The sequence below is a fragment of the Ranitomeya imitator genome, chromosome 8, assembly GCF_032444005.1.
Source record: "Ranitomeya imitator isolate aRanImi1 chromosome 8, aRanImi1.pri, whole genome shotgun sequence".
Classification (NCBI taxonomy): Eukaryota; Metazoa; Chordata; class Amphibia; order Anura; family Dendrobatidae; genus Ranitomeya; species Ranitomeya imitator.
The window spans coordinates 38,009,936-38,154,114 of record NC_091289.1 but is presented as its reverse complement, the minus strand read 5'-3'; the positions used below and the strand labels follow the sequence as shown (position 1 = coordinate 38,154,114).

At 44.8% G+C, this 144,179-nt stretch overlaps 2 protein-coding genes and 1 long non-coding RNA gene across 6 annotated transcripts; all 3 read right to left on the bottom strand.

The window, feature by feature from the left end:
- Positions 1 to 3,986: 3,986 nt before the first annotated feature.
- Positions 3,987 to 20,460, bottom strand: LOC138647625 (uncharacterized). 2 transcript variants are annotated; one of them, XR_011315016.1, is made up of 3 exons: positions 20,377 to 20,447; positions 16,064 to 16,137; positions 3,987 to 6,874 (listed from the first exon to the last, which is right to left on the bottom strand). It is a non-coding gene; the product is annotated as an uncharacterized lncRNA (long non-coding RNA). The 2 variants fall into 2 exon arrangements; XR_011315017.1 differs by having other exon boundaries at positions 4,687 to 6,874; positions 16,064 to 16,140; positions 20,377 to 20,460.
- A 19,176-nt stretch (positions 20,461 to 39,636) lies between these two features.
- PTPDC1 (protein tyrosine phosphatase domain containing 1) lies at positions 39,637 to 124,728 on the bottom strand. Its single transcript, XM_069736756.1, has 11 exons — positions 124,631 to 124,728; positions 119,257 to 119,374; positions 69,989 to 70,078; positions 60,141 to 60,312; positions 58,496 to 58,576; positions 56,317 to 56,435; positions 53,757 to 53,894; positions 48,591 to 49,822; positions 46,019 to 46,204; positions 42,718 to 42,828; positions 39,637 to 40,332 (listed from the first exon to the last, which is right to left on the bottom strand). The coding sequence occupies exons 3-11, from the start codon at positions 70,011 to 70,013 to the stop codon at positions 40,246 to 40,248; spliced, it is 2,151 nt and encodes a 716-aa protein (XP_069592857.1). The 5' UTR covers positions 70,014 to 70,078; positions 119,257 to 119,374; positions 124,631 to 124,728; the 3' UTR covers positions 39,637 to 40,245.
- Positions 81,488 to 124,726, bottom strand: BOD1 (biorientation of chromosomes in cell division 1). Of its 3 annotated transcripts, none has more exons than XM_069736759.1 (3): positions 124,631 to 124,726; positions 88,421 to 88,514; positions 81,488 to 82,180 (listed from the first exon to the last, which is right to left on the bottom strand). In XM_069736759.1, the coding sequence occupies exon 3, from the start codon at positions 82,143 to 82,145 to the stop codon at positions 81,633 to 81,635; it is 513 nt and encodes a 170-aa protein (XP_069592860.1). In that variant the 5' UTR covers positions 82,146 to 82,180; positions 88,421 to 88,514; positions 124,631 to 124,726; the 3' UTR covers positions 81,488 to 81,632. The 3 variants fall into 3 exon arrangements, with proteins under 3 accessions (XP_069592860.1, XP_069592858.1, XP_069592859.1); XM_069736757.1 differs by lacking the exon at positions 124,631 to 124,726 and adding an exon at positions 119,257 to 119,374; XM_069736758.1 differs by lacking the exons at positions 88,421 to 88,514; positions 124,631 to 124,726 and adding an exon at positions 119,257 to 119,377.
- Positions 124,729 to 144,179: the final 19,451 nt, after the last annotated feature.

Below are 144,179 nucleotides of genomic sequence, written 5' to 3'. Positions count from 1 at the left end.
GAAGAGCCACGAATGCAAGGCGCATCTCATAGATAAGGCTGTTAGTTCAGCCGTAGGGTATGTGCGCAGAGAAATCCAGGAACAAGGGCTCCACACGTCCTCCTTTTGGTAACTATTTGTACAGAAAAATCACAACGTTTCGTCCATGCAGGGCCTTTATCAAGCCAAAAAAAAAAAAAAAACGGCTTGATGGAGGCCCTGCGGGGCTAAGCGTTGTGACTAGGGTTGAGCGAAACGGATCGTTCATTTTGAAAAGTCGCCGACTTTTGGCAAAGTCGGGTTTCATGAAACCCGACCCGATGCCTGTGTGGGGTCGGCCATGCGGTACGCGACTTTCGCGCCAAAGTCGCGTTTCGTATGACGCGCTTGGCGCCATTTTTTTCAGCCAATGAAGGGGCGTGGGCAGAGTGATGACATAGGTCTTAGGAGCGATTTGCACTCTGTAACACGAGAGAGAGAGAGAGAGAGAGAGAGAGAGCGAGAGAGACACCGAGAAAGAGAGACCAGTCTGTTCTTCTGGAGTTTGTCACTCAGAAGACTGTCTGCATTTTACAAGTCAATAGGAAAGTTCCAAAGACAATTTCTGGAGCGTTTTACCATAGTTTTTACCAGGGCTGTAGCCAGTCGAGGATTCGGAGTCGGCAGTAAGAGAAATTGAGGAATCGGGAGGTTTGGCTTACCAGCGCCACAGCCCTGATTTTTGCTTTTTTTTTTTTTTTTTTTAAATCGGATATTTTTTATTCAACAAGTAAAGAAAATACAACTTACTGTATATACTCGAGTATAAGCCGACCCCCTTATTTTGCCACAAAAAACTTGGAAAACTTAATGACTCGAGTCTAAGCCTAGGGTGGGAAATGCAGCAGCTACCGGTAAATGTCAAAAGTAAAAATAGATACCAATAAAAGTAAAATTAATTGAGACATCAGTAGGTTAAGTGTTTTTGAATATCCATATTGAATCAGGAGCCCCATATAATGCTCCATACAGTTTATGATGGGCCCCATAAGATGCTCCATAGACACATTTGCCCCATATAGTGCTGCACAAACGTTGATCATGGCCCCATACAGACACTTGCCCCATATAGTGCTGCACAAACGTTATGGCCCCATAGATGCTCCATATAGACACTTGCCCCATTTGCTGTTGCTGCGTACTCACCTCTCCATCACTCAGACCCCCGGCACTTTCAATATTCACCTGCTCCATGATCTGGCGCTGCTCCATCTTCGGCGTCTCCTGCACTGACGTTCAGGCAGAGGCCGCGCACTAACCACATCACCACGCCCTCTGACCTGAGAGTCACTGCTGAAAACGGAACGGCGCCAGAACGAGGAGCAGGTGAATATCGCGCAGCGCTCCCCGTTATACTCACCTGCTCCTGGCGTGGTCCCTGCACATCCGTTCCCTGGCGCCGGCAGCTTCCTCCTGTACTGAGCAGTCACAGTTACCGCTCATTACAGTAATGAATATGCGGCTCCACCCCCTATGGAAGGTGGAGCCGCATATTCATTACTGGAATGAGCAGTACCATGTGACCGCTCAGTACAGGAAGAAGCTGTCAGGGCCGGGGAAAAGACGTGCAGGGACCACACCAGGAGCAGGTGATTATAATTAGACAACCCCCCCCCTCCCCTTGGGTATGACTCGATTATAAGCTGAGAGGGGGACTTTCAGCCCAAAAAAATGGGCTGAAAATCTCGGCTTATACTTGAGTATATACGGTATATTAAAGAACATACAACTAGGCATTTATAAAATTTTTGGGATTAGTTGCGATACATAACATATCCCTCTACTCTACCAAGCTTTCTGTTCTCCCAATTTATGGAATTCGGCCAAATTTTCGTTCCTCCAGACAGGAATATAGATCGTCAATCCAGAAATCTCTAATCTTTTTAATCCTGAACCACGTCTTCTTCACCAGACCCAGAGTGGGAAACCTCTTACCCAACCGCCCAAAACTCCCATCCTCCAGCCTCTGCACCAAAGGGACCTTTCAAGCCATATATCCAAGGATAACCTGCACTGAACTCCCTCCGACCCCTGATACCCACCCTCTAATATGCGGGCCTTGAGACGCCAGGAAGTATATCCAAGGATTTGGTAGAGCCAGTCCCCCTTCATCCTTAGGTCTCTGCAAAATCTCTAGTTTTATCCTAGGTTGACGTCCACCCCAAACCAAGTCTCAAAATATTGAATTAAGTCTTTGGAATAAACCCCATGGGAGCCAGATCGGCGAATAATGAAGCACATAGGAGTTTTGGCATCAGTATCATCTTAGACAGGTTTGTCCTACCCACCACAGAGAGACGCATCTTGTACCAGATCGGGGCCTCATCTTTCAATTTTGCCAGGAGCGGAATCACATTTAGAATACAGTATTCCTTAATCGGTAAAGCAATCTGTGTTCCTAGATATTTAAACTGGTCCACCACTCTAAGCCTAGCACATCCCAATTCTCCCAACTCTCCCTGTCTACCATCATAGAACGTCATCTGCATAGAGTGCAATCTTTTCCTACATCGGGCCATACTTAAAGCCTTTGACTCCAGCTGCTCTTCGAATATGAGCAGAATGTGGCTCTATCGCGAAGGCGAACAGTAATGGAGAGAGGGGACATTCCTGCAGAGTTCCTCTGGTAAGATCAAATTTATCAGATCTCTCTCCGTTCACCCTTATTCTAGCAATCGGGGAGGAATAGAGCAGCTTAACCCAAGAAATGAAAATCGGCTCAAAATCCATCTGCCCAAGCACCATCCACCAATACTCCCACTCTACACAAATGCCTTATGCGCGTCCAAAGAAGCCACCGCTCTGCATCCCGCATTATCCGCCTGCAGTTGAATATTCAAGAATAGCCTCCTCAGATTGATTGCTGTTGATTTATTAAGCAGGAACCTATTCTGGTCCGGGTGTGTCACCCCAGTAACCACCCTCGGGAGCCAAGAAAAAAAGCTCACTGGATAGTCATTATTCTATGGAGTGAAAAGAGAAAAAACAACCGGAAAATAAAAAAAACCTTCATAAAAACCATGGGAAAACCCGAAAACAAAAAACCACACTCAGAAAACACCCGAAAAATACGACACAAAAGACACTTCGGGACAAATAGTTTATTGAAGTGTCTTCTGCATGAAAAAAAAAACCCTCAAGTATAATAGCTGCTGTGCGCAAAGAGCCGAAAGATCTCCATTGTACATTCTCTGAACTTGAGTTATGAGGACTAATGGAAAAAAATAAAAAATAAATAAATGGTTGTAAAAACAAATTTACGACTACATTCTACTTTGAGATCTTGGATTTGGTTAACATTTGAAAAAATAAAATAATTAAAAGGAGTTGAATCCGGCTACAGACTTCTTTAAATTCACTAGTTTCATTATATCATAATAAACAACAAAAAGCAGCCAACATAGCTACTGCCTACATTACATGGTGTAAATCCATGAATGGATACTTACCCATCTATCCGCGCTGTGAACTTATAAACTTGCCACACGGAATACCCCCGGACATGCCTCTGTAATGGGGTCTGATCCTGGAACGAGAAAAGCGCACACACAAAAAAAAATAAAAAAAAAAAAAATGGGGAAATGGAACAAAATGACAACAAAGATTTCAAGAGCTGCAAAGTCACGTAATGGCGTACAGCAAGAGGTCTGGATAGAATACATTGGATACGTCTCCAAACAAAGCCCAGGGACGGCTCCATTCGGCACGGCCACAGAATGCTAATGCCTGGTAGCCATCCGCCATCACAAAGGGGTCGTGCATTAAAAATAAAGGCATAGTAGTGAATTCAGCCACTCCTGTAATACCTGCCTTTTACTTAGAGATGCTCCAAGACAGAAATGCGCCGCTGACAATACATTAATACAGAATGGGTCATTTAGGAGTCTGCCAGCGCTTGGCATATATCCCAGGCAGCCTTTCAATGGCTTGTATCGTCAAAACTGAATGCTTTTTTTTTTTTTTTTATTGCTGCACCCAGATGGGTACATGCAGGTGGTCCAAAATGCCCAAAACAGATTAAAAAAAACAAAAAAAAAACCCCCACAAAAAACAAAGATGGCACAGTGACAAGAACCGTAGAAAGGAGCTGGCACCCGGCCTTCATAGATCAGTCTCTGGTCATTGCGAGGAGGCAAAAAAATTGCATGGAATCCCGAGATGGCTTTTTCCTCCTCTCTCGCAGCCATCCAGAGCGGTGGCGGACACTGCCCGGCGAGGTCGGATCTCCGAGGCCATCTACGTCAGAGGAAGCACCATACGCAGGACAGCTTCTCCATAGTTCCTCTCTGGGATTTTGGGAGTTAATTCCACGCAGCCCAATTCGCGTCAGACCCTGGCAGGATGACACAGCAGAAGGGGTGCGTTGTATGACGATTCCCCCCAGCCAGCCGTTGCGCAGCTGCATCCAATCAGGCCCTTCAACATGTACACCCCATCAGGGAGCCCTGGGGGGGGTTGTTTTGTTTCTTTAGCCCATAAAAGGCAACGCTGGATTCAGAAGAAATCCTATACAAAATTTTCTATTCTAAAATATGACGACAGAATACCACTATGGGGAAAAGAACGTATGCAGGAAAAAGGGGACAGAGGATTTGTTATCAATGGCAGGCAGGGAAATGAGAAAAAGCCCTGTCAAATATATGGTGTGATTTATTTTTTTTTTTTTCTAAGTGCTGTTCCTTCACTATTTTTCCTGGAAATTTAGGACTAACCTGACAATGGGGGGGTTTACCATAAACGGGGGTCACTTTACATCCCACAAGTTGCAAAAATCCACGATTCCAACTCTTAGCGGTTCTGCTCACTCATGCAAAACTCAATACATATTCCCTGACAGACAGTGAATTGTGTGTCCTTCAGGAGAAGGCAGGCTGATCACACGGAGCAGAGGACACAGGCGCCTATAGCCGCCATGTTTCATGGAAAGTTCCCGCAGCCCTCGGCCACTTCTACACACATCAGCCGCTTGGCCCTTCATTTTCTCTTCATCGTCAGGAAGACATCAACAACCCCAAAACATAGCAAATGCCCCTCATATTTGTAACAATACAGGGAGAGTCTGCTGGCCGAGAGAGAGGACACCAGGAATAGGTGAGAATGTCACCCGAAGATTATTGGCAGACATTTATTTAGTTGTATAATCACTTCCTGACTTTGATCATTTATAGGTGACGGACCTCTACATGACCATATACCTAACTGCACGGACCTCCGCCGATAGTGAAAAAACAGGGTCCCCGGTGATGCACATGCTCAATCGCTTCTATGAGACTGGTGGAAGAGCTATCTCAGCGGTGCCATGGGGGCAGTGATTGAGCACTGACAGCACTGCTCCATTCGCACACAGGACCTGTTCTCGGGACTGGCGGAGGTCCTAGCAGTCGTCCATTTATCACCCAGCCTGTAAATAGATAATGTATTTAGAAGAGAACTACTTTACCTCTATAAAGACAACAACACACAGGGCTGTATGCTCGTAACATACTTACATTGACCTTCCGGACCCTACAATCTATTCATCCAATAAGTGTCGGGGCAAGAGGAGCTGAGGTTTACAGCAGATATTACTTCCCTCCTGCTGATGTTATACATAATAAAAAAAGACAAACAAAATAACCGAACTGTCCAACCCACAAGTGGTGTGCGTATCGACAGAGTGAACAATGCTCGTTAATCCATCCCTGTGATTACAGCAGCATAGGCGCTTAGTCACTTTATCATTTCTGCACTTTGCATTGTTACATTTTTGACAGATCCAAAGTAGGTAACAAGACATTGTGCCAATAGATGAACAAGAGCCAGGGCACCCCTCTACCCCAGTGTTCCCCAACTCCGGTCCTCAAGAGCCACCAACGGGTCACGTTTTCAGGATTCCCTTAGTATGGCCCAGGTGATAATTGCATCACCTTCACACTCCATAATTCCATCACCTGTAAAAATACTAAGGAAATCCTGAATACATGACGTGTTGGTGGCTCTTTGAGGACCGGAGTTGGGGACCACTGCTCTAGATGATGCAGATCTAAAACCGCAGAACGCCTTTACACTTATGTCTTAGCTGTCAGAGCACGTTGGGTGTTGTAGTTATGGGAGAAAAGCAGCAGATGATTGTTTGACCCCGTAGTGCCAATGTCTTCATCGGGTCAGTTTTGCATTTGCCATAGGCTTTTATGGGCCGGCTTCATCTAAAATTTAAAAAAAACCAGTCAGTCTAAAAAGTGTAGTTGATTAAAGCAAAACGGCCATTGCCTATACGTAACTCATTAATACCCTGTGCCGGCTATTTTGTGCTTTGTTTGAGCACTATGCAAAAAGAAGAGGAGACGCATGAAGCAATGGCGAGTGCCGCTCGTTCCTCCTTTCTGCTTTCTTGCTATGCGACAGCGTGCAGACTAGTGTATTAGATGATAAAGCCATGTGCTGCCATTGCATTCATTCTAGAAAACATCCACCAACACTTCTGCAGAGGTCACAAGAAGAATAAGACATCAGGAACATTAACGTTTTTCACTTTGAAATATCTTGGCGAAATACTAAGTGCAACACTTACGCAGCTGCGTCTAGAAGAGCAGAGCATTGCCTGTGAGCGGCCTCTCCCTGCAGCCATTAATAATTCAGGCGGCTGGATGGGAGATCAGAGCCGGAGTCAGCCGGCGGTTTGTGAGCTCATCAGGCGCCTTCCTGCAGCAGATCAGCGAGCCGCGGCCAGGCCCTGCGCCGTCTAATCAATCCCGGCATTTCAATCTTCCTCACATAACAGGAGCACGATACCGGCAAAGCTTCTCCGTCTTACAAGACGACGGCTTTTAATTTCCCAGGTCTTCTGAGGAAACGCTGGATCTCCACAATGTGCACCCTTCAACAAAACAAAGAAAAAACCTGTAAAATATTTATCAGGACACATTCTAGCCTCTGCTACATACAAAGGAAACGCAACATTTCTGTGACTGCAGTAGATGTGTTCTATTATATAACCACATACCGTAGCACAGTACCCGAGACGCCCTACATAGCCTGACTGCATATACCTGCACAGTACCCGAGACGCCCTACATAGCCTGACACCGGATACACGCACAGCACCCGAGACGCCCTATATAAAGGGAACCTGACGGCGGATACACGCACAGCACCCGAGACGCCCTATATAAAGGGAACCTGATGGGATACACACACAGTACCCGAGACGCCCTATATAAAGGGAACCTGACGGCGGATACACGCACAGCACCAGAGACGCCCTATATAAAGGGAACCTGACGGGGACACACGCACAGCACCCGAGACGCCCTATATAAAGGGAACCTGACGGCGGATACACGCACAGTACCCGAGACGCCCTATATAAAGGGAACCTGACGGCGGATACACGCACAGTACCCGAGACGCCCTATATAAAGGGAACCTGACGGGGTACACGCACAGTACCCGAGACGCCCTATATAAAGGGAACCTGACGGCAGATACACGCACAGCACCCGAGACGCCCTATATAAAGGGAACCTGACGGGGTACACGCACAGTACCCGAGACGCCCTATATAAAGGGAACCGGACGGCGGATACACGTACAGCACCCGAGACGCCATATATAAAGGGAACCTGACGGCAGATACACGCACAGCACCCGAGACGCCCTATATAAAGGGAACCTGACGGGGTACACGCACAGTACCCGAGACGCCCTATATAAAGGGAACCTGACGGGATACACGCACAGTACCCGAGACGCCCTATATAAAGGGAACCTGAAGACACAAAAGAGAATAGTAAAACCAAAAACACTCAGTTTGAAAAAAATTGCAGTAATCCGCAAGTGCTAGTAAAAGATGTAAAAAACAGGGTATTTGGTTGATACGATTTTTGCAAAAAATGTATACTAAGCTGCTCTACCAAACTTCACGGTATACCCATATCAGAGCAGTCCTAACTAATGTATGCAATCCCTATCTGATGTATTTAAAAACCTGATCATCTGTATATTACCTGTGTGAACAGGGTTCAGAGAGGAAAAATCTATGTGTGCCTACAGAGTAGAACAGCTTTTGTGCAGATAGCCCAAGAGGAGTGGTGGAACTCCCCAGTCTTGTAGACACAAGAGAACAATTATGGAAACAGGAACACATGGGCTACTTGCACAGTGAACAAGTCTGTAGGAACATGTTCACACACCACCAAGAAACCTGAAGACACAAAAGAGAATAGTAAAACCAAAAATACTCAGTATGAAAAAAATTGCAGAAATCCGCAAGTGCTAGTAAAAGATGTAAAAAACAGGGTACTTGGTTGATAAGACTGGGGAGTTCCACCACTCCTCTTGGGCTATCTGCACAAAAGCTGTTCCATCCAGCATGTCCACATGGATTTTTCCTCTCTGAACCCTGTTCACACAGGTAATATACAGATGATCAGGTTTTTAAATACATCAGATAGGGATTGCATACATTAGTTAGGACTGCTCTGATAAGGGTATACCGTGAAGTTTGGTAGAGCAGCTTAGTATACATTTCTTGCAAAAAACGTATCAACCAAATACCCTGTTTTTTACATCTTTTACTAGCACTTGCGGATTACTGCAATTTTTTTCAAACTGAGTGTTTTTGGTTTTACTATTCTCTTTTGTGTCTTCAGGTTTCTTGGTGGTGTGTGAACATGTTCCTACAGACTTGTTCACTGTGCAAGTAGCCCATGTGTTCCTGTTTCCATAAAGGGAACCTGACGGCGGATACACGCACAGCACCCGAGACGCCCTATATACAGGGAACCTGACGGTGGATACACGCACAGCACCCGAGACGCCCTATATACAGGGAACCTGACGGTGGATACACGCACAGCACCCGAGACGCCCTATATACAGGGAACCTGACGGTGGATACACGCACAGCACCCGAGACGCCCTATATACAGGGTACCTGACGGTGGATACACGCACAGCACCCGAGACGCCCTATATACAGGGAACCTGACGGCGGATATAAGCACAGTACCCGAGACGCCCTATATAAAGGGAACCTGACGGGATACACACACAGTACCCGAGACGCCCTATATAAAGGGAACCTGACGGCGGATACACGCACAGCACCCGAGACGCCCTATATACAGGGAACCTGACGGCGGATACACGCACAGCACCCGAGACGCCCTATATAAAGGGAACCTGACGGGGTACACGCACAGCACCCGAGACGCCCTATATACAGGGAACCTGACGGCGGATACACGCACAGCACCCGAGACGCCCTATATACAGGGAACCTGACGGCGGATATAAGCACAGTACCCGAGACGCCCTATATAAAGGGAACCTGACGGCGGATACACGCACAGCACCAGAGACGCCCTATATAAAGGGAACCCGACGGCGGATACACGCACAGCACCCAAGACGCCCTATATAAAGGGAACCTGACGGGGACACACGCACAGTACCCGAGACGCCCTATATAAAGGGAACCTGACGGGGTACACGCACAGCACCCGAGACGCCCTATATAAAGGGAACCTGACGGCGGATACACGCACAGCACCCGAGACGCCATATATAAAGGGAACCTGACGGCAGATACACGCACAGCACCCGAGACGCCCTATATAAAGGGAACCTGACGGGGTACACGCACAGCACCCGAGACGCCCTATATACAGGGAACCTGACGGTGGATACACGCACAGCACCCGAGACGCCCTATATACAGGGAACCTGACGGTGGATACACGCACAGCACCCGAGACGCCCTATATACAGGGAACCTGACGGCGGATATAAGCACAGTACCCGAGACGCCCTATATAAAAGGAACCTGACGGCGGATACACGCACAGTACCCGAGACGCCCTATATAAAGGGAACCTGACGGCGGATACACGCACAGTACCCGAGACGCCCTATATAAAGGGAACCTGACGGCGGATACACGCACAGTAGCCGAGACTCCCTATATAAAGGGAACCTGACGGCGGATACACGCACAGTACCCGAGACACCCTATATAAAAGGAACCTGACGACTGATACACGCACAGTACCCGAGACGCCCTATATAAAAGGAACCTGACGGGGATACACACACAGTACCCGAGACAACCTGTATAAAAGGAACCTGACGGCGGATACACGCACAGTACCCGAGACGCCCTATATAAAGGGAACCTGACGGCGGATACACGCACAGTACCCGAGACGCCCTATATAAAGGGAACCTGACGGCGGATACACGCACAGTACCCGAGACGCCCTATATAAAGGGAACCTGACGGGATACACGCACAGTACCTGAGACGCCCTATATAAAGGGAACCTGAAGACACAAAAGAGAATAGTAAAACCAAAAACACTCAGTTTGAAAAAAATTGCAGTAATCCGCAAGCGCTAGTAAAAGATGTAAAAAACAGGGTATTTGGTTGATACGATTTTTGCAAAAAATGTATACTAAGCTGCTCTACCAAACTTCACGGTATACCCATATCAGAGCAGTCCTAACTAATGTATGCAATCCCTATCTGATGTATTTAAAAACCTGATCATCTGTATATAACCTGTGTGAACAGGGTTCAGAGAGGAAAAATCTATGTGTGCCTACAGAGTAGAACAGCTTTTGTGCAGATAGCCCAAGAGGAGTGGTGGAGCTCCCTAGTCTTGTAGACACAAGAGAACAATTATGGAAACAGGAACACATGGGCTACTTGCACAGTGAACAAGTCTGTAGGAACATGTTCACACACCACCAAGAAACCTGAAGACACAAAAGAGAATAGTAAAACCAAAAACCACTCAGTATGAAAAAAATTCCAGTAATCCGCAAGTGCTAGTAAAAGATGTAAAAAACACGGTATTTGGTTGATAAGACTGGGGAGTTCCACCACTCCTCTTGGGCTATCTGCACAAAAGCTGTTCCATCCAGCATGTCCACATGGATTTTTCCTCTCTGAACCCTGTTCACACAGGTAATGTACAGATGATCAGGTTTTTAAATACATCAGATAGGGATTGCATACATTAGTTAGGACTGCTCTGATATGGGTATACCGTGAAGATTGGTAGAGCAGCTTAGTATACATTTCTTGCAAAAAACGTATCAACCAAATACCCTGTTTTTTACATCTTTTACTAGCACTTGCGGATTACTGCAATTTATTTAAAACTGAGTGTTTTTGGTTTTACTATTCTCTTTTGTGTCTTCAGGTTTCTTGGTGGTGTGTGAACATGTTCCTACAGACTTGTTCACTGTGCAAGTAGCCCATGTGTTCCTGTTTCCATAAAGGGAACCTGACGGCGGATACACGCACAGCACCCGAGACGCCCTATATACAGGGAACCTGACGGTGGATACACACACAGCACCCGAGACGCCCTATATACAGGGAACCTGACGGTGGATACACGCACAGCACCCGAGACGCCCTATATACAGGGAACCTGACGGTGGATACACGCACAGCACCCGAGACGCCCTATATACAGGGAACCTGACGGCGGATATAAGCACAGTACCCGAGACGCCCTATATACAGGGAACCTGACGGCGGATACACGCACAGTACCCGAGACGCCCTATATAAAGGGAACCTGACGGCGGATACACGCACAGCACCAGAGACGCCCTATATAAAGGGAACCTGACGGCGGATACACGCACAGCACCCAAGACGCCCTATATAAAGGGAACCTGACGGCGGATACACGCACAGCACCCGAGACGCCCTATATAAAGGGAACCTGACGGGGTACACGCACAGCACCCGAGACGCCCTATATAAAGGGAACCTGACGGGGACACACGCACAGCACCCGAGACGCCCTATATAAAGGGAACCTGACGGCGGATACACGCACAGCACCCGAGACGCCCTATATAAAGGGAACCTGACGGGGTACACGCACAGCACCCGAGACGCCCTATATAAAGGGAACCTGACGGCGGATACACACACAGCACCCGAGACGCCCTATATAAAGGGAACCTGACGGCGGATACACACACAGCACCCGAGACGCCCTATATAAAGGGAACCTGACGGGGTACACGCACAGCACCCGAGACGCCCTATATAAAGGGAACCTGACGGGATACACGCACAGTACCCGAGACGCCCTATATAAAGGGAACCTGACGGCGGATACACGCACAGTACCCGAGACGCCCTATATAAAGGGAACCTGACGGGATACACGCACAGTAGCCGAGACGCCCTATATAAAGGGAACCTGACGGGATACACGCACAGTACCCGAGACGCCCTATATAAAGGGAACCTGACGGCGGATACACGCACAGCACCCGAGACGCCCTATATAAAGGGAACCTGATGGCGGATACACGCACAGTAGCCGAGACTCCCTATATAAAGGGAACCTGACGGCGGATACATGCACAGTACCCGAGACAACCTGTATAAAAGGAACCTGACGGCGGATACACGCACAGCACCCGAGACGCCCTATATAAAGGGAACCTGATGGCGGATACACGCACAGTACCCGAGACACCGTATATAAAAGGAACCTGATGGCGGATACATGCACAGTACCCGAGACAACCTGTATAAAAGGAACCTGACGGCGGATACACGCACAGTACCCGAGACAACCTGTATAAAAGGAACCTGACGGCGGATACACGCACAGTACCCGAGACACCCTATATAAAAGGAACCTGACGGCGGATACACGCACAGTACCCGAGACACCCTATATAAAAGGAACCTGACGGCGGATACACGCACAGTACCCGAGACGCCCTATATAAAGGGAACCTGACGGCGGATACACGCACAGTACCCGAGACGCCCTATATAAAGGGAACCTGACGGCGGATACACGCACAGTACCCGAGACGCCCTATATAAAGGGAACCTGACGGTGGATACACGCACAGCACCCGAGACGCCCTATATACAGGGAACCTGACGGCGGATATAAGCACAGTACCCGAGACGCCCTATATAAAAGGAACCTGACGGCGGATACACGCACAGTACCCGAGACGCCATATATAAAGGGAACCTGACGGCGGATACACGCACAGTACCCGAGACGCCCTATATAAAGGGAACCTGACGGCGGATACACGCACAGTACCCGAGACACCCTATATAAAAGGAACCTGACGGCGGATACACGCACAGTACCCGAGACGCCATATATAAAGGGAACCTGACGGCGGATACACGCACAGTACCCGAGACGCCCTATATAAAGGGAACCTGACGGCGGATACACGCACAGCACCCGAGACGCCCTATATAAAGGGAACCTGACGGCGGATACACGCACAGTAGCCGAGACTCCCTATATAAAGGGAACCTGACGGCGGATACACGCACAGCACCCGAGACGCCCTGTATAATGGGAACCTGACGGCGGATACACGCACAGCACCCGAGACACCCTGTATAGCTTGACACCGGATACACGCACAGTACCAGAGACACCCTATATAAAAGGAACCTGACGGCGGATACACGCACAGTACCCGAGACGCCCTGTATAGCCTGACTGCGGATACACGTACAGTACCCGAGACGCCCTATATAAAGGGAACATGACGGCGGATACATGCTTCCCGACACATGCATCGGTTGTATGATTTCAGCCAGGTATGCCCGACCCTGAAGCACACTTTGCACCAGGGACAGAGCCGCATGGGCTTCTCCACGCCTACTGCCAGGTCTCTTCCTATACATACAAGGAGAGACATGTCCCCCAAAGGGAGCAAGCGGGGAGAAGCTGCAGGGAACTTGCCTGTCGGACTAGTGTCCAGTGCATCTCGGTCCCTGGCTGCTCTGTAGTACGTTTTTCTCAGCGTTTCAGAGTCAAATATACGAGGCTGAAATCATATCATCATCAGTGTCTGATACAATGCCCGATCCACAGGAATCATGTATCAGCTGTCGAATTCCCTTTAAACTGAAAAAAATTAATATGTTGCACTAGGAGTCTGCATACCTTTTCATTATGTGCAACTAGAAAAAGTGGAGAATAAACCGCGCTGCAGTAGTAAAAATGCAGTAGAAAAGCCTTGAAAGTACAAATGTTTTTTTAATTATCTATAAACGTGTTTCTAAGCACACCTGCTTCTTCATCAGGATAACCCACAGAAGGGACCCCTGATTGACAGTCTCTTCAGAGTTCACAGGGGTGGTGTCTATCGCAACCTTTGAAGGTGAGCATGTTCTTTGCCTTCATGTTTACCCCATATAAAACCCTATTGCACTCATTCCCTTTCCAGTTTTTCATCATAATCGTATATTTTCATTATATGGTAGAAAGAGGTATTGGGTCAATATCTATGCAGGCGATGGCTTGGAAGAAGCAAAGCTGAGCCGTCATGAGTTCAGCCCTGTCCTGAGCCACTTCTCAGGGACAATGATGGCATAACATAGCAAAATACAATTCACCTCTTCAACGCTTCTGCTTGCAATCAGTGAATGAAAACCTTCATTAAACCTTAAGAACAAAATACATGGAGTAAGTCATGTAAAAATAACATTAGAAAAAAAAATTCATTTCAGTAGCACATAAAAACTCTTTGGATGTGCGGTTACAATAGTTTAGGAAACAGATTTAAGTATCACAAATTTGGCCCTTAAAACCTGTCTTAAGGGACAATTTAAAGTGTGATTTAGATTTGACTTGGTTTTTCCAAATATAGGTCCATTCTACCAAAAAATGTGAACAGCCTCTTCTTACATCAGCACCCCTGGTATCTCCAGTATTAGATCAGATGGACAGGGTGGACAGCAGTGTGAGCAGCCTCTTCTTACCTCAACCATCTGGTATCTCCAGTATTAGATCAGAACAGATGGCATTCTGAGATGCCTCTTCTTACCTCAGCACCCCTGATATCTCCAGTATTAGATCATATAGACAGCAGTGTGAGCAGCCTCTTCTTACCTCAACCATCTGGTATCTTCAGTATTTGATCAGATGGACAGGGTGGACAGCAGTGTGAGCAGCATCTTCTTACCTCAACCATCTGGTATCTCCAGTATTAGATCAGAACAGATGGCATTCTGAGAAGCCTCTTCTTACCTCAGCACCCCTGATATCTCCAGTATTAGATCATATAGACCGTGTAGACAGCAGTGTGAGCAGCCTCTTCTTACCTCTTACCTCAACCATCTGGTATCTTCAGTATTTGATCAGATGGACAGGGTGGACAGCAGTGTGAGCAGCATCTTCTTACCTCAACCATCTGGTATCTCCAGTATTAGATCAGAACAGATGGCATTGTGAGAAGCCTCTCCTTACCTCAGCACCCCTGATATCTCCAGTATTAGATCATATAGACCGTGTAGACAGCAGTGTGAGCAGCCTCTTCTTACCTCAACCATCTGGTATCTTCAGTATTTGATCAGATGGACAGGGTGGACAGCAGTGTGAGCAGCCTCTTACCTCAGCACCCCTGGTATCTTCAGTACTAGATCAGATAGACAGGGTGGACAGCAGTGTGAGAAGCCTCTTCTTACCTCAGCACCCCTGATATCTCCAGTATTAGATCAGATAGACAGGGTGGACAGCAGTGTGAGCAGCCTCTTCTTACCTCAACCACCTCGTATCTCCAGTATTAGATAAGAACAGATGGCATTGTGAGCAGCCTCTTCTTACCTCAGCACCCCTGGTATATACAGTATTAGATTAAGTAAACCTGGTATACAGCAACGTGAGCAGTCTCTTCTCACCTCAACCCCCTGGTATATCCAGTATTAGATCAGATAGACAGCAGTGAGATTGGCCTCTTACCTCATTATTACTCCTGTTATCTCTAGTATTAGATCAGAATATCCACTTGGATCACATCTTTCTAGACATGGAGGGGGCTTATCTTCCCACTACACATGCTCAGTGTTTCTTGTCCTTTTAACATTCTAGTACACGTTAGTGTAATAAGGTGGTGGCCATTCTAATTCTATAGGGGGATTACCTCTTTAGACAAAATGAGAATAATTTGTAAGATATTTATTTATGCCAATTACTTTATATATTTCTATCCTCAAAGAGCCCCTTTAATGTTGATTACACGCACATATTTCTATCAATACCTGTTAAAATTTTGTCCACTCTTCATTGGGAAACAAGAGGTTGAGCTGTAAGATTTGCTTCATATGAAGAGAACCTGCTAACAAAAAAAAATAAAATAAAAAAAATCAGAATTAACTTTAGTGAAAGCTATTGAATGCTTAAAACACTAAACTCTCCAGTGTGCAACTGGGATCGGCAAATAAATTAATTAGATTATTTTGCCAGTACGGCGTCTCGCGATCAGAATGGTTGAATTAAATTTGGGGGAGAGATGTCGGGAGTGCGCAGAGCAAAAACCAAGCTCCACTGGCAGCATCGCTTCTTGCACAGCATGTACTAGGGCTAGTCCTTCCACAAATACAAGGAAGCCATAGGTGATTAATATACGTGGTCGTTTACAGCCTGATCTCTATGCAAAGTACAACAGTGAATAATCACTATTTTACTTTGCAAATACAGAGATCGGGCCACGATCATCGAGTCTATAAATTAACCAATTTTGTAACAGGATGGGGTTTAATAAAATAGTACAAATACTGAGCTCATCAACTTCTTGCCGCCCCATCCAGACACTCTCCTGGGCCTTCAACTTGTAATGGCCGCAGCGGTGACATTACACTACTTCGACCAGTAATAGGCAGCAGTGGCCATATGCTGAAAGAGCCAGGTACACAGACCAGTGGAGACATGGAAGCGTTGGCCAGGTAGGATCATTAGTACTCATACTCCAGTTAGGTCCAGAAATATTTGGACAGTGACACAACCAGTCATTTTAGTGGTTTACCAAAACATAGTCAAGATACAGTTATATAATTAGTATGGGCTCAAAGTGCCGACCCTCAGCTTTAATTTGAGGGCAATCACATCCTAAATTGGAGTAACCATTTAGGAATTACAGCCCTTAAATTTGTAGCTTTCTCTTTTTAAAGGGGTCAAAAGTAAATAAAGAGCTTTCGAAATAATTGTCTAAAGGGCTGCATGGGCTATTCCCTTGTTAATCCATCAATTAAGCAGGTAAATGGTATAGAGCTGATTCTAGGTGTGGCATTTGCATTTGGAAGTTGTTGCTGTGAACCCACAACATGAGGTCAAAAGAATCCTCAATGAATCCTCCCTCCATACCTGCTCCTCACATCCCGGCTCCCTCCATACAAGCTCCTCACATTCCAGCTCCCTCCATACGTGCTCCTCACATCCCGGCTCCCTCCGTACACGCTCCTCGCATTCCGGCTCCCTACGTACACGCTCCTCTCATCCCAGCTCTCTCCATATATGCTCCTCACATCCCAGCTCCCTCCATACAAGCTCCTCACATTCCAGCTCCCTCCATACGTGCTCCTCACATCCCGGCTCCCTCCATACACGCTCCTCACATCCCGGCTCCCTCCATACACGCTCCTCGCATTCCGGCTCCCTACGTACACGCTCCTCTCATCCCGGCTCCCTCCATACATGCTCCTCACATTCCAGCTCCCTCCATACACGCTCCTCACATCCCGGCTCCCTCCATACGTGCTCCTCGCATTCCGGCTCCCTACGTACACGCTCCTCTCATCCCAGCTCCCTCCATACGTGCTCCTCACATCCCGGCTCCCTCCATATATGCTCCTCACATCCCGGCTCCCTCCATACACGCTCCTCAAATCCCGGCTCCCTCCATACAAGCTCCTCACATTCCAGCTCCCTCCATACGTGCTCCTCACATCCCGGCTCCCTCCATACATGCTCCTCACATTCCAGCTCCCTCCATACGGGCTCCTCACATCCCGGCTCTCTCCATACGTGCTCCTCGCATCCCGGCTCCCTCCGTACGTGCTCCTCTCATCCCGGCTCCCTCCGTACGTGCTCCTCTCATCCCGGCTCCCTCCGTACGTGCTCCTCTCATCCCGGCTCCCTCCGTACGTGCTCCTCTCATCCCGGCTCCCTCCGTACGTGCTCCTCTCATCCCGGCTCCCTCCATACGTGCTCGCTCCTCTCATCCCAGCTCCCTCCATACGTGCTCCTCACATCCCGGCTCCCTCCATATATGCTCCTCACATCCCGGCTCCCTCCATACACGCTCCTCAAATCCCGGCTCCCTCCATACAAGCTCCTCACATTCCAGCTCCCTCCATACGTGCTCCTCACATCCCGGCTCCCTCCATACACGCTCCTCACATTCCAGCTCCCTCCATATGTGCTCCTCACATCCCGGCTCCCTCCATATATGCTCCTCACATCCCGGCTCCCTCCATACATGCTCCTCACATTCCAGCTCCCTCCATACGTGCTCCTCACATCCCGGCTCCCTCCATACGTGCTCCTCACATCCCGGCTCCCTCCATACACGCTCCTCAAATCCCGGCTCCCTCCATACGTGCTCCTCACATTCCAGCTCCCTCCATACGTGCTCCTCACATCCCGGCTCCCTCCATACATGCTCCTCACATTCCAGCTCCCTCCATACGGGCTCCTCACATCCCGGCTCTCTCCATACGTGCTCCTCGCATCCCGGCTCCCTCCGTACGTGCTCCTCTCATCCCGGCTCCCTCCGTACGTGCTCCTCTCATCCCGGCTCCCTCCGTACGTGCTCCTCTCATCCCGGCTCCCTCCGTACGTGCTCCTCTCATCCCGGCTCCCTCCGTACGTGCTCCTCTCATCCCGGCTCCCTCCATACGTGCTCGCTCCTCTCATCCCAGCTCCCTCCATACGTGCTCCTCACATCCCGGCTCCCTCCATATATGCTCCTCACATCCCGGCTCCCTCCATACACGCTCCTCAAATCCCGGCTCCCTCCATACAAGCTCCTCACATTCCAGCTCCCTCCATACGTGCTCCTCACATCCCGGCTCCCTCCATACACGCTCCTCACATTCCAGCTCCCTCCATATGTGCTCCTCACATCCCGGCTCCCTCCATATATGCTCCTCACATCCCGGCTCCCTCCATACATGCTCCTCACATTCCAGCTCCCTCCATACGTGCTCCTCACATCCCGGCTCCCTCCATACACGCTCCTCAAATCCCGGCTCCCTCCATACGTGCTCCTCACATCCCGGCTCCCTCCATACGTGCTCCTCACATTCCAGCTCCCTCCATACATGCTCCTCACATTCCAGCTCCCTCCATACGGGCTCCTCACATCCCGGCTCCCTCCATACGTGCTCCTCGCATCCCGGCTCCCTCCATACATGCTCCTCACATTCCAGCTCCCTCCATACGTGCTCCTCACATTCCAGCTCCCTCCATACATGCTCCTCACATCCCGGCTCTCTCCATACGTGCTCCTCACATCCCGGCTCCCTCCATACGTGCTCCTCACATTCCAGCTCCCTCCATACGTGCTCCTCGCATCCCGGCTCCCTCCATACGTGCTCCTCACATCCCGGCTCCCTCCATACGTGCTCCTCACATCCCGGCTCCCTCCATACGTGCTCCTCACATCCCGGCTCTCTCCATACATGCTCCTCACATCCCGGCTCCCTCCATACGTGCTCCTCACATCCCGGCTCTCTCCATACGTGCTCCTCGCATCCCGGCTCCCTCAAATTCCAGCTCCCTCCGTACGCGCTCCTCACATCCCGGCTCACTAGATACATGCTCCCTCCAAAGTGTTATTCTTCTTTCATACCCTCTTCCTACATTCGGACTCACACCCCGGTCTCTGGTTCTGCTTTCTCATTAATTTCCAGCCCAGTTCCTTCGTTCTCTCAGCCCTATGTACACTGTCCTCTCCTTCCGATCCTCTGTTCCGGGCCATAGTGCCTCCATGCCAGCAGTTACGCCCCCACATTCCTACTCGCTTCCCACTGGAGGAGGAGTTGGGACGGCTTCCCAGTCACATTTCTCTCTACTGAGACTTCAGATTCCAGGTCTAAAATCCACAGTCATCTCCCTGCAGGAACACAAGGCAGCTCTACACCGGAGGCCTCATCCAGTGACAATGCTGCGCTGCCAACGTCCTGCGGTGTCCGCTCCACCCTGGCATCTTCTGACAGTCACCCCGACAGTGCTGGCAGTGCCATGCAGTGACCCATCTACGCTGCAGACTCATACAGTGACCATTCTGCACTGCCACCCTGCTCAATGACGCCCCCCACACACTGACAGCCTCCTAGTGACCCCACTGCATCACCGCCTCCATGCAGTGTCCCACCATGCAGCCATCACCACTGCACCACAAGCCTAATGCAGCGCCCCCCACACTGGCAGCCCCTCCTGTGCCCCGCTGGCACCGCAGTCTCCTGCAGCGATGCCTCCGTCCTCCAGCACAGCAGCCGCTCATGCCTTCGGGAACAGTTCCGCTCTCGTCGCTGCAGTCATCTCCCTCACACTGCTCCGCCGTCCATGTTACCTGTCACACGTCCTTGTCGATTTCCTCAGCACCAATTTCCAGTTCCCTCCATTCTCCGGCTCCTGTCACACCTCCTCCTCCTCCAGCCCAGCTCCCACTCTGCTTCCCAGTCACACCTCCTCCGTCACAGCCCACAAGGTCTCCCGGTCTGACAAGCTTGCTAATGCCGGAAGTGACGTCCTACCTCACGTCAGTTGAAATTTTTTCTTTCACCAATCAGATTGCGGGGCGCCTGATCGTTAGCCAATCAAAGCGTCATAATGCAGTTTGGGTGCCGTGCAGGAAGTCAAATTTCGATGAGAGTCCCGCGCTGGGGTCACGTGGTTATTCATTACAGTTTAACCCAATCAGTGCTGGAGCATTAGAACCATAAGTGGAGTGGCCCTGTTCTCTCATTCACTGTGCCTGAGCTCATAGCACCTCCCCTTCCACCCACCTCACCCAACTCCTACCTCCCCTTCCACCCACCTCACCCAACTCCTACCTCCCCTTCCACCCACCTCACCCAACTCCTACCTCCCCTTCCACCCACCTCACCCAACTCCTACCTCCCCTTCCACCCACCTCACCCAACTCCTACCTCACCTACCACCCACCTCACCCAACTCCTACCTCCCCTTCCACCCACCTCACCCAACTCCTACCTCCCCTTCCACCCACCTCACCCAACTCCTACCTCACCTACCACCCACCTCACCCAACTCCCACCTCCCCTTCCACCCACCTCACCCAACTCCTACCTCCCCTTCCACCCACCTCACCCAACTCCTACCTCACCTACCACTCCACCTACCTCACCCTCCTCCTACCTCACCTACCACTCCACCTACCTCACCCTCCTCCTACCTCCCCTTCCACCTATCTCACCCAACTCCTACCTCCCCTTCCACCCACCTCACCCAACTCCTACCTCCCCTTCCACCCACCTCACCCAACCCCTACCTCCCCTTCCACCCACCTCACCCAACTCCTACCTCCCCTTCCACCCACCTCACCCAACTCCTACCTCCCCTTCCACCCACCTCACCCAACTCCTACCTCACCTACCACCCACCTCACCCAACTCCTACCTCACCTACCACTCCACCTACCTCACCCTCCTCCTACCTCCCCTTCCACCTACCACCTCACCCAACTCCTACCTCCCCTTCCACCCACCTCACCTACCACTCCACCTACCTCACCCTCCTCCTACCTCACCTACCACCCACCTCACCCTCCTCCTACCTCACCTACCACTCCACCTACCTCACCCTCCTCCTACCACCTCACCCTCCTCCTACCACCTCACCCTCCTCCTACCTCCCCTTCCACCTACCTCACCCAACTCCTACCTCACCTACCACCCACCTCACCCTCCTCCTACCTCACCTACCACTCCACCTACCTCACCCTCCTCCTACCTCACCTACCACCTATCTCACCCTCCACCTACCTCACCCTCCTCCTACCTCACCCTCCTCCTACCTCCCCTTCCACCTACCTCACCCTCCTCCTACCTCCCCTTCCACCTACCTCACCCTCCTACCTCCCCTTCCACCTATCTCACCCTCCACCTACCTCACCCTCCTCCTACCTCCCCTTCCACCTACCTCACCCTCCTCCTACCTCCCCTTCCACCTACCTCACCCTCCTCCTACCTCCCCTTCCACCTACCTCACCCTCCTCCTACCTCCCGTTCCACCTACCTCACCCTCCTCCTACCTCACCTACCACCCACCTCACCCTCCTCCTACCTCACCCTCCTCCTACCTCACCTACCACTCCACCTCACCCAACTCCTACCTCACCTACCACCCACCTCACCCTCCTCCTACCTCACCTACCACTCCACCTACCTCACCCTCCTCCTACCTCCCCTTCCACCTACCTCCCCCTCCTCCCACCTCACCCTCCTCCTACCTCCCCTTCCACCCACCTCACCCAACTCCTACCTCACCTACCACCCACCTCACCCTCCTCCTACCTCACCCTCCTCCTACCTCACCTACCACTCCACCTACCTCACCCTCCTCCTACCTCCCCTTCCACCTACCTCACCCTCCTACCTCCCCTTCCACCTATCTCACCCTCCACCTACCTCACCCTCCTCCTACCACCTCACCCTCCTCCTACCTCCCCTTCCACCTACCTCACCCTCCTCCTACCTCCCCTTCCACCTACCTCACCCTCCTCCTACCTCCCCTTCCTCCTACCTCACCCTCCTCCTACCTCCCCTTCCACCTACCTCACCCTCCTCCTACCTCCCCTTCCTCCTACCTCACCCTCCTCCTACCTCCCCTTCCACCTACCTCACCCTCCTCCTATCTCCCCTTCCACCTACCTCACCCTCCTCCTACCTCCCCTTCCACCTACCTCACCCTCCTCCTACCTCCCCTTCCACCTACCTCACCCTCCTCCTATCTCCCGTTCCACCTACCTCACCCTCCTCCTACCTCACCTACCACTCCACCTACCTCACCCTCCTCCTACCTCCCCTTTCACCTACCTCCCCCTCCTCCTACCTCACCCTCCTACCTCCCCTTCCACCTATCTCACCCTCCACCTACCTCACCTACCACCACCTACCTCACCCTCCTCCTACCACCTCACCCTCCTCCTACCTCCCCTTCCACCTACCTCACCCTCCTACCTCCCCTTCCACCTACCTCCCCTTCCACCTACCTCACCCTCCTCCTATCTCCCGTTCCACCTACCTCACCCTCCTCCTACCTCACCTACCTCACCCTTCACCTACCTCACCCTCCTCCTACCACCTCACCCTCCCCCTACCTCCCCTTCCACCTACCACCTCACCCCCCTCCTACCTCCCCTTCCACCTACCTCACCCTCCTACCTCCCCTTCCACCTACCTCACCCTCCTACCTCCCCTTCCACCTACCTCACCCTCCTACCTCCCCTTCCACCTACCTCACCCTCCTACCCCCCTTCCACCTACCTCACCCTCCTCCTACCTCCCCTTCCACCTACCTCCCCTTCCACCTACCACCTCACCCTCCTCCTACCTCCCCTTCCACCTACCTCACCCTCCTACCTCCCCTTCCACCTACCTCACCCTCCTACCCCCCTTCCACCTACATCCCCTTCCACCTACCTCACCCTCCACCTACCTCACCCTCCTACCTCCCCTTCCACCTACCTCACCTACAACTCCACCTACCTCACCCTCCACCTACCTCACCTTCCTCCTACCTCCCCTTCCTCCTACCTCACCCTCCTCCTACCTCCCCTTCCACCTACCTCACCCTCCTACCCCCCTTCCACCTACATCCCCTTCCACCTACCTCACCCTCCACCTACCTCACCCTCCTACCTCCCCTTCCACCTACCTCACCTACAACTCCACCTACCTCACCCTCCTACCTCACCCTCCACCTACCTCACCTTCCTCCTACCTCCCCTTCCTCCTACCTCACCTACCACCCACCTCACCCTCCTCCTACCTCCCCTTCCACCTACCTCACCCTCCTCCTATCTCCCGTTCCACCTACCTCACCCTCCTCCTACCTCACCTACCTCACCCTTCACCTACCTCACCCTCCTCCTACCACCTCACCCTCCCCCTACCTCCCCTTCCACCTACCACCTCACCCCCCTCCTACCTCCCCTTCCACCTACCTCACCCTCCTACCTCCCCTTCCACCTACCTCACCCTCCTACCTCCCCTTCCACCTACCTCACCCTCCTACCCCCCTTCCACCTACATCCCCTTCCACCTACCTCACTCTCCTCCTACCTCCCCTTCCACCTACCTCCCCTTCCACCTACCACCTCACCCTCCTCCTACCTCCCCTTCCACCTACCTCACCCTCCTACCTCCCCTTCCACCTACCTCACCTACAACTCCACCTACCTCACCCTCCTACCTCACCCTCCACCTACCTCACCTTCCTCCTACCTCCCCTTCCACCTACCTCACCCACCTCCTACCACCTCACCTCCTCCTACCTCCCCTTCCACCTCACCCTCCTCCTACCTCCCCTTCCTCACCCTCCTACCTCCCCTTCCACCTACCACTCCACCTACCTCACCCTCCTCCTACCTCCCCTCCCACCTACCTCACCCTCCCACCTACCTCACCTTCCTCCTACCTCCCCTTCCACCTACCTCACCTACCACTCCACCTACCTCACCCTCCACCTACCTCACCTTCCTCCTACCTCCCCTTCCACCTACCTCACCCTCCACCTACCTCACCCTCCTCCTACCTCCCCTTCCACCTACCTCACCTACCACTCCACCTACCTCACCCTCCTCCTACCTCACCTTCCTCCTGCCTCACCTTCCTCCTACCTCCCCTTCCTACCTCCCCTTCCACCTACCTCACCTACCACTCCACCTACCTCACCCTCCTCCTACCACCTCACCTCCTCCTACCTCCCCTTCCACCTCACCCTCCTCCTACCTCCCCTTCCTCCTACCTCACCCTCCTCCTACCTCCCCTTCCACCTACCTCACCCTCCTCCTACCTCCCCTTCCGCCTACCTCACCCTCCTACCTCCCCTTCCACCTACCTCACCCTCCTACCCCCCTTCCACCTACCTCACCCTCCTCCTACCTCCCCTTCCACCTACCTCCCCTTCCACCTACCACCTCACCCTCCTCCTACCTCCCCTTCCACCTACCTCACCCTCCTACCTCCCCTTCCACCTACCTCACCCTCCTACCTCCCCTTCCACCTACCTCACCCTCCTACCCCCCTTCCACCTACATCCCCTTCCACCTACCTCACCCTCCACCTACCTCACCCTCCTACCTCCCCTTCCACCTACCTCACCTACAACTCCACCTACCTCACCCTCCACCTACCTCACCTTCCTCCTACCTCCCCTTCCTCCTACCTCCCCTTCCTCCTACCTCACCCTCCTCCTACCTCCCCTTCCACCTACCTCACCCTCCTACCCCCCTTCCACCTACATCCCCTTCCACCTACCTCACCCTCCACCTACCTCACCCTCCTACCTCCCCTTCCACCTACCTCACCTACAACTCCACCTACCTCACCCTCCTACCTCACCCTCCACCTACCTCACCTTCCTCCTACCTCCCCTTCCTCCTACCTCACCTACCACCCACCTCACCCTCCTCCTACCTCCCCTTCCACCTACCTCACCCTCCTCCTATCTCCCGTTCCACCTACCTCACCCTCCTCCTACCTCACCTACCTCACCCTTCACCTACCTCACCCTCCTCCTACCACCTCACCCTCCCCCTACCTCCCCTTCCACCTACCACCTCACCCCCCTCCTACCTCCCCTTCCACCTACCTCACCCTCCTACCTCCCCTTCCACCTACCTCACCCTCCTACCTCCCCTTCCACCTACCTCACCCTCCTACCCCCCTTCCACCTACATCCCCTTCCACCTACCTCACTCTCCTCCTACCTCCCCTTCCACCTACCTCCCCTTCCACCTCACCCTCCTCCTACCTCCCCTTCCACCTACCTCACCCTCCTACCTCCCCTTCCACCTACCTCACCCTCCTACCCCCCTTCCACCTACATCCCCTTCCACCTACCTCACCCTCCTACCTCCCCTTCCACCTACCTCACCTACAACTCCACCTACCTCACCCTCCTACCTCACCCTCCACCTACCTCACCTTCCTCCTACCTCCCCTTCCACCTACCTCACCCACCTCCTACAACCTCACCTCCTCCTACCTCCCCTTCCACCTCACCCTCTTCCTACCTCCCCTTCCTCACCCTCCTACCTCCCCTTCCACCTACCACTCCACCTACCTCACCCTCCTCCTACCTCCCCTCCCACCTACCTCACCCTCCCACCTACCTCACCTTCCTCCTACCTCCCCTTCCACCTACCTCACCTACCACTCCACCTACCTCACCCTCCACCTACCTCACCTTCCTCCTACCTCCCCTTCCACCTACCTCACCCTCCACCTACCTCACCCTCCTCCTACCTCCCCTTCCACCTACCTCACCTACCACTCCACCTACCTCACCCTCCTCCTACCTCACCTTCCTCCTGCCTCACCTTCCTCCTACCTCCCCTTCCTACCTCCCCTTCCACCTACCTCACCTACCACTCCACCTACCTCACCCTCCTCCTACCACCTCACCTCCTCCTACCTCCCCTTCCACCTCACCCTCCTCCTACCTCCCCTTCCTCCTACCTCACCCTCCTCCTACCTCCCCTTCCACCTACCTCACCCTCCTCCTACCTCCCCTTCCGCCTACCTCACCCTCCTGCCTCCCCTTCCACCTACCTCACCCTCCTACCTCCCCTTCCTCCTACCTCAACTACCACTCCACCTACCTCACCCTCCTCCTACCACCTCACCCTCCTCCTACCTCCCCTTCCACCTACCACCTCACCCTCCTCCTACCTCCCCTTCCACCTACCACCTCACCCTCCTCCTACCTCCCCTTCCACCTACCTCACCCTCCTCCTACCTCCCCTTCCACCTACCTCACCCTCCTCCTACCTCCCCTTCCACCTACCTCACCCTCCTCCTACCTCCCCTTCCACCTACCTCACCCTCCACCTACCTCACCCTCCTACCTCCCCTTCCACCTACCTCACCCTCCTCCTACCTCACCCTCCACCTACCTCACCTTCCTCCTACCTCCCCTTCCACCTACCTCACCTACCACTCCACCTACCTCACCCTCCACCTACCTCACCCTCCTCCTACCTCCCCTTCCACCTACCTCACCCTCCTCCTACCTCACCTACCACTCCACCTACCTCACCCTCCTCCTACCTCCCCCTCCACCTACCTCCCCCTCCTCCTACCTAACCCTCCTACCTCCCCTTCCACCTACCTCCCCCTCCTCCTACCTCACCCTCCTACCTCCCCTTCCACCTATCTCACCCTCCACCTACCACCACCTACCTCACCCTCCTCCTACCACCTCACCCTCCTACCTCCCCTTCCACCTACCTCACCCTCCTCCTACCTCCCCTTCCACCTACCTCCCCTTCCACCTACCTCACCCTCCTATCTCCCGTTCCACCTACCTCACCCTCCACCTACCTCACCCTCCTACCTCACCTACCACTCCACCTACCTCACCTACCACTCCACCTACCTCACCCTCCACCTACCTCACCCTCCTCCTACCTCCCCTTCCACCTACCTCACCTACCACTCCACCTACCTCACCCTCCTCCTACCTCACCCTTCACCTACCTCACCTTCCTCCTACCTCCCCTTCCACCTACCTCCCCCTCCTCCTACCTCACCCTCCTCCTACCTCACCCTCCTACCTCCCCTTCCACCTACCTCACCCTCCTACCTCCCCTTCCACCTATCTCACCCTCCACCTACCTCACCTACCACCACCTACCTCACCCTCCTCCTACCACCTCACCCTCCTCCTACCTCCCCTTCCACCTACCTCACCCTCCTCCTACCTCCCCTTCCACCTACCTCACCCTCCTCCAACCTCCCCTTCCACCTACCTCACCCTCCTCCTATCTCCCGTTCCACCTGCCTCACCCTCCACCTACCTCACCCTCCTCCTACCTCACCTACCACTCCTCCTACCTCACCCTCCTCCTACCTCACCCTCCTCCTACCTCACCCTCCACCTACCTCACCCTCCTCCTACCTCCCCTTCCACCTACCTCACCTACCACTCCACCTACCTCACCCTCCTCCTACCTCACCCTTCACCTACCTCACCTTCCTCCTACCTCCCCTTCCACCTACCTCACCCACCTCCTACCTCCCCTTCCTCACCCTCCTACCTCCCCTTCCACCTACCTCACCCTCCTCCTACCTCCCCTTCCACCTACCTCACCCTCCCACCTACCTCACCTTCCTCCTACCTCCCCTTCCACCTACCTCACCTACCACTCCACCTACCTCACCCTCCTACCACCTCACCCTCCTACCTCCCCTTCCACCTACCTCACCCTCCTCCTACCTCCCCTTCCACCTACCTCACCCTCCTACCTCCCCTTCCACCTACCACTCCACGTACCTCACCCTCCTACCTCCCCTTCCACCTACCTCACCTACCACTCCACCTACCTCACCCTCCTACCACCTCACCATCATATCTCCCGTTCCACCTACCTCACCCTCCTCCTACCTCCCCTTCCACCCCTTCCACCTACCTCACCTACCACTTCACCTACCTCACCCTCCTCCTACCACCTCACCCTCCTCCTACCTCCCCTTCCACCTATCTCACCCTCCTACCTCACCCTCCACCTACCTCACCTTCCTCCTATCTCACCCTCCTCCTACCTCACCTTCCACCTACCTCACCCTACAGCTACCTCACCCATCTACCTCCCCTCACCCTCCACCTACCTCACCCTCCACCTACCTCACCTTCCTACCTCACCCTCCACCTACCTCACCCTCCTACCTCCCTCACTATCCACCTACATCACCCTATCTATCTCGCCCTCCTCCTACCTCTCCCTCCACCTGTCTCATCCTCCTACCTCACTCTCCTACCTTCCCTCACCCTCCTACCTCGCCCTCCACCTACCTCACCCTCCATCTATCTCACCTCACCCTCCACCTCTCCCACCTACCTCACCCTCCTATCTCACCCCAACCTCCACCTACCTCACACTCTACATATCTCACCATCCCTCACATTCCTCCTACCTCACCCTCCACCTGCCTCTTCCTCCTACCACACCCTCCACCTACCTCACCCACCTACCTCACCCTCCTACCTTACCCCCCACCTACCTCACCCTCCACCTCTCACCTCACCCTGCTACCTCACCCTCCAGCTACCTCACCCTCCTACCTCCCTTCACCCTCTACCTACCTCACAATCCACCTACATCACCCTCCACCTATCTTGCCCTCCTCCTACCTCTCCCTCCTCATACCTCACCTTCTACCTACCTCACCCTTTGCCTACCTCATCCTCCACCCACCTCACCATTTGCCTACCTCACCCTCCTTGTCCTCTCCACACATCTCACCCACCTGAGCCACCACCTTCCTCACCCTCCACCTTCCTAGCCCTCACCCTCTACCTACCTCACACTATTCATCCTCCTCACCCTCCACCTTCTTCACCCATCCTATGTTAGTCACACATTGTCATGTCTAAGTCATGGGCAGCTATTTCTGAATGATGTAATATTTGGTGCTTACTGGGATGGTTGGTCACTTCTGTCGTGCATTGCTGTGCCCATAACTTTGGAGGAATTTGTGATACACCCAGACATGTGTTGGTCCTTGGCCAATGGGCCCCTCTTGGCTTTCGTTTTTTCCTTCTTGTCCTCCATGGGCTGTAAGTGTATTATACTTTTTGATTTATGTTTTTTGTGGTATTAACTTTCTGATTTCTTTTCATTCCATTTGTTCTTTGGATGTGAAGTGACCAAAAACAGCTACCGTATTTCTTTTTTTCCATTTTTGGCATGCACTGTATGGGATAAATGTAATATTTTTATCACCAGATATGTAATTTTGATTTTTATTTTGTGGGAAAAGGAGGCCTATGTGATATCAACATGTGTCTGTTGTTTTTATTGGGCCCCCTAAAGGACTTGAATAGAGATGAGCGTTTCTTTTTAAAGTTCTTTTTAAACCCCACAAAATTTTTTAAGTTGAATTTGTCGGCTTTGCAAAAAATTTTTCAATTTGATTTGCAACAAAACACAATTGCTGCAAGCCCTACAATTGCCCCAGAAAGACGTGTGCAGCAGTCTGAGGCATCCTAAAACTGTATTGAACCTCTTAGGCTTCTTTCACACTAGCGTCGGAATCTCCCCGTCGCAATGCGTCGGGGAGAGATTCCGACGCTAGCGTTTGCTGCATTGCACAATGGAGGCAGCGGATGCATTTTTCCGGCGCATCCGCTGCCCCATTGTAAGGTGCGGGGAGGTGTGGGCGGAGTTCCGGCCGCGCATGCGCGGTCGGAAAAAGCGGTCCGTCGGGAGAAAAAAACGTTACATGTAGGTTTTTTTTCTCCCAACGGTCCGCCAAAGCACGACACATTCGTCGCAAGACGGATGCGAAGTGTGCAAATCCGTCGTCAATAGAAGTGTATGGGGAAAAAACGCATCCTGCAAGCACTTTTGCAGGATGCGTTTTTTCTGCAAAACGACGCATTGTGACGGATTTAAAAAAACGCTAGTGTGAAAGTAGCCTTAAGCTAAACACAACCTTAGTAATGTCCAAGTGACCTAAACGTGTATGGATGTAACTGGTAATAACTCAGTCTGTTTAAAAGCACACTTGTCTAATAGACTTTACATGGCTTGTAAAGTATAAAAATTATCCACAAAATATTCCTTTTGGGGGGCAGATAGCTGCTTTGATGGAGTTCATACCCAGGCAGTGTATACAAAAGAAGCTGTGGATTTTTGGCAAGTGGTGGTCCAAAAATGATCCGTTTGGGGAGTAGCAAGAGATTTGTTGTTTTGAAAATGAAGAAGAGGGCTTTCTTAACAAGCGTTCCAAAAATTATCCTTTTTTTGGGGAGAGGGGGCATAGGAACAAATTTGCTGTTTTGAAAGCGAATAAGCAATGGTTTTCAAAAAGCAAGTAAAAAACGGTCCCTTTTTTGGGAAGACCAACAAGTTTGCTGCCTTGAGATGGATAGAATATAATGGGACAGGCAAGGGGGTGTCCTGTTGTGTAAAGTCAACACTGGTGACCACCACAGCAGTACAGAATTGCAATAGAACACAATGTCAGAAGATGTGTGGCTGTCTAGTGGAAGCAACAATACAGTATACAACACCATTAACTGGCAGAATATATGTGGTTGTGTATGGACAGCTGTCAGATGCTATGTCCAATCTATTCATTGGTATCAGCCGTAGGTGAATGAAAATCAGCACAGATATAGGACTGATTTATTTTGACAAATGTAAGGATTTCCAAGCTAATGGAGGGCAATCTGGTCCTTTTGGGAGTGCCAAAGCTACTGGCCATGCTGTATACCATCTCTGAAAGTACATGATATTATGCCAATAGCAAACTGGGCCACTTCTTGCAACTGGTCAAAACTGCTGACCCAACAAGGTCAGGGTTTGGGGTATTTGCTGGAAAATAAAGACTTAGACTAGGTACGATTGTACCTGGCTGTTCATGTGGGGAGAATCTGTTTTCTGAAGTGCGTCAGATTGGCACAGCGGCATATAGAAAACATCTGGTCCATTATGTCATATATCGTAATTGCGGCTGCCTTGGCTGATTGTAACAGAACAGGCAGGAAGTTTTGCCTCGGTGGGGAGGATAGATGGTTCTCGTGGTCAAATGTGGTCAGCAGGTGTCTACTTTGTGAAAGCTTTCCGATGGCCGGAAGCATGATTTAAATGTCGCTGTCACAGGGTTTGAAAACGGCCTTTAACTAGTTAATAGCCGCGGGCGGATCGCGATTCCACCCGTGGATATTGCGGGCACATGTGAGCTGTTCAAAACATGTCCTAGCTTTGAGCTGACATGTCCTAGCTTTGAGGTGGGCTGACCGCCGGAGCCTGCATCACAGCGGGGGATACTTACATTGGCGTATTAGTACGTCCGATGTCAGTAAGGGGTTAACTTACAGATTATCCTTATCTGCAGGTAGATAGAGTTATCTGACCTGACAGGTTCTCTTTAAGTTTCACACAGTGTTATACTGGCTAGGTGTAATGTGCAGGTAGCCCAATAATTTATCCACATAGTGTATGAACAATGCCAATTGAATACCACCTTAACCTGGAGTCCTAAAATTTCCACAGTTTAGAATTTTTTTTTGTAGCTATTTTTCAGCATAAAAATAAACAGAACATGGAATTAGAAGGATTAAAAAGCTTTTATTTATGAAACGGTATAATGACAAAGATTGATAGAAAGTTTAGAAGAGACCTAGACAGCCGAAGACATCCTCCCTCCTCGATACCCCTCTATCGTTTTTCCACTACAAATACATTTCTAAGCCTTTACAAAAGCGACAAAAAATAAATAGTCCTTGAGAGTTGAACATTTTTTTTCTAGATGGCTGCTTTTTTAAAAAATATAATAGCAATATAAATATACTATCATTTCTAGTACCTAGCATACCAAAGAGGGCAACCTAGATCGACATATCAATGATACAATACGACATACTCGCACATGTATGTACATACGCCGGACAACGTCCATGCATGATTTGGCCCCAGAAATAAATAGAATGGTAAACATTCGACAGGTAACGTGGACGTGTTACCTAAATGATGTACAAGAAAATACCCTAAATGGCAAATACTCCAAGTCTGGCAACTAAACTGCAGATACCTATGAGTCCATTATAGGTGTCTCACAATCCTGGGTAGCATGGGCAAAGATAGGGAACATCTTAATCTATCTTTCCATAACTAGAACAGACTACCTGTACTCAAGAAGTAGATCAATCCCAAATCATGCTCCATCACACTAATATCTCCTGGATACAAACTATGTCCAGGGCGTCTACCGATGCATACGGTGCAGGATATAGTGCACATTACTGCTACGAATTGTACAGACCAAATGGACATGGACGCTTGAGGCCTTAATGGGGCCGTATGAGACTAGAAAACTATGTCTGCTTTCTTTCAGCACTGTTGTCCATGGTCTGTGACTAATATTGCATCTTAGACCCAATCGCTCAATGGGAGCTGGGCCAAGAGTGAAGAATTACCGTAAGCCACTTTTGGTTCTCTAACACGATCCTCGTAATGAAGCTCCGAGTTGTAGAGTTAGCATCACTTCTTTAGTCCATGACTGGCGGAACAAAGCCCTGAAAACCTTCTACCTGTCGGCACCCCCTGGCGTCTCTTCTGATTACTGGGCACTGAGCGATGTCGTCTGTGCTTCATGCCACCATGAAGACGTCACGGTGGATCTGAAGAGGAACCGGTCAAGCCTGGCAGGTAGGAGGAGGTTCGTAGGGTTTTAGTCCGGTGGTCAGAGGCTACAGATGTGGACTCTGAACCAGGACAAATCTTGTTGCTCAACTCTACTGAAGAACTTTAAGTCATCGTAGCTATTTGGAGTCCACTGTTAATTTTACTAACCGAGCTTATTAAAAAAAAATTAACCTAGACTCAGATTAGTTGTAGGAAACAAGACCACGTTTCATATGATGTACGCGACTCATTCAGTGATGCCAAGACCTGTCACTTGTCATATATATGTGATTTTTGTACCTCGGTGTAAATTCCGCTGTTCCATTGAATCCGGCATCGTGTTTCTTTTCTTCCAAAGTCTCTCCATTCCAGATATATGACGCCCCTCTTACAAGCCTTAGTTAAAGCCAAGTGGACAATTGTCTTCTTCTTGGCATCTTCTTAAGGCCATATCTCAAGAATGCAAAGGTAGAGGAACAAAAGATAAACTACGCTAGACTCAGGAGAGCCAGGTAAAAAAAAAAAAAAGATAGTAATTTACGGTAAGCGAAAGGTCCTAGTCCTGCCGGATTAAAAAAAACAAAAAAAACATGGCTGCTTTTTACAAAAGCAGGTTAGGTGTGGTTTTCCCATTGACGTAAATGGGGCCTACTGAATACCAGACACAACCGAAGAACAGGTGTGAGCTGGAAGAAAGCGGCCATGTTTTTTTGGTTTTTTACACAACCGCTTTAATATATTAATATACATTTAAATCAATAAAGGATACAAAGACTAATGAGGGGTAAAAATTAAACAAGGGATCTACAAACACATCAGTCCAATATGTCTAGTTTTCCATATAAGTTGGCTCTAAACCTAGATCTCTAAAGTGAGGTTTTCCATTTATCCGTTGCATCAGGATCAGTTTTCTTGTGCCTTCATCGATGTCAAAACTACAGATAATGTGAATTGATAGGCAGCACCCGCCGGTCCTACAGCCATAGTCAGTAATCTGGGGTCCGCCCTGCAAGCCACCTCCTACCTGACTACATGCCTAGCTCCTCTTCTGATTGGCCGGCCTGATTGGCCAATCAAAAGAAGACCCGCGGTAAGAGGCGGTTCACAATACTCCCGCGGCCATTACACCGGGTCCTGCTAATTGATTTGCACCATCTCTAGATAAAACTACACCAGTAATCATCCGGCTCTTTTACCAGTTTCTACTGCAAAAAAATGGAGCCGTGATGGAAACGGCAGGATGTAATTTTTTTTTGTGATCAGGCGCAACAACTGTCCCGAATTGTGACGTGAATAAGCCCATGAAGAACAACGAGATCAGTTTCTACAACATTTCTAGTAGAGGAAAAAAGAAGAAAAGCCATCCGACTGGATAAAAAACGGCATTAATGCAACGTGTGAACATACCCTTAAACGATTACACAAATACTGATCCCTAGAAATGGCCGATATGGAATTTTTTGTAGGTGAATTTGTGCGCTCCATCCTATAAAACGGATGCCTATTATAAGGCAAGTAACAGAGTTTAATGATCTGGTGCAACAGAGAGATGATTTTTCGCTTATTCCTTTTAGAAGTGATTTGTCGTCGCAACTGGATGTTAAACATTTTATTTTATTTTTTCTTAAAGGCACATTACACCCAACTTGCAAGTACGATTCCTAATCACAGTGATTTATTAATTCAGTGTCGGCACAATTTAATGAAAAAATAAATAGAATTTATTTATATCACAAAATAATATTAAAATCAATTTGTTGGCCATGTACTGAATAGAAGGTGGCCTGCGCTGAGAATGTGCAGTTAAGTATTTGCTCTTTACTAGTTGTACACTCTGCCTGTACTTAAAAGGGTATATACCCATTATGGATATATTTATGGTGTTTATGGGATCTGTCACCGGAGATAAGCTCTCTCGAGAAGAGTGTGGTAGCAGCTAACTCCCCTCTCCCCGCTGGAAACAGGTGTATGGTGAGGTCGGGAGGAAAAGATGTTGAAGGTATATGGGCATTTTTCTCTGATTTCTCCTCTGTCTCTGCCTGACGAGGCTCCTTTGTATTTTCTGATGATTTTTAAATGGGTGAGAGGTCCCCTAATAAGGACTCGCCTGAAAGAGTCGGATTGAAGGCCGCTCACAAAAAGTAGCTCCTACAAAGGTGGACACAACCTTTACATATTTTGCTAACTTATATAGCGCCAGACATTATCATCGCTGTCCCCATTGGGGCTCACAATCTACTGTAGATTCCCTATCAGTATGTCTTTGGAGAGTAAGAGGAAACTGGAGAACCCGGAGGAAACCTACGCAAACACGGGGAGAACATACAAACTAATTGCAGGTGTTGTCCTTGGTGGGATTTGAACCCAGGACTCCAGCGCTGCAAAGCCAACAATGCTAAGCACTGAGCCACCATGCTCCCCTTGACTATCTCTATTAGTGCCATAAAAAAAAGAAGGGAGTGGCAGCACGGATAGGCGATAGCTGCCATTCAATTCATGAGTTCATGTAAGACTACAGGCCCGTTCCCGTTATTACGGTTCTCCTGGTGTTGGCAGTCGATTGCCGGTGACTGGAACAGACGGACTTAAAGTAATCTTCATGATGGAACCTCTTTTAGGTAGAGGTACCGCCGATGCGCGCTGTCACTCCATTCATGTTTCAAGGGGCTGAGACAATCAAGAACAACAGTCAGATATCAGCCCTATGTAAAATGAAGGGCGCATCGGCACCACACACATACTCTGCCACCCTAGTTTCCTCTATATCTGGATAAGGTCGATTCATGTGCACCCCAATTTACGCACCAGGTGGAGAATGTGGCGTAGAACGTTCTCTCATCAGACATTGATAAGTGGAGGCTGCAAGTATGCCACAAATTGCTAAGAGAGGAAAATTCAAATGTAAGGCTGGGTTCACATTGCGTTAGTGGGTGTCCGCTGACTGAATCCGTTACATGGCGCAATTAACGCTATGTAACGGATCCGTTAGCGCACCCATTGACCGCAATGTATCTAACGCATCGCTAACGTATGCCATTTTTGGCATGCGTTAGCGATGTCCCGTTATTTTCTGACGGACCTCGAACGCTGCATGCAGCGTTTTTGGGTCCGTTTCTCGCTAGCGCAGATTGGGTATCTGCGCTAGCGCGATCGCTAAACGCAATCCCTTTTTGTACATTGCGTTAGCGTATGCGCTAAATGGATTGCACTAAACGCAATGTGAACCTAGCCTAAGAGGTTCACAGAACTGAGCTGACCGGAAACTCACCCTATGAAAATAAAGTACGCAGTGGAAAATAAAATAAAGATTCCAATCCAGGAGATACAAATATAATGCCTGAGTGAGTCCTTTTTCAAGGATTCTCTTCTATTTTTTAATGAAAGTCTATTTCCCTGACATATTCTCTGTCACTCCTCCTTCATATAAAAAGATCTCCGTTTAAGGGTTACCTGTCACCAGGTCAAAAGTGACCATTTCTTACTCCTATTTTATTCTTGCTGCTCAACTGATTATTCTGCTTTTTGTTTTGATAAAATCCGCCATACGGTTCCAGAGATGTGAGCCTTTTATTTTCAGTTCTAATTTCTATGATCTTTTCCAAGGAGGCGGTGGTCACAGGATCCTCTAGGGCGTGTCTTTAGCTCGCTCTGGATAAGTACCCTGTGAGCTATGCCCCCTAGAAAAGGCAAAACAAATTATGGTTCAACCCATGTTAGGCTATGGGTTGAACTCGATGGAATAAAATCTACCTTCAACCTTTAAAACTATGAACCCTGAACTATGAAATTAGCACTAAATAAAAAGCCCCATATCTCCGGAACTGGATGGCAAATTTTATAAAATAAAAAAATGGAATACTCAGGGGAGAAGTGGGAATAAAAAAAGGAATAAAAAAAAAAGAGCAAAAACTGTTCACTTTGACCTGGTGATATGTCCTCTGTAAATTAGATGCAAGTTGGTCGGTACTTATGAGGGGCTTAAACCTAACGTTCGCTAATAGGCAGCCTCTTTCTTACCCTTAAAGGTCAATTTGAAGCTATATAAAGGACCTTTAAATACAGCACATTCTTTAAGATAACCATACACCTAAGATACTTGTTTGGCAGACAGCTATTATCCCAAAACCCCATCATACAAATACATGCTCAGTGTGGCAGAGAGTGCATGTGTGTCCAATAGGCAAACTTCTTCATCCTTAATTAAATATTCAGACATGATAAAATATAACATGACTGATCCTTTTTTTCCCTCGTCATCTGCCGTCAAGGGAAAGATGGGACACATTTATTCAAATTAGATGGTTGGACAATCTCACCCAAATCAGCGGGTTCGGCCACCATCAGAAGAAACCATATTCATGCTTGTGACTACCCAACAGAAATCGGGTCAAGGTGGAGCACTTGTAACAAAAAGTATTGATTCCCTCCATAAAATGTTCATGGGCTTTTAAAGGGAAGCGAGCCTCAGAAAATGACCTATTATTTATATCAGGTTTTTATGCTACATATACTTTTTTTTAATACTGGCAATGTTTTCTTCACAATCTGTATAAAAAATAAAAATGGTGCAATTTTCACACCCTCCACTGTGGCATTTTTAGACTTTAACTTGCTTTTGCTTCAGGAAACAACATATGTACATGACCACAATAGTCGGATACCGTCCCTAACTTTTGTATTGAAGCATCTAAGGATTGTGCATAGGTCATTTAGGGGAAAGGTAGCTGTGACATCGCCTAATGTTATTGGTAGATCCCATATTTTCTGCTGTGGGTGTAGAAGTGCTTCCTAACATTCTAATCCTACCTCTGCTGATAATGAGCCTGCTGAAAACTCTTACTGAAAGAACAGGAAGAAAATTGCAAGACTTTTTCTAACTAAGGCTCTATCTATCTATCTATCTATCTATCTATCTATCTACACACTGCTCAAAAAAATAAAGCGAACACTAAAATCCCACATACTAGATATCACTGAATGAAACATTCCAGTTGTAAATCTTTATTCATTACATAGTGGAATGTGTTCAGAAGAATAAAACCTAAAAATGATCAACATAAATCACAACTAATATCCCACAGAGGTCTGGAGTTGGAATGATGCTCAAAATCAAAGTAGAAAATGAACTTACAGGCTGATCCAACTTCAGTGGAAATGCCTCAAGACAAGGAAATGATGCACAGTAGTGTGTGTGGCCTCCACGTGCCTGTATGACCTCCCTACAACACCTGGGCATGCTCCTGATGAGGCAGCGGATGGTCTCCTGAGGGGTCTCCTCTCAGACCTGGACTAAAGCATCTGCCAACTCCTGGACAGTCTGTGGTTCAACGTGACGTTGGTGGATGGTGCGAGACATAATGTCCCAGATGTGTTCAATCGGATTCAGGTCTGGGGAATGTGCGGGCCAGTCCATAGCTTCAATACCTTCATCTTGCAGGAACTGCTCATACACTACAGCCACATGAGATCTGGCATTCTCCTGCATTAGGAGGAACCCAGGGCCAACCGCACCAGCATATGGTCTCACAAGGGGTCTGAGGATCTCATCTCGGTACCTAATGGCACTCAGGCTACCTCTGGTGAGCACATGGAGGGCTGTGCAGCCCTCCAAAGAAATGCCACCCCACACCATTACTGACCCACTGCCAAACCGGTCATGCTGAAGGATGTTGCAGGCAGCAGATCGCTCTCCACGGCATCTCCAGACTGTCACATGTGCTCAGTGTGAACCTGCTTTTATCTGTGAAGAGCACAGGGTGCCAGTGGCGAGTTTGCCAATCTTGGTGTTCTGTGGCAAATGCCAAGCGTCCTGCACGGTGTTGGGCTGTGAGCACAACCCCCATCTGTGGATGTCGGGCACTCAGACCATCCTCATGGAGTCGGTTTCTAACCATTTGTGCAGACACATTCACATTTGTGTCCTGCTGGAGGTCATTTTGCAGGGCTCTGGCAGTGCTCCTCCTGTTCCTCCTTGCACAAAGGCGGAAGTAGCGGTCCTGCTGCTGGGTTGTTACCGTCCTACGGCCCCCTCCACGTCTCCTGGTGTACTGGCCTCTCTCCTGGTATCGCCTCCTGCCTCTGGACACTACGCTGACAGACACAGCAAACCTTCTTGCTACAGCTCGCATTGATGTGCCATCCTGGATGAGCTGCACTACCTCAGCCACTTGTGTGGGTTGTAGAGTCCGTCTCATGCTACCACGAATGTGAAAGCACAACCAACATTCAAAAATGACCAAAACATCAGCCAGAAAGCATTGGTACTGAGATATGTTCTGTGGTCCCCACCTGCAGAACCACTCCTTTAGTGAGGGTGTCTTGATAATTGCCAATAATTTCCATCTGTCGTCTATTCCACTTGCACAACAGCATGTGAATTTGTCAATCAGTGCTTCTTCCTAAGTGGACAGTGTGATTTCACAGAAATTTGACTTACTTGGAGTTATAATCTGTGGTTTAAGTGTTCCCTTTATTTTTTTTTGAGCTGTGTATATACGGTATATATATATATAGAGAGAGAGAGAGAGAGAGACATTTTTATGTAATATATAACATAAAAAACTGATCTAAATAGGTCATTTTGAGAGATGCATAGTCTATTTCTATGTAATAAAGGCGATGCCCAATAGACTTTATACCCAACATTCATCCATGTATGGCTCTACCTATGTTACAGCAGGTCTATTGCTATATTGTCTGACCCGCCGTATTTAATCCTTCATACTAGATTTTCACAGTGCGTTCCCCGGACGCGTTCTGCAGGGAGCTTGCATTACGCCCAGTAAAGTAATAAATACAATACATACTATTCACAAATAAGATACTGGCCCATAGACGTACAAAGGTGCCGCAAAACACAGTGAACCGAGCTCGTAAGAAACACGTATAAAGATAAAATGGCTACTAGAAGATGAAGTCCCCTGGAGTTTCCTACATTCTCTGTAGTCTGAGCCCTTTATGTCACCAACATGTAAACACGAACCTCACAGGAAACGCACATGACACCTAAAAAGTGCGCACAAGGCCGAGCTCGTGCACCGCGGAGCCGCGCCGGAGGCTTTATTTTCGGATGTCCATCAAGGCGTGTTGTAAAATCGGTTTCAGAGTATTGTAGACCAGAGGACTGTCTTCTGAATCGTGTTTAACCTGCAAAAATGAATATCTCAGGGTCAGACAAGTCTAAGCTCATCATTAAAATCAAGAAGCAATGAAAGCAAGGGGAGGTCACTGAGAGACACAAAAAAAAATGAAGATAAAAAAGACAATACACGGTCAAGAGCCAAAGGGCCTCATTTATCAAAATAGAGTTCTGGCTCTGCTTCTCATGGCAACCAATCACAGCGCAGCTGTCATTTCTTAAACTGCTCTAGTAAAATGAAAGCGGAGCTCTTATTGGTTGCTATGGGTAACAAAAACAGCTTTTTCTTTAGACCGTTTTAATAAATCTGCCCCTTATTTTCTTGCGGTCACAGTCGCCGCGCAGCCAGCGCCTCCTGTGCCCGATGATTTATTTGTCAGCATTTCAGAAAGTGCCAGGTCCAACGTTGGCATACAATGATGCCAGGACTTCCACCACAAATAACTGGATAATTGTGGCCTAAATACATGACTTTTCAGTCGCTCACTAATGCTAGTAAATGTCCTAGTGCATATAAGCAATTTTCCATAAAGCATGAAGGCCCATAGAACAAATCCCAGCATGCACTGGTCTTATCCATTGTATGGACCAGTGAACATAATGGCCGACAGCCCCTGCAGCGGCGTGTGATGCCGACGAGTGCACGGAGCTACATACGGACCAGCATTTAGAGTATTTCTTGGCAAGAGCAAATCCGATCCCTAAATTACCACATATTGTTGTGGCACAGGGGCATACCAGAGACAAAAAATGAACAAATTCATGTGTTACTAGTTAAAGGGGTTGTCCATTACTCGGTCTCACATATCACATACATCAGCAGCAGCTCTCACTTCCTCCGGATCTATGTGATTTGTCCAAATGCGTCCGCCGATTGGCCTCAGGGAACGCGTGATGTAACAATGTGACGCCATCGCCGGGACAGCCAGTGCCGCCGCCGCTCTGGAACGGCGCCGGAGAGGAGTATAAGTGTTATTATTTTACTAGGAGCAAACATACGGACTGAGAAGGGGCTGTCCAAGTACTGGACAAACCCTACTAAACAAAAAGTGAAAGGGGTTATCCAGCTTTTTTACATGAATGGCCTATTTAGGATTGGCGCTCAGTATTAGATCACTCTGTCTGAGGGGGAAGCAGCCCCTTTAATATTTCCGTGAGGCATCAGCCTGTTCTGTACTTTTCATTGCGGCTCCGCACAACTTGCAGGACGTTGGTTCACTGGAGCGGATAAAAGAACGCTACAATGCCCGGAACTGCTGCAAAGAAGAGCAAGAACGAATCAGCCTGCGGCCAAAGTAAATGTGGCACCTTCAAGCAGCCAACTGGCATGGGTGCTGGGAGTCAGACCGCCACCGAACTAAGACTAATGGTCGATCCTAAGGATAGAGGACTCCAGCTGCGATCAAGACTAATGGTCAATCCTAAGGATAGAGGACTCCAGCTGCGATCAAGACTAATGGTCGATCCTAAGGATAGAGGACTCCAGCTGCGATCAAGACTAATGGTCGATCCTAAGGATAGAGGACTCCAGCTGCGATCAAGACTAATGGTCGATCCTAAGGATAGAGGACTCCAGCTGCGATCAAGACTAATGGTCGATCCTAAGGATAGAGGACTCCAGCTGCGATCAAGACTAATGGTCAATCCTAAGGATAGAGGACTCCAGCTGCGATCAAGACTAATGGTCGATCCTAAGGATAGAGGACTCCAGCTGCGATCAAGACTAATGGTCGATCCTAAGGATAGAGGACTCCAGCTGCGATCAAGACTAATGGTCGATCCTAAGGATAGAGGACTCCAGCTGCGATCAAGACTAATGGTCGATCCTAAGGATAGAGGACTCCAGCTGCGATCAAGACTAATGGTCGATCCTAAGGATAGAGGACTCCAGCTGCGATCAAGACTAATGGTCGATCCTAAGGATAGAGGACTCCAGCTGCGATCAAGACTAATGGTCGATCCTAAGGATAGAGGACTCCAGCTGCGATCAAGACTAATGGTCAATCCTAAGGATAGAGGACTACAGCTGCGATCAAGACTAATGGTCGATCCTAAGGATAGAGGACTACAGCTGTGATCAAGACTAATGGTCAATCCTAAGGATAGAGGACTACAGCTGCGATCAAGACTAATGGTCGATTCTAAGGATAGAGGACTACAGCTGTGATCAAGACTAATGGTCGATCCTAAGGATAGAGGACTCCAGCTGTGATCAAGACTAATGGTCGATCCTAAGGATGGAGGACTCCAGCTGTGATCAAGACTAATGGTCGATCCTAAGGATAGAGGACTCCAGCTGCGATCAAGACTAATGGTCGATCCTAAGGATAGAGGACTACAGCTGTAGGCAGCTAAATCGTTCCGAACCCCAGATATCACACAACAGTACCTACCATGGTGAAAGCTATGACCATTCGGGTCAGTATGGCATCCTCGATGTCAGAGGGGAGCGGCCGCAGGTTGCTCACACACTGCAGGATGCACAACATGGTCTGGTGCTGCCCCTGTAGTTAGACACCAATTCATTTAGCATATTAAATATTCAGTATCCTTACAGACAGTTATACACCAGCTCTTATTTTGTCTATATGGCATTTATTACTAATACATTCTCATTTTATTTGCAAGTCAAAAGGCATCAGCTGGCAGCAGTGGTCCCATTTCTGGAAGCTGTCTGTGAATGGCTTCAGGGAAGCTTCACTTATCAGCAAGGTAAAAAATGTATATATTTTAACCACGGATCTTATATTATCTCTTAGTATGTAGCAGAGTTGTGTGTATGTAGGAGAGTTCTGTATTTGCATGTAGCAGAGTTGTGTGTGCTTGCACATGTAGTGTATGTAGCAGGCTACATGTGTATGAAGCATAGCTTTGGGTGTGTAGCAGAGCTGTCTGGGTGTATATAGCAGGCTGTGTGTGTATATAGCTGAGCTGTGTGTGTATAGCAGAGCTGTGTGTATATAGCAGAGCTGTGTGTATAGAGCAGAGCTGTGTGTATAGAGCAGAGCTGTGTGTATAGAGCAGAGCTGTGTGTGTGCTTATGCATGTAGCATAGTTGTGTGTATGTAGTAGGCTGTGTTTGTATGTAGCTTGATTTTGGGTGTAGCAGAGCTGTCTGGGTGTAGCAGAGCTGTCTGGGTGTATGTAGCAGGCTGTGTGTGTATATAGCTGAGCTGTGTGTATATAGCTGAGTTGTGTGTATATAGCAGAGCTGTGTGTATATAGCAGAGCTATGTGTGCGTATGCATGTAGTATAGTTGTGTGTATGTAGCAGGCTGTGTTTGTATGTAGCAGAGCTATCTGGGTGTATATATCATGCTGTGTATGTATGTAGCAAAGCTTTCCTCCAAACTAGGATACAAATCACTTTTAAAATCAGCTGTGCTGCTGGAAAAGAAGTCTCTTGCTGCAATATCACTTTAAAGAAGTTGTCCACTACTAGGACAACCCCTTCTTAAATTAAATGTTCGGTCCCGAACATGTTGTTGGCACTCGCAGTTCCGGGGATGTCATGCGGTGTTGTGACATGTGATGCCTGATGCCCAATCAGCGCTGGCGTCTCTGTCTCCGCCTTCGGACAAACTGGACATGAAGAAGAAGCCCAGGCTGCAGCTGATCCCTGGCTTCCTCTTCACGTTCAGTTTGTCCGAAGGCGGAGACAGTGACGCCAGCGCTGATTGGGAGTCGGTGTCACGTGTCACAACACCGCAGCACACCCCTGGGGAGGGCAACTGCCGACATCGGGGGTACGGCACCAGCACAAGAGGTGAGTATAGGTTTTATTATTTTACCGGGGACGAACATTTAGTTTAAAAAGGGATTGTCCTAGTAATGGAAAAACCCCTTTAAGGTTCTTTATTAACCACTACGTGTTTCAACGCAATACTGGCATGTTTCTCAAGTGTGAAAAAAACAACAGATACACAAAGCTGTGTGTGTATGTAGCAAAGCTGTGTGTGTGCATGTAGCAGAGCTTTGTGTGTGTAGCAGAGCAGTGTGTTTGTGTGTTGATGTAGCAGAGCTGTGTGTTTGTGTGTTGATGTAGCAGGGCTGTGTGTTTGTGTGTTGATGTAGCAGAGCTGTGTGTTTGTGTGTTGATGCAGCAGAGCTGTGTGTTTGTGTGTTGATGTAGCAGAGCAGTGTGTTTGTGTATATAAGTAGCAGAGCAGTGTGTGTGTGTTGATGTAGCAGAGCTGTGTGTTTGTGTGTTGATGTAGCAGAGCTGTGTGTTTGTGTGTTGATGTAGCAGGGCTGTGTGTTGATGTAGCAGAGCTGTGTGTTGGTGTGTTGATGTAGCAGAGCTGTGTGTTTGTGTGTTGATGTAGTAGAGCAGTGTGTTTGTGTATATATGTAGCAGAGCTGTGTTTGTTTGTTGATGTAGAAGTGTGTTTGTGTATATAAGTAGCAGAGCAGTGTGTCTGTGTATATAAGTAGCAGAGCAGTGTGTTTGTGTGTTGATGTAGCAGAGCTGTGTGTTTGTGTATATATGTAGCAGAGCAGTGTGTTTGTGTGTTGATGTAGCAGAGCTGTGTGTTTGTGTATATATGTAGCAGAGCAGTGTGTTTGTGTGTTGATGTAGCAGAGCTGTGTGTTTGTGTGTTGATGTAGCAGAGCAGTGTGTTGGTGTGTTGATGTAGCAGAGCTGTGTGTTTGTGTGTTGATGTAGCAGAGCTGTGTGTTTGTGTGTTGATGTAGCAGAGCTGTGTGTTTGTGTGTTGATGTAGCAGAGCTGTGTGTTTGTGTGTTGATGTAGCAGAGCTGTGTGTTTGTGTGTTGATGTAGCAGAGCTGTGTGTTTGTGTGTTGATGTAGCAGAGCAGTGTGTTGGTGTGTTGATGTAGCAGAGCTGTGTGTTTGTGTGTTGATGTAGCAGAGCTGTGTGTTTGTGTGTTGATGTAGCAGAGCTGTGTGTTTGTGTGTTGATGTAGCAGAGCTGTGTGTTTTGGTGTAATACACATGCTTCAGAGAAACACTAATAAGTAGATTTATTACCCCCCTATTCTACACTAGTAAAGTAAAATAAGTAATATTGACCCCCTACTTCTTTACACCTCCAGGGAAGAGTTAATCAGTAATAAATGTCTCTTTTCCTCTATTCTGCTGTCTATACCTGGGATGCGTCTTATATTAAGGTGTAAGACATGGTCCGAAATATACAATAACTATTGTTTCACTTTTTTATTATAATTTAGTCCCTTCCTAACGTTACAGGTCCTGGTCCCACTATGCAGTGCTCTGCTCAGCAGGCAGATGCGCGGAGCACAGAATATTGTACAGGCTCAGTGGACAGTCTGTGAGCCTTTACACAGGAGAATGGAATCTCAGACTTTCGATGAAGCCCGTACACAGCTCTGTCCACGTGCTAATGCAAGAGCTCAGCGGCCCACTGCAAAGTGTTTCACATTAAGTGATCAGTGGGGGTCTGATAATCAAGACCCTCAGCAATTGGCTGAACATGTTAGGAAGGGATGAGATGTTAAATAAAACAAGACGATAGGTGCCGTATTTCCTATTTTGCAGCACAATTTAGTGTCATTTGCGCCATTCATGTCAGTATCTAATAAATCGCATAAATTAAAAATCATCTCTACTGATGAAGAAACAGTGCCGCAGTTACTGCCAACCAGTGATTTATGTTGTGCACATTTATCAGAGAGGGAGCAGCCAAAGTTTTTATCAATCGCATGACAGTTACCTTTTCTAGCAGGTAGAGGGCGCTGTCGGGGTCGCTGCTATAACTTGCTAATAAATGAACGCTTGCCTTTGTGATCAGAGGTTCCTTAAGCTGTTCAATCCATGACCACATTAAATTGCTTAGGACAAAAGGGTTCCTCTCTGCACAGATCCGGTCCCAGGCCGCTTCTCGAATATTCAACTCTTTCTAATGGAAGGTAGACAAAAGAACACCATATTAAATCAATGTCATAAAAAAACCTGATGCATCCAAAAGTACAAAATCTGTAATGTGCGATATAAAAAACAGCTATGAGTGTGTACTTCGTCCTCACCATAATAGAGAGTAAAAAAAAATGACAATTTTTGAGGTTTTTCTACCTTGAGGTATAAATGACATTTCTTGGTCTTACTTATTATTTAACGGCCTTCAACTCGAACAATGTAGACTTGATGGATGAACCTAGAAAGGTCTTCTCTGTCGTTATCTCGACAGTATCAATCCATCGGGTTGCCGGTCCTCCTCTTTGCCTTGTTCCTTCTGTTCTTCTGACCATGATGTCCTTCTCCAGTGATTGTTCTCTTTGTGGCCAAAGTAGGCAAGTCGTAGCTTGGTGATCCTTGCTTCGAGTGACGTCTGGCTTGATTTGTTCCAAAAAATGATTTGTTTGTTCTTCTTGAGATCCACGGTATTTATGAAATCCTTCTCTATTTTGAAGGAGTTGATTCCTCTTTCTTGTTTCTCTACAGTTCACGTTAAGCATCGATATGTTACTATGGAAAAGAACGGACTATGTACGAGCCAAGTCTTCGTTCCCTGATTTGAAGACCTTTTCCAGTGACTTCATTGTTGATTTGCCCATATCTATTCTCCTATTGACTTCTGGTGTTGTCGCTGCATCTTTTGTGACCATTGATCCGAGTAGGCTGAAGTCCATTACAACTTACAGTTCGTCGATGTCCATCTCGATTGTGTCTCGACCTGGCAATAGTCAATATCTTCTGTGGACGAAAAGAGGGGTTTGATCCAGCTTCAAGGATTTTTTGCAAAAAAACGTAGGAGATAGGAGAAGGTGCAAAGAATATGTACAAAAATCAGTAAAAGGACACCTAGAAGTAATGCGTCTCAAACGCACACGGTGTTCTTTGTCAGAGCTCTGCGTAGAGTCTCCGTTTGTGATTTTGGAAGAAGGTGTTCACGATGGACAGTTGATTTGTTGTAGAAACGTCGATGAATCTTCCTCCAACCTCGTTTCGTTCACCAAGTCCAAAGTTTCCAACAACGATTCCACGTTTGCCGTGGCCCACTTTGGCATTCGAGTCTCCCATGATAATGAGCAAGTCTTGTTTTGGCGTCTTGTCGATTTCTTCTTGAACTTGATCTTGAACTTCTTGAACTTGATCGTACTTGATCGTACAATAGCTCAACGTCGTCCTCCTCGGCATCTGTTGTTGGTGAAAAGACTTGCGTAACTGTGACATGAATTGGCGCTCCTTGTAGTCATATCGACATGACTCTATCGCTGACTGCGCTGTTATTCAGGACACTGCCGGACAATCTTCGCTTGAGAATAAACAATTAAAAGATTAAATAATAATAACTATTGTCTTCATGTTCTCTACCAGTTATAATTTTTTTTTTATTTTTCTGTTGACGGACATAAGAGAGGAAGTGTTTTTTAAGGAGAGGTGATGCGCTGACATTTTCATTAGTACCATTTTTAGGATTTTTTTTATGCTTTTAAATCTATTTTTTTTTTATCTAAGGCTAGTTGACCAAAAAACAGTCATTCTGGCATTTTTTTTATTTTATTTCTTATGGAACTCACCATGCAGGAGAAATAATCGGCGAATTTTATAGCTTGAGTCATTACAGACTTAAGCGTAGTAAAAAAGCGTTTTTATGTTATTTTTTTTACAGTTTTTTATAGATTTTATCACTTCCCACTATAACTATTTTACAATTTTGCACTTTTGCTTTTTCCTCCTCTTCTTCGGAGAGCCATATCTTTTTTAATTTTTCCATCGACATAGCCATATGAATTGTTGTAGCTTTTATTGACACCATTCACTTTCCCATATAATGTTCTGAAAAAATGTGGAAAAAAAGTTGCAAAATGGTGAGAAAAAAAATTCCGACACTGTTTTTAGGTTTTGTTAATGTACACAAATTTCCATCACAGCACTGTACATGGACAGTCGAGGTTAGGAATAGATTAAAGGGGTATTACCAAGGTTGAAACCAACTTCCCTATAGCTAGTGGGCCAACCTCTAGGACCCCCATTGATCCCAACAATTTTTGAAGATCCCCCTATGATCATTCTTAATGGGACTGCTGGAGATTACTGAGCCCAGCTAATCTTCGGCACTCCCAGAGTGGCAATGCAAATGATCAACCACTGCTTCATTCACATGGGATCTTCTGATCCATGGGGGTTACGTCCCAGTGGTCAGACCTCCAGTGATTGAGAAGCTATCAACTATACTGTGGATAGGGAATAACTTCCAAAATTAGTACAACCCCTTTAAATTAGTTAGATAAAAAATACAGAAAATGTCAGACATGGACTCTTCACCAAGGTGAACTGTTTACCTGCCACATGATGACCTTCTCAGCTATCTGTTCCACATCGTCACAGTCCAGATTTGCAAGGGCCTTGGCAGCTAGCAGTCTCCTGGCCTCCAAGTTTAACTCAGACTGTAGGACAATCTGTGGGATGAATTCTGCAATCTCGCTAGATCCAAGATAAAATGAGACTCTTGGAGATGGGGACTCATCTTCTTGCTCGGAGGAGTTGTCATCCTCCAGAACATTGCTGTTTCCACAGACACAACTACAGTCCGGGGTTTCCTGAGAAGTCATGTTTGACGCTGACAATTCAGAGTCCGTTAATGATGTTTGGCCACTTAACGCTGAGGAAAATCCTACGGAAAAAGTGCGGCTTCTTTGTATTTCCCTGGGTAATCGCCTGCGGTGGAACAGCGGAGAGTTCTCTCGTGGGGCATCAATGCTGCTAACTTTACTTTGAATCCAGAAAGAGAATGCCGTGGACACGCAGGGTTCGATCTGCAGATTTGGCATGGGTATAGAATGGACATCCTCACTTCCAGACACAAAGCATTGCTTAATTCTCAACTGTTCACTCAACTTGCTCAAGAAAGTCATCTGCGAGGGTTCCGTCCATGGAGTCTCGCCTTGCTCTAGAAGGATTTCTGCCTTCGTAAGATCGGAGTCGCTGTAACTTAAACGTTTCTTCAGATGGGATAAGGGCTGGAGACATTCTACGTTCCTCCTTTTCCACAATGGGTCAAACTCCTGTTCGCTGGTCAATGCCGAGTCCTGAACCCCGTAACATGCTGCCGTGGTGGCTGAATGGGTCAACGAGTCCACCGTTCCAATATCACGGCCTAATACTTTATCGAGCTGCTCTGTGGAGAACTGCGACACCGTCTTCTCTATTTCTGCAGATAGATCTGGGACATCTAGTAATTGTTCCTCCACCACCAGCCGGTTCTCTACCAAGTCTATTAATAACTTACATATTAAGTGAATGATTTTTGGCACATATTTCAGGTGTCGCGCTTCGTATCCGTGGAGTAAGTGCTGCTGTCGTATTAGGTACTGCGATAAAGTGACGGCATGAGCTTTGGGATCGCAGCAGGAGAAGACATTATGCAGTGGGATGAGAAACTGGGTGAACTCTTGGACACATAGGAGCTGGACCCGGGTCTGAATCGCGTTATGTCTCTTAGCACGTACGTAAAGAATGGCTTGATCTGCAGTCATCCTAGTGGCATATATGAGATAGCAAGCAATTAACACGCCTGGAAAAGAAACAACGAGAGGTTAATTCCAAATTTATATGTATGCAATGATCTACACTGCATGGAGATAAGTATCAGGATTCCCGTCTTAATCAATGAACATAACACTCAGCCCCCTCGCCCCTAGTGTATAAGATCTGGACCCCCACCTGTCGTGACTTACTAACTAATGTGACAAATGGCGGGTGGTGCAGAACTGACTGATACTAGCGCAGTCCTGTAATAGGAACCATCGGGGTAGCAAGTCCGTTTATGACATTTCTTCCTCGCAAAATGGGAATATTTTGCAAGGAAGAAATGTCATGAACTGAGAAGTGGAAGTAACCTCAGCAACTCAATCAAAGAGCGGAGGGACGAGTTCTGAGGAACATACCCCAAAAAAATGATGAAGGACAGCATCCAATCCAGGTGAAAAAAAACTTCTTTTATTGTGCCAAGTGCAACGTTTCAACCATCAAAGGTCTTTTTCAAGCAGAACAGAGGGCAGAAAAGTCACCAACGTTCTGCTGGCTCCATAACTGCAGGGACCAAACCTCCTCTAGTAATAAGATCAGCACAAACACTGAAACCCCCACGAGGAGCTTCATGATTAGACAACTCTTCATGGCACAATCCCCCAAATCAGTGTCTGACCTCACAAATTCTATTATGGATGAAGAGGCAAAAAATTAACACAGTCACCTTCAAAATCTTGTACAAAACCTTCCAAGAAGAGTAGAAGCTGTTAAAGCTGCAGGCGGAGAGCGACTCGATATCAAGGTCTATGGAAGTAGAACGGGACAGTAATGTCTCCTGTAGGTGTCATGTACAGTAGGTGTCCCAGTATTCTTGTCCATATACTATATGTATGAAAATTAAGTGAGTGTCAAAGGTCGGATAGGTCAGTGTTATGATGCGGTGGTTTAGGAGCAACATGGAACAAGCTCTGAAGGAAGTGGTAACTGTACTGACCGCAGTCCCTAAGCTCAACACAACAGTAGAAGTAGCCGTGGGGTGCTCCTAACTCTCCCTAGGCATCTCGTCACAGCCTAAGAGCTAACTACCCCTAAAGATAGAAGCAGGAAAACTATCTTGCCTCAGAGAAAATCCCCAAAGGATAGATTAGCCCCCCACAAATAATGACTGTGAGTGGAGAGGGAAAAGACATACACAGAATGAAACCAGAATGAGCACAGGAGGCCAGTCTAGCTAAATAGATAGGACAGGATGGAATACTGTGCGGTCAGTATAAAACACTACAAAAATCCACGCAGAGATTACTAAAAATCTCCACACCTGACTAAAGGTGTGGAGGGTAAATCTGCTTCCCAGAGCTTCCAGCAAGACAGAATTAATTCATACTGATAACGCTGGACAAACATAGAAAGCACAGAACGGATAAGTCCACAAACTGTGAACAGAAAAGAGCAAGCAAAAACTTAGCTTTGCTGAACTGGTCAGGATAACAGGGAACTCCAAAGAGATGTGAATCCAACCAGGAACCATTTATAAGTGGCACTGGCTGAAGGACAGAGCAGACATAAATAGCCGAGCAGAAAAGACGATCAGTGGAAGCAGCTGAAGACAGCTAACTCCAAGGAGCAGCCATACCACTAGAAACCACAAGAGGGAGCCCAAGAGCAGAACTCACAAAAGTGCCACTTACAACCACCGGAGGGAGCCCAAGAGCGGAATTCACAACAGGTCAGGATGTGGGTTTTTTTCATACTACTTAGGATTTCCCATGGGTTCATTATGACGATAATTATAAGTAGTGACAACCAATTCAGTTTTGGAAAAAATCTGATTTCTAGCGAAGACTGAAACTAATGTCTTCTTCTCATGTCTCAGCTAGCGCTGGTCTAAGAGCATGGAAGAGGCAGCAGGCTTGGTAGAAGCCAAATTAAGATTATTTTTTAACATCTGACTCAACTTAATCAGATGCCTCCTTCTTCTTGATCCTCAAGTAATACTGATCCTTCGGCCATTACTGTTTCCCCCATGTACACCCCTTTAAAGTGGTTTCTCCAAAAATAACATTGATCGCATTTAAATATGATTTCCGTGACTCCCGATCTATCTCCCTAGAATTAACGCCTGGTCCATAATCCCCAGCCTACAGCTATGTGCACAAATCCCTACTATCCCACGGTGTACGTAAATGAGCACTATGTCTTGTGATGCCTTAGGACTGGCACAAATGTCTATAATATACCGGAAATAAATTGTATTAGCCAGTAATAGCAGGGGCATTAGGTATATATTCCTGGTGGAATCGCAGGAGGCAACAAGACTATTCTGCGTCTTACAGAGTGTCAGGACTATGAGTGCTTGTAGAGAAGAACTGACAAAGGCGTCATGTGCTGCCGTCTGCTGGGGGGAAATAGACAAATCACCCAGGTCCTGGATCCCTAAACTACAGAATGACTCTAGATCTTTCCCTTTAAAGGGAACCTGTCACCTGAATTTGGCGGGACCTTTTTTTCGGTCCGATGGGCGGTGTTTTCGGTGTTTTATTTACCCCTTCCTTTCCCTCTAGCCGCACGTTGCCCGCAATATTGCCTTGAAGTTGATTCGCTTTCCTCCGTAGATCACGCCTTGCGCACGTGCAGTATGCTTTGCCCAACTGCGGGCAAAGCCGAAAAGCATTAGCGTGCATGCGCCGGCGCACTATGTCCCGGAAGTATTTCACGGTGTTCCGGGACATAGTGCGCTGGCGCATGCACACTAATGCTTTTCGGCTTTGCCCGCAGTTGGGCAAAGCATACTGCACGTGCGCAAGGCAAGATTGCCTTGCGCAGGCGTGATCTATGGAGGAAAGTGAATCAACTTCAAGGCAATATTGCGGGCAGCGTGCGGCCAGCGGGAAAGGAAGGGGTGAATAAAACACCCAAAAACACCGCCCATCGGACAGAAAAAAGGTCCTGCCAAATTCAGGTGACAGGTTCCCTTTAAGGGTATATTCCTAAGATGAGCAAATCGATTTGCAGAACCCTGGTCAAGCAGCCATTGACAGGAACCCCGAGAACCTCCTCCTATTTGACATAATCCCCAGCGCCTCTTCTGATTTGACGAACCCGCGTGATGTCATTATTAGAGTGGGACACACACGTGACATCACACCGGCCAACTAATTCAAAGAAGCACCAGGAATACTAGCAGGGCTTCTGTCTGGCAGCCACGGACTACCAATGTGGTCTCTGAACCAGGGTTCTCCAAATCAATTCACTCCTCTCTAATAGTCCATAGGATACGAGATGACTTATTTATTGCTGAGGGTCCATACTCTGAGACCCCCGGCCATTCTAAGGACAGTGCTCTTGAACTAAGCCCCGTTAGCTCTCTCCATCCATTTACATAGGAGTTCTGCAAAATGGCAATATTAAGAACTCCCAGATCCTACAGAGATGCCCCAAATCTCAAAGATTCAAATAGTCCTCATAATAATAAAAAAAACCTGAAAATTCAGGCACCAGTGGAGCATTCTCTCCTGCTTTCGAGGCATTGACATCAGAACGTACTCATTTGGAGTACAGATGATGGCAGTGATAGTGTCAGCACTTGTGTCTTCTTCTGAGTGTTCTGCTCATCAGAAAAATCTTCTGCAAAAGTGAATAAGCCTGGGCAGGAGTCCACGGCTGCAGGACTGCAGAACTGTCAGAAGACGGCCCAGCTGACCCATCACTGCCATCATCTGTACTCCTAATAAGCAAATTCTGGCATCAATGAAGCTGATGGAAGGCAGCAAGCCTGGGAAATAGCAGGGGTTTGGAACCACTTGCAGGCAATTTTCTTTTTAAAGAAATGAAGACAGATCCCTTAATAATGTTTTTTTTGCCAAGTTTCATAACTTTCCACGCTGGGTAAAATTATATTAAAAAATGAAAGTTTAGTTAATCTTTAATGGTCCCCAGTCTTTCCCCAAAATATAATTTTTCACAAACAGCTGCCTTACCTGTCCGCCCCAGCCCAGCATGACAGTGAATAGCTACTTTTCCCTCTTGTAAGGCAAAAGACATAACTTTGACCATGTCGAGAATAGTAGTCAGGGACGCGACGCCATAGTCCTTCCATCCAAAATTATAAAAATAGACTGAAAGAGAAAAATACATTTGTTTTATTAAGACAAAAGGATATCAAAGACTGAGAATAATTTGCACACGCCGTGTACACTGGAGCGGGTGTGCTGCCTGCGCTCCGCCATGTTCTCTGTACTTCTACAGGGGGGAAATCTTCTTAATTAGGAGTAAGACTGTAACACCATCATTAGACCCAGAAAACAGAGATGCCATGATGGTGATTAGCACAAAATGTGTGAAATGTGAGCTGCGACATTAAGATCTAATGGAAAAACATCATTCAACGCTACGTAAAAGGGTCTTACATCCTAATTATTAGACCCAGAATTAATTGTGCGCCTATATAAGTGGGCTTCTTGTTTCAATGACTGGACTGTGATATTCAGAGAAGGATGTGGATTGTTATGGTCTGGTGATTATGGAGCGACATGCGTCTAGCTCTGAGCAGGTGGCAACTATACTGACCGCAGTCCCTAAGCTCAACACAACACTAGAAGCAGCCGTGGAATGCTCCTAACACTGCCAATGCATCTCGTCACAGCCGGAGAATTAACTAACCCTAAAGATAGAAGCAGGAAACCTATCTTGCCTCAGAGAAAATTCCAAAAGGTTAGATTAGCCCCCCACAAATAATGACTGTGAGAGGAGAAGGAAATGACATACGTAGTATGAAACAAGATTTAGCACAGGAGGCCACTTCTAGCTAGATAGGAAAAAGTACAGGACAGAGCGCTGTGCGGTCAGTAATAAAAACTATAAAAAGTCCACCGCAGAGAAATGCAAAATCTCCACACCTGACTAAAGGTGTGGAGGGCAAACTCTGCTGCCCAGAGCTTCCAGCCTAGCTGAATAGATCCATACTGATAAGCTGGACAAATGAACAAAACATAGAAAGTGGAGAACCACAAGTCAAAAACAAGAGAACTGCAAAATAACAAGCAAGGACTTAGCTTTTGCTGAATTGGTCAGAGTGTCAGGAAAATCCTAAGAGCAAAGACTCCAGGCAGGAACAATGGCAACTGGCACTGAATGAGGGAAAAGGCCAGACTAATATAGCCGAGCCAGAAAGACGATCAGTGAAAACAGCTGCTGAAGCCAAATCCAAGAAGCAGCCATACCACTCAAAACCACAGGAGGGAGCCCAAGAACGGAATTCACAACAGTGGATGCAATAAATGGTGTACAATACTCGTTAAAAAAAAATTAAAGAGGACCCTTCAGCGGGTTTTTTTAAGGACCGATGTGTATATCACACCACTGTAATCATTAAGGATCCCCTTAAAGGGAAGCTTTCAATGAATTTTTTTTATTTAAACTGACAGATTCCTCCAATTGTTGCTGTTCCACTGGTTCTAGAACAGTTTTTCTTTTTCTTCTGGACCCCTCCATTCCAAACCTGTGCCCCCTGGTAATAAAGATGCAAATATTTCCTTCATCGCACTGGGTGTGTACCGCCGAACGCCTCTGTGGGCGTGGCCGTGTTTTGATTGGCCAGAGTCAAGAGACAAAGCAAACGCCCATAAAGGGAGTTCTCTGGTACACGCCTAGGGGAAAATGTGGATGTTTAGGCATAACTTTGCAATGGAGAGTCCTACAAGAAAAAGAAAAACTGTTCCGGAATCAGTGGAACAGTATTAATCGAAAAAGGGAATCAGTTTAAATGAAAATTTCCAGACAAAGGTTCTCTTTAAAGGGATATTCAATGATTAAAGGGGTGCGCTATACATATCAGTCCTTAAAGGGAAACGGTTATTATCACCACCATGAAACAGAAGCCTCACTGAGATGTAGAAGACAACGGCACATGTGCGGGATTTTAATTTGCACATAGCATGTACAGCACAAAGTTCATGCATATCAGTACTTATTATATGCCAAGGGACATGTTTAAAAATCTATTATCCCACACTACAAGGCATGAAAGGTCCTTTAGATGGGTAAGGTGGAATGATTACAGGCTGTTTTGAACAACCTGATACATGTTACTGGGCAGCATTGAACAAGATGATGCCAAAGACACACCCCCTTCTCTGACATCACTCAGTGCTCTGCTGCTATTGGCTTAAGTGGCTCCTCAGACTTACTGCTCCGCCCTAGAGGGGCCATCAGTATGGTAACTGCTCTACTGTCACGCAACAGTACTTTACTGCATTAGGATATTTCCAAGAAACAATCCGGGGTTGTAAATATACAGATTCCAGTTATAGATACATATCAGATTAAGAGGTTATTAGAACACGGATAATATAACAGGAAGTAAAGGTATTATTTAATAAGCCTAAGTGTCCTTGAACATCTGTAACAACCCAGCGTGAAACTTACATTCCAATTACTTATAGCAAGGAGCAGCAGAGAATCTTACACCACATTGCCCAGCGGCACAAATTGATGCCATTTCATAATTAATGAGCACAAACAGCAGGAAAAAAGACTTACTTTCAGCTTCCATAAAGGCCTCTGGAAGATACGTGAACCCACTTTCTTGCTCTAAAGGATTCCCACAGCTCGCATGCTCCCCGGGACGCTGCAGGTTAATTACTGTTTTTATTCCGCAGCTTTGGAAAACAAGGAAAAGAAAATATGGTGAGACGTTTAATATCTACGACACCGTATGTAGGTCAAACTGGGCAAATTATTTGCTTTATTAGCAAATCATTGCTAGAATACAGAGTGGTTGAACTGCTGCTACACTTCGGAGTGATTTTCTTTTAGCCCCAAATAATGATTCCATTTTTTTTTTTTATCTAGTTTTTCGGTTCTGATTTGCGCCAAATTCGTTAATAATTTTATTTGATTGGTAGAAATGTTTGTGCATGTTGCAGAGTTGTGTGCGACATTTTTACGAAACTTGCGTCCCCAAAATGAGCATATTTTTTTATTTTGAACAAAACTAATGAACCGCTTGCGACATTTTGAAGAATTTGTCATAAAAAAAAATATCACAAGACAAAAAAAGAAGAGTAACTTTAAAAAAAAACGTAGTTTGGTAGTGGGGGCGAATCCCTCTCTCTACTCCGTGTTTTGGGAGCGGCTCTATGTCCACGATTCCCATTTAATCTCTCAGTTTTGTCTTGTGTTTGTCTTTTTTAGTTTTGCAAGCTGCAGAGCAGGAGGCTCCGTGCACCCAGGCCTGTGTGACGCCAACACAAAGCCAGGGACTTCAAAGCGGCTGACGCACCCAGGAGTTATAGCGGTGCCATTGCCCACAGCAACAGGTTGGAACACGGACTGGTTTTTGAGAACCCGAACTTGGGGTGCGTGATCAGCCGTGGGGTTATCAAACCCTAAATAAATAAGACCGAGACCGTACAGAACTGGCCCCGACCGATTACTCCTAAACAGGTAAGAGCGTTCCTCGGCATCATTCGGCATTATCGACGGTTCATATTTAATTTTGCTGGGAGAAAAGCACCCGTAACCGATCTCTTAAAGGCTGCTTAAAGAAGTTGGTCAATGGTCCGGTGGAACCTTCAAGCGGAGGAAGTGTACCAATCTATGAAGTTGGCATTGTGTGGACAGCCCGTCCTCACTAGCCCCAACTTCAAGAAAGACTTCATAGTGCAAACGGATGCCTCTGAGGTAGGCCTAGGAGCGGTCCTGTAACAGGAGGTGAACGGAAAAGAACATCTGAGTAGGAAACGTACCCCGGCCGAGAAAAATTATAGCGTAGTGGAGGAGGAGTGCTTGGCCATTAAGTGGGCCTTGGAGTCCTTATGCTATTATTTGCTCGGGCAACGGTTTTGCTTGGTGACAGACCATTGATCCTTGGTCTGGACAAGAAATGCAAAGGAGAAGAATACTCGGGTCACCAGATGGTTCCTGTCACTGCAAAACTTTAGCTTCAAGGTGGAGCATCGAGCGGGGAAGGCGCAAGGAAATGTGGATGTCCTGGCATGGGCACAAGTTTTCCACCTCACAAGTTTGAACAGAGGGGGGGGATATGTAAGGCAGTGAGGGGGATCACATATGAGGGCCAGTATGTGTCCCCCAGGATGCCTACAGAGTAATATTAAACACGCTGGAGTGCACTGTGTTTACAGCAAAACGCCTGTAAATTACAAAGCAAAATAAAAGTGTGGATTTGGTCAAAGTAGTTGACCCAGTCAGATTTTAGGTAAACGAGACATGGTCTTTTACTTTTAGAGGGATTTGCAGGTTTGGTAGTGGGGCGAATCCCTCTCTCCACTCAGGGTTTAGGGAGTGGCTCTATGGCCGCAATTTCCATTTAATCTTTCAGGTTAATCATGGGTGGATCAGGTTTAGTTTTGCAAGCTGCAGAGCAGGAGGCTCCGTGCACCCAAACCTGTGTGAAGCCAACACAGAGCCAGGGAGTCTAAAGCGGCTGAAGCAACCAGAAGTTGCCCACAGCAACGGGTTGGAACACGGACTGGTTTTTGAGAACCCGGCTGCGAACCGGAGGATATCGTTTTCCTGTTTATGTAAGTTCTGGAATAAAGACATTTTATGTTGAACTTTCTGTGGTCCCTGCCTATCTGTCGCACTGTGTATACCCCGCTGCACTGCACCATCCATATACAGAATACAATGCCGTCACCGTCTTACTGTCTGTACTAATAGTCACACACTCCAGATACATATTGTATTATACAGTTACCTCTGGAATTGCTTAATGATGTTATACTTTTCTAGAATTTCCGTGGATGGTCTTGCCATTGCCAGTATGTTGTCTGTGATCCTGAAATAAGCAAAAAGTCAAGTTGGTGTTTGTTTTCTCTATTATCACTAAGTAAAAAACTGCATTGAGCTTTCCAAATATGGAAAACCCTTACTCCCTGGCTGCAATTTGTTGTAAAAAAAAAAAAAAAAAAAAAAAAAAGACAAAACTGTGCTTTACTCACCCTCCCCGGGTCTAACGATGCTCACGTTGCTGATGTCATGTCGACAGCTCTACATCCAATCAATGAGCTTCATCAACTTGGGCAGAGCCACTGAGCTCAATGATTGACTGCAGCGCTGGAGACATGTCGTGAATAATGCTGGCAAAAACAGTCATTGCAGTGCTAGACCTGGGGATGGTGAGTAAGGCGCAGTTATGTTTGTTTGTTTTTTTGTGTGTTTTTCTTAAACAAACTGATCTGGATGAAAAAGGGCTTTCAGTTTTAAAGGGTTGTTCCTAACATTGTAAGTGATTCCATGCTGTAACCGAGAGAGCACGGCTCCGAAATGCCTTGGTGGCTGTGCAATATTGCCAATATTGCCAACACTCTGTTTATTGTCTACAATGAATGTCAGAGCCGCCTTCTCTCTTGCAAGTCGAGGTGTTAGGTTTCATGTTTCACAATACACATTACTAAATAGATCTGCTAGACCTGATGAGGCCGGTGTACTTTCTTTGAAATCCATGTCATTATGGCTGTATAATCTTTTTTTCAAAGTTTAAACTCAAAATCCAACCACCTAGCCTGATTGACAGCTGCTCAGTGTCCCTCCTCCCTGCTGCTGCTTAAATATTATACTGCCCAGTAAGATTTTCTGCCGACAGACTGGTTACACTTAGAATGTCACTCTTTAGCTGAACTTATAAACTGATCATTTTACTGTAAATGGACCTTCACAGTAAGTACACCAGGTCTTAATAAAATCTATTAAATAATATATGCAGTTTGTATTGTAAGATCTGATTACAAGTGACAGATCCGCTTTAAAGGGTTTGTCCACTTTTGAAAATCGGATCCTTGGCGCTTAAAGAGGTTTTTCCGAGAACTGATCCAAGATGACCGCCGTCTCCTAATTCCGAGTTCAATCCGTCCTAGTCATGCATACCGCTTTGTCAGTGTGGTATGATCTTGGATAACTTCCCAGAGAACCCCTTTAAGAAAGTTTGTCTGGGAGCCCAGAAAGTTTTATATTTCCCTGGAGCGCCACCACAGGCTGAATGAAGTATTGCAAAGCTCTAATGGCAATCAATGAGCTGCCCATGTCATGCGTGAATGTGCCGGGTCCTCCACCGAAGGAGCAGGCTTTTTATTTCCCCTCCTCTCTGTCTGATACACGAGGATCCACCGTTATAAACTTAAAAATCCTTAAGATAATATTTTCCTAAATCAAAACACCCCTTTAAATGAGTTAAACATATCTTATAAAAAGGAGGTTGGGGGGGAGGGTACCAAGATTTCCCTAATAATCAATTAAAATAATGAGTGGTTTCTATAATCCCACGATTATGCTCCGCTCCTACGCAAGACCCATGGAAGAACGCCGATTTAGAAGACCATTAACGAGCAACCACCAGAGATTACCAGGAAGAGTACAGTCCCTTAATGGCTTGTTCCTCATCACTCCACCGTGCCGGGTTTTCATATTTACAAGCCCGACCTCCGCACGTCATGGAACACTGCATGTGGCCGGGGATGACATGGCGCAGACGCTCCCCAACCTTGGTGTACTTCGATGTTGGACGTCTTACGCTTCCTAAGTCAAGAAAACATAAAGAAACGTGGATCATTAATTAGGTAACCTAAAAAAGCACTCTAGCTTCCATACATGTGTTTCCCCACTTCAATGTTCAAGAGAAGAATATTTGGGGTCCTACAAAAGAAGTCTATAGGGTCCGATTCATAATTGCACTTGCGCTTTTCTTGTCTCATTTTGGGGTTTGTTTGTTTTTTGCCTCTTTTTCATTTGCCCCTTATTCTTCTATTAATTTGTGCCTTTTTTAAGTCTATTTTATACGTATTTAACTGTCTTTTCTTTTTTATTATGTTCATTGTGGTGGAATTGAGGAGTTGGATTTCCCAGAACTTTACGTACGCCTGAAATGCCTGCGTAAAATTATGCAACATTCAGCAAAACGCATGACTTTTTATGCAAAAAAAATTTTGCAAAATAGGTGACAAATAAAGAACATTTTCTAAATTTTAAACAAAATTCATAAACCGCTAGGACCATTTTTTTTTCAGGCTTTAAGTAGTACCGTAATGTTATCCGATGTATCTGAATTGGTAGCAGGAAGTATATTAAAGAAAACCTCTCCCTCTCTTCACTTTCCACAAATTATTACTTTTTTTTACCTGGCGTGTAAATGCCGCTGTTCTCCTGAACCCGGCGATGTATTTCTTGTGTTCCTACGCCTCTCCGTTCCTGAGATATGGGCCCTTCTTCACTGTATGTGAATCTTTTTAAGCCAACTGGGCGTGGCCTCCAAGAAAACTCCCGCGGAGAAGAGGTGTGGCCACTCTCACGGGATAAAAAGCCAGGATTTATAAGGGGTCATATCTCAGGAACGGAGAGGCGCATAAAGAAAAGAAAAACATCGCCGGATTCAGGAGAACAGCGGCAATTATAACAGGCAAAAAAAATTACACATTTATGGCGAGTGAGAAGCCATTGACTGTATGTCACATCTAGAAACATCTAAAATGTCATTGTTTCCCAGTCACCGAACTTCCACCCAAAAATATATTTACAGCTATGTTACCAGAAAAAAAACTTTTTCAAAATTTAGACATGTTTTTCAACTAATAAAATATGGAAGTATCCTTACAAGCTTGGTATCACTGTGGTCGTACTATCCTTAAAAATCATGTTACCAGATCATTTTCACCGCACAGTGAATGTTTAGTTGCGTAAATGGGTCGGGTCAAGCCGCACATTTCACACTGCAGATCGACCGGATCTCAGACATTTCCGATGCCCCAGTAGTGGGACAAATGAATCCTTTCTACCCGACCCCTGGATCACTGTAGACATGTCCTTAAAAATAATATTTAAAAAAAAAAAAATTCTAATAGTCAAAATAAGTTAGAATCTAATAAACAATTCAGAAAAATAAAAAAAAATTTATATTGAAAACAAAAAAAAAACTTAACTTTTTATCTGGAAGCCGCTTGTCGCCCCTTCTTCTGTGCTGATTGATGACATGGCCACCATGACTCTATGAGTAGAGGAGGACAGTAGCTCGATGGCGGAGCTGCGCCGTCGCTGGAGGTGAAAGACAGCAGCGGAGGTGGAATGTCTGCGGCCGCGGAGAAAGGTGCTGACGATATTCACGGCGGAAAGTCTGCGGGGCGACGGCTGCATGGTGTGCGGGGTATGGCCAGCCGAGCACTGACCTGTCACACAACTGCCAGGAACTGTACAACTTACTGGGAAACGTGCGGACGGATTTATAGTATCTCACTGCACCGCACGATAGGCTGAGAGGTTTCTATAGAAACCAACAATTCGCTCATTGATGGTATTAAATCATCCGTCTATGCTGCACCGGCTCCATGAGTGCACGCGTATAGCAGAAGCTGCCGGTGCCTCGGACACATCGGGAGGCTCATACTGCCACCATAGTGAAGGGACAAGCTACCGGAGGGGCAGGTAATGGAGGAGATCACAGGCTTTACTGTCAAATCCAAAATCGGTCATCACTTCAAGCTGATTTTGTTTCCCCTTTTTATGCAAAAACAGCACTGAGCTTTAACCCTTTCAGGATCAGGTAACTTTTTATTTTTACCTCCCCTTCTTACAAGAACCATAACTTTTTTTTTTTTCCCTTCCACATAAGTCATACAAAGGCTGTTTTTTTCCGTTTTTTTTTAAGGTACGTGTTGAGATTTTGAAATACACCATTCACTTTACTGAAAAACAAATGTGGGATGATATAGAATGCAATAGGACTGCTTTTTTTTTTTCGATTTTGCTTTTATGATATTCAGAGAGCGATCAAAATGACCTGGAAACATAATTCTTCGGGTAGGTTCATGCCACCATCTTCGCCACATCCAAGAAAAGCGGTCGGATTATTCTGATTCGACTTTGATCAGAGCGACATGACTTTTTCTATGACGTGGAGAAAACAAACAAATAAAAATCTACACCTTCTCCATTCTGTCAGGCCGTGAAAATCAGACCGCACTCGGATGTCATCTGAGTTCGGTCCGATTTTTTTCCACAGACCTATAATCGTGCATTACTGATTTTGATCGGACACTCAGATCAAAATCGGATGTGTCTCCGAAAAAATCGTACATGTGTACAGCCCTACAGAATGTCATAGGTACAAGTAATATTCATGAAAACCACAGATAGCACCGGTCTGAGAAAATCGGCTGTATGCACGAGCCATTCAGGTCGTTATGGTCTCCATATAGTATAATACACTTCCTATAGTCTTCCATATAGTATAATGCACTCCCCATAGCCCTCCATATAGTATAATGCACTCCCCATAGGCAGACTCTATATAGAATAGTGCACTCCCCATAGTCCTCCATATAGTATAATGCACTCCCCACAGCCCCCCATATAGTATAATGCACTCTCCATAGGCATTATACTATAATGTATCTCCATATAGTGTAATACACTTCCTATAGTCGTCCATATAGTATAATGCACTCCCCATAGCCCTCCATATAGTATAATGCACTCCCCATAGGTAGTCTCTATATAGCATCGTGCACTCCCCATAGGCCAACTCTATATAGCATAGTGCACTCCCCATAGTCTTCCATATAGTATAGCGCACTCCCCAAAGACCTCCATATAGTATAATGCACTCCCCATAGGCAGACTCTATATAGCATAGTGCACTCCCCATAGTCTTCAATATAGTATAATGCACTCCCCATAGTCCCCATATAGTATAATGCACTCCCCATAGTTCTCCATATAGTATAATGCACTCCCCATAGGCCTCCATATAGTATAATGCACTCCCCATAGGCAGACTCTATATAGCATAGTGCACTCCCAATAGTCCTCCATATAGTATAATGCACTCCCCATAGGCCGACTCTATATAGCCTAGTGCACTCCCCATAGGCCTCCATATAGTATAATGCACTCCCCATAGTCCTCCATATAGTATAATGCACTCCCCATAGCCCTCCATATATTATAATGCACTCTCCATAATCCCCATATAGAATAATGCACTCTCAATAGGCCTCCATATAGTATAATGCACTCCCCATAGGCAGACTCTATATAGCATAGTGCACTCCCCATAGTTCTCCATATAGTATAATGCACTCCCCATAGTGCTCCATATAGTATAATGCACTCCCCATAGGCCTCCAAATAGTATAATGCATTCCCCATAGTCCTCCATATAGTATAATGCACTCCCCATAGTCCTCCATATATTATAATGCACTCTCCATATTCCCCCATATAGAATAATGCACTCTCAATAGGCCTCCATATAGTATAATGCACTCCCCATAGTCCTCCATATATTATAATGCACTCTCCATAGTCCTCCATATAGTATAATACACTCTAAATAGGCCTCCATATAGTATAATGCACTCCCCCATAGGCCTCCATATAGCATAATGCACTCCACATAGTCTTCCATATAGTATAATGTACTCCCATAGTCTTCCACAAAGTATAATGCACTTCCCAGAGGCCTCCATATAGTATAATGCACTCCCTATAGGCCTCCATATACTACAATGCACTCCCCATAGTCATCCATATTGTATAATGCACTCCCCAATCTTCCATATAGTATAATGCACTCTCCATAGGCATCCATATGGTATAATGAACTACCCATAGGCTTCAATATAGTATAATGCACTCACCATAGGCCTACATATAGTATAATGCACGCCCCATAGGCCTCCATATAATACAATGCACACCCCCGTAGGCCTCCATATAGTATAATGCACTCCCCATAGGCCTCCAAATAGTATAATGCATTCCCCATTGTCCTCCATATAGTATAATGCACTCCCCATAGTCCGCCATATATTATATTGCACTCTCCACATTCCCCCATATAGAATAATGCACTCTCAATAGGCCTCCATATAGTATAATGCACTCCCCATAGTCCTCCATATATTATAATGCACTCTCCATAGTCCTCCATATAGTATAATACACTCTAAATAGGCCTCCATATAGTATAATGAACTCCCCCATAGGCCTCCATATAGCATAATGCACTCCACATAGTCTTCCATATAGTATAATGTACTCCCATAGTCTTCCACATAGTATAATGCACTTCCCATAGGCCTCCATATAGTATAATGCACTCCCTATAGGCCTCCATATACTACAATGCACTCCCCATAGTCATCCATATTGTATAATGCACTCCCCAATCTTCCATCTATCTATATATATAATTGTCTAAGGGTTTTTCCGTCTGTCTGTCTGTCCTGGAAATCCCGGCTCTCTGATTGGTCGAGGCCGCCAGGCCTCGACCAATCAGAGACCGGCACAGCATCGACGTAGAAATCCCGCGTCTCTGATTGGTCGAGGCCGCTAGGCCTCGACCAATCAGTGACGGGCACAGCGACGATGATGTCATAAAGGACGTAGACATCCCGCGTCTCTGATTGGTCGAGGCCGCCAGACACGTCTATATTGATCATTCCTCCTGACACTTCTGTATTGATCAGTCCTCCTGACACTTCTATATTGATCAGTCCTCCTGATACCTCTATATTGATCAGTCCTCCTGACACTTCTATATTGATCAGTCCTCCTGATACCTCTATATTGATCAGTCCTCCTGATACCTCTATATTGATCAGTCCTCCTGATACCTCTATATTGATCAGTCCTCCTGACTCTTCTATATTGATCAGTCCTCCTGACACTTCTATATTGATCAGTCCTCCTGATACCTCTATATTGATCAGTCCTCCTGACACTTCTGTATTGATCAGTCCTCCTGACACTTCTGTATTGATCAGTCCTCCTGATCTATATATATAATTGTCTATGGGTTTTTCCGTCTGTCTGTCTGTCCAGGAAATCCCGCGTCTCTGATTGGTCGAGGCCGCCAGGCCTCGACCAATCAGCGACGGGCACAGCGACGATGATGTCATAAAGGACGTAGAAATCCCACGTTTCTGATTCAGCGACGGGCATAGTATCGACGTAGATGTCATAATGGTTGCCATGACGACGATGATGTCATAAAGGTTGCTTCGACCAATCAGCGACGGGAACAGTCTGACGCGAATTCTGGAATCATCATTGTCCATATACTACGGGGACATGCATGCACACAATCTATCTGGAATGATGATTCCAGAATTCGCGGCACCCATACTTCTTCCCACTGACCCGTGCCCTGAAGGATCACTTAGCCAAAAGTCACTGCAATAATCTGTCTCTACTATTCTCTGTCTCTAAGATTTGGCATGCCTAATATAAGATTACTAGACTGTGGCCCGATTCTAACGCATCGGGTATTCTAGAATATGCATGTCCCCGTAGTATATGGACAATGATGATTCCAGAATTCGCGGCACACTGTGCCCGTCGCTGATTGGTCGAGGCAACCTTTATGACATCATCGTCGCCATGGCAACCATTATGACATCTACGTCGATACTGTGCCCGTCGCTGAATCAGAAACGTGAGATGTCTATGTCCTTTATGACATCATCGTCGCTGTGCCCGTTGCTGATTGGTCGAGGCCTGGCGGCCTCGACCAATCAGAGACGCGGGATTTCTACGTCGATGCTGTGCCGGTCTCTGATTGGTCTGTCTTTCTGTCTGTCTGTCTTTCTGTCTGTCTGTCCAGGAAATCCCGCGTCTCTGATTGGTCGAGGCCGCCAGGCCTCGACCAATCAGCAACGGGCACAGCGACGATGATGTCATAAAGGACGTAGAAATCCCACGTTTCTGATTCAGCGACGGGCACAGTTTCGACGTAGATGTCATAATGGTTGCCATGGCGACAATGATGTCATAAAGGTTGCCTCGACCAATCAGCGACGGGCACAGTCTGCCGCGAATTCTGGAATCATCATTGTCCATATACTACGGGGACATGCATATTCTAGAATACCCGATGCGTTAGAATCGGGCCACAATCTAGTATAGTATAATGCACTCTCCATAGGCATCCATATAGTATAATGAACTACCCATAGGCTTCAATATAGTATAATGCACTCACCATAGGCCTACATATAGTATAATGCACGCCCCATAGGCCTCCATATAATACAATGCACTCCCCCGTAGGCCTCCATATAGTATAATGCACTCCCCATAGACCTCCATATAGTATAATGCACTCCCCATAGGCCCCATATAGTATAATGCACTCCCCAGAGGCCTCCATATAGTATAATGCACTCCCCAGAGGCTTCCATATAGTATAATGCACACCATATAGTCTTCCATATAGTATAATGTACTCCCATAGTCTTCCACATAGTATAATGCACTCTACATAGGCCTCCATATAGTGCAATGCACTCCCCATAGGCATCCATATATTATAATGAAGTCCCCATAGGCCTCCATACAGTATAATGTGCTCTCCATAGGCCTCCAAATAGTATAATGCTCGTAGCCCGGTAATCTCAGCATGTGTTACTCTAAGCGTATCTAAAAGCGCACGTGATATACTCCACGTATCTAACCCCAGCTTATGATACAGCGAGCAGCACTAACTAAGAGAATCAGTGCTGATGGCAGTCCTTGGTGACACTGTATTTGTCAGTATCACTGGAAGTCACCAGCAAAATGGTTCTGCACTGTGATCATACACGTCATCTTTTCTTATCTTTATACAAACACCCAGAAGGGGAGGAGATGAGTGACATCACACATGTGATCAGGCCCCGCCCACATTTACTGCAGTCCTAATGTGAGCCAGTTGTGCACTAGGTTTTCATGACAAATTTCAGCACCTGCTCCCCCTAGTGTTTTAAAGTGGAAATACCAAACCTTTTTAAATGATTTTTCATATTTAACTAGATTAAAAACCAATAATATTAAAAAAAAAAAAAAAAAATGTTAATATTTTAAATTTTTTCAATTGGTGAAAAAAAAAAAAACTTAAATCATTACTATTATATTTCAGTGGTGAAAAAAATCTAAAAAAAAAACCTCAGTTTTTTTTCATCATTTTCGAACACTTTTCTATTTTTCGGCAGATCGGCCTGTGTGAGGGGGCTTGGTTTTTGCGTGCCGAGCAGACGTTTTTATTGGTACCATTCTGAAGTATGTATGACATTTTGATTACTTTTCACTGTATTTTTTTTTTTGGTGGGGAAGAGAGGTGCGACACTTCTAGAAATTTGAGAGGTTTTTCACTTAACCTACATTTAAGGCTATGTGCACACGTTCAGGCCGTTTTCTGCAGTAAAAAAAACGCAGCATGTTCATTAATTTTGCCGATTTTTCACGTTTTTGCCGCTATATTATTGCATTGGGAAGCTCTGGAAAAAAACGCGAAAAATCCTCGCAAAGAACGCATGCGGATTTCCTGCAGAAAAAGTCCGGTTTTGTTCAGGAAAATTCTGCAGACATTCCTGAACATGCGCACATAGCCTAAAGGGAACACGTGGCTTGATCCATCCACATCCAGCATAAACTGGCTCCTCCTTGCCCCGATGATTGACAGGTGTCTCCCATTGTGTACATAGGGAGAGACCTGTCAATCAACTGGAGCGGGGCATGAGAACTAGTCAGGTCTTTCCCTATGGTTCTCAGTCGGCTTTTCAAACTGTTTCCTCTGAATCCGTGCAGGGATTTTTCATTTTTGCGCTTTTGTTTTTACCACCCTATCTTTCAAGAACCATAATTTTTTTAAATTTTTCCATTGATATAGCCATAAGGACTTGTTTTTTGAAGGATGAGTTGTAGTTTATGACACCATTCATTGTATCATAAAATGTTCTGGAAAATGACAAAAAAATAATCAAACAAAAGTGCAATTCCGCCATTGTTTTTTTCGTTTTAATAATCTCGCCGGTCAGTACGAAGCCGAGCCAAGGCAAAGCTTAGTAGTAGTAATACCATGGCAAATGAAAAGGACTTCAGAAATCCCCCGGGGCAAACCCTGGTACCCCAGCGTTGGGGCCAAAGAGAGAACCGGATTCCATCAACGTATCATTTACTGGGTTGCTTGCTGCAGTTTTAATAGAATCACAGTCTTCTCTGCTGCAGATCTACCAGTTCTCCGAAGGCTGAGCTCTGTATAACCCCGCCCACATCACTGATTGGCAGCTGTATTTGTGCACTCTGCATAGGCAGAAAGCAGCCAATCAGTGGTGTGGGCGGGGTTATACATATCTTACGAATATGGAGGAAATCATGGCAGCAGGTTTACTAGTCCTCTAGTGATAATCTGAAGGTGAAAAAACAGTGATTTTAACAAAAATACAGCAAGCAGCCCAGTACGTGACACATCGCTGCAATCAGTATTTCTATTGCTATATTATGCTGCTCTCAAAAATCTGGTGACAAATTCGCTATCTCTGACGGCACCAGTTACTGTGTGCCGGCTATGCGGTGAAGCTGCCACTCGCTGTACGGAGCAGGCTCAGCTCCTGAACCGGCTGCATATAGTGATCATTAAGATGTTTAAAGGAACCTGGAAACTGATTCATGCTGCCAGAGACTGGATTTTTCTTTTTAGCAAAAACCTACTTTGAAAAGACAGTCAGGGGACTACATGTCTCGGATGACTAGTCCAGAAGGCAGGTCCCCGGAGGCTTCTCCTAGCCCCAATACCTTGGTCTGATAGGTCTGTCCTTAGACCCACACAGGTAAGGACAGACCTGTCAGTCTAAGAAAACTACGTTTCGAGAAGGAGGCGTTTTGGTCTAGTCATCCAAGACAGACATAAAATAACAAGCCCATTTTCTGATAACTTTGCTTTATTTTCCAATCTCCTGTTAAGTCTCCAAATAATATACAAAAAAATTGACAAGAGGGTGTAGACATTTTTCTTGTCAAAAAGGCGTGTCCCTACCCAGTCTGACAATGTTACCACTGACTGGACAAGAGGAGACAGACCCCCAACTGGTGACGCTCAGCTGTCATTCTATTCATTAAAGTGGTTGTCCAGACTTAGGTTTTCCCACCGGTGCCAGGCGTGTTACCGCAAGTATGTGATTTGCATACACTTGCCGGTCACATGCCGACTAGACGTGTGCGGCTTTGCTCAATGCGAGTGTACTGACTGAGGCTAGATACAGTCTAGTAGGAATGTGGCCGGATGTATGCAAATCACATATTTGTAATCACATGACCACCTACTGCCGGAGAATCCTGACAGTGCGCAGAGCACGTGATCTGAGGGTTCACAAGTCTGCAGTCACATACAATGTAACCTCTTTAATTTCCAGTAGTTATTCTCAATGGATATGAAGGCGAGTACCTGAACTCATCGCCGCCTGATGCATGTTGTTTGCAGCAGTACAGCACAGCAAATCATTCTGAATCAGGATCCCAGACGCCACTGCAGCCACTGAAAAACAGAAAAATAAAAATTCATAAGAATTTTAAATTAACAAAACTATTTAGTAAATGAAAAAAAGACATAGTTTTGCGCATGTCTAACATGAACGGTCCGAGCACGGACTTCATTGTCCAAAACGGCCATAGAACTCCTTCCCTGAACTCTGACTCGTAGGAACACATGAGGCTGATAAGTTTGGGTCAGGCGTCCTGCAGAAGGTCGAGGAATCCCGCAGCCAGTCCAGGTGTCCTGCAGTGACTATAGTCCAGGCATACCGCAGTCCACCCAGGTGTACCGCAGGTGCTCCAGGCATCCTGCAGCCAGGCCACGCGTACCACAATCCACCCAGGCGTACCGCAGCCCGCCCAGGTGAACCACAGCAAGGCCAAGCATCCTGCAGTAAGTCAGGCATCCTGAAGCCCGCCCAGGTGTACCACACCCTACTCAGGCGAACCGCGGCAGGTCCAGGCATCCTGCAGCCAGGCCACGCGTACCACAGTCCACCCAGGCGTACCGCAGCCCGCCCAGGTGAACCACAGCAAGGCCAAGCATCCTGCAGTAAGTCAGGCATCCCAAAGCCAGCCCAGGTGTACCACACCCTACCCAGGCAAACCGCGGCAGGTCCAGGCATCCTGCAGCCAGGCCACGCGTACCACAGTAAAGCCAGGCGTACCGCAGCCCGCCCAGGTGTACAATGGCTGGTCCAGGCACCCTGCAGCAAGTCAGGCATCCCACAGCGAGTTCAAGCGTCTCGCAGCCAGTCCGGGCATCCTGCAGCAAGCCCAGGTGAACCACAGCAAGGCCAAGCATCCTGCAGTAAGTCAGGCATCCCGAAGCCAGCCCAGGTGTACTACACCCCACCCAGGCGAACCGCGGCAGGTCCAGGCATCCTGCAGCCAGTCCAAGCGTCTTGCAGCCAGCCCAGGTGAACGGCAGCCAGTCCAGGTATACCATACCCTACCCAGGCGAACCGCGGCAGGTCCAGGCATCCCGCAGCCAGTCCAAGCGTCTTGCAGCCAGCCCGTGCATCCTGCAGCCAGCCCAGGCATGCTGCAGTAAGTCAGGCTTACCGCAGCGAGTCCACGCGTTTCACAGCCACTCCAGGCCTCGCGCGTCTTATTTGGATTAATATATTTTTCTATGTAAACTGACTGTCATGTGCCAAAATTGAACGGCAAAAGTTGCAGTCATTTTCAACTTTTTATAGATGACGCTCTGCAAAAAAAATAATTTGCAGCTTTTCTAAGATGGTCTTTTTTGTAAAAGTTAGTCACGAGACAGCTCCTAAGTTTTATGAATCACGGTTTCCATATAATTTCCCCTATTCTTCAGCACAATGTTATATAATGGCAGTTAGTCAGGCTGCTTATGCAAAGGAAAGGATAACAGCAAACCGGTGGGCTGCGAGGAATTTCTGCATTCGATCTATGAGCGAACGTGGGCAAAGGAGCACAGAATCATTGACTATTATGTAGGACTGCGCGTGGGGGGACGAGCAGAGACACTTCCATTGAATTTGAAGGACCTCTACACATGATGCCTCACGTCCTTCAGGAAGAAGCAGGCTTTAGTTTCCTATACCCGACAGACAGGATGAACTGCAATGACATGAACAGTTACTGCACAATTTCGCATAACGCAAAAAAAAAAGGTTCTATTTAATTCTAGCTCCATAAAGACAGAGAAAACACAGACTGGATAATGCAAATTTCAGCATTTATCATTTAAGTATTCAGGGCAAAATTGATAAAATATATACAAATGTAAAAAACAACAACTGAATATTAGAAGCAGTAAAGAAAAATAAAAAAACAACTCTGCCGGTCTCTACCTCCTGGTTCCACTCTTGAAACAATCACTGACTGAAGCGAAACACTAGTGCGGTCAATCATTGGCTTTACTATGTAGATTCGGACAGTCATCATTGGCTTGAAGAATAAACGATTGCATTGGCTTTACGGTGAAGATTCAGACAGAGTCAGCATTGGTTTGAAGAATAAACGATTGCATTGGCTTTACTGTGCAGATTCGGACAGAGTCAGCATTGGTTTGAAGAATAAACGATTGCATTGGCTTTACTGTGCAGATTCGGACAGAGTCAGCATTGGTTTGAAGAATAAACGATTGCATTGGCTTTACTGTGCAGATTCGGACAGAGTCAGCATTGGTTTGAAGAATAAACGATTGCATTGGCTTTACTGTGCAGATTCGGACAGAGTCCGCATTGGTTTGAAAAATAAACGATTGCTGTAGGTCTGAAAATCACAGCCCAATAACGCCACACACATGGGCTCTACATGCAACTCTCGTGTCACTGCCGGATCTCTGGAGAAGGGGGCTATACTCTATCAGAGTCACAGAGTCATATTGCCCTCTACGAGACCTGGTGACTCTGATGAGCGGTATAGTGAGTGACGTCACCGCTATTCAGAGCCACCGGGTCTTGCGGAGTGCAACAGGAGCCGGCAACTCTGATTAGTAATGACATCAGTACCCGGTGACTGTGAATAGCAGTAACATTACTTACTGCTATTCACAGTCGCCGGGGCCGGATTCTGGGAACGCAGGTCAGTGCAGAGGTCACTGTGCAGGGAGAGGAAGGAGAGGAGCTGGATGTATGGCAGATTTTGGGTTATCTGTCATTGAAAGTTTCCCTACAATAATGAGATGTTGTCCTTAAAGTGTCAGCTTACAGAATTAGAAAGCCATAATGCTTGTTAATTGCTTTATTAATGATGGGCTGGAAAAAAGGGACCCCTGCAATTGCAGCAAAAAGCAGGCGTTTTATTTTTTCCACTACACATTATCACTAGTGATGAGTGAACGTGCTCGGAAAAGATGTTATCAGAGGACGTTCGTGTGCTAAGAGTAACATCGGCGTGCTAAAAAAATATGTTTAAGAGTTGCCGAACCACCATGTGGAAAACACTCGGTCAGCACCCGAGCATGATTTGATAACACTTCATCCCAGCACGTTCGCTCATCAATATTTAACTCAAGTACAATGACTAACAGTGCATTCAAAAGTTACTGCAAGATTCTGGTGAACGAGAATTCCTAGATATGCTGGTTTAACGATAATCATGCAGTCTAAACAGGCTGACAGTCAACCGACGAACAAGCAAAATACATTTTTATTGAGTGAAATGATTTGGGAAGGGGGGGGCCCACAAAAAAAATCAATGTTCTCGGCAGCAGTTCGTCCTGCATAAGCAGGACCTGTGCTGCCGAGAACAATAGCAACCTATTTGAATAGAGCCATCTGACTGTGAATGCAGGCTATTAAAAGACCCCCATTCAGCGAATGAAGACAGTTGGTGGTCGTTTATCGCCGCACATCACGCAGTACAGTTGCATCTATACACTGGTCAGCATACTGTCCTTGTGCACACAGCAAAACACAAAGTTCACGTGAACGCAGCCTAAAACAAAGTTTACGTGAACACAGCCTAAAACAACTTATTCAAGAACGTTCAAACAATTTAACGCCAAAACCATGAGAGCCGGAGATCTAACCTAAAGTCTCTCTAATTCGTCCCGTAGTCTAACAAACTAATGACCCCTAATGCCCCAACTTCTCCGTAATAAAATTAGGCTCACCCCAATGTCGTCTTTTGGTCGAGTGTTTGAAGGCTGAAAGTTTAGAAGACATTGTTGAATATCTCTTGTACGTTCCTCGTTCACGAATGCATCTTCACTTCTGAGAAGCTTTTAGCATCGACAGCGAACAATCGGCCCATTGTCCCCCGAGCTCTTTTAGCTCAGAAAGGCCGCATTATTCCCTAAGCCACGACTGGGCGAGCACCATGACGTGACGTGTTCCATAACATGTCTCCCACACGCCATATTGACAGTGCTACAAAATCATTATCGCCATCTTTAATTTTTTTTTTTTTTATTAACAGATTTCGGACAGCTGAAACCAATCAATGACGCTTTGTTCTTTTTTCCTCCAGAGTACAAGGGTTTATATCCATGTAGGCTTGCTTGTTCTTTTTAAGTCCTGGATCCTAAAGTCAACAGGTCTGATCTATAAGTATTAACTGTAAACCCGCAAGTTGTGTAGCTACACAAAAGGCCACACAAAGCCGGGCTTAACTCACCAATGTAATATATTGCAACATCCTGAAAAGGATCTGTCCCCGGAGAAAGGTCAGAAGGGAGCGGTAACGTCGTCGTTTATTGGCGGTCTTCCCAACCATACTATATTTGATACAATTAGCCGGGTTCTCACCAAAGTTCACGCTTAGAAAACTGGTTAAAGCAATGTAAACGTTATTTATACTAATAACAGCATCAATAAAAACACATAAAATAATACATTTATAAATAGGGGAAAAGGATCAAGTACAGGAAAGGACCAGGTATGGCTGAAAAGGTGGCTAGATACAACCCAGGAAATTGTTAATCAGTATAACAGAATGTGTCAATAAACAAGCTCTAAACACATTGAGTAGTATATATATATATAAAATAAAAATTGGGGGCCGTTCTACAACTTTCAGTATAAGGTTTTATGATGTGCAAATTAATTTAGAAGACCTTTCTATTTCAGTACCCTTACGTGATATCCGTAAGGATGGACTGACCGAACGTTTTCTGAGTGCTTGATAACCCATAACAAGAGACCATACCTGTAAACTTAACCATTCGAGTAGATAATAGCCATTCAGGCACAAAGACGAAATGTATTGACTTGAACAAGAGAAAAACGAAGGAAAAATTAAAACAAACAAAAAAAAACCACCCATCTAATTAATCACATTGACTTTTCTACGCACTGGTTTTACACCCGGCTAATTGTCAACAACACCAATAGATCATCTCAATAATATGTACCAGAAAAAAGCGATATCTAACATTCTCACCAAAGTTCACGCTTAGAAAACTGGTTAAAACAATGTAAACTTTATTTATACCAATAACAGCATCAATAAAAACACAAAATAATACATTTATAAATAGGGGAAAAGGATCAAGTACAGGAAAGGGCCGGCAGGTATGGCTGACAAGGTGGCTAGATTAACATCTGATACAACCCAGGGAAGTGTTAATCAGTATCACAAACAGAATGTATCAATAAACAAGCTCTAAAACACATTGAGTATATATATAATTTTTTTTTTTTTCACTAATCAGTTAATCCAAACTGCAGACGGTAGTGGTCAAGCATGGACGAAGCTTTCCATAGCGAAACGCGCGTCGGGTGTGGTGGGTCCCTGGCTATTGGCTTCCATTAGGTAATATACCTATATATATATGCTTGACCACTACTGTCTGCAGTTTGGATTAACTGATTAGTGAAAAAAAAAAAAATATATATATATATATGGAGGATTTGTGACGAGGCGCACAGAGGTCACGCCACTCGTCCGACGCTCCCGATTCATTTACAGTCATAAGCTTCTTCATGAATAAGGAGCATCTGATTGCAGCACACCACCTCATGAAGACAGGCGTGGGGAAAAAAAAGATAATATACTAAAATATTATTCAAAAATCATCCAGATAGGAGGTTTATACCAAAAAGAATAGTAAACTATATGGATCCCTAGGGAGAGGTCTATAGCTATTCTGATGTATTTAATAAGGAGGCTCCTGCGGGACGCTGCCTAATCTCTATGTAACCCAATACCGCGGACCTAGTCCTACAACTAACGCTCTAGAGCAGTATTTCCCAAACTCCAGTCCTCATGGACACCAACAGGTCATGTTTTCAGGATTTCCATAGTGCTGCACAAGTGAGGGAACTCCTGATACTTCCATCACCTGTGCAATACTATGGAAATCCTGAAAACATGACCTGTTGGAGTTTTGGAAACACTGCTCTAGAGTGTCCCACCCCGTTACGTATTGCAAAAATGGATCATTTGCTTCGCTTTTGCTTCTGAAGCCTACGTCCGATTACATGAGCAGTGTGCTTCTTTCGGAACTTCGTGCCAAATTCATCGTTTTCGATTTATTGAAGTCATTTTTCTGTTTGACCAAAACGTATGGAGAATAAGGCGCAAATACAAGGGTCACTAAAAAGGAGTAAATTACTCCCAAAACGCAGAGAAACAACAATGATGAAAGGTATTTGTGACTGGCGAACATGCTCGGCACTCGGTTGAGCATTGGGGTGCTCGATCAAGCAGTGTCGAATATCGCATGCCGCTCGAGTGCCTGGGTCTCCCGGACCGAAGCAGAGTATTCCCCTGCATAGAGCGCAGGGACTCATCTTTCCTTCGGACACTGTGCGAGTAGTAGCACTCCGGGAGTTGAAGAAAAGATATGCTCAAGTTTCACATTCACTTCCATTACGCTCGCTTGTCGTTTCGAGCACACCCGAGGTGCTCGAGCATTTCAATGCTCGACCAACACTTAAGGAGTTATGGCTCACTGTCAGTCACCGGATGTGCAGGGTGGGTTTACCATCATAGTGCTTATTGGCCACTGCACGATCATGTGACTGCGATATCAGAGAACTCCAAAGATTCGGTCTTTTTGCTATCTGTAACCCCAAACCCTTGATGAAGCCTAGTGAAACATGTCGGGGGAAGAAAAAAAAAAAAAAGTACAGCGTATTTCATAGGAATAAGTAGTACTATTCAGTGAAATTGGGCAATGTCTTGCCAGAGCTTCCATTAAAAATATATCTGAATAAAAATAGGATTTTCCTTAGGAATCCATTTTGGTATAATCCACCGATCTGGAGGAGTTTTTTCATTTTATAATGCACATTGATAATTTTTTTGGCCTGCCATTTTTAATTACGAAAATACGCAGAGAGAATGGTAATAGAGCAGCATGGGCAGAGCGGTAAATTAAAGGTATTAGTTGGTCTTCAGGCAAAAACTAAGCTCAGGTTTTGTACATTTGTTGCACCCATAATCCGATCCTCGTAATAGTCCTATTTAAATAGTATTTATACAACAGTACTAACATCAACAGTGCCCCTTGTAATATTACCACTGGCAGAACCGGTCATAATAACGGCAACCATTGCTCTGAATGGTCTGGTACAGCCAATGGGTGTAACAAAATCCCTAAATAAATCACAGCATAGTCCAATTCAATTAGGCCTCATTCAAGCGTCCGTTTTATACTATAGTTCCTTGGACTTATTCACTTAACCATGTTCTTTGGGGAGTGTGTCCATTAAATAAAAAAAAAGGTGAATTTTATTTTATACACACATGCACACCATGAAAGGAGGGAGGGGAGATGTCATCATTCATGTTGTGACTTCAGCACCATCGCCGATAAGACCATGGAATGGCCAGTACTGGATCCACGTAGGTGCCAGTGGGTAAGTATTGCTTTTATAATACACTGATCAAAAAAAATAAAGGGAACACTTAAAACAACAGAATAGAACTCCAAGTAAATCAAACTTCTGTGAAATCAAACTGTCCACTTAGGAAGCAACACTGATTGATAAACAATTTCACATGCTGTTGTGCAAATGGAATAGACAATAGATTATTATTGGCAATTATCAAGACACACTCAATAAAAGAGTGGTTCTGCAGGTGGGGACCACAGACCACATCTCAGTACCAATGCTTTGTGGCTGATGTTTTGGTCACTTTTGAATGTTGGTTGTGCTTTCACACGCGTGGTAGCATGAGACAGAATCTACAACCCACACAAGTGGCTCAGGTAGTGCAGCTCATCCAGGATGGCACATCAATGCGAGCTGTGGCAAGAAGGTTTGTTGTGTCTGTCAGCGTAGTGTCCAGAGGCTGGAGGCACTACCAGGAGACAGCCAAGTACACTAGGAGACGTGGAGGGGGCTGTAGGAGGGCAACAACCCAGCAGCAGGACTGCTACCTCAGGCTTTGTGCAAGGAGGAACAGGAGGAGCAATGCCAGAGCCCTGCAAAATGACCTCCAGCAGGCCACAAATGTGCATGTGTCTGCACAAATGGTTAGAAACCGACTCCATGGATTGGCAAATTCTCTACTGGTGCCATGTACCTATGAAAGCAGGTTGACACTAAGCACACGTGACAGACGTGAGTCTGGAGACGCCGTGGAGAGCGATCTGCTGCCTGCAACATCCTTCAGCATGACCGGTTTTGCCAGTGGGTCAGTATCAGTGTGGGGTGGCCGCACAGCCCTCCACGTGCTCGCCAGAGATAGCCTGATTGCCATTAGGTACCGAGATGAGATCCTCAGACCCCTTGTGAGACCATATGCTGGTGCGGTTCACCCTGTAATCCTCCTAATACAGGACAATGCCAGACCTCATGTGGCTGGAGTGTGTCAGCAGTTCCTGCAAGATGAAGGCATTAAAGCTACGGACTGGCCCGCCCGTTCCCCAGACCTGAATCCAATTGAACACATCTGGGACATCATGTCTTGCACCATCCAACGTCACGTGGCAACACATACTGTCCAGGAGTAGGGGGGATGGTTTAGTCCAGGTCTGGGAGGAGATCCCTCAGGAGACCATCCGCCGCCTCATCAGGAGCATGCCCAGGCGTTGTAGGGAGATTATACAGGCACGTGGAGGCCACACACACTACTGAGCATCATTTCCTTGTTTTGAGGCATTTCCACTGAAGTTGGATCAGCCTGTAACTTCATTTTCTACTTTGATTTTGAGCATCATTCCAACTCCAGACCTCCGTGGGATATTAGTTGTGATTTATGTTGATCATTTTTAGGTTTTATTGTTCTCAAAACATTCCACTATGTAATGAATAAAGATTTACAACTAGAATGTTTCATTCAGTGATATCTAGGATGTGGGATATTAGTGTTCCCTTTATTTTTTTGGGAGCAGTGTATATATTATACACACACACACTCTACATACATATACATACATATACCAAGCCACTGGTAAAATTGTAATTTTGTTTATACGACACCTTTAAGCTCATATATTAAAATAAACCCACTGATTACATCCTTAAGTCAGAATTGATTAATGTATAACATGGCGTATTTTAGGACCTTAATTCCTCCACCAGATAAGACGCACAATCCAATTGTACCGACACCAAATTCAGTCACGCGAAATTAAAGTGAATTATGGTAATTATCCAGTAAAAGAGATAAAAAGCAGCATTATGCCCTCATCTAAATAGGTAGCCAAGATAATTTTTTTTTTTAATGGGGTTGCCCACAATCACATCACATGCATCACAAGTGATCACAATTTTGCCAGGGGCACAGTATTTGGCTTACTCCAGCAGACCCATCGGGAATGAGTGAAGCGGCGAATAGTGATGAGTGAGTATACTCGTTGCTCAGGTTTTCCCCGAGCACGCTCGGGTGGTCACCGAGTATTTGTTAGTCCTCGGAGATTTAGTTTTTGTTGACACAGCTGCATGATTTACAGCTACTAGCCAGTCTGATTACATGTGGGGGTTGCCTGGTTGCTAGGGAATCCCCACATGTATTCAAGCTGTCTAGCAGCCGCAAATCATGCAGCTGAGGCAACGAAAACTAAATCTCCGAGCACATCCAAATCCTAGGAGACCACCAGAGCGTGCTTGGGAAAAACCCGAGCAACGAGTATACCCGCTCATCACTAGTGGCGAACATTCTAGGAGATAAAAAGTGTCCCGTTCTGGAACCCGGTGGCAGTCCTAAAGGGGTTTGATCTAAAGGTTATCACCTATCCTTGGCGCGTACATCCATGAGGGACATAACCGCAGCATAGATTGACAAGCTGAAAATATCAAGCCCAAAGCGATGGTCAATTTAGGCAGATTTTCTCCACTTCGTAGTAATGGTATTTTTTATAATCTCTTAAATCACAGAGCTGATAATGCGATATGCAGATTTTCTGCACAGATAATCCGATGTGCAACTGATTATGTGAAAATATGCCTAAGGGTATGTTCACACGTTCAGGATTTCCATCCTTTTTTTTTCAGGACTGTTTTTTTAAAAAACTGCAGCTCTTGGCAGAAAACGCAGGTCCTTTTTTTGGTCTTTTTTTGTCCTTTTTTGATGCGTTTTTTGATCCTTTTTTTTTATGCAGTTTTCTAACCCTAACCCTACCCCTATTCTAACCTTAGTGAAAAAAAAAAAAAATTCTTAATTTTTTTTATTGTCCCTACCAATGGGGGTGACAAAGTGGGGGGGGGGGGGGGTCATTTACTATTTTTTTATTTTGATCACTGAGATATAACCTATCTCAGTGATCAAAATGCACTTTGGAGCGAATCTGCCGGCCGGCAGATTCGGCGGGCGCACTGCGCATGCGCCCGCCATTTTGCAAGATGGCGGCGCCCAGGGAGAAGACGGCCGGACGGACACCGGGACGCCGGGTAAGTATAAGGGGGGGAGATTAGGGCATCGGCGCACTGGGGGGGGGGGGGGGGGCATCGGAGCACGGGGGGAGGGGCATCGGAGCACGGGGGCGGGATCGGAGCACGGGGGGGCAGCCACACTCCGCCCACGCACTTCCGCCCGCTCCCCCGCACTTCCTGCTGCAGTGGTTCTGCACATCAAATCGCAGTAAAACCCGCAGATATATTTTTGATCTGCGGGTTTTACTGCGGTTTTGACCTCACAATGGAGGTCTATGGGTGCAGAACCGCTGCGGTTCAGGAAAAAGAAGTGACATGCTCCTTTTTTGCCGCAGCTATTCTGCGCGGCTTTTTAAACGAAATTCCGGATCATGTGCACAGCAGTGACTGTTTTCCATAGGGTTACATTGTTATGTACCCTGCATGGAAAACAGCTGCGGAACCGCAGCGGCAAAACCGCTGCGGTTCCGCAGTAAAAAACGCACTGTGTGAACATGGCCTAAAGGTCCACGACAGGTTCTAATTGATCTTTCAACACTAAATCACAGCCTTTCCATTTCATCGGCGGGTCAGGGTCACGTCATCGGCGGGTCACCGCCTTTGTTACTGCCGACGTCATCAGCGGGTCAGGGTCACATCATCGGCGGGTCAGGGTCACGTCATCGCCTTTGTTACCGCTGACGTCATCGGCGGGTGAAGGTCACGTCAATGTCAATGTGTGCAAAATGAAAATTGCAAAAGAATGATTTTTATTATCAAAAGCCTTTATTTCCAGGCATGAAAAGAAAATCCACTGTAAAAGCCTACATCAACAACAAAAATACTTTATTCCAAATTTCAAAAGCAGCAAAAAAGATGTAAAAATAAAAATCAGAAATACAAGAGGAGCACACTTTGGCGATCTGAAATGGTGACACTTGTACATTCAATCGATACGTTAGGTAGTCTATTTTTACAAAGGCAAATCAAGAGAAAACATTATCTCAATTTTTCGTATCAAAGTAAAATATTGCCCCATGCAAAAAAGAAAGAAAAAAAAAAATGACTAGGCGGCCGAAAAGTTTATTTGACATCAGCGGTTACCGATGACCACCCTGTCCTACCTATAAATCAGAGATTACCCACCGATCCCAGACCATCTACAAAGTTCTCACGCTAGCAGGGATGAAGATCCCCGGTCTCCAACTCTTTAATTTTCCAGTTCTGCGCTTAAACTGATGTCATCTACTGAGCACCCCGCTACAGGTAGCTATGCATTGCTTATTGGCATTGCGAATTCTTATGTGAACTTTTTCATACATAGGAATTCCTCTAAGAGGCACTTTGGGAGGGCACATGGGGGTCTTGTTCCTCCGGCTCAGGAGGTGGCGGAGGCAGAGGCGGAACTAGCGCTACTTCCTCTTTTGTCTGAGACTCCAAATAATCATGTATGGCCTTTTCTATCTGTGGTCGGAATATGTGATTCATTTTCGGATCCACCACCTGCGAAATAATCCTATCAACTCCGGCTTCCAGCATTCCAGATTGAGTGACGCTTTGCCTCAGCCCGTTACGGAGCTGGTTTTTGTTCATTCCAGCGTTCCACTCCTGTTTGTCTAGATGGGTGGAGACAAAATTGTCCACTTTTTGGCGCAAGTTCTGGTACGCCGGCTTTGTGTCGACGTCGGCTAGGCAATCCCTTCGGAAACCGTCGAACAGCCCTCGACTCTTGAGTTGCTCCACGATTAATGCAACGAGGTGTGCGTCACCGGGAGGAAGAGAAGAAACATTTGTAATGCCTCCCACTGCAGAAGATCCACTTGTCCCGCTGCCGCTCTCCGCCATGGTCTCCTCCAACCCAGTCTGCTCTTGTATCGCACCTAGAAATAAGGAACACAGCATTACATTAGGGTTGCGGGAGGGGGCACACTATGCATGAGCAACTCACAAAAACGTTCAAAAAAACGAATGGAACCGAAACACTGAATATTTATTACATAGGGCTGATTCATATGTGGATTGTCCACTTTGGGTGGCTGGGGTCCTCCCTGTCTAAGGCCGTACTTCCCTGGGGGTCCCAGAAATAGCACGACCTGTGGCTTTTACAATGGGAGAGCAAACCTAACAGCAAATTATAAAATGCCTTACAACAGGATTTAGGGAATTAAGAGGTTCGTCTGTGGTTGGGAATTACTGGTGTAAAGTCTACGCTACATAGGCCACTAAAATGTCTGTTCAAACCAACCATGAGCGCTCGGTGCACCCTTGACATGGCTGAATAGTTCGCATCTACCTCTGACCACCTCCGGAAAATAAGTAGGTGCTCTTATCTCCTCTGCTACGTCAAGCTTGCACCGAGCACCAGTGCTTGGTTTGGTCAGTCAATTTGCATTAGAGTTAGTAAACCGCCTAGTTTCCACGTGACGTGCCACTGTGGGTCACACTGCCAGACGGAACAACTCTAGAGGGCAACAATAAAAACAAAGTGATACTCGCATTCGATATCTGATAAAACAGGGGTTTAATTTTCCATTTCCACTTTTCTTGAGAATGGAAGCCTCCTACTTTTTTGGCAACCCAGATTAAAAAATAAATAAAAATGGAGGACGAAGCGGTCACGAATAAGGCTACTTTCACACATCAGGTTTTCGCCGCCTGGCTCAATCTGGCTAAATTGCAAAAAAAAAACGTATCCTGCGAATGTTGCCGCCGGATCAGTTTTTTTCCCCCATAGACTTGCATTAGTGCCGGATGACCTTGCGTGTCGTCCGGTTTTCACCAGAACCGGCATATGTGCCGTTTTCGGTTTCTGGAAAAAACGTCCATAGCAACGTTTTTTGTCTCCGATGAAAATGTCGGAAGGGCTGGATCTGGCGCTTCCGGCTGTTTGCAAGAATGGAAGGCTATGGGAGCCAGAAGGTGCCGGATCCGGAAAACGACGGATTCCGGAGTCAGATTCCATTTTTTTTTTATTTTTTTTTTTTTAAACTGAGCATGCTTTAATTTTTTTTTTTATCCAATTTTCTGGATATGCTAATCGGATCCGTCGAAAAAAACGGATCCGTTGCATCAGTTTTTCACAATCCACGCCGGATCCGTTTTTGTCTAACATTCGCCGGATTGTGCCAGATGCAAAAAACCTGATGTGTGAAAGTAGCCTAATAGAAACACACAAGCTGTTAAAATCCCTAAAACTAGAATAGAGCGAGCCGCATTCATGCGCAACCATGTCTTCCTCTCTGGAGTACTGAAAGGAGGTCTGAGGGTGCCAAAAATGGCTAGGGGCCACAAAGTCTACCATCGCGGGCTGCAGATTCTGACCCCTGCTACATAGTGGTGATGCCGACATTGGGACACAGAGTCAGAGGATCAGTTTTAGGACTATGGCCAAATAACAAAAAAATAAAAAGACTAAAATGTATAGAAACTTAAAGAACTATCAATGGTGCTAGATATTAAAAGTTACAAAACGTCAACCTACGACATAATAGACATCGCACGGATCCCTGGAATCACTTATACGTATTCTATGCTTCGTGAAGCCGTTTCTGCCCTTCCTTCAGGACACAATTTAAATCTTGCAAAAATAGAAAAATAATGAAAAAATAATAGAAAATGTTCGTTCCTTCTAACTATAATTAAAAGGAAAAAAAAAAAAGTATACCCAAATTCTTAGGAAGGCTGTGTGGACAGAAAATAGAATTACAGGACCATGTTTTCGTACAGTACACCCTGCTCGCCATCATCTTTACAAAAGAACTTCCTTGTAATGCAGGCATATCTGTGCTACGACTAAAAAAAAAAAAAAAAAAAAAATCAAAAGATATATAGCGTAATAAAAAATAAATAAAAAAATATATAATAAATGAGTCGCGGTCACATATATTGTAAAAAGGGTCATCCATCTGGATGACGGACCTGTAACGTTGCATTTAGTACGAGGTTCGGAGCAGCAATGTCAGCTGGTTCCCCGGGGTATCAGAAGATGTAATCTGCCTCTGCTATACTTGTTTAAGTCATTAAAGTCCTTTAAGGAGTTTTCCACTAAAAGGAAATGAATACTCTATCCTAAGGATAGATCATCAAAGTGTGATCGATGGGGATCCAACATCCGACACCCCCATTGATCAACTGTTAGAACTCTGGCGTTGGCTGGCTATGGAGTGTATGGAGCGGAGCACCGCAGCGCCACACTGTTTAGTGGCTGCTTCCAGGTACTACAGATCAGCATCGGAACAATGAACAGGCACAGAGGCTGGCCAGATGCAGCAATCCGGCCATCTTCAGAGCAGTGCTTACAAGTTCGATAGCAAAGAGCTTGTAAGCACTGCGCTCCTTGCCTAAGAGACCGGCCACTGCTGATGGAACACAGTAGTGGCCGGTGACCTGGACACCATGCAGTAAACAAAATTAAAACCCCTCTGTTCTTAAATTAAAGATGAAGAGAAATTGCACAGGGAATTGGGAGACTTCTCTTCCCAGGCTGGAAAACCCCTAAAAACTTCCAAATCACTCTTTCTTAAATAAACCTAATAACCACACAACTGTACTCCTCTTAAAAGGAATGGGGTTGTCTGGGAGAGGGTTAAAACCACTGGGGAAAAAAAAAAAAAAAAAACGCTTGCAACCTGCAAAAACTAGACTCAACTGCTCATTTCTTTGCTCTGGGGTCTTGTTCCAAACAGACAACACCGCCGAGTGATTGATCAGCGATTGGCTGCAGCGGTCTCATGTGTAAGGTCAGCACATGGTAACTGCAGGACAATTGTAGAGGGTACACACACACCCTTCTCACAAAATTAGAGTATCATCCAAAAGTGATTTTCAGTTCTTCAATACAGAGTGAAACTCATTATATAGTGATCTATTTCACGCGTTTATTTCTGTTAATGTCGATGATTATGGCTTACGGCCAATAAAAATCTGTAAGCCATGATCATCAATATTAACAGAAAAACACTTGAAATAGATCACTCTGTAATGAATCTATACAACAAGGGATTCACTTTTTGTATTGCAGAGCTGAAATAAATGAACTTTTTCATGATATTCTAATTTTGTGAGACACCACATACAATCTGTCGCTCTCTCTCGCTCTCTATCTATATAACAAAAAGGGAAACAGCACAAAAAGATGTAAAAAATGGGACTTTAATGCCCTGTGGTGTGGCAACGTTTCGGATAAAAAAAAAAAATAATCCTTTCTCAAGCCTTTCTCTTCGGATCAGAGGCGGCGAGAGAGTGCACTGTCACTGTGCATACTGAACAGCGACAGGAATCTACTGAACATGTCGGAATTGACAATAGTCACTCTCAGTAGAGCGCCCATCTGAGAATTATGGTGAACGCCACAGTTTGCAATTTTTTTCTTCCCACTGCTGACCACTTTTGTGAAGAGGGGGGGAAAAAAAAAAAAAAAAAAAAAAAGAAGTGGTCAGGGTTACGCTCGTCTTGACAAATTTACGACGCACTGCAAGTCTATGCCAGATGATTTGATTTTCTGGCACATCAAGGGAATTACACCAGATTTATTAATAGTGTGTCCCTTTGGAAAATCAGGAACATCTCATGTGCACATAGTCAATAAATCCCCCAAACTCTGTATTGATCACATTTCCCATTGTTCGCAGCCAGCATGTTCCTTGACTGACAGGTCTCGCTCTTTTTACAAGAGCCAGAAGAGGGTTCAAACAGGTTGGTAGGTAAGGTGCCCTGAACTGTTTGGCCACGCCGAGTGTCCACAGAGCGCCGCTGCTTTGTTTGAACAGTCATTTTGTACTGAAAGACTCCCATTAAATATGTTCCTAAAGTTAGCTGTCAAAACTAAATTATTTTTTAGAGCCAGAGTCTAGATACAAGAATAATTTAGGAGCGTTCACTGGCTCTAACCCCCATCACTACAGTGCAGGCCATAGCCGTGGTCTCCTTCAGGTTGTCAATCCATGCGACGGAACGTCCCGTTGCAATGAAATCCCTGCTCTGGTCAATCCCAGACTTCAGCGGTCAGATGATCGAAATATAAAGCTGCCATTACTTCCAACATCAAATGAACGCTGAAGTTTTTTTGCTGCAAATTTCCAGAAAAGTGGCAAAAACAAGGTGAATTTAGGATATGTACACAACGTATTTTTCAAAGGGGGATTCAAGGTGCCGCCAACAAAAAGACATCATGCACAGCAATGTCAAAACGGCATTACTGCGCACATGTTGCGTCACTTCTTAAATCCAGTCTCATGGCTTCCACTGGGAAACTGTCCACTCCCAATACTGAGAGCATAGACCAAAAAACACTGGTGACAACCACTGCAAGAATAATGGCGGGGCTGCAGGAGAAACCACATTAGGAAAAGGTTTTTCTTGAAGCTGCATCACTCGGGAAAACGCGGCGCTTGAATCTAATAGATGCCATGTGCACATACCAAAATAACTTTTTAGAGAACTGAAGCAAAAAAACAAACCTCCTTCATTCGGAATGGAACTATTTTTGCGAACTTTGAAAATTGGGCAACCCCTTTAATTAGGCTATTCAGCCTCAGGCTACATGTCTGCAGTCACTCTAGGCGACTGCAGACTTGTGAATCCTTACAGCGCATACTGCATACTGTGAACATTTTCTGGTGCCGGGAGAGAGTGATCAAGTGATCGCAAATATGCGATTTGCATACTTCCGATCACATGCCAACTAGACTGTCCGGTCTCACCTAACACATTGCATTGAGAGAGGCCCCACAAGTCTAGTCGGCATGTGACCACATTGATTTGCATACTTCCGATCACATGCCAACTAGACTGTCCGGTCTCACCTAACACACTTGCATTGAGAGAGGCCCCACAAGTCTAGTCGGCATGTGACCACATTGATTTGCATACTTCCGATCACATGCCATCTAGACTGTCCGGTCTCACCTAACACACTTGCATTGAGAAAGGCCCCACAAGTCTAGTCGGCATGTGACCACATTGATTTGCATACTTCCGATCACATGCCAACTAGACTGTCCGATCTCACCTAACACACTTGCATTGAGAGAGGCCCCACAAGTCTAGTCGGCATGTGACCACATTGATTTGCATACTTCCGATCACATGCCAACTAGACTGTCCGGTCTCACCTAACACATTTGCATTGAGAGAGGCCCCACAAGTCTAGTCGGCATGTGACCACATTGATTTGCATACTTCCGATCACATGCCAACTAGACTGTCCGGTCTCACCTAACACATTTGCATTGAGAGAGGCCCCACAAGTCTAGTCGGCATGTGACCACATATATGCAAGTCACATACTTGCAGTCACGGGGCCGGCACCAGAAGAATCCCCACAGAACGCAGTACAGGCAAGGTGAGGATTCACAAGTCTGCAGTCACATAGGCTACAAGTCTGCAGTGACTCACACTGGACAACCCCTTTAAGGTTTCTGTATTTTGGTCATTACCATCCATGAACAGCGATTTTGCCGCTTTAATTTGTTCTATGTACAATCCAGAATCTTTAGTGCGTGACTCCTCGGAAAATTTTGGCAGCTAAGAAAGTGGCACTGATTTTCCTTCGTAGGAGAATATTAAGGTTACAGAAATGGTTGGAATTTTTTTTTGCTATTTTCAAGCCACCCTAGATATTTTCCACCATAGTGAAGTGCTCCATCAAGAGCTCTGTTGTGGCTCATTCAGACGTCAGCGTTTTTTTGTTTTGTTTTTTTTGTATGCAAAAAAAGAACCGATTTTCATCAGTTTTTTTGGATCAGCTTTTCATCAGTTTGTTGATTTGAAGTATCAGGTTTTTTGTGTATAAGGTTTCTGAAGCTTCTGTCAAATATAAAAAATTGGACGGCTCACCGCTGGCACCCAAGAACCGTAGATTTTTTTTTTTTTGTCATGTATCCCTAGACTCACATTGAAGAGCTTGATCCATGACTCGGATCTAAACCGGACAGGTCCTCGCGTTATGGCGTTCCGCAGAAAATCCACGGTTATGTGAACAGCCCCATAACAGGTACGAGTTCTATCCGTGAAAAATTGAGGTCTGAATGAGCCCTAGATCTTTGCCAGGATTGAGGGGTCAAAACACCAAAATAAAACTTGTACAGTTTTAAACACAGAAAAGTGACTTGACTACTCACCGGTACATAAAGCGTGGCTCCAGCACCGAAATCCGAGTGCAAGACGGGCTCAGCGTCCCTATAAACTGAGCGCTCCGAGGAGGATGGCTGAAATCTGGAAGAAAGTGGGGACACATGACTGCAAGGAAGCAGCACCCACAGCCCTGGTGCACAGGAGGCAATCGCTTGTTTGCGGAAATCTAATTCATGTATCGGCGATTCGAGAGAGGGGTCAACAGGAAAAAAAAAAACAAAACACCAAAATCTTAGCTTGATGGAAGATCCGGTGAAGGGAAAAGGCTTGAAATATTGGTGACGGCAAATATAGAAGCTGCTGAGCACTCATTACGACAATTGGGCTAGCGCGCTTACGTTCCGGCTTTAGGACCCATTCATGTTCCCAATTTTACCAACACCCCTGTTTATAGCTGTTGACCCCAACTTTTCCAACCTTATGGTGGAGTCGGCAACTGGCGCGTGTAAATATGCAAGCAAATCGCGTTTGTTTTAGCAAATGGCGGCACAATGCAGTTTTCAATGGGTCTTTAAGGCATATTGAATGACCTTCTCTTATGGGAACCGCTCTATAAACAGGCGACTCTTCTGGTGCAGTCTGCCGTGCGTCACGTTTGGTGACATTTCCGGTGCCAAAAATGAGAAAATCCAGCAGCGATCAGCTAAACACCATCGATTTGCCAAGGCGCTGGCTTGTTGAGCCAACTTTACTGCAAACTTTTCAAGTATAGAAAACTCTTAATGGAAAGAGTAAAGCAAATTGTGTTTTAACAACTTAGGGCTCGTTCAGACGGTGGCGATTTTTCTAGTTTGCCAAAAACATTCCGATTTTCAGCAGCGCTTTCGATCGAGTTTTCAGTAGCGTTTTAGCGTGCGAGTTTGTACCATCAATGTTTTCTCGTATGGAAAATGAATCGCGAAGCTTCTCTCACCAATTAGGGATTGTTCATACACTTAGTTTTTGCCCGCATGAGGGGGGAAGGAAAAAAAAAAAAAAAAAAAAAAAAAACACGCAGCGCTTTACCGTACCAGGAAAAAAAAAGTGAATGAGATTTGTGAAGTTTCATCCAGGCGCTGCTTATTTTTTCCTTGCAGATTTGAACCAAAGTGTCAATTATTTCAGCGTTGTTATTCTTCATTTCAAATGAATGGGAAAATAAAATAAAGTCAGTAAACGCGCAGATTTTCCTAATTTTTTTTTTTATACCGTAATTCATGAGCAATACCGGACGGCCCAATAGGACCCGGTATATGTACGGGAAAAGAATTTAACCCCTTCCCATCCAAGCTTTTTTTTCTACATTTTAGTTTACATTTTTTTCCTCCCCCTTCTTCCAAGTGCAATTAGGCGATGTGCACACATTCAGTATTTTTCGGCCGTTTTTCACGGAAAAAAAACTGCAAAAAAAAAAAAAAAAAAAGCATACATAAGCATCCCATCATTTTTAATGCATTCCACAATTTTTGTGCACATGCTGCGTTTTTTTTTTTCCACAAAAAAAACGCAGCATGTTCATTAATTTTGCGTTTTTTTCGCCGCTATATTATTGCATTGGGAAGATCTGGGGAAAAAAAAACGCGAAAAATCCGCAAAAATAAAAAAATAGAAAACACGTGGATTTCCTGCAGAAAAAGTCTGGTTTTCTTCAGGAAAATTCTGCAGACTTTCCTGAACGTGTGCACATAGCCTTAGGGCATGTAAAAACGTCAGGAATCTTTGCAGAAATTTTCTGACAAAAAAAACTGACTTTCCGCAGGAAATCCGCACGCATATTTTTTTCACGTTCTCGTTTTTTTTGTGTGAATTTTTCGCGTTTATTTCCAGAGCTTCCCCAATTGAATAATAGAGGGAAAAACGAAAAAAATCCGCAAAATTAATGAACATGCTGCATTTTTTCCGCAATGGGTTTTTTGTGTGGAAAAAAACGCAACATGTGCACAAAAATTGCGGATGCGTTTTTATCGCGAAAAAAAAAACGCAAAAAATCCGGAACATGTGCACATAGCCTTAAGGTTCTTTTTTTTGTTTTTTGCAGAATTACTTGTAGTTTTGCATGAAACCAAACATTTCACCGTATAATGAAAATAGGTTGAAATCATAAATAATAATAATAAATAAATAAAAATTCCGCCATTTGTTGTTTGTGGTTGATTTTTACTGTCGTGTGATCGATATCACCTGGTAACATGATTTTCCGGGTATTGGTGTATATGTATATAATTTTTAATTTATTGCTTTCTCTATTGGATTTCAAAAATAAAAAGTTTGTGTCGCTTTTTTTTTTTGATGGCTTTGAGAGATTTTATGAGCAAAAAAATAAATAAAATCTGGCGTACTTTCAATATGGCTTTTTCAGTATGGGTTGATTAAGGTTAGATCTTCATGGATCAGACTTATGGATATTGAAAATAAAGAAATAAACTAAAGTTATTGCAAATTTGGAAAAGGAGGTGGAGGTAATTTTAAATATAAAAAAATAAAAATAAAAACTACTTTTTAAATATTTTTCTAGATCCTCTAGCTTAGCAATTTATCACTTATCCACAGGACTTCGAAAAAGGGGCTCAGAAATCTCCCCCGTTTGAATAGAGCGGTAGTCACCCATGCACGTCACCGCTCCATGTGATTTTTTTTTTCTTGTCTTTGAATTTTTGCCTTTACATTTTATTTTTTATCTTGAAACATTGGCGCATTTCATAAAAAAAAATAAAAAAATACATGGCTGCAAGAAGGCTTCCGATGTCGGATTCATGCTTCCCGTGGATCAGGCACCATGAATGTACTTCTCAGGGTCCCTTTAACACAGATAAAGAGGATTTGTGGATGATCCGCGCTGCTGGTCAACAGTATAATAGATCCAAGTTCACACAGGAGGCATCAGCGGAATTTCTTTACTTAGTCGACGCGTTTCGAGGTACTACTGACTTCATCAGGACAAAAAGAATAAACATCCATTTTCCTCCTGGTTTCCTAAAGGTTCCCTTTAACAACATTTTAATACATATTTATTACCCGGTTTTGCCGTTCGTTACTTTTATGCAGTCATGGAAATTGTCGACACCTAAATTGTCTGACTTGCATTCGACACGTGTTCATTTTTTTTTTTTTTTTTTTTTTTTTTTTTTTTATAAAGGACCAGATGAGAAAACTGAATCGGATTTGTCCCAACTGGTCTTAATATTAAAGGGAATCTGTCACTAGATTTTTGTTATGTAATCTAAGAGCAGCTTAATATAGGGGCTGAGACCCGGATTCCAGCAATATGTCACTTACTGGGCTGCTTGTTGTTGTTTCAATAAAAATCAGTGTTTGATCAGCAGGAGATTATCACTGCAGGACTGGGTGTCCTGTGCCTCCTAGTCAACTTCTGTGTATAAACACACACTCGCCAATTATTGGTAGCTTCCTGTGTACACTGTGCATAGGCAGAAAGTTGCCAATCAGTGGTGGGGGTTGGGTTAGCATTCAGAGCTCTGCAGCAGTGAAAACTAGGATGGTACACATCGCTGGAAGCAGGATCTCAGATTACATAGCAAAAACCTGCTGACAGAATCCCTTTAATATGTTGTCGTTACCTGGCACAATACATGCATATTGCTAGCTGTAGTGGATGAGCGTATAATTAGAGCCAAACTCTCCAAGGAAACGTCTACATCTAATGACAGTATTATTATATAGCAGAGCGTTCACATGAGACCCTCGGCTGAGACGATGGTGGAAGTAATCAGAGCCAACAAAAGGCAACAAGTAGGCAAACAAAACAGCTAAAAGTCAGAAAAATATTCAACAGCATTAGTCTAGGAGTATACCTACCACATATGGGGTACACAGGAGCCCATTACCATGATACAAGGTGGGTACATCACTGAGCTGCTCTGCTGATTACATCTAGAGCACACCTACTACATATATGGGGTACACAGGAGCCCATTTACCATGATACAAGGTGGGTACATCACTGAGCTGCTCTGCTGATTACATCTAGAGCACACCTACTACATATATGGGGTACACAGGAGCCCATTTACCATGATACAAGGTGGGCACATCACTGAGCTGCTCTACTGATTACATCTAGAGCAGGGGTGGGGAATTGTTTTTCTACCAAGGGCCATTTGGATATTTATACCATCCTTCGGGAGCCATACAAACTCCACCCACAAAGTACATCCTGACTGGCACTGGTGTCAGGACGTAATCTTTCATTGCATGCCCTTCAGTGTTCAGTAGTGAACACTGCGTGTGTGTGCGTGCGCGCTAACAGAGCAAGAAGAAATTAATGAGCTGGTTGTAATCAAAATATACCTCCATGCCCAAGAATGTGGTCCCTGAGAATCTGCCCGGGGGCCTGATAAAAGGTCATCGAGGGCCGTAAATGGCCCTGGGGCCTGAGGTTCCCCACCCCTGATCTAGAGTATACCTACTACATATACGGGTTACACAGGGGCCCATTTACCATGATACAAGGTGGGCACATCACTGAGCTGCTCTGCTGATCACATTTAGAACATACCTACTACATATACGGGGTACACAGGGGCCCATTTACCATAATACAAGGTGAGCACATCCCCGAGCTGCTCTGCTGATTACATCTAGGAGTATACCTACCTCATATATGGGGTAGACAGGGGCCATTTACCATGATATAAGGTGGGCACATCACTGAGCTGCTCTGCCGATTACATCTAGACCATACCACCTACATATACGGGGTACACAGGGACCCATTTACCACGATACAAGGTGGTTACATCACTGTGCTGCTCTGCTGACTACATCTAGAGCATACCTACTACATATACAGGGTACACAGAGGCCCATTTACCATGATACAAGGTGGACACATCACTGAGCTGTAACTGTTGGTCTTTGTATACTGCTTATCATTCATCCATCAAAAAGGTCAAATGTGCCTACTCTACCATCTTGGCATTCACAACTATGGAAATCTATTAACCTTAAAGGGAACCTGTCACTCCGTTTTTTTGCGATGAGATAAAAATAAGGTTCAATAGGGTCTGAGCTCAGCTTTACTTCAGTACTTTTCATATCCCCCGATTCCCCACCTTTGCTGAGAAAATACCCTAGTAATCTCTCTGTTTTCGCAAGTGAATCACCCCGGTCCGATGGGCAGGGCCTAATCGCTGTCTCTCCCCCAGCTCCTCGGCGTGTCAGACGTAAGTAGATATGTGAACAGCACAGATCGCGGTCAGTTTCTGCGCCTGCGCATTGAATTAGCATCTCGCGCGTGCGCAGTATGCTTTGCCCAACTGTGGGCAAAGCATGAAATCATTATTGCACGTGTGCCGGCTTTTGACCCTATGCTCTGTGCCCCGGAAGCATAGAAAGACTTCCGGGGCAGAGGATGTCAAGGAAAATGCTGGCACATACGCAATAATGAGTTGAAAGCTTTGCCCACTGTTGGGCAAAACATACTGCGCACGCACGAGACGCCACTAGAATGCCCCTTGAGAATCGGCAATTAGGCCCCGCCCATCGGTCTGGGGTGATTGACATACAAAAACGGAGAGATTACTAAGGTATTTTCTCAGCAAAGGTGAGGAATCGGGGGATATGAAAGGTACTGATGTAAAGCAGAGCTCAGGTCCTATTGAACTATATTTTTATCTCATAATGAAAAAAAAAAAAAAAAAAAAATCGGGGTGACAGGCTTCCTTTAAAAGGGATTGTCCACTTTTTTTTTTTTACCAAATGCATTTATTTGGTGGGCTAGAAAATATTTTTTTTTTCCAATGGGCCTTATTTATAAATTTTGCATCATTTTACAATTACAGGCTCTTTGTTTCCCTGCACATCCAGCTTGATTTGGTCTGGGGTCATAAATCAGCAAAATGAGAGATAAAGAATAACAAACTCCCACTCAGACCATCATAGGGAGGTCACTGACGAATCCTCCGTTAACTCATTCTGCCGTCCGCAATAGACCGTGCGGTAGAGGCTATAGAAGGCAAACTATGGAAAATTTTATTACAAAATACTGCCGCATTTCAAAGAAGACATACTTTGCCGGGGGAACACGTGTCTCAGATAACTAGTCCACCGGTGGAACGCGTGTCTCAGATAACTAGTCCAAGAGGTAGGTGGTCTTCCCGCCCCCCGGATTCCCTTGACTGGCAGGTCTCTCTATACACACAGAGGAAAGGTCCTGTCAGTAATGAGGAGCAGAGTGAGGAGGAGCTGCCTTGGACTAGTCATCTGAGACGCACAGTCCTCGGCAACTCTTCAAAGTATGATTTCCCTGAAACGTGTGAAAATTTCAGAATAAACCATACCGTACACCAGTGTTCCCCAACTCCACTCCTCAAGAGCCACCAACAGGTCAAGTTTTCAGGATTTCCTGAAACCTGTGCAATACTAAGGAAATCCTGAAAACATGACCCGTCGGTGGCTCTTGAGGACCGGAGTTGGGGGACAATGCCGTACATTGATGCAATAACTCAGCCAGTGTTCGATTCATGGTTCGGGGAACATATCATGACAGGTTCTCCCTTCGCGACTACCAATGGAGGTGGTTGAACAAGACCATGGTCAGTGCCCCACCGATGCCACAACCACAGGACAAGGGAGTATGAAACATCACCTCAAAAGATCACACGAAGAAGCCGAGACCGTCCAACACTTAGAGCAGCTTGTTACAATATCCAGCTTCTGTCATGATCCTCTTATCTCCAACTTAGGGATCTAGCCTAATGAGCAGACCTTGATCCAAGCTTTTACTACACGAATTTCTGCAAGGCGAAGAACATAGACCTTGTATACACTATTATATATACTAAGAAGCACATCGCATGAAAGGCAGACGGCACATTGCCTAATCAACCGGAGAACCTGGTCTACGACCACCATCCATCACATCCAAACTTCACCAAGGAGAAGTACGAACACAGAACTGAAGGATCAGGGGTATGTTGTCAGTCATCCTCACACATCCCCCCCTCCAGATAAATGTGAAACTGCTTTAATGGAGAAACAAAACACACACACAAAAACAAACACAAAAACAAACCCGAATGTGAAGGACTTAAAAACAAAAAAAAAAAAAACATACGGTAATAAATATTATGCAATCTCTAAAATCAAAGTGTGAAAACAAGACATTCAAAGCCTCATTTGTAGTAAAGATCTGAATGACAATTTTTTTGCACCGCATGAAAGAAAAATTACAGCGGAAAAAGTGCAAACTGATCTCCACCGTGGGGTTCATGTAGATTAAATATTGCACCATTCTTATGGATTCCATTTTTCATTCACAATATAGTAAGATGGTTTCACTTCCGTTTTTGACTTTTTTTTCAGTATTGATACGGTTTTTGGCCCATATATGTCAATAGGTTAAAAGAGGCTGCCAAGCTCTGCAGGACATAAAAAAAAAATATAAATTATATATATATATATATATATATATATATATATATATATATATATATATATATATACACATACACATACACACACACACGGTTAGGTCCATATATATTTGGACGGACACAACATTTTTCTAATTTTGGTTATAGACATTACCACAATGAATTTTAAGCAAAACAATTCAGATGCAGCTGAAGTTCAGACTTTCAGCTTTCATTTGAGGGTATCCACATTAAAATTGGATGAAGGGTTTAGGAGTTTCAGCTCCTTTACATGTGCCACCCTGTTTTTAAAGGGACCAAAAGTAATTGGACAATTGACTCCAAGGCTATTTCATGGACAGGTGTGGGCAATCCCTTCGTTATTTCATTCTCAATTAAGCAGATAAAAGGCCTGGAGTTGATTTGAGGTGTGGTGCTGCATTTGGAAGGTTTTGCTGTGAAGTAAACATGAGGTCAAAGGAGCTCTCCGTATAGGTGAAACAAGCCATCCTTAAGCTGTGAAAACAGAAAAAAAACCATCCGAGAAATTCCTACAATATTAGGAGTGGCAAAATCTACAGTTTGGTACATCCTGAGAAAGAAAGAAAGCACTGGTGAACTCATCAATGCAAAAAGACCTGGGCGGCCACAGAAGACAACAGTGGTGGATGATCGCAGAATAATCTCCAGGGTGAAGAGAAAACCCCTTCACAACAGCCGACCAAGTGACCAACACTCTCCAGGAGGTCGGCGGATCAATATCCAAATCTACCTTAAAGAGAAGACTGCATGAAAGTAAATACAGAGGGTTCACTGCACGGTGCAAGCTACTCATAAGCATCAAGAATAAAAAGGCTAGACTGGACTTTACTAAAAAACATCTGAAAAAGCCAGCACAGTTCTGGAAGAACATTCTTTGGACACATGAAACCAAGATCAACCTCTACCAGAATGATGGAAAGAGAAAAGTATGGTGAAGGCGTGGTACAGCTCATGATCCAAAGCATACCACATCAACTGTACAACACGGCGGAGGCAGTGTGATGACTTGGGCATGCATGGCTGCCAGTGGCACTGGGTCACTAGTGTTTATTGATGATGTGACACAGGACAGAAGCAGCTGAATGACTTCTGAGGTATTCAGAGCCGCCATACTGTGTGCTCAGATCCAGCCAACTGCAGCCAAACTGATTGGTCGTCGTTTCATACTACAGACGGACAATGACCCAAAACATAAAGCCAAAGCAACCCAGGAGTTTATTAAAGCAAAGAAGTGGAATATTCTTGAATGGCCAAGTCAGTCATCTGATCTCAACCCAATTTAGCAGCATTTCACTTGTTAAAGACTAAACTTCAGACAGAAAGGCCCACAAACAAACAGCAACTGATAACCACCACATTGACGGCCTGGCAGAGCATCAAAAAGGAGGAAACACAGCGTCTGGTGATGTCCATGAGTTCAAGACTTCAGGCAGTCATTGCCAACAAAAAGTTTTCAACCAAATACTAAAAATGAACATTTTATTTAAAATTATTTAATCTGTCCAATTACTTTCGGTCTCTTTAAAAACAGGGTGGCACATGTTAAGGAGCTGAAACTCCTAAACCCTTCATCCAATTTTAATGTGGATAACCTCAAATGAAAGCTGAAAGTCTGAACTTCAACTGCATCTGAATTGTTTTGTTTAAAATTAATTGTGGTAATGTCTATAACCAAAATTAGAAAAATGTTGTCTCTGTCCAAATATATATGGACCTAACTGTATATATACATACATATATATACATACACATAATATATATATATATATATATATATATATATATATATATATATATATGTATATGTATATGTATATGTATATGTATATGTATATGTATATATGTATATATGTATATGTATATATATATATATATATATATATATATATATATATATATATATATATATATATATATATATATATACACACACACACATATACATACATGTATTAAGCTAAAAGTCACTTTTAAAATTGGATTTCATTAAAATAAAATGTGCACGGATTTGCTTTGATCGGCTTTGCTTCTCAGGATATTCAGCCGATGTGTCTGTGATGATATATCAGCTAAGAACTCAAAAAAGACCGATCCAATTTAGAAACTCTCCTATTGGACCATCAGAAGGAGCTCACTGATGGATACTCCGTTAACCCATTCTGCATCCAGCAATAGAAAGTGAAACACAGAGGCTATATAGAAGGCAGACCGTAAAGGTTGTAAAGGAAACTTGTCAGCAAGTTTTTGTACCAGAAACACATCTGTGTTAGGTCACTCTTGTTTCTACGCCCATAGCAAAAAAAACAAAACAAAAAAACAGGCAGATTGTTGCTAGTAGAGATGAGCGACCCCAAACTGTACAGATCGGGGTTCATGAGAGGGGGTTAAATGTGAGAGGAGAGAACAGTTCCGGTTCAAATACCGAACTTAGACTAAAGTTCGCTCGAACATGGACATGCACGGGTCCGCTCATCGCTACTTGCTAACGACCTGCCTGGTCTACCCATCATTGTCACTGATCGCTCCTGCCTGAGATTCAGCTGCTCCACATCAACAGAGCAGCAGCTTCTTCTGGGCTGCTCTGTCACATGCAGACATCATGATAACTGACCGCTGGCTTCCTGCAGTTAGGCAGCGGGGAACCCGTTGTCAAACAGCATGATGTCAGCAGTCATGCCCTGTTCGTCTCACCAGAGCAAAAAAAAAAAAGCTGCTACTTATTCGATCTGAAAATAGCAGAAGCAGATAAATCGCCAACAGGAGCGGTCATTGATTGCACTCTCTTGAGATTGGCGCCGCGCACAGCAGGCAGGAAGATGGCACCTTCTTAGATCTATAATAAAAAAATAAAATGAATAATGTCTTGGATAAACCCTTTAAATCCTGTGTATGCAAGTTCAGGATTATGAGAAGATGACCGATGTGGGGAGTGACTGTGCGCGGTTTCAAAACGTGGAAGGCGGGTTACTCAGAGAAGAGAGGTAAAGAGGGAAAAAAAAGGGGAGAGCTGTCAGTGTAGGGCCAAGCCTCCTGCCCTTGCGCCTTATTGGACACATTGGATAGCGGATTATTTTGGAAGGAAGGGAAGGATTGCCTTAACCATAAGATTTAACCTGAATTACAGTGATCTAACAGATACATTTGGTTTATGGTACAAAAACCTCTGTCGAGAGGTTCCCTTTAAAATCAAACCCAAAAATAATTTTTAGACAAAAATTATCCCTAAAAAAGTTGTGCACATTCTGTGCATGCATAGATCACATATGCACATTTATTCCAATTTTTAATCACCCGTATATCAGCATCACAAAAAAAACGTAAAACAGTTAATGTAATAAAAATTAAAGAAACAGATAAAACAAGAAGACAATGCCAATATTCACAATATTCAGATTATTCATCCATAGTCTCACACACAAGATTGATCCCTGATTAGGTAAATTGTAGGTTAATTTCTACATATATTTTCTTACACTCTTCCCTGTCAATCACCCAAAAAGTCACCTTCCTCCACACTCCCCATCCGATCAGATGATTGATCGGCTACAGATCACTAATATTCAGAAAAGATGAGAGAAAAGTACAAACTACGGTATCTTGTATTATGGAAGCACAGGGTAAAGCAATCATATTTGTAAATGGACCAACGCTCAGTGTCCGATATCACTAAAGACTTTCCAGCATCTCAGTATTTTATTTTTTCTGCAATAGAAATGCAGGTGTGGTCAGAAAAAAAAAAAAAAAAAAAAAAAAAAAAAAAACACTGCCTATATTCCGCATTTTTATTTGCACATTTTTCCCCATTCACATGAATGGTTGAAAGCCGCTGCAAATTAGAAAAAAAGGTACTGAAGAAAAAAAAAAAAAAAAAAAACGTAACACGTGAATGACATTTTGGAAAATACATTAGTTATGCTGGGACCAAAAACACTGCATGCTTTGAGCACGAAAAACGCACAGAAGAAAATATGCAACTACTCAACATGTGAACAAGCCCTTAGGGTGTGTGCAAACGTTAAGTATTTGCAGATTTTTCCGCACACAAAAAAAAAAAAAAAAAAAAAAAACAGGAAAAATGCTGTGTAAAAGAATTTTTTTTTATGTCCATTTTTCCCCCCATTCGTTTGAGTGAAAAATGCTGCAGAAAAGGCTTTTAAAAAAAATTGGACATGCTGCAGAGGTTTGGAAAAAAAAATTGAAATCTGCAAGGAAAAAAAAAAATAAGCTGCAGATCTCAGAAATCTCATTCATTTTGCTGAGACTGTATAGCGCTTACCTTTCAAATCCACGTGGATTTGCTTTTTTGCCGAGTTTTCAGAGCAGAAACGCTAAAAGGCCAAGTTCACACGTTGTGTTTTTGCAGCTTTACTTTATGCAAATTAAAAGCTGTGCTTTACAGCACCAGCTAAAAGGTATAAGATTTCAGAAATGTCATGCGCCCGCTTTTTTTTTTTTTTAAACGCTTTCTTTTCCTGACCGAATTGGAAAACTGCTGCATTTCTTTTTTTTTTTTTTTTTTTTTAAATCTGCTGCATGTCACTTTTTAGCTTTTTGCAGCTTTTTTTTTTCCCCACCACAGAAAAGAAAAAAGAAAGTGCAAAAAAACACAACCTTGCATTTTTGCTGATTTTTGCTGAATAAAACTAGATTTTTATGAAACATGTACTGTAGACATGACGCACATAATCCGCAGCAAAACCTGCTTTTCGTAAGCAGCTTCGTTATTGCCAAGAAAGCAGGTTTTTCCTGTACATTTAAAAAAAAAAAAAAAAAAAAAGCTGCAAAAATGCAACTTGTGCACATAGCCCAAATCTCCAAATCAAAACTTTTGTGGTTTTCGCTCCTGACAATCTCCTAGATAATGCACGAACGCAGAAATGTTATCCAAGAAAAAGCACACAACGACAAATGTCTCAAAGTTAAATAGCTAAAAGAAATAATTAAAATAAATAACCCCCAAATTTGACTATTTCAAAGTCAGTGTTCCAAGATCTACATAACTTATACACAATAGACATTTGACAGCACAACAAATTTACACAAGCTTTATGAAATCTTCCTGGCATTGGCACTGCGACTCGGTTATGTTGCTGGAGATCGCTTTTACCTGCTAAATGTCCAAGGTTTAAGTTGAACATTTTGCTATCTTCCTGCTGCGTGAAACATCTAGGATCCACTGGCCGGTAGAAGGAGCGTCATGCTGCGGACAGACTGTCAGTACGGTGTCCCAGAAGAGCCGGCTCCCCACCGGCACCGGTGGTCACAAGTCACATGGTCTCCACCCGTATGACCAGAAGTAACACGGCTTTCAAGACAGGCACTTAATCCCATCAGCCATCCTCCATACAGTAATCAACAATGCCGCCACGTGACTAAAGCTTTCCTGGGAAGCAGCCGCAGAAGCCCTTTAGATTGTCCGTGGCCGAAGACTGGCTGGGATTAGGTGCAGCTATAGTATTATGCTGTAACCAACGAAGAGACAGCCTGGGCACATGATGAAGAGAAAGTCCTCTCCTGAATCTGACACCGCAGCATTACAGACCTCATCTTTAGGTTGCGTCAGTGCTCAGATTTATTACATTTTTTATTTACTGTATAAATAAAAAAAACTCAGGTTTTTCAGCCTTTTTTGTGTGCTGAAAACGCCTATAGATGCCCCATGTAATGCTCCATGCAGTTATGGCCCCATAGATGCCCCATATAATGCTCCATGCAGTTATGGCCCCATAGATGCCCCATATAATGCTCCATGCAGTTATGGCCCCATAGATGCCCCATATAATGCTCCATGCAGTTATGGCCCCATAGATGCCCCATATAATGCTCCATGCAGTTATGGCCCCATAGATGCCCCATATAATGCTCCATGCAGTTATGGCCCCATAGATGCCCCATATAATGCTCCATGCAGTTATGGCCCCATAGATGCCCCATATAATGCTCCATGCAGTTATGGCCCCATAGATGCCCCATATAATGCTCCATGCAGTTATGGCCCCATAGATGCCCCATATAATGCTCCATGCAGTTATGGCCCCATAGATGCCCCATATAATGCTCCATGCAGTTATGGCCCCATAGATGCCCCATTTAATGCTCCATGCAGTTCTTTATGGCTCCATACAGCATTGTTCCACATGTAAAGCTGCTGCTGCTACAATATAAAAAATAAAAAAAAATTATATATATATATATATATATATATATATATATATATATATATATATATATATACATATATATATATATATATATACATATATATATATATATACATATATATACACATACATATATACATACACACTGACCTCTCGTCGCTGCTCCTCAGCGTCCCGTCTCTCCGCACTGACTGTTGGGGCAGAGGGCGGCGCGCACACTAATACATCATCACGCCCTCTGACCTGCACAGTCACTGCAGAGGACGGGAAGACGGAGCGGCGCGTGGAACGCGGACAGGTGAATATGAAATACTCACCTGCCCCTGGCGCTCCCGACGCTGTCCCTGCCTGTCCCATGGTACCGCAGCTTCTTCGCGCCTGCGCGAGAAGGACCTGCCATGACGTCACAGTCACATGACCGCGACGTCATGGCAGGTCCTTCTCCTATACCATCGTTGGCACCGGAAACCTGCCGTTTGCATGGAGAGGTCACCGGAGCGTCGCGAGGAGCGGGAAAGGTGAGTATATAATAATTTTTTTTATTATTTTTAACATTAGATCCTTTTACTATTGACGCTGCATAGGCAGCGTCAATAGTAAAAACTTGGTCACACAGGGTTAATAGCGGCGGTAACAGAGTGAGTTACCTGTGGCATAACGCGGTCCGTTACCGCTGACATTAATCCTGTGTGAGTGGTGACTGCGGGGAGTATGGAGCGGGCGCCGGGCACTGACTGCAGGGGAGTAGGGAGGGACTTATCGGACTGTGGCATTCGCTGATTGGTCGCGGCAGCCATGACAGGCAGCTGCTGAGACCAATCAGCGAATGAATATCCGAGAAAGAAAGAAAGAACGAACGAACGGAAGTGACTCTTAAGGCCCAGTCACACATAGCGACGCTGCAGCGATACCGACAACGATCCGGATCGCTGCAGCGTCACTGTTTGGTCGCTGGAGAGCTGTCACACAGACCGCTCTCCAGCGACCAACGATGCCGGTAACCAGGGTAAACATCGGGTAACTAAGCGCAGGGCCGCGCTTAGTAACCCGATGTTTACCCTGGTTACCATCGTTAAAGTAAAAAAAAACAAACAGTACATACTTACCTACCGCTGTCTGTCCCCGGCGCTCTGCTCTGCACTCCTCCTGTACTGTCTGTGTGAGCACAGCGGCCGGAAAGCAGAGCAGTGACGTCACCGCTCTGCTTTCCGGCTGACCGACGCTCACAGCCAGTGCAGGAGGAGTGCAGAGCACAGCGCCGGGGATAGACAGCGGTAGGTAAGTATGTACTGTTTGTTTTTTTACTTTTAGGATGGTAACCAGGGTAAACATCGGGTTACTAAGCGCGGCCCTGCGCTTAGTTACCCGATGTTTACCCTGGTTACCAGTGAAGACATCGCTGAATCGGCGTCACACACGCCGATTCAGCGATGTCAGCGGGACCTCAACGATCAAAAAATGGCCCAGGCCATTCCGACACGACCAGCGATCTCACAGCAGGGGCCTGATCGCTGGTACGTGTCACACATAGCGAGATCGCTACTGAGATCGCTGTTGCGTCACAAAACTTGTGACTCAGCAGCGATCTCGCTATGTGTGACGGGGCCTTTAGACAATTATATAGTAGATAGAGGGTAAATAATAAAGATAGAAAAAAAAAATAAAGGTCCCACCCACCTCTTTAAAAGATTTTTTGCAGTAGATTAACCCCTTTACCCCCAAGGGTGGTTTGCACGTCAATGACCAGGCCAATTTTTACAATTCTGACCACTGTCCCTTTATGAGGTTATAACTCCGAAACGCTTCAACGGATCTTAGTGATTCTGAGATTGTTTTCTTGTAACATATTGTACTTCATGATAGTGCTAAAATTTCTTCGATATAACTTGCGTTTATTTGTGAAAAAAACGGAAATTTGGCGAAAATTTTGAAAATTTCACAATTTTCCAACTTTGAATTTTTATTCTGTTAAACCAGAGAGTTATGTGACACAATATAGTTAATAAATAACATTTCCCACATGTCTACTTTACATCAGCACAATTTTTGAAACAAACTTTTTTTTTTCAAGGAAGTTATAAGGGTTAAAATTTGACCAGCAATTTCTCATTTTTACAACCAAATTTACAAAACCATTTTTTTTAGGGACCACCTCACATTTGAAGTCATTTTGAAGGGTCTATATGGCAGAAAATACCCAAAAGCGACACCATTCTAAAAACTGCACCCCTCAAGGTGCTCAAAACCACATTCAAGAAGTTCATTAACCCTTCAGGTGATTCACAGCAGCAGAAGCAACATGGAAGGAAAAAATTAACATTTTACTTTTTAGTCACAAAAATGATCTTTCAGCAATAATCTTTTTAATTTCCCAAGGGTAAAAAGAGAAAATGGACCTCAAAAGTTGTTGTCCAATTTATCCTGAGTACGCTGATACCCCACATGTGAGGGGGAACCACTTTTTGGGCGCATGGCAGGGCTCAGAAGGAAAGGAGCGCCGTTTGACTTTTTCAAGCTAAATTTGGCTGGAATTGAGATCGGACACCATGTCGCGTTTGGCGACCCCCTGATGTGCCTAAACAGTGGAAACCCCCCACAAGTGACCCTATTTTGGAAACTAGACCCCCTAAGGAACTTATCTAGATGTGTCATGAGCACTTTTATCCCCCAAGTGCTTCACGAAAGTTTATAACGCCCGGGCGTGAAAAAAAAAAATCCTATTTTTTCCACAAACATGATCGTTTAGTCCCCAATTTTTTATTTTCTCAAGGGTAAAAAAAGAAATTGGACCCCAAAAGTTGTTGTCCAATTTGTCCTGAGTACGCTGATACCCCATATGTGGGGGGGGACCACTGTTTGGGCGCATGGCAGGGCTCAGAAGGAAAGGAGCGCCGTTTGACTTTTTCAAGCTAAATTTGGCTGGAATTGAGATCAGACGCCATGTCGCGTTTGGAGAGCCCATGATGTGCCTAAACAGTGGAAACCCCCCACAAGTGACCCCATTTTGGAAACTAGACCCTCTAAGGAACTTATCTAGTTGTGTGGTGAGAATTTTGAACCCCCACGTGCTTCACTAAAGTTTATAATGCCCAGGCGTGAAAATAAAAAATCCTATTTTTTCCCACAAAAATGATATTTTAGTCCCCAATTTTTAATTTTCCCAAAGGTAACAGGAGAAATTGGACATCAAAAGTTGTTGTCCAAGTTGTCCTGATTACGCTGGTACGCCATATGTGGGGAAAAAACTGTTTAGGCACACGTTGGGGCTCGAAAGGGAAGTTGTGACGTTTTGGAATGCAGAAATTGTCTGCGGTCGTCATGTTCCGTTTGCAGAGCCCCTGATGTGCCTAAACAGTAAAAAAAAAACACAAGTGACATCATTTTGGAACCTAGACCCCCCCCAAGGAACTTATCTAGATGTGCCCCCTTTTTGGAACTAATGTACGCTTTCTTGTAAAGTAAATTAGTAGTGCATGGAGGTGTGGTACAATCTGAAGCAATCCTTCATACACAGGCCAGGTTTTTCGGGGCAGGTGTCGCATTGATAAATGGTGTCCTTGCGTATTCCCCTTTTGTAACACACTCGGCACCTTTTTTGCGGCTTACCTTTTCTGCCAGTTGGCGGGACCACCCCCGGAAAATGCTGGCCTGGTACGATACGAGCACCTTCAGTTCCGGAAGTACTGGGGCCCGCTCCTTCCGGAGTACCAAATATCAGGGCCTTAACCACTACCTCCTGGAACTGAAGGTACGACGTATCGGTGTGGCGTGCACATCGTAACAGCAGGAAAGCGTTGAGCATTGCCATTTGTACGATGTGGACGGCCAACTTTTTGTACCACACCTTGGCCTTTCTCAAAGCACTGTATGGTTGGAGGAGTTGATCAGAGAGAGATCAACCCCCCCCCATGCTTTTGTTGTAGCCCAGTACACAGTCCGGTTTGCAGACCTGTGTAGAGGTACCCCGTACAGTGCTGAGGGCTCTGCCATCACCATGTATGGTGGTCAAGAGAAGGACATCCCTCTTGTCCTTGTACTTGACCACCAGCAGGTGGTTGCTACATTGGGCCTTGCTCTCACCTTTTCTGAGCATCTGCCGAAGTAGCGTCTTTGGGAGGCCTCTCTGATTTTTGCGCACAGTACCGCAGGCTGCGGTACCTCGCGCAGAGAGGGATTTGTAGAGTGGGATGCTGGTATAAAAGTTATCAGTATAGAGGTGATAACCTTTATCCAGCAGTGGGTGCACCAAATCCCACACGATCTTCCCACTCACTCACAGGACAGGAGGACACTCAGGGGGTTCAATCCTGCTGTCCTTCCCTTCATACACTCTAAACCTGTGGATGTACCCTGAGGCACTCTCACACAGCTTGTAGAGTTTGATTCCGTACCTGGCCCTTTTGTTGGGCAGGTATTGACGGAATCCGAGCCTCCCCTTAAAATGGACCAAGGACTCATGCACGCAGATGTCCCTTTTGGGCACGTACACTTCAGAAAACTTTTTGTTGAAGTGTTCGATGACCGGCCGAACTTTGAACAGACGGTCAAAGTTGGGGTCATCTCGTGCGGGACACTGTGCATTATCGGAATAATGCAGGAATTTATGGATGGCCTCAAAACGCGTCCGAACCATGATCATTCGGAATACTGGAGTGTTATATAAAACATCTACACTCCAATATTGCCGCATTTCTGGCTTCTTCACGATCCCCATGTGGCGGACCAGGCCCCAAAACTGCATCATTTCAACTGCGTCTACAGGAGACCAGTTGGAAAATGATGTACCGGGGTTTTGCTCCAAAAATTGACGAGCATACAAATTAGTTTGCTCCACCATGAGGTTAATAAAATCCTCAGAGAAAAAGACTTTGAAAAAGTCTGTTTCTGTGAGGCCCGTGGTGTCAAACTTGATTCCTGATTCTGCCACAAAATCAGGAATCAGTGGCTCGTAATTTTCGGGGGGCGAGGTCCATGTGGGTTCCGCAGTGGGGAGCGCTGGTTCAGGAGTGGTGGGGGCTGCCTCATCTTCTGTCCTGGGGCGTCTGCGTGGTGGTTCCGCAGGACCCGAGGAGGAAGATGAGGAGGAAGAGGAGGAGGAGGAGGAGGAAGAGGATGAAGAATCAGAAAAGTGAAGAAAAGTGGGATCCTCTCCCTCGCTATCAGTGTCGGAGGCAAGGAAAGCATATGCCTCCTCCAATGAATAGCGCTGTTGGGACGAACGGGACGAGCGGGACATTTTTGTGCGAATATGGTGATTGGGTGCACTTTATTGATAACTGTATGTGTATGTGTGGGGGGATAGTGATTTGTGCAAACTTATCTGAAAAGAAAATGCTAAAAGGAGAAGAAAAACCTGTAAAAAAAAAAAAAAGGCAGGCACAAACTCTGATAAGAGAACTGCGTCACTTATCAAACTTTGGCGGCTGCGGAATGTGTGTACGGAGTTGGCGCAACGGGGGTGAGGGAAAAAAAGCGAGCGCGAGCGTTGATCGGTGAACTGCGTCACCAATCAACGTTCGGCGGCTGTTAAATGGGCACACAGGAGGAGGTGCAAAGGGGGGTAAAAAGAGGGGGAAGGGAGATGGGGGTGGAAGTGGGGATTGGGCAGGGATCAGTGATCAAAACGTACGGTTGTAGTCAGGTGGCGCAAAAGGGGGGTGAAAAAAAAAAAAAAGGAAAACGGCAGGCACAAACTCTGATAAGTGAACTGCGTCACTTATCAAACTTTGGCGGCTGCGGAATGTGTGTACGGAGTTGGCGCAACGGGGGCGAGGGAAAAAAAGCGAGCGCGAGCGTTGATCGGTGAACTGCGTCACCAATCAACGCTCGGCGGCTACTAAATGTGCGCACGGAGGCGGCACAAATGGGGGTGGAGGGGGTAAAAAGAGGGGGAAGGGGGGATTGGGGTGGATGAACGGGGATTGGGGTGGATGAACGGGGATTGGGGTGGATGAACGGGGATTGGGCAGGGATCAGGGATAAAACTTACGTTTAGTGGTCTTCTTTCTTTAGCAGGGATTGTGGTGCTACAGGCTGCTGTGGCACCACAATACCCAGCACAGAAGGTAGATTCAGCAGAGAGATCAAGCAGTATGACCGCTCTGTAGGAATCCTCAGCTAGAATGAGGACCCTGCAGAGCGGTCATACACAGGTCAGGCAGGTGACACAGACAGGTCACAGAGCGGTCATGCTGCTGCTGTGACCTGTCATTGGTGGGATCGACCATAACATCGATCCCACCAATCAGAGCTTTCCTGGTGACCTGGCTGTGACCTGCCTAGGATCGGATCTGTTCGCGCCATCCTAGGCAGGTCACAGCCAGGTCACCTGCAGGGCACAGAGCGGTCACAGCGTGATCGCCGCTGCGCCCTGTGATTGGCGTGATCGACGATGACATCGATCGCGCCAATCGGCTCCTGCAGGCCCTGCTGGGCCTGCACTGTGTCCTATCCTAGGATCGGTGCTATTAGAGCACCGATCCACGCAGGTTCCGGCAGGGCACAGCGCGGTAATACCGCGCGGTGCCCTGCGATTGGCGCGATCGCGCCAATCCGGGGTGTTCTTGCCGGTGCCTGGCGTTGCCAGGCACCGGACCTAGGATCGAGTACATCGGTACTCGATCCTAGCCTGTGACCTCATTGTTTCAGCCGCTCCGATTGGCTGAAACAATGAGAATGGCTGTGATTGGCTGTTCAGAATTGAACAGCCAATCACAGCGATCGATAGGGCGGGTGGGCGGCGACAATGCCCTGGATGCCGAGGCCATCTCCCCCCAGGTGAGATGGCGTTGGAATTTTAATGCGATCACCGCGACTTAAGTCGCGGTATCGCATTAAACGGCAGGACGTACTATCCCGTCAAGGGTCAGATAGGCCCAGGGCACCTCGACGGGATAGTACGTCCAAGGTCACAGAGGGGTTAAATCTAACATCTTTTTTGGCTACAGTTTTACATATCTAGAGGTCATTTGTAAACAAAAGCCTGATTAGATATCCTACTAGCACTGAAGGGCATGTTCACATCAGCGTCCTGGCTTCTGCTGATTATAACAAAGCCATAACTGCTTTGTATTTACTGGATAGTGAAAAATGCTAAGGCTATGTTCACACATTGCATTTTAGCTGCATTTTTTTCAGCAGACAAAACCTGCTCTCTTGGCAGTAAAGAAGCCGCTCACAAAAAGCAGGTTTTGCTGAGTTTTTATTGCCAAGTTGTTGTGGTCTCTTGTGCATGCTTATAAAGTTTAGTGCCCCCCCCCCCCCCAAAAAAAAGTGCATGATTTAACTTCTTTAGGTTTTTGCACCAAAACCCAATACCTACGGCTTTTTCTGTGTTTTTGCACTTATTCGTTGTTTCCTATGGATGAACAAATGCTGCAAAAACGTTGAAGGGACGTGCTGCCAAAGGTTAAGATAAGAGGAACAAAACATCTTCAATGCATTAAAAAAAAATTTTTTAGATACTCTGTTGGGGGAGGTTTATGTTATATAAGCCTATAAGTGGCTACCTAGTAGTGTTGTCCGTTGCGGTCTGCCATTTGCTATCCGGTGTATATACTCGAATATAAGCCGAGAATTTCAGCCCATTTTTTTTAAGGCTGAAATTGCCCCTCTCGGCTTATACTCGAGTCATACCCAGGGGTCGGCAGGGGAGGGGGAGCGGCAGCTGTCTAATAATACTCACCTGCTCCTGGCGCGGTCCCTGCAGGTCCCTGGTTCTCCGGGCGCTGACAGCTTCTTCCTGTATTGAGCGGCAGTCACATGGTACCGCTCATTACAGTAATGAATATGGACCCGACTCCACTCCCATAGGGGTGGAGCCGCATATTCATTACTGTAATGAGCGGTACCATGTGACCACCAAATACAGGAAGAAGCGGTCAGCGCCGGAGAACCAGGGACCTGCAGGGACCGCGCCAGGAGCAGGCGAGTATGGGGGTATTGCGCGATATTCACCTGGCCGCGTTCCACTGCTGGGCGCAGCTCCATCTTCCGCTACCTCTGCAGTGACGCTCAGGTCAGAGGGCGCAATGACGCGATTAGTACGTGCCGCCCTCTGCCTGAACAGTCAGTGCAGAGGACGCAGAAGACACAGCGGAGCCCATCGGTGGAACGGGGAGCAGGTGAATATCGCAAGTGCCGGGGGCCTGAGCGACGAGAGGGGAGTATGTGATTTTTTTATCGCAGCAACAGCATATGGGGCAAATATCTCTATGGAGCATCTTATGGGGCCATGTGCAACATTATATGGGGCAATTATCTGTATGGAGCATCTTATGGGGCTATCATCAACATTTGTGCAGCATTATACGGGGCAAATGTTTGTATGGAGCATCTTATGGGGCCCATCATAAACTGTATGGAGTATTATATGGGGCTCCCGATTCAATATGGATATTCAAAAACACTTAACCTACTGATATCTCAATTTTACTTTTATTGGTATCTATTTTTACTTTTGACATTTACCGGTAGCTGCTGCATTTTCCACCCTAGGCTTATACTGGAGTCATTAAGTTTTCCCAGTTTTTGTGGCAAAATTAGGAGTCTCGGCTTATACTCGGGTCGGCTTATACTCGAGTATATACAGTATAATTTTTTTATATTTCCCCAGTCAATTCCTTAATATTACCCCAACAGATCAAAACGAGGTAGATAACTATTGAGGACTAGGAAAACATCTAAACGAAATCAGAGGGACACCCTACTGCTGATTAATGTGGCAGATAACCAGTACAACAACTCACCCCAGCACCTGCTTGTCCCAAATGGTGCTGCATTAACAGAATTTCTCCATGCAAATTTATACAAATGTGCTAGACAGTCAAATGAACAGAAGTTGAGACTGCAGGAAAAAAAAAAAAAAAAAGAAGGACACCACTTTTGCAGCCCTGTTGAGGAAATGAGGGCCTATGACTATGTTCAGACATGCAATGGTGGCGTTCCCAGTGCACACACTGAACGTGTTCACAAAGTGCCTAGGACAGGACACACAGGAGGAAGTGAATTACCCTACTGCAGTGACCGGCCGATTGTGTAAGCCGGGAAGTGACGCCAGTGACCACAAAGTCACACCATGGACCAATGTACACACTGAGAATAGGCCTAAAGAATACAAATGCCCCCTAGAGCTATACAAGTCGCCCACTGACCTCTTATATTGAAAATAATTTATACTGCCACCATTGTGGCTCAACCATAACTCCACAGCGGCACGGTCACTGTCTTGGGGTCATATCTGACACAAAACTTCTCTTTAGGCCACGTTCATACATACAGTATTTGGTCAGTCTTTTACCTCAGTATTTGTAAGCCAAGACCAGGAGTGGGTGATTAACAGAAACAGGTCACCACTTCTGCATTTATCACCCACTCCTGGTTTGGGTTCACAAATACTGAGGTAAAAGACTGACCAAATACTGAATGTGTCCTCACCCCCTATAACTAGTTGCTCACTCGCTCGTGTCACCTGCATCTTAAAAACATCTCCAAAATATGACCTTTTTGTCACCTTTGATTCTGCAAAAACTCTTACGGTCGCTCTTATTCATTCTCGTCTGCACTACCAACTCTCTTCTGATCGGTCTCCCTCTTATCAGGCTTTCTCCTCTACAACTAATACGTAGCCGCCATAGTTTTAAACATGGTTTCAAAACACATCCTTTTAGACAGGCCTATCACCTCAGTTCACTAACCTCTCCCTCCTGTTTCCCCTTTCTACATTTTCAGCAGAATCTGGTCCATCCTATTCATCTGTCTCCACATTCTCCTTGCACTCAATAGCACATGGTATCTGTACTTAGACACATACTTGTAGTGTGAACGCAGGAATTATTCGTTTCCTACTGAAGAAATTCTATAAAGACTGTATCATGCAAAAAAATACAGGTTAATGTGAAAGCGCACCTTCCATCTCAGGTGACCTTTTTACCCCCATCACCACCACTCCGCAGTAATGCTAGAAGCCCCTTTAAGGTCTCGCTTGTGAAATTTTCAGCAAAAAACACATACAAAGCCCCTGTTCATTCTGCATTAATAATATAGTAAACGCTTCAAAAGGTGTTGTCCCCTTCTAGATAAGTTTCTTTCTATAAGTTCTGCTAGAAGTAGAAAAGAAAAAAATTTTTGTAAGTGGGAAACTGCATGAAAAATTGGTATTCTGGCGTCGGTTCATCGACGATGTTTTATTTATCTGGGAAGGATCACAATATGACCTCGAAATATTCATAACTAGTTTGAATGTAAATGAATATGGACTTGAATTTACTCCAACTACAAGTACCACAAGTGTAAACTTCCTGGACCTCAACATCTATATAGATGGCAATCAGTTGTGCACTAAGTGCCATCGTAAAGAGGTGGATGCCAACAGTTACATTCACATAACGAGTTGTCATCTTCCCGTGTGGCTCACTAATATCCCTAGGAGTCAGTTCACACGGATAAAACGTAACTGTACTAAAGAGGAGGACTACAATGTGGAGGCAGAATTCTTGTCAGAACAGTTTTTGGATAAAGGGTACCCGAAACATCTAGTGGATCAAGCAAGACGAGATATAGAACAGGTACCAAGAACTGAGTTAGTACATCCCGAAAAAATTAGTAACACTCATGAAAATAATATTAGGGAGCAAATTAATAAACTCCCGCTTATATCACAGTTCCATACGGGTCATAAACAGTTTAGGAGAATAATAGCTAAACGTTGGGCAGTACTACAAGGGGATAAAACGGTGGGAGAATATCTGCGCAATGTCCCAAGGTTTATATATAAGAAAGCCCAATCTTTAGGCCATATCATAGCCCCAACCGCTAAACTGGCAATTACTGATGGAAACAAGAAACCTAAGACTTCCCTACCATTGAATGCGGGTTTTGTGCCTTGTGGAAGCTGTTTTAGTTGTATTAATACTAATTTTAAGAAAGTACTACAGACTTCATTCAAGGATTCCAGCGGGAAAAAGGAATTTATGATTAGGGATAAGATTTCTTGTTTCTGCAAAGGGGTCATCTATGTGATTCGATGCCCATGTGATAAATTATATGTGGGGCGTACCAAACGGAGCCTTATGACCCGACTAAAAGAACATATGAAGAATATTCAGAAAGGTCACTTGGGACATCCCCTATCCCGGCATTTCTTAATTAAACATAATAAATCCACTAAGGGAATATGTTTCACTGGAATTCAACGTGTCCACCAGAACCCTAGGGGTGGGGATTACATTAAAAGCATGTCCAGGGTGGAGACACAATGGATATTCACCCTGGATAGCATGGCCCCGAAGGGTTTAAACCATGAGGTGGAAATATTTGCCTTCTGAAGAGTTGAAGGTGGATTGTTAGCCAGACAAGAACACTGGAAAGTAGGGTATTGGAGAGGCACTAATAGATTATCGGTAGCCTCATATAATGGCTAATATTATCAACACGTCAATGGCCACTCTAAGCTGAATGTGCCTGCCCTTGTCAGATCGCAAATGCTAAGCAGCTTGAGGCTGGGCAAGTACCAGCATGGGAGACTGGCTGGGAATCCCTGGTAAAGCTTAAGGAAGCGGCTCCTCTTTGGAGGTGATAGTTTGAGTTTTTTTTAAATATTGTGTGAGTATATTTTAATTTATGGTAGTTTTATTGTGGTGTTTTTATTGTATTGTAATGTATTTAAGGCTCAGGCACCACGGAGAGTTTGTTGATGTGTGCTTATGTGTGCGTCATTGACACTATTAATTTTAAATGCGTTAGTATGCGGGATTTTTTATTTTATTTCATTTTATTTATTAATAAAGTTGTGGTTTTAATATATGTATTTAGGTAGTTTGCATACCGAGGGATCCATCTGCAACCTATTTCTATACAGGCAAGGCGATGCATTCACACTGTGCTACACTCTGCGCTATATTTGGTGATTGCATAGTAGTGGTGTGGGTGTTTCTATGATAGCTGGGACATCGGGGGTTAAGGAGGAGGCGGTGCGTAACAATGGCCAGATAGTATATAAGATAGGGTGATCTAGGGGAGCGGTAACCCTGAGGAAGAAGAGCGGTGCTCTTTGAAACATGTTGGTTTAATCCTCTCCCCCTTTTTTGAGTGATCCAGCGCTCCTTACTGCAGGTGACGTCACTAGGTAGGAGGAGCTTAGCGGCCATTGCTGTTTCTGTTGGCGGTATCCAGGGAACGCTACCGGCCGGAGCTTCCCTGAGGTACGCTGCATAGTATAGACACCTACCCACACTCAGCGCGGACTTGCACGTGGCGGTGACAGTTTTATAAGTAGGTAAGCTGAAGTGATTGGCATTTTTGTATGTTAGCGCGGCATTTATTTGTTTGTATTGAATTTTATTGCTATTTAGGGGGGCACTACCCTGATTGATGCCAGCAGCTGAGAATCACTAGGTTTTTTGGGTGAGTGCCAGTGTCTGTATTTAGAAAAGAAAAAAACAAAAACAAACAACTAAGCTTTACTCATCCTCCCTGGGTCCAGCATTGAGCATCTGTCGCTGCCCCGGTTGCTGTTTGTCAACTTCACGTTGACAGCGCTACAGCCAGTGAGCTTTACCGGTGTAGACAGCATGAGCTGCTGAGCTGAGTGATTGCCTGCAGTGCTGTCAATAGGATGTCAATGCTTGGGGCAGCAGAAGAGACTGAACACTAAACCTGGGGAGGATGATTAAAGCATTTTTTTTTTTTTTTTTTTTTAAAGCTTATAGAAGAAAAAAAAAAAACAACTGTAAAAGGGAACAATCCTTTTACACACACGTGCATTTTTACCCCGCACCCCAACTGCCGGTGGCTCCCACATTCTACTCTCTAGGGCTCTATTAACAAGACCCGTTTGCATCAGACCGGCATCATTACAAAACAATGGCATAAAGTAAGAATGTAGAAAACAATAATCGAGACAAGAAAAGGAAAAAAAAAAAAAAAACTAAGAGCTGGAGAGGTTGCTATGCACCATTGTATGCCTTTTCCTGACGTAGCAGATACCACGCAGGATGCCAACAAATCCGTAACAAGTGGGTACAGCTCGGGTCATCTGCCGAAAGCTCCCACTGTCTATACTGATGTCTTACATGTGAACAAAGCGGCTACCAGGGGTCCTGACAATGAGTCACATAACACAACTTTCATCACTATAGCTCCACATTGGCGTCTATACAGAGTCACCCTCTAAAACCAGTGTGACAAATGTTTAGTCCTGGTGGGATGGCTTTTACGCTTTCTGCATCAAAAACTCACTGTTTACCAAGCACCCTATGTATTCGTATGCACTAATACTATTTACTTATAGCAGAGTATATGCTTATTTTGTTGGCATTTTAGGTTTTGTCTGTGAAATGGCCACAAAATGAACATGCTCCTACAGCAACTTATGCTCCGGCTCATTTACTTGGTTTTGCTGTAATTTCTTGCACTTTGTACAACAGCCTGTGGCTCCCCTTTTTTTTTGGGGAGTCAAGCATTTAATTTATATAGGTTCCCATGAGCAGGTGACTGCTCTGCCTCCACCTATATTGGGGTCGGCTGACACATGGTGAGGTTTAATACTAGAAGGTAGGATGGTCCTGAATAGGTACACCTTGTTGCGGTGGGATGGCTTTAACGTTTTTTTTTTTTACCAAAAACTGTGTTTACCAAGTACCCTATGCCATTTATAAGCACTGTTACTATTTACTTACTTATATAGCAAGGCATAGGCAAGTTTTGTTTCCATCTTTGGTTTTCGCTAATTTTCCCCAGGGTGCTGCTCAAAGTTCACTTCAACTGAGCAGAGCTTCAATAACGTACACAGAACGCTGAAAGGTCTAGTGCTGGTTTTTTTAAGATAAAGCAGCCATGTTATTTCAATGAAGGATGAACCCCTATTAAGCTGGTGGAGAAGCACAGGGGGGTTTATTAGAGCAGTGTTGTAAGACTAGAGAAAAGTCCTTTCATACAGTTTTTCGAATTGTACAAAGGGCAATAAAAACCTTTAGGAATTTTTATGAGATGAGAGCCCAAACAAACGCGGATTAAAGTACCCGATAAACATCTATCGCACATCGTGGAGCAAAACCGGGAGCTAAAGAAGCTCCTGTCACAGCAGTGTTTCTCAGCAAAGGTAACGAAATGTTAACTGTCAGTTTTTGGTTTTTTTTAAAGGAAGGGTTTTGTTTTTTTTTTTTAAATATAATATATTTTATAATATTATATATACAGACTTTAAAGTGAACCAGATCTAAAAATCCACATAAGGAAAAGGCGATGTGATTTGCTTCCTAGGGTAGTCTTCTTTAAACTTTACAGTCAAGTCAAAAGGCTGCAAAAACAGCAAGTAAATAATAAAAAAAATCATTTAAAAAATAGTAATTAAAAAAAATATATACGGTATATATTTGTTTAAATTACTAGGTTTTAAAATATTAATAAATATTTTAAAACATAGCAATTTAAAGAAAACATTTTGTTTAAATTACTGTTTTAAAATATTACTATTAAAAAAAATTGTAGTTTAAACAAAAAAAAAATATATATATATATATATATATATTTTTTTTTTTTTTTTTTTTTTTTAACTACTATTTTTTAAATTATTATTATTGAAAAATTTTAGATTTTTCCTTTTTCCACCTACAAAAAAAAAATCCAATTCTACAACTAAGCAGCCCAATCCAAAACCAGGACTGTAATCTAGAGAAAGATTTGAGCCCATCATACATTTGACTTTTTTTTAACTGTAAATACTAATATCAAACTGATCAACGTGCTTCCAAAAGCTCAAGGACTAACCAACATTATTTTTTTTCATTTATAAATCAGTAATGCATGCAAGGAACTTTGTAATATATCTTATAAGGGAAATCCACTTCTTTCTCCTCCTGGATTGAGGTTTCTCAAAATTCTCAGTTCATGGGTAAAATCTGTCTTCAGTGAATACAGATTTTTAAGTCAACATTAACATTTTTCTACCATTTCATTAATCTAGAGCATCAAGTTATCGACACTCTTGTCCAAGTCTACCAATCATCATTTCACACATTAAAAGATCACTTTTCACTTGTCACAATAATTAGTTGTTTTTTTTTAACCTGGTGTAAGTGCCGCTGTTCTCCTGAATCCGGTGACGTTTTTCTTTTGCTTCTGAGCTGCTCCATTCCCGAGATATGGCCTCCTGAACCCAAAGTACCGTAAGGCTACTTTCACACTAGCGTTAACTGCAATCCGTCACAATGCGTCGTTTTGCAGAAAAAACGCATCCTGCAAAAGTGTTTGCAGGATGCGTTTTTTCTCCATTGACTAACATTACGCGACGCATTGCGACGGATTGCCACACGTCGCAACCGTCGCGCGACGGTTGCGCCGTTTTTCGGCCAACCGTCGGCCGCAAAAAACGTTCCATGTAACATTTTTTGCAGCCGACGGACCGTCTTTTCCGACCGCGCATGCGCGGCCGGAACTCCTCCCCCACCTCCCCGCACCTCACAATGGGGCAGCGGATGCGCTGAAAAGCAGCATCCGCTGCACCCGTTGTGCGGCGGAGGCAACGCTAGCGTCGGTAACCTCGGCCCGACGCACTGCGACGGGCCGGGCCCGACGCTAGTGTGAAAGAAGCCTAAGTCTTTTATTAGTAAAGTGGGCGAGGTCCTCAAAAAAAAAAAACAAACACCTCCCACTTGAGGGTCACGCCCACTTGGCTAACAAGACTAGATTTACGTACAGGTAAGAGAAGGTCATATCTCAGGATCGGAGAGGCGTAGAACCAAAAGAAAAGCATCACCGGATTCAGGAGAACAGCGGCATTTACACCAGGTAAAACAATTACATATTTATGGCAAGGTACAGGGTATTACAGGATATTAGAACATGAGCAGTGTGCATGGTAAAGATTGGAATGGGATAAAAGGGAGAACTTTTATGGACGCGCCTCTTCCACAAATCAACAAACATGGGAAAAGGTTAGAACAACATGGATCCGAAAATCAAATGTACTATCGAAAATGGTATCTGATCTGCAGGCCGGATGTTATAGAGACGGAGGAGGAGATCAAATTTATACAGATTTTTGTGGGAAAAGTTTCAACTTGCATTTTTTGCAGTGAAATCTGTGTTTATATACATAAGAGTCCAGTGGGCGGTCCAATCAGCGATTGACACGTCTTCCCTGTATGACTGTCAATCACAAGTAGGACCGCCCGCCGGACTCATAGGCACCAATACCAGGGATTTCAATAAAATACATTATCTTTTCTCACTAACTATATATTATTCTGCTCAGTTTCTCTATCCCATGCTGTCCACAGATCAAAGTACAACATGACAGGTTCCCTTTAAGGGCAATATTACCCCTCACCATACTCCCATTGACTTCAATGAAAATAGTAGTGGTCTTTAAAGGGGTTTCCCCGTTATTGCACATTAACCCCCTATCCATACAATAAGAGATAAATTGCTGAACGCTGGGGGTCCAAACTTTGGGACCCCAAGTGATCCTGGAAGCAGGATCGAGAACAGGCTTCTGCAGAGCTGCATCTTGAATGGCGAGGATGTGCGCACACTCGACCATTCATTTGAGTACAGCGCTCCGCTATTTCCGGCAGTCTCAGACAATGAACGCGTGCAGAGCACATCTGCTCCATTCATGTGGCTGCAGAGGCCTGTTTTCAGGATTACTGTGTGAGCCGGCCAAGCAGGACCTGGCCAAGCAGGACCTGGCCAAGCAGGACCTGGCCAAGCAGGACCTGGCCAAGCAGGACCTGGCCAAGCAGGACCTTTCTCCCCTATATGGATAAGGAATAACTTGCAATTTTTAGACGACCCCTTTAAGAGTATCTATACATAGAGGATCTGTTCCAGATGTTTCCTTCCATACATATGAATGTGGTTATTTCTGCATATCAATGGGGCAGTTGTGCCGATTTTGGTAACACTTGAGCGCAGTCAGCCATTTTTGGGGCCTTTTTCGACACAATTGCAAATAAAATTCTTCTTACAGGATTAACTTTTACCCAAATTGCTTCCCATAACAGCTCATAAGAACAATCTAACGCTTCCGGGTCGCTGTGTCACCGACCCCGGCTCTCGCTGTGGGACCATATGATGGACCGAGCTGACCGTCACCCATAGTACCATGCAGTGCCAGACTTATGGACGAATCTGGAGAAGATGCTCAGCCCAGGCATTGCTTTTTGACACTTTTTTTGGCATTTGACGTTGATGCCGATGCCAGGCACTGTGATATTGCTGCAGGCTGTGCTACATGCGCAGTGCAGAGAAGAGGAGGCGGCAGCTCACCTATCACCAGGGACAGCGGCGGGCAGCACCAACTGGCGGCAGGTCAGGAGACATTCCACGTACAAGTAGATATCGGTAGTCACAGCAACGGTTCAGGACGGGGCAACACCGCTGCCTGCTGTCAAGAGAAGCAACAGATGAGTAAAACTCCCGGGGGCCACACACATCCCCAAGACCATTACTAAGCAAATATTTATCCAGCAGAGGCGGCTGCGGACAATCAAGATCGCCGTTTACTAAAACCACATACTCTTACCATGATGTTTAAAGGGGTTGTACATCTTTATGGATATTTTTTTTTTTTTTTTATTAAATGCATGTATTCGGGGCTAAAAATCATTTTTCCAATTGGGTTTCATTCAAAATTTTGCACCGTTTTTTGGCTTTTACAGACTCTTTGTCTTTCATCAATCAGCTGAGATGAGGACAGGTAACAGAGTTAGGCTACTTTCACACTAGCGTTTTTTTTTTTTTAATACGTCGCAATGCGTCGTTTATGGGAAAAAACGCATCCTGCAAAGTTGTCTGCAGGATGCGTTTTTGCCCCATAGACTAACATTAGCGATGCATTGACACACGTCGCAACCGTCGTGCGACGGTTGCGCCGTGTTGTGGCGGACCGCCGGGAGCAAAAAACGTTACATGTAACGTTTTTTGCTGCCGATGGTCCGCCATTTCCGACCGTGCAGTACAATGAAATCCTGAAAACATGACCTGTTTGCAGCCCTTGAGGAATGCAGTTTGACACCCCTGCTCTATACACTGCAAAGGGTAAAATCCGCAACAGAGATAGATGCCAAAAAATACAAAGCCGAAAGATTCCACGTGACTAGTACTGTAATCTGCAGACTGTCTCTGCATCACTTGTCCTCTAATGTGTCACTCCGGGGTATAAGGGACCCTGCCAATCCTACAGATGCTGAGAATTAAGGTCCTTTAGCCCCCTGAAAGGCAGGACGAACAGGTGTCAACTAGTGGTGAGTGAACGTGCTGGGATTAGGTGTTATCTGAGCATGCTCAGGCGCTGAGCGACTTCAGCGTGATTGAATAATATGTTCAACTCCCTGCGGCTGCATGTGCACAATGCATGCAGGACGGCCTGATTGTTAGACATGCAAAAGCAGGGACTCGAACATATTATTTGAGCATGCTGAAGTAACTCAGCACCTGAGCATGCACAGATAACACCTTATCCCAGCACGTTCACTCATCACTAGTGCCGACCTACGTATACGTATAAAGAAATAGATATATATAGTAGTGTGTGCACAGACAAGTAACCAGTGGCATATATAGTGTATATAGCACAGTATGTATACACTAGTGTTTGCCAATCTCCAGTCCTCACAGTATATGTAGTGTATATATTACAGTATATGTAGTGTATATATTACAGTATATGTAGTGTATATATTACAGTATATGTAGTGTATATATTACAGTATATGTAGTGTATATATTACAGTATATGTAGTGTATATATTACAGTATATGTAGTGTATATATTACAGTATATGTAGTATATAAAAACTCCCTAATAGAGACAGATTATATAAATCGAGAAGCATAAAGGATATAGATTGTAAGCTCTGACAGGCAGGGTCGTTATTATCTTTGCTTTACTTATTGTGTTATTTTTCATATTGTTACTTATGACTCCAGTACAAAACCCTAACCATGACTTACAAAGCCATCCACAACCTGTCTCCTCCATACATCTGTGACCTCGTCTCCCGGTACTTACCTATACGCAACCTCCGATCCTCACAAGATCTCCTTCTCTACTCCTCTCTCATCTCCTCTTCCCACAATTGCATACAAGATTTCTCTCGCGTATCACCCCTACTCTGGAACTCTCTACCCCAACATATCAGACTCTCACCTACCATCGAAACCTTCAAAAAAAACCTGAAGACCCACATCTTCCGACAAGCCTACAACCTGCAGTAACCTCCAATCAACCAAACCGCTGCATGACCAGCTCTATCCTCATCTACTGTATTCTCACCCATCTCTTGTAGATTGTGAGCCCTCGCGGGCAGGGTCCTCTCTCCTCCTGGACCAGTTATGACTTGTATTGTTCAAGATTATTGTACTTGTTTTATTATGTATACCCCTCCTCACATGTAAAGCGCCATGGAATAAATGGCGCTATAATAATAAATAATAATAATAATGACTTGTATATGAAGTGTTGAGCTGTAGAGCACTGTGGAATATGTTGGTGCTATAAAAACATTATTACAGTGTATAGATAAATAGATATAAAGACGTACAGGCTCGGATTGGCCCATAGGTGAACAGGTTGATCTTCCGGTAGGCCCCGGTGAGGCAGTCCTGATGAGCAGGGTTATTACACATGATGCACTATTTGCAGAAATAGTATATTCTAATTATTCAGGACACGAGCGAGACAGTGTAATATTATACACAAGCAAAAGTACATGTGCATACTATTGTCAGGTCTCTCGTATGCTGCTGAACATTGGGCCCCAGGAGTCCATATTGGGGGTCTTTGCCAACCCAGTCCCACACTGGCATAGCGCGTGCGTGTAGGGTATACTGCAGCATGTATAGTGAGTGCACATATATAGTGTATATATTACATGTATAAGTAGTGTGTATATAGTATATGGGGGTCACACATGTAGTGTAGGGTATACTGCAGCATGTATAGTGAGTGCACATATATAGTGTATATATTACATGTATAAGTAGTGTGTATATAGTATATGGGGGTCACACATGTAGTGTAGGGTATACTGCAGCATGTATAGTGAGTGCACATATATAGTGTATATATTACATGTATAAGTAGTGTGTATATAGTATATGGGGGGTCACACATGTAGTGTAGAGTATACTGCAGCATGTATAGTGAGTGCACATATATAGTGTATATATTACATGTATAAGTAGTGTGTATATAGTATATGGGGGGTCACACATGTAGTGTAGGGTATACTGCAGCATGTATAGTGAGCGCACATATATAGTGTATATATTACATGTATAAGTAGTGTGTATATAGTATATGCGGGTCACACATGTAGCGTAGGGTATACTGCAGCATGTATAGTGAGTGCACATATATAGTGTATATATTACATGTATAAGTAGTGTGTATATAGTATATGGGGGTCACACATGTAGCGTAGGGTATACTGCAGCATGTATAGTGAGCGCACATATATAGTGTATATATTACATGTATAAGTAGTGTGTATATAGTATATGGGGGTCACACATGTAGCGTAGGGTATACTGCAGCATGTATAGTGAGAGCACATATATAGTGTATATATAACATGTATAAGTAGTGTGTATATAGTATATGGGGGTCACACATGTAGTGTAGGGGTATACTGCAGCATGTATAGTGAGCGCACATATATAGTGTATATATTACATGTATAAGTAGTGTGTATATAGTATATGGGGGTCACACATGTAGTGTAGGGGTATACTGCAGCATGTATAGTGAGCGCACATATATAGTGTATATATTACATGTATAAGTAGTGTGTATATAGTATATGGGGGTCACACATGTAGTGTAGGGGTATACTGCAGCATGTATAGTGAGCGCACATATATAGTGTATATATTACATGTATAAGTAGTGTGTATATAGTATATGGGGGTCACACATGTAGTGTAGGGTATACTGCAGCATGTATAGTGAGTGCACATATATAGTGTATATATTACATGTATAAGTAGTGTGTATATAGTATATGGGGGTCACACATGTAGTGTAGGGTATACTGCAGCATGTATAGTGAGCGCACATATATAGTGTATATATTACATGTATAAGTAGTGTGTATATAGTATATGGGGGTCACACATGTAGTGTAGGGGTATACTGCAGCATGTATAGTGAGCGCACATATATAGTGTATATATTACATGTATAAGTAGTGTGTATATAGTATATGGGGGTCACACATGTAGTGTAGGGTATACTGCAGCATGTATAGTGAGTGCACATATATAGTGTATATATTACATGTATAAGTAGTGTGTATATAGTATATGGGGGTCACACATGTAGTGTAGGGGTATACTGCAGCATGTATAGTGAGCGCACATATATAGTGGATATATTACATGTATAAGTAGTGTGTATATAGTATATGGGGGTCACACATGTAGTGTAGAGTATACTGCAGCATGTATAGTGAGCGCACATATATAGTGTATATATTACATGTATAAGTAGTGTGTATATAGTATATGGGGGTCACACATGTAGTGTAGGGGTATACTGCAGCATGTATAGTGAGTGCACATATATAGTGTATATATTACATGTATAAGTAGTGTGTATATAGTATATGGGGGTCACACATGTAGTGTAGGGTATACTGCAGCATGTATAGTGAGCGCACATATATAGTGTATATATTACATGTATAAGTAGTGTGTATATAGTATATGGGGGTCACACATGTAGTGTAGGGTATACTGCAGCATGTATAGTGAGTGCACATATATAGTGTATATATTACATGTATAAGTAGTGTGTATATAGTATATGGGGGTCACACATGTAGTGTAGGGTATACTGCAGCATGTATAGTGAGCGCACATATATAGTGGATATATTACAGTATGTATACAAGTCATGTGCAGATATAGTATATATATATATATATATATATATATATATATATATATATATATATATATACACACACTCACTATATAGCACAGCACAGCCATGTGCCCGCTCCTGTACCATTTCCCCGCTTCCTGCCTCATTTCCCCGCTTCCTGCACCATTTCCCCGCTTCCTGCACCATTTCCCCGCTTCCTGCCTCATTTCCCCGCTTCCTGCACCATTTCCCCGCTTCCTGCACCATTTCCCCGCTTCCTGCACCATTTCCCCGCTTCCTGCCTCATTTCCCCGCTTCCTGCACCATTTCCCCGCTTCCTGCACCATTTCCCCGCTTCCTGCCTCATTTCCCCGCTTCCTGCACCATTTCCCCGCTTCCTGCACCATTTCCCCGCTTCCTGCACCATTTCCCCGCTTCCTGCACCATTTCCCCGCTTCCTGCACCATTTCCCCGCTTCCTGCACCATTTCCCCGCTTCCTGCCTCATTTCCCCGCTTCCTGCACCATTTCCCCGCTTCCTGCACCATTTCCCCGCTTCCTGCCTCATTTCCCCGCTTCCTGCACCATTTCCCCGCTTCCTGCCTCATTTCCCCGCTTCCTGCACCATTTCCCCGTCTCCCTTTGTGCACAGAGGGGCCTGCAGCACACCGCACAGCTGATGTGACCCCCCCTGCAGCAGGTGTCCAGCACTGCCCAGCGCCCCGTCCCTCGCCCCGACCACCAGGCTGCCCGGGCTCCGCGGGTGGCGCGTTACCTGACGCCCAGCAGCCTCCACTTTCTTCCTCCTTTCTTCCTGCAGGCAGCAGAAGGTGCCATGTGCGGAGGGGAGGGGCTCTACCTGGCCCCGCCCCCACTCCAGAGACTGTGAGCGGCTCAGCACTGGCTACTAGCTCGGCTATTGGTGCGCACAAGGTCACGTGGCGTGATGTGACGTCACGGTGGTGCCGCTTGTATGTCTGTGCCGGTGATTGTAACCCCTTGATTGCTGAGCGGCTTCAGTTTTCCCGGCTGCTGCAGGTAATACTATTCATCTGCGCATGCTCATTCACATCGCAGCTGTTTTCTGGTGACTACCGAAGATGTTACGTGAGCTGCCTGTCACTCAGCTTTATTTATACTGTGTCATAGTGACAAAGCCTGCTATGATAGCGCATAACTAGGTACCAGGACCCTGGGGAAAGCTGGGTGACACAAGGTGGTGCTTCCTACTGCGTATAATGTTGCATAATTGCCAAATTTTGCAAAGGGCCATCAGCTTACAGCACAGGAGGAAGGCAGGGCCACAGACTGCAAGTCATGCCCAGTTTTTGGCCTCATTCCCCACGCATTATATAGGACTGGTCCTAACTTGGGATTTTTTTTTAACAAAAATGTATGTCTGTGGGGCTAAAACTGCTGTTTGAAAATGGTTTTAAATAAACTATGCACCATTTTGCTTATCCAGGCTCTTTGTTTCCTGCACATTCACCTTTCATGTGATCTGTGGTCATAAATCAGCTGAGAAGAGCTCAGGTAAAGACAGATAAAAGAGTTACAACCTATCCCATCATTCAGTGTGAGCGAGCTCACTGACAGAGTCTCAGTTAGCCCATTCTGCAGCCAATAATAGACATCACCACACAAAGCCAAGAAGAGATTGTGTCAAATTTGTAACGAAACCCAATTGCAAACATTTTTATAGAAATAAACTAAAATGTCCCAAAAGTGAGACGACCTAAAGCCTCCAAACCGGTCTCCACCCAAAATACGGACCTAAGTGGACTACTTCTTAACCCCTTTACCCCCAAGGGTGGTTTGCACGTTAATGACCAGGCCAATTTTTACAATTCTGACCACTGTCCCTTTATGAGGTTATAACTCTGGAACGCTTCAACGGATCCTGATGATTCTGACATTGTTTTCTCGTGACATATTGTACTTCATGACAATGGTAAAAATTCTTTGATAGTACCTGTGTTTATTTGTGAAAAAAACGGAAATTTGGCGAAAATTATGAAAATTTCGCAATTTTCCAACTTTGAATTTTTGTGCAATTAAATCACAGAGATATGTCACACAAAATACTTAATAAGTAACATTTCCCACATGTCTACTTTACATCAGCACAATTTTGTAACCAACATTTTTTTTTGTTAGGGAGTTATAAGGGTTAAAAGTTGACCAGCAATTTCTCATTTTTACAACACCATTTTTTTTTTTAGGGATCACATCTAATTTGAAGTCATTTTGAGGGGTCTATATGATAGAAAATACCCAAGTGTGACACCATTCTAAAAACTGCACCCCTCAAGGTGCTCAAAACCACATTCAAGAAGTTTATTAACCCTTCTGGTGTTTCACAGGAATTTTTGGAATGTTTAAATAAAAATGAACATTTAACTTTTTTTCACAAAAAATTTAATTCAGCTCCAATTTGTTTTATTTTACCAAGGGTAACAGGAGAAAATGGACCCCAAAAGTTGTTGTACAATTTGTCCTGAGTACACTGATACCCCATATGTGGGGGTAAACCACTGTTTGGGCGCATGGGAGAGCTCGGAAAGGAAGGAGCACCGTTTGACTTTTCAATGCAAAATTGACAGGAATTGAGATGAGACGCCATGTTGCGTTTGCAGAGCCCCTAATGTACCTAAAAAGTAGAAACCCCTCACAAGTGACACCATTTTGAAAAGTAGACCCCCTAAGGAACTTATCTAGATGTGTGGTGAGCGCTTTGACCCACCAAGGGCTTCACAGAAGTTTATAATGGAGAGCCGTAAAAATAAAACAAAACTTTTTTCCCACAAAAATTATTTTTTAGCCCCCAGTTTTGTATTTTCCCGAGGGTAACAGGATAAATTGGACCCCAAAATTTGTTGTCCAATTTGTCCTGAGTGCGCTGATACCCCATATGTGGGGGGGAACCACTGTTTGGGCGCATGGCAGAGCTCGAAAGGGAAGGAGCTCCATTTGGAATGCAGACTTAGATGGAATGGTCTGCAGGTGTCACATTGCATTTGCAGAGCCCCTAATGTACCTAAACAGTAGAAACCTCCCACAAGTGACACCATTTTGGAAACTAGACCCCCTAAGGAACTCATCTAGATGTGTTGTGAGAGCTTTGAACCCCCAAGTGATTCACTACAGTTTGTAATGCAGAGCCGTAAAAATAATCTTTTTTTTCCCACAAAAATTATTTTTTAGCCCCCAGTTTTGTATTTTCCCAAGGGTAACAGGAGAAATTGGACCCCAAAAGTTGTTGTCCTATTTGTCCTGAGTACGCTGATATCCCATATGTTGGGGTAAACCACTGTTTGGGCACACAGGAGAGCTCGGAAGGGAAGGAGCACTGTTTTACTTTTTCAACGCAGAATTGGCTGGAATTGAGATCGGACGCCATGTCGCTTTTGGAGAGCCCCTGATGTGCCTAAACAGTGGAAACACCCCAATTATAACTGAAACCCTAATCCAAACACACCCCTAACCCTAATCCCAACAGTAACCCTAACCACACCTCTAACCCTGACACACCCCTAACCCTAATCCCAACCCTATTCCCAACTGTAAATGTAATCTAAACCTTAACCGTAACTTTAGCCCCAACCCTAACCCTAGCCCTAACCCAAGCCCTAACCCTAGCCCTAACCCAAGCCCTAACCCTAGCCCTTACCCTAGCCCTAACCCTAACCCTAGCCCTAACCCTAGCCCTAACCCTAGCCCTAATGGGAAAATGGAAATAAATACATTTTTTTAATTTTTCCCTAACTAAGGGGGTGATGAAGGGGGGTTTGATTTACTTTTATAGCGGGTTTTTTAGCGGATTTTTATGATTGGCAGCCGTCACACACTGAAATACGCTTTTTATTGCAAAAAATATTTTTTGCGTTACCACATTTTGAGAGCTATAATTTTTCCATATTTTGGTCCACAGAGTCATGTGAGGTCTTGTTTTTTCCGGGACGAGTTGACGTTTTTATTGGTAACATTTTCGGGCACGTGACATTTTTTGATCGCTTTTTATTCCGATTTTTGTGAGGCAGAATGACCAAAAACCAGCTATTCATGAATTTCTTTTGGGGGAGGCGTTTATACCGTTCCGCGTTTGGTAAAATTGATAAATCAGTTTTATTCTTCGGGTCAGTACGATTACAGCGACACCTCATTTATATAATTTTTTTATGTTTTGGCGCTTTTATACGATAAAAACTATTTTATAGAAAAAATAATTATTTTTGCATCGCTTTATTCTCAGGACTATAACTTTTTTATTTTTTTGCTGATGATGCTGTATGGCAGCTCGTTTTTTGCGCGACAAGATGACGCTTGCAGCGGTACCATGGTTATTTATATCTGTCCTTTTGATCGCGTGTTACTCCACTTTTTGTTTGGCGGTATGATAATAAAGCGTTGTTTTTTGCCTCGTTTTTTTTTTTTTCTTACGGTGTTTACTGAAGGGGTTAACCAGTGGGCCAGTTTTATAGGTCGGGCCGTTACGGACGCGGCGATACTAAATATGTGTACTTTTATTGTTTTTTTTTATTTATTTAGATAAAGAAATATATTTATGGGAATAATATTTTTTTTTTTTTTTCATTATTTAGGAATATTTTCTTTTATTTTTTTTTACACATTTGGAAAAAAATTTTTTAACTTTTTTACTTTGTCCCGGGGGGGACATCACAGTTTGCACAGCACTCTGTCAGATCACCGATCTGATAGCAGTGCAGGCTGCTTCACAGTGCCTGCTCTGAGCAGGCTCTGTGAAGCCACCTCCCTCCCTGCAGGACCCGGATCCGCGGCCATCTTGGATCCGGGCCTGGAGCAAGCAGGGAGGGAGGTAAGACCCTCGCAGCAATGCGATCACATCGCGTTGCTGCGTGGGGCTCAGGGAAGCCCGCAGGGAGCCCCCTCCCTGCGCGATGCTTCCCTGCATATTACATGTATAAGTAGTGTGTATATAGTATATGGGGGTCACATGTAGTGTAGAGTATACTGCAGCATGTATAGTGAGCGCACATATATAGTGTATATATTACATGTATAAGTAGTGTGTATATAGTATATGGGGGGTCACACATGTAGTGTAGGGTATACTGCAGCATGTATAGTGAGCACACATATATAGTGTATATATTACATGTATAAGTAGTGTGTATATACAGGTCCTTCTCAAAAAATTAGCATATAGTGTTAAATTTCATTATTTACCATAATGTAATGATTACAATTAAACTTTCATATATTATAGATTCATTATCCACCAACTGAAATTTGTCAGGTCTTTTATTGTTTTAATACTGATGATTTTGGCATACAACTCCTGATAACCCAAAAAACCTGTCTCAATAAATTAGCATATCAAGAAAAGGTTCTCTAAACGACCTATTACCCTAATCTTCTGAATCAACTAATTAACTCTAAACACATGCAAAAGATACCTGAGGCTTTTATAAACTCCCTGCCTGGTTCATTACTCAAAACCCCCATCATGGGTAAGACTAGCGACCTGACAGATGTCAAGAAGGCCATCATTGACACCCTCAAGCAAGAGGGTAAGACCCAGAAAGAAATTTCTCAACAAATAGGCTGTTCCCAGAGTGCTGTATCAAGGCACCTCAATGGTAAGTCTGTTGGAAGGAAACAATGTGGCAGAAAACGCTGTACAACGAGAAGAGGAGACCGGACCCTGAGGAAGATTGTGGAGAAGGACCGATTCCAGACCTTGGGGAACCTGAGGAAGCAGTGGACTGAGTCTGGTGTGGAAACATCCAGAGCCACCGTGCACAGGCGTGTGCAGGAAATGGGCTACAGGTGCCGCATTCCCCAGGTAAAGCCACTTTTGAACCATAAACAGCGGCAGAGGCGCCTGACCTGGGCTACAGAGAAGCAGCACTGGACTGTTGCTAAGTGGTCCCAAGTACTTTTTTCTGATGAAAGCAAATTTTGCATGTCATTCGGAAATCAAGGTGCCAGAGTCTGGAGGAAGACTGGGGAGAAGGAAATGCCAAAATGCCTGAAGTCCAGTGTCAAGTACCCACAGTCAGTGATGGTGTGGGGTGCCATGTCAGCTGCTGGTGTTGGTCCACTGTGTTTCATCAAGGGCAGGGTCAATGCAGCTAGCTATCAGGAGATTTTGGAGCACTTCATGCTTCCATCGGCTGAAATGCTTTATGGAGATGAAGATTTCATTTTTCAGCACGACCTGGCACCTGCTCACAGTGCCAAAACCACTGGTAAATGGTTTACTGACCATGGTATTACTGTGCTCAATTGGCCTGCCAACTCTCCTGACCTGAACCCCATAGAGAATCTGTGGGATATTGTGAAGAGAAAGTTGAGAGACGCAAGACCCAACACTCTGGATGAGCTTAAGGCCGCTATTGAAGCATCCTGGGCCTCCATAACATCTCAGCAGTGTCACAGGCTGATTGCCTCCATGCCACGCCGCATTGAAGCAGTCATTTCTGCCAAAGGATTCCCGACCAAGTATTGAGTGCATAACTGAACATTATTATTTCATGGTTTTTTTGTTTGTTATTAAAAAACACTTTTATTTGATTGGATGGGTGAAATATGCTAATTTATTGAGACAGGTTTTTTGGGTTATCAGGAGTTGTATGCCAAAATCATCAGTATTAAAACAATAAAAGACCTGACAAATTTCAGTTGGTGGATAATGAATCTATAATATATGAAAGTTTAATTGTAATCATTACATTATGGTAAATAATGAAATTTAACACTATATGCTAATTTTTTGAGAAGGACCTGTAGTATATGGGGGTCACACATGTAGTGTAGAGTATACTGCAGCATGTATAGTGAGCGCACATATATAGTGTATATATTACATGTATAAGTAGTGTGTATATAGTATATGGGGATCACACATGTAGTGTAGGGTATACTGCAGCATGTATAGTGAGTGCACATATATAGTGTATATATTACATGTATAAGTAGTGTGTATATAGTATATGGGGGTCACACATGTAGTGTAGGGTATACTGCAGCATGTATAGTGAGAGCACATATATAGTGTATATATTACATGTATAAGTAGTGTGTATATAGTATATGGGGGTCACACATGTAGTGTAGGGTATACTGCAGCATGTATAGTGAGCGCACATATATAGTGTATATATTACATGTATAAGTAGTGTGTATATAGTATATGGGGGGTCACACATGTAGTGTAGGGTATACTGCAGCATGTATAGTGAGCGCACATATATAGTGTATATATTACATGTATAAGTAGTGTGTATATAGTATATGGGGGTCACACATGTAGTGTAGGGTATACTGCAGCATGTATAGTGAGCGCACATATATAGTGTATATATTACATGTATAAGTAGTGTGTATATAGTATATGGGGGGTCACACATGTAGTGTAGGGTATACTGCAGCATGTATAGTGAGCGCACATATATAGTGTATATATTACATGTATAAGTAGTGTGTATATAGTATATGGGGGTCACACATGTAGTGTAGGGTATACTGCAGCATGTATAGTGAGCGCACATATATAGTGTATATATTACATGTATAAGTAGAGTGTATATAGTATATGGGGGGTCACACATGTAGTGTAGGGTATACTGCAGCATGTATAGTGAGTGCACATATATAGTGTATATATTACATGTATAAGTAGTGTGTATATAGTATATGGGGGGTCACACATGTAGTGTAGGGTATACTGCAGCATGTATAGTGAGCGCACATATATAGTGTATATATTACATGTATAAGTAGTGTGTATATAGTATATGGGGGGTCACACATGTAGTGTAGGGTATACTGCAGCATGTATAGTGAGTGCACATATATAGTGTATATATTACATGTATAAGTAGTGTGTATATAGTATATGGGGGTCACACATGTAGTGTAGGGTATACTGCAGCATGTATAGTGAGCGCACATATATAGTGTATATATTACATGTATAAGTAGTGTATATAGTATATGGGGGTCACACATGTAGTGTAGGGTATACTGCAGCATGTATAGTGAGCGCACATATATAGTGTATATATTACATGTATAAGTAGTGTGTATATAGTATATGGGGGGTCACACATGTAGTGTAGGGTATACTGCAGCATGTATAGTGAGCGCACATATATAGTGTATATATTACATGTATAAGTAGTGTGTATATAGTATATGGGGGTCACACATGTAGTGTAGGGTATACTGCAGCATGTATAGTGAGTGCACATATATAGTGTATATATTACATGTATAAGTAGTGTGTATATAGTATATGGGGGGGTCACACATGTAGTGTAGGGTATACTGCAGCATGTATAGTGAGCGCACATATATAGTGTATATATTACATGTATAAGTAGTGTGTATATAGTATATGGGGGGTCACACATGTAGTGTAGGGTATACTGCAGCATGTATAGTGAGCGCACATATATAGTGTATATATTACATGTATAAGTAGTGTGTATATAGTATATGGGGGTCACACATGTAGTGTAGGGTATACTGCAGCATGTATAGTGAGTGCACATATATAGTGTATATATTACATGTATAAGTAGTGTGTATATAGTATATGGGGGGTCACACATGTAGTGTAGGGTATACTGCAGCATGTATAGTGAGCGCACATATATAGTGTATATATTACATGTATAAGTAGTGTGTATATAGTATATGCGGGTCACACATGTAGTGTAGGGTATACTGCAGCATGTATAGTGAGAGCACATATATAGTGTATATATTACATGTATAAGTAGTGTGTATATAGTATATGGGGGGGTCACACATGTAGTGTAGGGTATACTGCAGCATGTATAGTGAGAGCACATATATAGTGTATATATTACATGTATAAGTAGTGTGTATATAGTATATGGGGGGTCACACATGTAGTGTAGGGTATACTGCAGCATGTATAGTGAGCGCACATATATAGTGTATATATTACATGTATAAGTAGTGTGTATATAGTATATGGGGGTCACACATGTAGTGTAGGGTATACTGCAGCATGTATAGTGAGCGCACATATATAGTGTATATATTACATGTATAAGTAGAGTGTATATAGTATATGGGGGGTCACACATGTAGTGTAGGGTATACTGCAGCATGTATAGTGAGTGCACATATATAGTGTATATATTACATGTATAAGTAGTGTGTATATAGTATATGGGGGGTCACACATGTAGTGTAGGGTATACTGCAGCATGTATAGTGAGCGCACATATATAGTGTATATATTACATGTATAAGTAGTGTGTATATAGTATATGGGGGGTCACACATGTAGTGTAGGGTATACTGCAGCATGTATAGTGAGTGCACATATATAGTGTATATATTACATGTATAAGTAGTGTGTATATAGTATATGGGGGTCACACATGTAGTGTAGGGTATACTGCAGCATGTATAGTGAGAGCACATATATAGTGTATATATTACATGTATAAGTAGTGTGTATATAGTATATGGGGGGTCACACATGTAGTGTAGGGTATACTGCAGCATGTATAGTGAGAGCACATATATAGTGTATATATTACATGTATAAGTAGTGTGTATATAGTATATGGGGGTCACACATGTAGTGTAGGGTATACTGCAGCATGTATAGTGAGAGCACATATATAGTGTATATATTACATGTATAAGTAGTGTGTATATAGTATATGGGGGTCACACATGTAGTGTAGGGTATACTGCAGCATGTATAGTGAGCGCACATATATAGTGTATATATTACATGTATAAGTAGTGTGTATATAGTATATGGGGGGTCACACATGTAGTGTAGGGTATACTGCAGCATGTATAGTGAGAGCACATATATAGTGTATATATTACATGTATAAGTAGTGTGTATAGTGTATATGGGGGTCACACATGTAGTGTAGAGTATACTGCAGCATGTATAGTGAGCGCACATATATAGTGTATATATTACATGTATAAGTAGTGTGTATATAGTATATGGGGGGTCACACATGTAGTGTAGGGTATACTGCAGCATGTATAGTGAGAGCACATATATAGTGTATATATTACATGTATAAGTAGTGTGTATAGTGTATATGGGGGTCACACATGTAGTGTAGAGTATACTGCAGCATGTATAGTGAGCGCACATATATAGTGTATATATTACATGTATAAGTAGTGTGTATAGTGTATATGGGGGTCACACATGTAGTGTAGAGTATACTGCAGCATGTATAGTGAGCGCACATATATAGTGTATATATTACATGTATAAGTAGTGTGTATATAGTATATGAGGGGTCACACATGTAGTGTAGGGTATACTGCAGCATGTATAGTGAGAGCACATATATAGTGTATATATTACATGTATAAGTAGTGTGTATATAGTATATGGGGGTCACACATGTAGTGTAGGGTATACTGCAGCATGTATAGTGAGAGCACATATATAGTGTATATATTACATGTATAAGTAGTGTGTATATAGTATATGGGGGTCACACATGTAGTGTAGGGTATACTGCAGCATGTATAGTGAGTGCACATATATAGTGTATATATTACATGTATAAGTAGTGTGTATATAGTATATGGGGGTCACACATGTAGTGTAGGGTATACTGCAGCATGTATAGTGAGAGCACATATATAGTGTATATATTACATGTATAAGTAGTGTGTATATAGTATATGGGGGGTCACACATGTAGTGTAGGGTATACTGCAGCATGTATAGTGAGAGCACATATACAGTGTATATATTACATGTATAAGTAGTGTGTATATAGTATATGGGGGTCACACATGTAGTGTAGGGTATACTGCAGCATGTATAGTGAGAGCACATATATAGTGTATATATTACATGTATAAGTAGTGTGTATATAGTATATGGGGGTCACACATGTAGTGTAGGGTATACTGCAGCATGTATAGTGAGCGCACATATATAGTGTATATATTACATGTATAAGTAGTGTGTATATAGTATATGGGGGGGTCACACATGTAGTGTAGGGTATACTGCAGCATGTATAGTGAGCGCACATATATAGTGTATATATTACATGTATAAGTAGTGTGTATATAGTATATGGGGGGTCACACATGTAGTGTAGGGGTATACTGCAGCATGTATAGTGAGCGCACATATATAGTGTATATATTACATGTATAAGTAGTGTGTATAGTATATGGGGGGGTCACACATGTAGTGTAGAGTATACTGCAGCATGTATAGTGAGCGCACATATATAGTGTATATATTACATGTATAAGTAGTGTGTATATAGTGTATGGGCGGTCACACATGTAGTGTAGAGTATACTGCAGCATGTATAGTGAGCGCACATATATAGTGTATATATTACATGTATAAGTAGTGTGTATATAGTATATGGGGGTCACACATGTAGTGTAGGGGTATACTGCAGCATGTATAGTGAGTGCACATATATAGTGTATATATTACATGTATAAGTAGTGTGTATATAGTATATGGGGGTCACACATGTAGTGTAGGGGTATACTGCAGCATGTATAGTGAGCGCACATATATAGTGTATATATTACATGTACCATTACCATCAGGACTATAACTTTTTTATTTTTTTGCTGATGATGCTGTATGGCAGCTCGTTTTTTGCGCGACAAGATGACGCTTTCAGCGGTACCATGGTTATTTATATCTGTCCTTTTGATCGCGTGTTACTCCACTTTTTGTTCGGCGGTATGATAATAAAGCGTTGTTTTTTGCCTCGTTTTTTTTTTTTCTTACGGTGTTTACTGAAGGGGTTAACCAGTGGGCCAGTTTTATAGGTCGGGCCGTTACGGACGCGGCGATACTAAATATATGTACTTTTATTGTTTTTTTTTTATTTATTTAGATAAAGAAATATATTTATGGGAATAATATTTTTTTTTTTTTTTTTCATTATTTAGGAATATTTTCTTTTATTTTTTTTTACACATTTGGAAAAATTTTTTTTAACTTTTTTACTTTGTCCCGGGGGGGACATCACAGTTTGCACAGCACTCTGTCAGATCACCGATCTGATAGCAGTGCAGGCTGCTTCACAGTGCCTGCTCTGAGCAGGCTCTGTGAAGCCACCTCCCTCCCTGCAGGACCCGGATCCGCGGCCATCTTGGATCCGGGCCTGGAGCAAGCAGGGAGGGAGGTAAGACCCTCGCAGCAATGCGATCACATCGCGTTGCTGCATGGGGCTCAGGGAAGCCCGCAGGGAGCCCCCTCCCTGCGCGATGCTTCCCTGCACCGCCGGCACATCGCGATCATCTTTGATCGCGGTGTGCCAGGGGTTAATGTGCCGGGGGCGAGCCGTGACTGCTCCTGGCACATAGTGCCGGATGTCAGCTGCGATAGGCAGCTGACACCCGGCCGCGATCGGCCGCGCTCCCTCCGTGAGCGCCGCCGATCGCGCTGGACATACTTGTTGGCATATGCAACAGATTGGGACTTATTATAAGTGAAAGGAGGACTTTATACTAACCAGACAGCAGATGGCGATAGTGTGTAAAGTAATATACTTGCTGTAATGTGGGGAGGGAAGCTCTCAGTGGTTGGTTGTTTTCTTACTTTCGGTTTTGCTTTTCTTCATGAATGTGTTGTCTTCAGTGCACGGACTGTGTGACACTGAATTGTATCTCATGTTTATCCAGTATGAAGTAAATACTGTTTACTCAAGATATCTTGCTGATTGAAGCTCTCTTAAGTACAGCGGTGACTGCAAGAAGACGCACTCTGCAACAGGTTATGGGCCCAGGCACCCCAGGCACCCCAGATAACCCCAGGCACTCCAGGCACCCCTGACACTACAGGTCTGCACTACAAGCTCAGGCAGAAGGATCCTGGTTTATAGCCCAGATAACGGAGCACACAGATAAGCTCTGTAAACAGAAGGAACTAAATCCAGATACAGAGTGACAGAGGAATTCAGCATCCCAGGAGCTGGATATAATTGCAGAGAATTCACAGGACATACAGGAGAATATCTTCAGTACAACTCTCTAAACAAGTAAGACTATATAAAGATGATGAGTAACACAGAACTGAAATTTACAGTAGCTAAACTGAATAGTGAAAATTATCAGTTATGGAAATTCAAAGTAGAGATGTTGCTATCTAAGGATGATCTATGGGAAGTAATTGTTACAGCAAGACCAGATCAAGATAATCAGACATGGGATAAGAAGGATATACAAGCGAGAGCCACCATTAGCTTATTAGTGGATGATGCTCAATTAATACATATAAGAAATGAAGAAACAGCTAAGGGAATGTGGGAAGCATTAAGAAAACTGTATGAAAGACCTAGCTTGAATCACAAGTTATTTTTATTAAGAAAGCTGTACAGTATGAGATTGAGTGCAAATGACGATATGCAGAAGCACATATTCTCAATGATGGAAGTGATATCACAGCTAAGATCTATTGGTGAAGATATTAAAGAAAGTCATGTAGCAGCTATATTGTTGTGCAGTTTACCAGATTCATATACAGCCTTGATAAATGCCCTTGAGACGAGACCAGAAACTGACATTACATTAGATTTTGTGAAAACAAGACTAATAGATGAATATCAGAGAAGAAAAGAACAAAGAAATGATTCTTCTACTGAAAAGGACAGTGAAAACGCTCTTAAAGCTACAGAATTCCAAAAACCCTATAATAAAGAGACAAGAGAATGCTTCAGATGTAAGAAAAAAGGTCATTTAAAGAAAGACTGTACCATATGGAAAGCAGAACAACAAAAATTACAACATAAAAAGCATACAGAGAAAGTAAAAAACACAATTTCCGATTCATGTGAGAATAATTGGAATAGCACATTTAAAGTAACAGACAAGAAATCATCACTTGGTTGGTTTATTGATTCAGGAGCAACGAGTCATATGACAAGTGACAAGAATTTCTTTACTGATCTTGATTTAGATAAAAAAGAAGCCATTTATCTCGCAAATGGAAGCAAAATAACCGCAGAAGGTATCGGACAAGGTATGCTGAATTGTTCAAACAAATTCGGACAAGATTCAAAGATACTTGTACAAGATGTGTTGTATGTTCCAAAATTGGAAGGCGGATTATTATCTGTGAAACGTTTAACAGCAAAAGGACTTACAGTGAAATTCAAAGACAATGAGTGTGCAATTATTGCAGGAAACAAGGTGATAACCAAAGTCAAGGCAGATGAACAATTATATCATTTTGACACACCAAAGGAACAGATGAAGGTATGTACACATGATCACAAAAACTGTATTCACATGTGGCATAGATGTCTAGGACATAGACACCCTGATAGTATAAGGGAACTACAGAGAAAAGAATTGACAAAAGATTTAAAGATATCAGATTGCTTAATTACCATAAGATGTGATTGTTGTATAAAATCCAAAGCCACAAGGATATCTATTTCAAAAGAAAGTGAGATGAAAAGCGAAAGACCACTTGATTTGGTGCATACTGACGTATGTGGACCCATGAAAGTGACTACATCAGGAGGCAATAGATACATGTTGACTTTTATAGACGATTACTCAAGATACACAGTCACATACTTAATTAAAAACAAAAGTGAAGTTTTTGATAAACTTGTAGACTATGTAACAAGATCAAGTAACAAATTTCAAAGGAAGCCAATTGTCATCAGAAGTGATAATGGAGGTGAATTTACAGGTCACAGAATAGAAGACTACTTAAGACAAAATGGGATAGAACACCAGAAAACGGTTCCATACACACCTGAACAAAATGGAGTAGCAGAAAGGAAAAACAGAACTCTAACAGAGATGATAAGATGTATGCTGACTGATTCCAAACTACCAGAGAAATATTGGGGTGTGGCAGCAATGACAGCTACTTATCTACAGAACCGACTTTTTTCCAGAAAACTGACGAAAACTCCATATGAACTGTGGCAAGGTATGAAACCAAGTGTCAATCATTTGAAAGTTTTTGGATGTAAAGTTTTCATATCCATTCCAACAGAAAAACGTTCCAAACTTCAAAACAGATCCATGAAAGGAATATTTGTTGGATATAGTGAAAATTGCAAAGGATACAGAATCCTAGATCCCAAAACAGACAGAGTTACGGTGAGTAACAGTGTGACATTCATTGAAGATTTGAATGAAGATATTATGATTTCAGTTGAAACAAAAAATGAGAAAATCAATAATGACACAACTGAAGAAATATCTGATGAGAAAGAAGCAGAAGTTAATGAAGAACAAAATACTGAAAGTGAAGAATCACAACTACAAACAGACACAGAACCAAGACGTTCAATGAGAGAGAACAAAGGAAAACCACCAAAACGTCTCTCATACAAGACAAGCACAAGAAAAATCTATGAGCCTACTTCTTGGGAAGAAATATCTAAACTGCCTGTTGGAGAAGACTATGATGAGACATTTGCTCCAGTTGTCAAACACACTATCTTCAACAGAAGCAGAATATGTTGCAGCAGCACATGCAAGTCAAGAAGTACTGTGGTTAAGACAATTGTTGACAGAATTAGGACAACCACAGTTGGCACCAACAAAACTAAAAGAGGACAATCAAGGATGTCTTGTTCTTGCTCAGATGGAAAGAGTCAATCCAAGAACCAAGCATATTGATGTGAAATATCATTTCTTGAGAGATCATCAGGAACAAGGAGTCTTGAAGTTAGAGTACTGTCCTACTGAAGAAATGACAGCAGACATTTTCACGAAGGCGTTGAATGCTGATAAACATCAGATACTAATAAAAAAGTTGGGTTTGATTGAATAAGTCCTTACTGTTGAGAAAGGGTGTTGACATATGCAACAGATTGGGACTTATTATAAGTGAAAGGAGGACTTTATACTAACCAGACAGCAGATGGCGATAGTGTGTAAAGTAATATACTTGCTGTAATGTGGGGAGGGAAGCTCTCAGTGGTTGGTTGTTTTCTTACTTTCGGTTTTGCTTTTCTTCATGAATGTGTTGTCTTCAGTGCACGGACTGTGTGACACTGAATTGTATCTCATGTTTATCCAGTATGAAGTAAATACTGTTTACTCAAGATATCTTGCTGATTGAAGCTCTCCTAAGTACAGCGGTGACTGCAAGAAGACGCACTCTGCAACAGTACTATCCCGTCCATGGTCATAGAGGCCCACCCCACCTCGACGGGATAGTACGTCCGATGTCAGAAAGGGGTTAATACAAGCCCCTGAGCAGTGTCCCACTAAGCCCTGACCTCTGCGACAAGCTGCACTTCTTTTTAGGTTCCGTTCACACCATTTTGTTTTTAGGAACAGACAAATGGAATTAAAGGGAACCTGTCACCCCCAAAATAGAAGATGAGCTAAGCCCAAAGGCACCAGGGGCTTATCTACAGCATTCTGTAATGCTGTAGATAAGCCCCCGATGTATCCTGAAAGATGAGAAAAAGAGGTTAGATTATACTCACCCAGGGGCGGTCCCAGTCCGATGGGCGTCGCGGTCCGGTTCGGGGCCTCCCATCTTCTTACGATGATGTCTGTCATGATCCCAATGGCAGGGGATCACTAAAGGACAAGCACAGATACAAACAAGCTCTAGGGCGATGGAACCTGAGCTGACCGCGACCCTGAACCTAACACACAAATAAAAGTAGCCGGGGAACGTGCCTACGATGATCCTAGACGTCTCGCTCCAGCCGAAGATCTAACTTCCCCTATTAGAAGAAACACAGACCTCTCTTGCCTCCAGAGAAATCCCCCACAGAAATAGCAGCCCCCCACATATAATGACGGTGAAATGAGAGGAAAGCACATACGCAGTATGAAAACAGTTTCAGCAAAATGAGGCCCGCTAAAGCTAGATAGCAGAGGATACAAAAGTGAACTGCGCGGTCAGCGAAAAACCCTTCAAAAAACCATCCTGAAATTACTTGAACTCATGTGCCAACTCATGGTACATGAGGAGCAATTTCAGCCCACTAGAGCAACCAGCAGCAAGAATCACATATCTGCAGGCTGGACTAAAAACCAAATAAAGCAAAACACCAAAACAGGAAAATCCAAACTTAGCTTGACCAGAAGGTTCTAGGAGCAGGGAGCAGAGGTAACAAGACACACTGGATACATTGATAACCGGCGAGGAAATGCCAGCAAAGCCAGGTTAAATAGGAAACTCCCATATGCTGATGGAACAGGTGGAACCCAGAAACCCAGGAAAGACAAGTCACCCAGTACCATCAGTAACCACCAGAGGGAGCCCAAAAACAGAACTCACAACAGTACCCCCCCCTTGAGGAGGGGTCACCGAACCCTCACGAGAACCACCAGGGCGACCAAGATGAGCCCTATGAAAAGCGCGAACCAAATCACCAGCATGAACATCCGAGGCAACCACCCAAGAATTATCCACCTGACCATAACCCTTCCACTTGACCAAATACTGGAGTTTCCGTCTGGAAACACGAGAATCCAAGATCTTCTCCACAACATACTCCAATTCTCCCTCCACCAACACTGGAGCAGGAGGCTCAAGCGAAGGAACAACAGGTACCTCATACTTCCGCAACAACGACCGATGGAACACATTATGAATAGCAAACGATGCCGGGAGATCCAAACGAAACGACACAGGGTTAAGAATTTCCAAGATCCTATAGGGACCGATGAACCGAGGCTTGAACTTAGGAGAAGAGACCTTCATAGGAACAAAACGAGAAGACAACCACACCAAGTCACCAACAAGAAGTCGAGGACCCACGCGGCGACGGCGATTAGCAAACTGCTGAGCCTTCTCCTGGGACAACTTCAAATTGTCCACCACATGACTCCAAATCCGATGCAACCTATCCACCACCATGTCCACTCCAGGACAATCAGAAGGTTCCACCTGACCAGAGGAAAAACGAGGATGAAACCCCGAATTACAAAAGAAAGGAGAAACCAAGGTAGCAGAACTAGCCCGATTATTAAGGGCAAACTCGGCCAGCTGCAAAAAGGTAACCCAGTCATCCTGATCAGCAGAAACAAAACACCTTAAATAAGTTTCCAAGGTCTGATTAGTTCGTTCAGTCTGGCCATTCGTCTGAGGATGGAATGCAGACGAAAAGGACAAATCAATGCCCATCTTAGCACAGAACGTCCGCCAAAATCTAGACACAAACTGGGATCCCCTGTCAGAAACGATGTTCTCAGGAATCCCATGCAAACGAACCACATTCTGAAAAAACAGAGGGACCAACTCAGAGGAGGAAGGCAACTTAGGCAAGGGTACCAGATGAACCATTTTAGAAAAGCGATCACACACAACCCAGATGACGGACATTTTTTGAGAGACAGGGAGATCCGAAATAAAGTCCATGGAAATGTGCGTCCAAGGCCTCTTCGGGATAGGCAAAGGTGACAACAATCCACTGGCCCGAGAACAGCAAGGCTTAGCCCGAGCACAAACCTCACAAGACTGCACAAAAGAACGCACATCCCTCGACAAGGAAGGCCACCAAAAAGACCTGGCCACCAAGTCTCTAGTACCAAATATTCCAGGATGACCTGCCAACGCAGAAGAATGGACCTCGGAGATGACTCTACTGGTCCAATTATCCGGAACAAACAGTCACTCAGGCGGACAACGATCAGGTTTACCCGCCTGAAACTCCTGCAAAGCACGTCGCAAGTCTGGGGAGACAGCAGACAAAATCACCCCATCCCTAAGGATACCAGAGGGCTCAGAATTTCCAAGGGAGTCAGGCACAAAACTCCTAGAAAGAGCATCCGCCTTCACATTCTTTGAACCTGGCAGGTATGAAACCACAAAATTGAAACGAGAGAAAAACAGTGACCAACGAGCCTGTCTAGGATTCAGACGCCTGGCAGACTCAAGGTAAATCAAATTTTTGTGATCAGTCAAGACCACCACACGATGTCTAGCACCCTCTAGCCAATGACGCCACTCCTCAAATGCCCACTTCATGGCCAAAAGTTCCCGATTACCAACATCATAATTCCGCTCAGCCGGCGAAAACTTTCTAGAAAAAAACGCGCATGGCTTCATCACTGAGCCATCGGAGCTTCTCTGTGACAAAACCGCCCCCGCTCCAATCTCGGAAGCATCAACCTCAACCTGAAAAGGGAGCGAAACATCTGGCTGACGCAACACAGGAGCAGATGAAAACCGGCGTTTAAGTTCCTGAAAGGCCTCCACAGCCGCAGGAGACCAATTAGCAACATCAGCACCCTTCTTAGTCAAATCCGTCAAAGGCTTAACAACACTAGAAAAATTAGTTATAAAACGACGATAGAAATTAGCAAAGCCCAAGAACTTCTGTAGACTCTTAAGAGATGTAGGCTGCGTCCAGTCACAAATAGCCTGAACCTTGACGGGATCCATCTCAATAGTAGAAGGGGAAAAAATATACCCCAAGAAAGAAATCTTCTGGACTCCAAAGAGACACTTTGAGCCTTTTACAAACAAGAAATTGGCCCGCAGGACCTGAAACACCTTCCTGACCTGCTGAACATGAGACTCCCAGTCATCAGAAAAAACCAAAATATCATCCAAATACACAATCATAAACTTATCCAGATATTCACGGAAAATATCGTGCATAAAGGACTGGAAGACTGAAGGAGCATTAGAAAGTCCAAAAGGCATTACCAAATACTCAAAATGGCCCTCAGGCGTATTAAATGCGGTTTTCCACTCATCACCTTGCTTTATTCGTATAAGATTATACGCACCCCGAAGATCAATCTTAGTGAACCATTTAGCCCCCTTAATGCGAGCAAACAAATCAGTCAACAATGGCAAAGGATACTGATATTTTACGGTAATCTTATTCAAAAGACGATAATCTATACAAGGCCTCAAGGAACCATCTTTTTTGGCCACGAAAAAAAAACCTGCTCCCAAAGGGGACAAAGATGGACGGATATGTCCCTTTTCCAAGGACTCCTAAACATAATCCCGCATAGCAGTATGCTCTGGCACTGACAGATTGAACAAACGACCTTTATGAAATTTACTGCCTGGAATTAAATTTATAGCACAATCGCAATCCCTGTGAGGAGGAAGCGAACTGAGCTTAGGCTCCTCAAAAACATCACGATAGTTAGACAAAAACACAGGAATCTCAGAAGGAGTAGATGAAGCGATAGAAATCGGAGGTGCATCATCATGAACCCCCTGACAACCCCAGCTTAACACAGACATTGATTTCCAGTCAAGGACTGGATTATGAGTTTGTAACCATGGCAGACCAAGTACTAGAACATCATGCAAATTATACAGTACCAGGAAGCGAATCACCTCCTGGTGAACGGGAGTCATACTCATGGTC

Coding starts and splice junctions, on each gene's coding strand:
- PTPDC1 (XM_069736756.1), bottom strand. CDS start 70,013: ATGCATCAGGCGGCGATGAGTTCAG. Junction 53,895..56,316: donor GGCCTTTATGGAAGCTGAAA/GTAAGTCTTTTT, acceptor TTTCTCTTTCAG/TCTATTTTTATAATTTTGGA. Junction 42,829..46,018: donor CCCTCTACCTGCTAGAAAAG/GTAACTGTCATG, acceptor GTCTAACTACAG/GGGCAGCACCAGACCATGTT.
- BOD1 (XM_069736759.1), bottom strand. CDS start 82,145: ATGGCGGAGAGCGGCAGCGGGACAAGTGGATCTTCTGCAGTGGGAGGC.